Below are 122,261 nucleotides of genomic sequence, written 5' to 3'. Positions count from 1 at the left end.
CTCCTTTCTTGACCGGATTCGGTTATTTTGTGTGTTTTTTGTACGTGGTTCAGGTTCCCCAGGGTTATGTCGCTCCCGGGCCGTCTGTGGGGAGAGAATGTCAGGAACTGATGTAACTATGTAGAGACGGTCGGGGATACTTGGGCATTGACTCTTTCTTCTTTACCTTCTTAGAAGGGGGTTTCTTGTCGGCCGCCATGCTAAACGGCTTCTGGGCTCGGCGAATGATGGCTTGCTGTTGATTTTTCTTCCCGCTCTCGCCGGAGGTGCGATTGTGATTCTGTACGGGCGGATATACCGCGGGCTTTGCAGCTGGCTTGTTCTGCCAAGCAATGTTGCGTTAGTCGGAAGGGGCAAACAATTGATTAGGTACTGGTGGCGAGAGAGCAGAGGTTGCGACCAAACTAGTTTCTTGCTGTCTCCATGTTCTTTCGCCACCTATTCCTCCGTTGTCCAAGCAGTAGACAGCAGACAGTAGCCCAGAGAGTCTGCGAAAGATATACATAGATTCAGTTAGGCCCCACCTCCGATGGAGGGCTTGGGAGACGCCAGAGAGGAAGAGGGGTCCTCACGGACGAAAACGGAAGTGGGAGAGGGGGCTGCTGCTACTCGCAGGTGCGGAGATCTGGCCAAATGAGTGATCGTCTAGATCTTAGGCGTAAGAGGGGCAAAGTTGCGAGCTGAATGAGGCTAGGGCATGTTGGGGCACGTTGGGGCATGTTGGACTCGTCGAGAGACGAGGGGGTAGGAAACACGCAGGTGAAATTTCAACGCTCGGCGGCGGATAGGGAATAAATCCTGGGGAAGGTGCTCGTCGCCGAAATCAAAAGGGCAAGAGAGAGCTGGTAGTGAAAATAAGTTCGTGGTGCAGTTCTTACCTGTGCCGCGAGGCGGAGATCGCGCCGTGCTCGGCTCAGGTTTGTGGGTGAGGAAAGACGAAGGGAGAAGAAGAGGACCCGAGGGCTGGCTGGACTTGATAAATAAGAGGCTAGGTGTGTGTGGCCTGTGGTTTGTGTGTGCACGACTGTGTGTGCACGACTGGCCCTACCCCACAGCAAAGGAATGAAGCTAAAAGTGGCGGTCGAGAGTAGTAGCGCAGCCAATGAACGTGCGGACGGTTTGTGGTTGGGTACCTGAGGTAGGTATCCGTGTACATTCCAGGCACCAAAAGCTCTACAGGTGGGGTAAAATGGAAGAGGGACGTACCCCAAGCCGTTTAGATCGGAGATCCAAGTACTAGGCAGTATCGGAGGTAGGGCTTGAAGCCCTGGGTACCTTCCTGAGCTCGTCTTCTGCTTCTAGCATGTTCCAGCCAATGTATGAATAATAAATGCTCTTTGTCCCCTCCCGGTTTGAATGTGCTTCTACAATCTTATTCTTAGCTCTGACTTGAAAGATGCTTGCCTTCTTGCCCAAGCCGCCACTCGTGCCCGTGCTCACCACAGCATTTAGCAGACTTTGAGGAGCTCGAGGTCGTATGGGATTAGAAGATGCAGCCAAGTGCCTCGGTCTACCGCTGGCCGCAGGATTTGTAACAGTGTGCCGTTACGGCAGCAGACAAGACAACGGATACCTGTTGCCTGGCACACTGAGCAGCAGCGGCTAGGTATATGGTCGCAGCCCCCAGCACAAGATTACACTGTGACTTTCCGCCTAAATAATTAATGGCGGACTTTCTATCTACTAACCAGTACGGCTTTGTAGCGCAGCTGTGTCGAGCTTCTACGACGTAGCTTTCTCGGCCGAGTTTCTATCATCTTCATGTGCCTGGCATACCGGGCGTCACAGGAATTCGCCCAGCGTAGCAAATTTGCCGCAGTTACTCGGCCAGCTATGAAGGCGATAGGACGAGGGAGCTATTATGCCCGAGAGGCTGTACCATGGAATTCACTGCAGCTCAGCGCCTGTGGGTCTTGAAGGGAGACAGCCACTTTCATCTATTCATGTGAAATGCAATCCTCCTCGGGAACAATAGGAATACATGCTGGCGATAAGACTCCACCCGTCCTATTATGAAGTCCCTAGCCGACTCGCAGTTTGGAAAGCGTTACGGTAGTGGGTCCAGGAGTAGAAGGCAGTTTTCAGAGAATAATAGGAATACTTTTTCCCCTGGGCCCCGTGGTTTATGGCCTAGGATAAATTACCCTTCCGTGTCTGTCTTCCTTCTTTCTTTCCCTCTTTCTTCTTCAGCCAGCCAGTCAATCAGTCTAAGGCTCCACCCAAAAACCACAGTCTCATCTCGAACACTATTCTCTACGATATATTCACGCGTCACGCGTCAACATAGTAAGTAATCCCATCCCGCGGGTATATATCATCCACCAAGAAACACCATCTCACAATATAACACCAAACAGCGCCTACACAAATAGCAAGAATGGACGTCACGTCCTACATGTATCCACACATCCACCCGGTTCTACAGCTGAATCGCGACCTAGCGCAGTTCGGCGTCTTCGTCGCCGTGACTGACGTGCAGGGCGTCGAGCACATGCAGCGCACTTTCCAGGCGCAGCCGGCGGCGGGCGGCCACCGCATGGCGGTGCTGCCGCTGGCCGACCTCGACGGCCCGGCGCGCGTCGCCCTATTCTGCCGTAACCTCCCGGCTCTACTCCTGCCCCTGCGCGTCTTCATTATCCGCGCCCACGGCGTCGAAATCACCTTTGCCGACGTCGAGTCGGCTCTCTTCGCCTTGCGCTACCGCCGCCCTATCTTTATGGTCGGCTACTGGGCCGCCGCCCCCGTCAGCGCCATGTTTTTTTCCTGAGCGGCGCGTGTTTGGTGGAGAGTGACGAGCGCCTGAGAGACTTGTGATGGCTGACTTGGTAGCTAATTGTGGCTTGTGGTAACGTGTTTTGCGGCTAGCAGCTGGGGTAAGCGCGTAGGAGAGGGAGAGCGGTTTTTTGGACGAGGCTTTTTTTTCAGAAGGGACGCGTCTTTCGAGGGTGGGCTTTTTTTTCAGAAGAGACGGCGTCTTTTACGGGGGCGTCTTTTACGGGGCGTCTTTTACGGGGCGTCTTTTACGGGAGCGTCATTTACTGAGGGGGGGAGCTGGGCCGCGGGCGTAATGAACTTGTTTTCGCCGTATCTTTCCCTTGTGATAACCATTTATCACAAAATATGGATTAATAACAAAGGAAGAACCTGGAATCTACCACAACCTGATTGGTCAGCTCCCGCCACCTACTTTGCCACTCAATCTTGCCACCATTCACAACTATAAAAGAGAGGCCTTTGACCCTACTAAAAGAGGTAGAGGACAAGACAATTTTAGACCCTTTGAACCTCCCAGTACCAGATACCCTGCCCTGTGAATGCGCGTGACACCATTCTATGTTGTTTGCTCTGAAGCATTATATGCTCTTTGCCATTTATAATGCCCGTTTCATATGTCCAAAGATTATTCGAGATCGTCCTCGATGCCTACACCCCCATACAAAAAGTCTGTGTACACAGGCCTTGGATTTCGCAGGGTTTGGTCGAATTTATGCTTAGCAGGAGTGTTTATGGTCCGGATAATACGTGTCACTCGTTTCCCGCTTCGCCGCGGTTCGAGTCTTCTCTGTTTCTAGAATACACTGAGAATGGCACGGAAGATTACAATTTCCCTTCGAGGCTTGCCTAGAAATCTGGTCAGCTACTCAAAGCCGGTCGTGAAAACGGAAAGCTCCAAGCAGGCAAACAAGGACCCGCACGAAGTGAATACGTACACCTCAACCGTCAAGTTCGAACCATCAGCTAGCGAGAAGGAGGCATTCGAAATCCAAGAGGGCTGTCCGTCGAAGCCGCCTCTAGCACTTTGGGACCTGTGCGGGTTTATGCTAGCTCTCCAATCACGACGAGGATAGATGGGACAACGCCGGCGAAAGCATTGCCGTACCTACCTTCTGTTTCCAAGCCCGCTGCTTACGGCCTCATGTAATGAAGGACTCCCACGGGCCAGTAACTAAAACCTCTGTGTTTCTGAGCCGTCCACTGCTTCGTTGGCAAATTCGAACCAGGGCGCCATATTAAGAACGCGGCGTCGAAAGTAATTACTCGGCGGTTATTCCTGGTTTTGCGCCTGCTTCGGATAAAGGACGGGAATGCAAGGCACGCTGCAGGGCGGACAACATCGGGTGCGGCACAAACAGGTTATAAGGTGTGGCCGGCCCGGAAATAAATATCAGCGAGTGTCCAGCGGGTGTGTTGGCCGGCAAGAGCGCTATTTTAGACGTTTCGAAAATCGAAACGGTTGGCAGCCCGAGACGCGGAAATACAGTGGGCATGCCGCTGATCAGCCTCGCCCCGGGAATTTCTGAACTCAAGAGGCGCAGATCCGTGCCAGCCAGTCGCCAAATGGAACTTGCGTCCCAGAGCCCCACCCACCCCCTCCCTCTTTGGGTTAGCACGGTGGGGTTAGCACGGCGAGACGTAAGACGCTAAGACAAGCCCGTAGTGTAGTGCTTCGACGGCGCCAACTTTAAGTCATTACCTTCAGTTCAGATGCACAAACAAGATTTAAATTGCAGGTGCGTATTCGACGCGAGCTGCCCCCACCAAGTTCCAGCGGGCCGCCGTTCTTTGTTGGCCTGGCCCCGGCCTATTCCCGTCTCCCTAACTGAGTCCGTTTAATGTATTAGTCTAGTAGTTACTTACGCAGTAGTCTAGTAGTTACTTACGTAGTAGTCTAGTAGTTACTTACATAGTAGTCTAGTAGTTACTTACGTAGTAAGTAGTTACTTACGTAGTAGCGCAGCGTGCAGGACAGCGAGTGGACCTGGACCGCTGTGGCCCGCAGCCCAACAGCACCTACAGAGGTCATCGCTTACCAGGATATGCTGGCGGCTGACGGCGGGGAGTACGCAGCTGTCCCGCCGCGTCATCATCGCAGTTTGTCGCCCGTAAATCCCTGCCAGGCCGCAGCAGATCGATCTGCTCCCGCCTCTTCCGGTCCCCGACTTCTCTCGCGGCGCTGTTCCTTGGCAAAAGCCTGATTGCACGCACCTCATCAACCACCGATAGTTTGGCTCGCATTCGCGCATGGAACCGATACCGATGCGATATAGATGAAAATCGCGATCCACTGCCAAGACACTTGCACGACCACGTACGGAACAGACATCGTCCGAATTGCTGCGGCAGGGCCAGCGCTGCAGTTGCACTCGCCCAGCCATGGCCAGAGGGAGGATAGTGAGCGTTTTCCTGGCCGTCGCCGTCGCCGCCAGCCATGCAGCCCTCAACGTCGACCTAGACTCTTCAGGTGAGCGAGCCCGACCACGCAACGGCAACGGCAACGGCAGCGGCAACGGCACTCGTCGTTTGCTGCAGTGGCCTAGGCCTGTGCTGCCATGGCTCGTGGACGTGCGCTGACCCCCGCAGACTCAATCAAGACGGCCGCCGGGGCCATCGCCGCCAACCTGTGGACCTACTACGTGGGGAATCAGCCAGGCGGGACGCCGGGGATCCTGCCGGGACCGCCGCCCGGCGGGCCGTACTACTGGTGGGAGGGTGGTGCCATGTGGGGGACGCTGGTCGACTACTGGCACTTCACGGCCGACGCGACGTACAACAACGACACCGAGGCCGCGCTCATCTTCCAGGCCAACCAGCCCGACAACAACTACATGCCGCCCAACTGGACGGCGTCGCTGGGCAACGACGATCAGGGGTTCTGGGGCATGTCGGCCATGCTGGCCGCCGAGACAAACTTCCAGAACCCGCCCGCCGGCCAGCCCCAGTGGCTCGCCCTGGCGCAGGCCGTGTTCAACACCCAGGCCGAGCGCTGGGACACGGCGAGCTGCGGCGGCGGCCTGCGCTGGCAGATCCCCCTGTCCAACAACGGCTACGACTACAAGAACACCATCACGGCCGGCATCTTCTTCAACATTGCCGCCCGCCTCGCCCGCTACACGGCCAACGCCACCTACGCCGACTGGGCCGTGCGCACCTGGGACTGGGTCGAGGCGGTGGGGTACATCGACGCCGACTACAACATCTTTGATGGCGGCCACGTCGAGAACAACTGCACCGACATCAACCCGGCCCAGTTCTCGTACATTGCCGCCATCTTTGTGCAGGGCCTGGGCTTCATGTACAACTACGTGGGTGCCTCGCTGTCTCTCTCTGTCTCTCTCTCTGTCTGTCTCTGTCTCTCTGTCTCTCTGTCTCTCTGTTCTCTGTCTCTCTCTCTCTCTCTGTCTCTCTGTTCTCTGTTCTCTGTTCTCTGCTCTCTCTCTCTCTCTCTTTCTCTCTCTCTCTCTCTCTCTCTCTCTCTCTCTCTCTCTCTCCCTCTCTCTCTCTCTCTCACACACACACACACACAGACCCCACCGCCTGACAGAAAACACTCGCTAACCTAACCGCACGCATAGACACACGGCGACGACCTGTGGGGCAACCGGCTGCGCGGCCTTACGAACCACACGCTCAACTACTTCTTCCCATCTGGGATCGCCGTGGAAGCAGCGTGCGAACTGCCCAACCTCGTGCAGTGCACGACCGACATGCTATCCTTCAAAGGCTACCTGCACCGCTTCCTCGCGCAAACGACCCAAATGGCCCCGTTCACGCGCGCCACGATCCTCCCCGTGCTCCGCTCGTCGGCGCAGGGCATGGCGAGCGCGTGCGACGCGGCGTCCGGCGTGTGCGGCTTCCGCTGGAACACGGACAAGCCGGACGGCCTCGTCGGCGCCGGCCAGCAGATGAACGCGCTCGGCGCGCTGGTCGGCCAGCTGCTGGTGCTCGAGGAGACGAGCGCCACTGGCGCAGACAAGGCCCCGCTGACCAACGCCACCGGCGGGACGAGCGTCGGCAACCCCGCGGCGGGCGGCAACCCGTCTGTGGACCCTGTCGTGCTGCCTATCACGGAGAAGGACCGCGCGGGCGCCGGGATCCTGACGGCGCTCGTCTTGGTGTCGATGGTGGCAGCGCTGCTGTGGATGAGCTCTGCCGCGAACGAGGGCCCGAACCGCTGGGAGCAGGACCAGCGTGCTGCGGAGGCGGCCGCGAGTGCCAGGAGCTCCGTCATGACGAGGGCGTCGATGCTCGCGCCGCCGCCGGGCGCGGCCACGGGCATCGCCATGGCGGATGTCGGCGCCGCGCGCAAGCTCGAGCATGAGCGCCGGTCGCTGCCGCAGGGCGTCGCGTGACGTGTGTCATGTGGCGTGGCGAGGTTGTGGGTGGGTGGCGGCCGGTTGGTTGGCATATCATCCATCCATCCATCATCCATCCATCCATCCATCCATCCATCTATCCATCTATCTATCCGTCTATCTATCTATCTATCCATCCATCCATCCATCTATCCATCTTTCTACTGGGCTGGGTTTTGTGTGTTTTCTTGGGACTCCGGGTTTCGTCCACGGGAGCGGCGGATTTACGTCGACGGGCGTTCTCATATTTTGTGCCATTTACTCGCGGATTTGGTTGGGTTTGGTTTGGGTCTATTCTTTTTCTAGGTGCCCCAGGGTAGCGCAGCGGCAGACAGCATGGAGCAGGGTGCTTAGGGGCACCTACATACATACGGGCGTCATATGTGCATAGGCGGTCACGGGCAGGAAATGGCACCGCTGCCTGCTTTTTTCTGGAGACGGTGAGTCCTTCAGGTGGCTACATGTTGGTATGGAGATTGGGATTTTCATTTGCATATAGTTCTACAGGCTGTTAACATGAAGACATTTACACCAGACCGCCAATGCGGTACAACTTCATTGATTGCGCGTTTCAGTAGCCGACAAGGGCGTAGGTTTGTTGATCAGGGGTTGCATATATTGCGTGGAACTGATCATGACACTCGGTGTCGAAGCTCATGCTGTCATCCGGATCAATGTCTCTATTCCAACATTTTCCGTCACTCGGACTCCCTTTGCTCTGCAACTCTCTGGTGTCGTCGTGTCTCTTTCGTCATCAACCCCGGCCAAGACGCTGCAGGATCCGCCAAGTCTCCAAGCGTGCTCCTTAGAGAGAGCCATTGACTCTGGATACAGGCTAGACTCGAATCGGCACCATGCAGGAACTCCAGACTCAGATATAGTTCGTTTCTCGGATCCTGACCGGGCTCGTCAGCGGTTCGCCAGACCCGGTGCCAGGGTCACGCCAGGAAAGTCAACAATCAGGCAACTCGATCCGCCGGGCGGGAACGGCGCAGCGCAGCATGGCCTCAATTACGCATATCATGCATGCCATGCCATACCATGCCATGCCATGCCAAGCTCCAATGCGCCCGTCGAAGCCTGCATGCACATCTTTTTCATCCTACCGATCGCGATCCTGCCGGTCGCGAATCCAGCGGGTTTGAAAGCCGCGCCCGTCGGATTTTCCTTGCTGCAGACAGGGCGATGGCAGGCTGCCCGATGGTCGGCTCGGTCTCTGGGCCCGTGCCGTCTTGGCGATGCCGCGACGCCGCTCGTCATTCCGAGCCGCACCTCCCAGGGTCTCAGGCGCCTGGCTGCCTGCCGATCTCTCGGCGGTCCAGCGTCCGGGCGGCACAGCCGAATGAGTCGCGTGCGCATCTTTCCCGAAGTGGGTGCTGGTCTTCCGCCCACTCGTGTCGTCCGCCAGGGGGCTGAAACGAGGGCGCCGCTGCGCCGTTGGCTTGCCGTGCCCATCCCAATTCCCCCTTGGGTGGCGCTGCGTCGAAGGATCTGCCGCAGGGTCTGGGCGGCAAGCACTCGGGAGCGGTGGCCCAGCGTGTGTTTCACCCTCCTGTGGCCCTTTGTGCTGCCTATTAAACTGCCCTTGTGCGCCCTCGCGTCGAGCACGTTTCGAAACGAGACTTTGTCTCTCAGTTGTTTCTTTGTTTCTTTGTTTCTTTGCTTCTTTTGTTCAAAAAGTCGGTGCCCTCCTGTCTCCCTCCCTCGGCTCTCGAGGTGTCAGACCTGAGCCCTGACATACTCGACAGAGCGAAGAGCAACCACAAGAATGCCGGCACTCTCGGGGGCGCCAGCCACAGGGCCGTGGGCAGTGGCGCGATCAATCGCCGCACAGTTCCTGAGGCCACGGCAGACGTTCGACACCCCTTATTCATCTCCCTCCGAAGACAGCGGCAGCGGCCCGCGGGGCGAAGCGGTCCCGACGGCCGTCATCATTAGCGTCGTCGTGTCGATTGTCGGCTTCTTCGCCATTGCCACGGGGTTGTTCGTCTTCGCCCGCAAGTGGAAGAGAGACCAGGACAGACGGCACCGCCCATTCATCGAGATGGAGGGCCCGCGGAGACCGGCCACCGCCCGTGGGCCCCGTGATGCGCCGCCGCCCTACTCGCCGCCGCGCTTCTCCGGGTCCAGAACTGCCACACAACTCCGTGACAGCCTGAGAGTCGGCAGCAGGCCCGACGATTTTGACGCACTGCGTCCGACGATGCTGAGTGACGGCGGCCCGGGTGAGGGGACGAAGGGGCCGAGAGTTGCGTCGACCGACTTGTGAGCGAGGATGTTGGCTGGTTTGTTCTTTCGGTTAGCAACAGCATAAGGCGGCGGCGCATCATCATGCGAGGGCCGGTGTCGGGAGTTTGAGTTTCTTGTCTGCACATCTTTTCATTTCGCATTTCGCATTTTGCATTTCGCATTTCGCACATATCAACGTCCTATATCAGCTTGTCCCCGTCCCTGTAAGGCGAGGAAGGAAGGAAGGAAGGAAGGAAGGAAGGAAGAAAGAAGAATGTGACAAGTCGTCCCCATGCCTTGACATGGTACTGCGGTCGCCGCCAGCATAGAGCTTGGACTAGCACCCGCACCCTCTCCGTCTCAGCCACGCAACCCATAACCAATCAACCCTATAATCAACGGCCAGACACTGACCGAGCAATCAAGGCGTCTCAAAGTTGGAATACAGCCCGTGCGTCTCCCAACCCCAATCCCGCAGCCCCTGGGTCAGCGCCTCGGTAAACACGCCGTCAAACGCGCGCACGCGTTGTCCCCCCCCCCCAGCAAGCCCGGTCTCGACATTCGCCGTGCGGAACATCAGCCAGTCAAGCGCCAGAACCCCGTCGGGCGCGCGGAGGATGCCGACGGCAACACGCACGGTGTCCACATCGCCACCACCACCACCACCACCACCACCATCACCACCACCACCATCACCGCCGCCAGAATAGTAAAACACTATTGCGCCACACACGCCACAGAACGCCCGGCGGCTGCCCTCGTACGGCGACTCGTAGGGAACGAGCGACCCAAATCTTAGATCCGCGGGCACGGCCGGGTCCAGCGCCGCGCGCGGCACAGACGCCCAGGCCACGGCGTGCGCGCCGCTCACGAGCCGGCTGGCGTCGCTCACGTCGACGACCGCGTTCCAAGCGCTGAGCTGCGGCGGGCGCGGGCGCAGGCCGATGGCGCGGTCCAGCTTGCTGCGCGCGGCAAGCGGGCCGGCGCAGCGGAGCGTGGCCGATTCCAATGCTGCGGCCGCGACTCCCTTTTCTCTGTTGTCGGTGGACATGGCGGCGATGTCGGCATGCACGTCGTCGGGCCGCGGCAGCGAGAAGCTAACGCCGCCGCAGTGGCACTCGGCGCGTAGGCGCTCGCGGCCTTGGGCATCGACCTCGCGCGCGGGCGGTGCCGGGGCCGGGATGGGGAACGTCGGGTCACCCGGCTCGGGGTTCCAGGTGCGCACCGCGCGGCCGTTGATGGATGGCAGCCACCAGTGTAGGCCGCTGCCGCTGCCGCTGCCGTCGCCGTCGCGGGGCGTGAACACGTGGGTGCGGATGTCGAAGACGGAGGCGGCGTGCGTGTCGAAGATGGACGTCGCCACGCGCCACGCGGGCGCGGTGCCGTCGGCGGGGGCCTCGCGGTCGCGGTCGCCGATGTGGCAGCCGCACGTCTTGCAGAAGAAGCGCGTCGACGCCGCTTGGTCCGAGTGGGTGTAGCCTGTGAGAGAAGTCTCGAGGAACGACGGCGCGATGAAGACGGGCGAGATGCCCGCGGGCAGAGGCGCGTGGAAGGTGCAGAGCGTGCCGTGCGTGTGGCGGCAGATGTGGCAGTGGCAGAGGTGCACCGGCAGCGGCAGCGCAGACGTGGGGACCGTGACGGTGAAGTGCACCGACTTGCAGTAGCACTGGGCTGTCAGCGTCTCGGCTGGACGCAGTACGAGCGGCGCGTCTGATGCCATGTTGGATGCTATGTTGGACGCCATGTTGGATGCTATGTTGGATGCTATGTCGGTGGGTGAGTGTTTTCTTTGTATCTTATTGATCTTATTGTGGGGGCCGATGTTGCAGTGCGAAGCTTCAAGATATTGTGGGCGGGGTGGGACAAGCGGCAAGAGGCAAGAGAATTAAAAGGCACGTGAACAGGCGGGGTGTGACGGCAGCTGGCCGGTACCTAGCCCAGCAGCCCAGGTTCACAGGCGGAACAACAACTGAATTGACAAAAGTTCCTCCTTGGTTTCAAAGAGGTTTTCAAAGAGCTAATTAGTCGACACAGGCGGTTTTGGGCAGGCCTAATTAGACGAGTATCAGATTTGGGACCCGGGAAAGAGTGGTACCGCAAGAGTGGTACCGAGCGGGGTTTCCCCAAAACCAGCGCTGGCACCAATCCAAATAAATGCCAAATCAATTTGACCTCCAAAAAACCGTGTTTGCAGGCAAATAAGCCATTTTGGGGGTCAAATTCAGGCCAAATTGAGGGCTAGGTTAATTGGCATTTGTAAATATTTCCCATTGGTTGAGCCATTTTTGGGCCCAATTTTCCGAGTTTTCCTGGAACCACGGCAGTCCCTGACCAAGGCCAACCATGCATTTTCTGGTCCCGGGAAAATCCTCGAATGCCTCGAATTCGAATGCCCTGAATTCGAGTGCCGCTGTGCCGCTGCAATGCAACTATCGCTAGCCGCTGTAAACAAACTGCCGAATCCTACCTTCCTATAGCGATTTCTCTGCTTCTTTGGCTCCCGGGTCTTCGATAATATGCCTGCCTCCACCGTTGATGGAGGAGAGCCCAGCATACTGGTCGGCTATGATACTACACCTAGGGCATAAGGAGAAGTGGGTAACCCAGTTCCTGGGCGGTGGGCGGGCCGAAGAGGCGATGAGGGCATTCTGGGATCTCTACCAGGCCGAGTACGCCGTCATCCCTCGCCCGGTGCCGGTTCGTACGCCTCACGAAGGTCGAGGGAGTCATCTTATTACTCACGACTACCATAATGACCCTGGCATAGTATGGTCGACGAAACCCTGAATTACCTCATATGCACGAAGAATTGGGCGAGTAAATGGGGATCCTGAAGGTCGAGGGCTTTTTTCCGGTTTCAGGGTGCCATTCGGGACTCGATTTCCTTGTTTTTTGGTCAAATAAACCCACCCAATCAGAGAGAGCCTCTTACACAGATAAATACACCATTTTAGGCCTCAAATACAGTCAAATAAGGCTTCATACTTGGCCTGATTGAATTGATGCCAGCGCTGCCCAAAACGACGACTGACTCCGTAGAGGCCCTAACTTTGCATATATCTAATCGTTGTATCGGAGAGAAATCTTTCACCTAGAATTAGTAACCTGCCGCCGGTTGCCGAGCCCTGGGGTTTCGCCACATCCAAGGCACCTCTCGCTCGCATATACCTAGCAAACCCCAGCCTCCAAAGCCTAGCCTAGCCTGCCCTTCGGCCAGTTGAGCCCAAACAGTCGACCAACATCACACCCAGTGATCTACCCAACTCAGCCAGTTGACGACAGCAAGTCGACTAAGCCAACCTCGAGTGGCGTCGCCTGCAGGCTCCACCCCGCAGCCCCTCTCTTCCCAATTAGGACTGGCCCAATTGCCCCACCACTGAACCACAAACCCACAGCCTGCAGGAACCGCAGGCTTCTTCTTTTCCTTTTCCTTTCCTTAGCTTAGTTATTTACGAATACAGCCATTCTTTACTTGCAGCATTGACTCTCGTATATGCCTGCCTTCACAACACCCAGCACCACCCCGTGCTCGAGCGTGCTGGCCGTGACGAATATCTTGGCTCCGGCGAGCCGCAGCCATGTTCGCCTCTCTGCTCAGTCAAGCTGATGCTCTCTGTTCAGTCAAGCTGATGATTCCAGTCCATGCGCAAGACAAACCCCCTATCAACACACAGAGGAAGCGCCGGCGGCTGTGTGCTATGCCCATTTAGTCTTACCCCGAACCTGCATTGCCTCCGTTGGGCTCGAGTACTTCGCTAGCCACCACGTTCATCACGTCTTTCTCCCCCTGTTCTGGCCCCGGTAAGCTTCCCGGCCCCTCTGGAGTTCTTCCAGCGTTGAAATAAAAGAGACTAACCGATAAAACAACAGGATATATCACCTCCCTCGAATATTACAGCTGTGTCTAGTGGCGGTTACAAAATATCGTGAAGAATAACATGTCGACTGAGAGTATCTCGGCAGCCAATTGTCTATTGCCCCGGCTTACAAATCGGTTTCAGTGTTCTGAAAGCGAGGAAGAAAATGGGGACAACAAATAAAACGGGAGAACACGCGCAGACGGGACACGCAGTTGGCCTTGGGTTTCACAAACTAATTATCATCAAAGAGCGCCACATGGTAGTATCACACAAGATCCAAGCAATACTCCATCTGTAGGGCAGCCACTCGACATAAAAATGCCCGACAAAGAAACCCCCGTCAAAGCAGAAATGTCAAACTTGCTACCGAACAGGACACCCATTCGAGACCAAGCTGCTCAGCGAAAAACTGCGGCATGTTCTGGTCCGCTTTGGGACACGGTGAGTCGAACTGTGCTACGCGTCAAACCCAAACCGAGAACCGAGACGGTCTTGGAGCCAAAACGGAAGAGTTTCGACCTTCGAGGCGGCAGTTGTGTTGGCAGGCAGAGCAGAGGTAGACTTGACAGGGCGTAGCTTGGGGATTTCAAAGCTTTGCAAGAAGGTCAGAGAAATGAATAAATAAATAAGTGCATATTTACTCTTCCTTTCTATCCCCGAGCCAAGCAGCAGCAGCCTCGCCGTGCCTAAAAGTATTGCATCGTTTAATTCGGCCCTGCTGGCGGAAGCTACCTTACTTTCCCCAAATCAAAGAATGTAGTGCTGGGCATCTGCGAGCGTTGCGCAGCTCGTCGGTGGTTGCACAAGGTGGTGGTTAAATACGACACCGCCTTTTATCGATGCGGAGGTCTGTCTGAACTTGCTAATCCCTCGGCCCTCTACCTCTCCCGGCTCTCTACCTCTCTCGGCCCTCTACCCTCTCTCCTCTCGATAAAAAGCGACTTGCTCCCCCGTTTGGATGGCCGCCACCTCCGGCCTGTATCTGAATCTAATTTATCCCTCGATACCTTCGTCTACCTTTTCTGAAGGTGATGGTCCGACCCTGGTTCCGCCGTCTGGTGCCGAGCTGCTGCTCGTTTTGGTGTTCGATAGCCTTGATAACATTCTGCGGTAAGTGTTCGAAATACTCCTCGACGACTTCAATTGATGTAATATCGAGGGTGTTTGGGTATGCCACAATATAGCTCAAGATCTGAGCTGCAACAAAGTGTTCGCGTAGCTGTCAATCTATTAACAGAAAGGTGGACTGACAGGCCAAGAAAACGACCTTAATTGGTAGTACTAGGACAGGGTTTTAGACAGTGGTCTGTGGTGCAGGAACTGGTGGTTCGTGCGTTTGCGGGGTCTCGCGCGGGGTCCCAGGAATGTTCCAGGAGCGTGGGCGAAATTGGGGTTCCAGGGTGGTATTCGCACGCGACTAGTGCAAAAAGGCGCAAAGGGCAGAAAAGACGATTCCAATTGACGCGTATAACACGCAGGTAATGATAATAAAGATCAGTTCGATTAGTATCAATCGGCCGTCCAGTTAACGGATTAGTCCAGTTAACGGATTGACAGTACGGGTGATATAATAAATTACGGAGAAGAAAATACGGTATTAAATCCGCCACGATAGCGTGTACCGGAGCAGTAGGCCGCGTCGGTACCGGGAATAGATTGCGTGCGCTACGGAAGTCTTTCGAAAAAAGAGTCAATCTGGCCTACGGGGATTGACGCCCGGCGCCAAATTGATCTCGATTATATTATATCAGTGGCAGCTGCGATCGGAAAAGATCGTAGCTACTATTTTAATACACTATATATGCCTGGAAACAAGATGTGAAGAAGGATGGATTCCTACGAATGCTGGGTTGTAGACTTAGTGTGTAAACTATGAGGCCTACGTACGGGCCACCTGTGCGTCTAGTGGGAGTCGGGCCACCTTCTATACTTATCTAAGCATAACAATGGCCCAGCGCCTCCAACAGGTTGCCGCCGCAGCTAATCCTCAGGGCCCCACCGTCATTCTCGGAGCCGGCATAATCAGACTCTCAACTGCCTACCACCTCGCGCTCGCCCTCCGAGGCCACAACTTGCCGGTTTTGGTTGCTGATCCGTCCTCCGGGGTCTGCTTAGGAGCGTCTAGACAATGCGAAGGGATGGGCAAGGGTAAGAACAGCGATGGGGAGGGCCCTGGGCGAGTTTGGGTTCGATCCGCAGGTCCAGCCGTTGGGAAGCTTTCATACAAGCTGTATTCCCGAACTAGCCGCCCGGGCTGCCGTATCTGGTCATGCACTTCGGAGCATTGGATACTCGCCCCTCGTCGTCCATGCCGTGTTTTTCCACGAGTATGATCCCTCCAACCCTCGGCTTCCGTTTCCCGTTACACGTAAGCCCTTTCCTCCACGTTGCAACTTCACATCCGTTGTGATGTACAACTGTTAGACGCGTGCTTATGCTCTCCTTCCAGGCGCCGAGGAGCTGTCAAAACTTCCCTCGTGGTTACGAGTGCGAGACACGTGGAAAGCAGGATTGATCAACGATGGCTCGACGGCCGCGAGAGCGTATGTTGCCCGTCTCCTTATTCACCTTCTGGTATCTTCGGGCGCCCCGACGGTGAAACTGAATCTCTCAAAGCGACCCCCCGGCATTTTGCAGCTTTCTACAAAGCGACTGCGAGCATCTCGGCGTCGAATTCCCTACACGCGCAGAGGCGGTGCGGATCGGCCAGCATGCTGGAGAAGAAGACAGCACAGTAGAATTTCAAGTGGCAGGAGGCGAACTTCGCCAGATCGCCTGCCGGAACCTGATCATATCGGCCGGAAGCTGGTCGCCAGCCCTCTTCTCACGTCTGCTTCCTTCGGCCGGCATCAGACTCAGACTTGCCCCGGAGCAGCACGTGCAGGCGTGGCTACGCTTCAGCGCTGAGGATGCGACAGACTCTGAACAGCGCAGAATGGATACGGGGGCTTGTCACCAGGTCTGGTCGAGCCCGCTTGATGAAGGCGACGATGTCCATGTCTCTTGGTTCACGAATGGAGAGCTACATGCAGCCGGCGCGCTCGAGTGGGTCGTTGGCGAGACACCGCCACTTCCCAAAGATGTTCAACCAAGCCCCGAGGACGTTGCGCAGCTCAAGGAATGCGTTTCTCGACATTTGCACATCGACAAGCGCCGGATCTTGAGCTCCGGCAGGGCCTTTATGCCTGCGGTGCCGCAGGGACGGCCTATTATGGACAGGGTACCACGGGATGCTTTAGCGAAGGGAGGGTATAGTGTCGGCGTTTTTTGGGCTTTAGTCACGACCTTGACGGGTTCACCCTGGGGCTAGGGTCGGGGAAAGTTGTGTCTGAACTTGTTCTCGAACACGATCCTTCCGTCGATATGTCTCCGTTTAAGTTGGCGTGAGAGGAATTGCGGCAGACCGGCCTGAGGTGCGCCATACTTTGAAGCAACTTGAATAATTAACTCAGAGGGTGGTTGAGCTGTGAGATTGGACTGGTTGTTTATCAATGGGCTTGGAAAGTTTCACGACAGAAGTAGTCCTAGAACTCCGCTGAGTTGTAGAGCACTACCTACTACTCTAATTAAACTACGCTTTGCGACTTCCGTAACCATGCCCCGAGTAGTGCCCGAGCAGTGGATGAGCAAGGCGGCGACGCGTCTTGTAGATGACTGGGAGTAGGTAACGGCAACTTTGGGGTAAAAAACCGGCTCGTCTTTCCCTCAAGACCTAACGACCACAACGGTAATGAAAACTCTTCCACATTAATTAATAATTATACATACATACAAAACACCTGGCCCTTAATCCTGCTGAACACATCCCAATCAAAACCCCTTCTGCCGCTCCCGCTCCCGCTCCCGCTCCCGTTCCCGCTCCTCGCGCTCGTCAGCCTCGTACTCCTTCAGCTGCTCAATCTTCTTTCGGATATAAGCATCCTTCCCCCGACCATCTTAGGACCCATATCGACCAAGACACTCGCGTGATCATGGAGCACCTCCCAGTATATCTCATCAACACCAAAGCTATCCCGCGAGGCCAGGTTGAAAAAGAAACGGCGCGAGCCCCAAGCCTCGCGCATCCGTGCAGAGAGGCACGGCTGGTCTCCCGTCGGCGGGTCCGCCTGCTCAGCACGCTCGACAGCGCGGACGAACTGGTTCAGCCGCGGGACGTACAGCCGCCTGAATTCGTCAACATCCCCATCCACGGCCCAGGCCGCGGGCTCGCGCAGCAGCAGCCAGCTCGGCGGGTCGTAGGCGTACTGCGCGGGCATGGCATTCGTAAACTCCCAGTCGAGCACCGCCGTGATGCGCAGCGTCTTGGGGTCGACGAGCATGTTGCGCGGGTGCAGGTCGTCGCAGAACAGGCGGAACGGCCCGCACGCCTCGATGCCGTACGCCTCGATGGCGCGCCCGAACCGCCAGCGCGCCTCGAGGTGGCTCCATGCCGCCGTGCCGGGGTCGCTGCCGAGACTGTCCTGCGCCGTGTTGCGCTGCGCTTTGACGTGGATCTGGTAGCATCTGGCGCGGTCGGCGAGGTACTCGGCTGCGTCTCTGAATGGTTTGCGCGCGAACTGCTGCGGTGGGTGGCTGCCGATGGTGTTCGCGGCGTTCATGTCTAGTGTGAACGGGCGCCCCGTAACATCCCACTTGGCATTTGGGTCCGTTTGGTCGCGGGAGACGGCGCCGATTTTCCGAAACTCCAGGCGCGAGAGCTGGACCATGTATCCCGCAACTTGCTCGTAGATCGTGTTGAGCTTTGCATTGCCGGCTGCGGAGTCGACGATATCCGAGAACTCGTCCTTCTTGAGGATCGTCTCCAGGTCTTCTCCATACATGTACTCCGTGATGAGGAACGGGCCCAGGTCGTGAAGACTCTGGTCGCTGAGGCCCCACGAGAGCAGATGCGGGACAGGAATCGTGGTGTGCTCGGCCAGGTACAGCAAAGTCATTGCCTCATTCCTGACCTTCTCGTCGCGCCAGGGGCCGTAGACGCGGCCAGGGATAGGGAAGCGGATGATGACGCGGGCTTCGCCATCGAGCCGGCTGATGTCAAGGCTGATGTTGTATCTGCCTGTGTAGCAGGCATTGTATTGGCCTGCTTCGGCCCACGACAGCTGCTCGACTACGAAGTCGACGACGTCCTCTATAACGTTGCAGAGTTTCTCCTCGAACTCCTCTTGCCGCTTGGTGGCCTTCTTGTCGGCAAGGAAGTCGATCGGCGCCATGGCTGAGGTTGTGAGGGGTGTGAACTCGAAAGCAGATGCCCGAAAGCTGAGGAATGAACTGGAATTGGAGGGGATTGCTGGCTCCGACAGGCGGGATTGACGGTTATGGGTGCTGTGTCTGTTGATGATGCGCACTTGGACTTGGCGTCTCCGACCAAGTTTTTGCTAGGAGAAAGATTTGGGAAATCGCAGACGGTACAGTATTGGTGCTTCAAGGGTGGGGAGAAGAAGGTTGAAACGGTAGTGGGGGTCTTGGGCGAGATTTTATAGGCGTGGCTACCTGTACTCTGGCGCAAACACGATATATGTTTAGTGGATGGTGGTTATATATCGAAGGTGGTGTTTGTCTGGGAGTTGTGTCTGTCTAGCGAACGGTTTGTGTTGGAGAGATGGAGGGGGTAAATTAACCCGGTTTGGAAGTGTGGGAAGACAAAGTTCTCCTCCAGCGGCCCAAACTAGATTAGCCAAACGCGGCAAGACTGCAGGCCTAGAATCTTGCCCTCTCATTTTCTCATTACCCCTCCAGATGCACTGCCGTTGCTAGCGCTACCGAGCGGCCTTCTTGGCCCCGCCTGTAGAGCGGCTCCAACGTTTGATTCTTTTCGTTCTGGCACTCCCTTCCTACATTTCTCGGTGCCTGCGTGCTCCCGACCGTCGACATCTGCTATTCCGTTGCCCTCTATCGCCCCTCCCAGCCCTGTCTCGATCTCGGAGTGTGGGTGTCAGCAGCCACGCTCTTCTTTGACTTGACCCCTCTGACTTGGATCCGTTAACAAGTACAAGTACAAGTACTGCCTCTCGTCTACAGCAAGCCTGTGCCCTATATCCAACCCGACTAGCACTAGAGACCCTTCCCAAATCGGCAATCTCTGATCACCTGCCGATCAGCAGGCCAATCTCTGGCTTGTCATTGAGTACCGCCGCGCAAACCACGCTACAGTTTTGCTGTTGGTATAACGATGCGACTTCAGCTCGTGGTTGGAGAGGCGCCGCCTCCTCCGCCAGACACCTCAAGCTGCGAGAGGCCGAACTTGGCCTCTTCGGTGCCCGAGACGTCGAGCATCGAGACACCCACCCTCGTGCAAGCGGTTGCTGAGTGCGCCGGTTAACGCCCGTACACTAAGCGTCCTGTACTTTTTCCCACGGTGATCTCGTTCACCGCGACCGTGAGAAAGCTGAGAGCATAGAGGTACGTTATGCACATGCCAAAATATGATACTGAGTTGAGGTAGGCGGATTCACATTGAGGCAGGCGTATCCACGTTGAGGCAGGCGGATCCGCGTTGCGTCGCCTAGTCCAGACCATCACCTTCCCATATAGTTATTTTCCGCTGTGGCCTGGACGGGTTCTCTGCCTGGAAACACAATCACAACTTTGTTGCCCTACATGTTTGCGGCTTACAAGCAATAAATATTCAAATTATGTTGATGCTTCTGGACAGACCATGGCTAACAATCAAACCATCTCATACAGGGACTCTACTTGCGGCATGCCCATGCTGGAAGGCCTCGTTGCACGACGTGATAATCCGAAGCTCACGTCGAAACACGGATCCTACTTCGAGTTCATGGATAAAAAGACAACAGAAACAGGATCTGGTCTGCCAAGGCGTTTCCAATACTTTCCCGTCTGCGATTTCCCAAATCTTTCTTCTACCTATCAAGACGAAGATATTATTTCGAGTCCATCGAGAATACGAACAAGAAGAAGCCATGTGGCCGGTTTCTTCATCGCGGAAACAACACCACGTCTATTCCCGAGTCATCCCGGCACCCGAGTCCTTCAATGAGACGGTACACCGTTCTATCCTTTACCTTTTGGCTGCTAGAGGTCAAGTCCCTCCTCGGTCTCCTCGACATTGTACCATTCTCGGTTCCTAACAGAATCAACGTTGTGATCTCACAAAGAGTTCTTCGCTGACGCGGGCTGCGGCTTTGTTAGAGATTGGGTCGGAACAATCAATGCCCGTGAAACACCCGCCGTTTCTTCTCTATCTCTTTGGGTAATTGGTCCGAACAAAGAAGACCGACTCTAATCGTTTTGCCTTGGGCTAATTCAAACCGTAACAGCCGCCCGTCCAGTGGCCGCCAACCCACGTGTCCTTGCCTGGTTCTATTCTTGGCACAACCGACAAGAACCGACGTCTCCACGACGTCTTCATCGTCCGCCCCACAACCAACCTACCACGTAACGAAAACGAAGGCGGACTCCCATCCCCGAAACAAAACTCAGGGATGACCCCAGGCCAAGTGAGCACAACATCTACCCACGCCGCAAGGTCAACCCTGCGAACAACAGCACCACGCCCCCATATCGCCTGAACCGAGGACTGCCGGAGGCAAAAAGAAGGGGCCACCCGGGGATTGAACCCGGGACCTCTCGCAAGCTTGAGTTGTGATGCTCAGGATTACAACCCTAAGCGAGAATCATACCACTAGACCAGGGCCCTTGTTGTATTTGATGCAGAGAGGAGGCCGTGCGGCGGGTGGAGAACACGCAGGACAGGCACAGGAGCGGGCACAGGCAGCGAGGTAGGCAGGTTTCCTGCTGGGTTTCTCTTGTGTGTCTGTGTCTGCTTGCTGGGGAGGGATATTGTGGTGGACGTATATTGATCGTGGGATGTGATGTGCATCTGGTTCGGGCACACAACGTTTTCCATGAGGGAGAATGCGATCCCACCAGACTCCAAGGCGTGAGAAGAGAGGGAGAGAGAGAGACAGAAATAGAGAAAGAGGGCAAAAGTCTTCGTTGCGCAGGTCGAGCTGCTGCTGCGGGAAGTCGCCGTCAGACAGCGCTGCACGGCGCTGCGTTAGACTGAGCCAGGCTGAGACAGGGGCACTGTTCTAGGACCCCCCAGCCATATTATTTACCACTTGCTAGAGTCTAACGGTTGTGACGATAAGTTGCTGAAGTTTAATCGGTGTTTTGACTTTCGCCATACTATCACCCTGTAGCGCTTTCCTCCACTGAAGCTATAGGAGAGCCCGTCTTGGAAGTCTATAAACCATAATTATATATTTCCACTTGCATCGTGCTACCAGTAATTGTTGACCGCTAATGATGTTTGCCCATTTGATGACTTAGGTTAGCTTTCCATTCCACAACTGATGGCCGAGTCGCGGCTAAGGACCTCTATTAACTCCAGGACTACAGGGCTTTCCACTATACAACCATGAAGTTCGTTCCCCAGATTCTCGGCCTCCTGTCTTAGCTTAGCTCAGTAACACAATTAACGGAACTCATGACAAAACAATGAGGTGAAGCGGCATACCTCTTGACTTTCCGTTTCCTCAACCAACCGAATCACCACACCAGATATAAGTCAATATCTATTCCCGATTGTTTGAGCAGCTCAGAAGTCTTGATTCTTCCGTGTCGAAATATTACCAAGTCCTCAGGCCGGACCGTGTTCCGCGCCAGAGCCGTGAAGTCGTCCCCGAGGTCGAGAAAGAGGTACGGCCATGTTGACTCGTACTTCTTGAACGCGTCTATGACTTCGGAGTATGGATAGTTTGAGTAGGACAGGAAGATGTCCGAGGGGGATTTTTGTTTGTTCGCAGTAGTGCAAAAGCCACTATGCCCACGACACGTCGTACGTGACGAGGACGGTGACGCCGTCGCCTTGGTCGGTCGCGCCCGTCACCCGAGAGTCGGAAACGTTCCGCGCCAGGCCCATCAGCGCAAAGATGACATTAGGGGGGTTGAAGCAGGCCGACTTGTCGAACTCCCAAAGCAGCGTCAAAATGTCGAAATTGCGCTTGCGGATCGTGACGGTCGACAGGAATTGGCCTCGACGGCCGTGAGCGAGCTCGGGCTCTCGACAATGCCTCGATTGGCGAGCAGCACTTCTGAAAAGTCTGGATCATCCCACGTGTATGACACGGCCTCATAGAACCCCGTCGAGGCCCTCGGGTCGTCTCCGGGAATCTTCCAGTGAGAGGCCCGGTCTATATGCGCGATCCGGCAGCTGGGGAGTGTGCCGCGGTCCTTGTCGCCAGACGGGCCTAGGACAAGGACCCGGGTCGTGGTTGCGCTCCAGGCGGCTTCTACTCGAATGGATTCATCTCGATTTGACTGGGATGCTTGGGAGGGAAAAATACGCGGGCACCTGATCGGAGTTGGGAAGGAATTGTGAGATGGATGGAATTCTTGCATGTTCCAAGCTGCATGTCTGCCCAACCCGTTTCATGACGCGGAATGCTCTCTGCACTTCTTTCTTCCAAGTCAAACACATTTTACCAGCTTTCCGCTGCCTTTTCTTGGCGAAGTTGACAGAGGAAGGTCGGCTACTGTTGTGACGTTGCTTCTTCAAGACGCTGCTTGGCTAATTTGCCCTGGCTGTTCCTGCATACATACAATAGTACCTATAAAATTGCCACCATAGCAAATCACTGATTCCCCACGGCAGCCCCAGCCTCCACGTCTTGCTAGCAACATGGTCTCCTCATCGGTGGTATTTCCTCCGCATCGCCAAGATTCCGGTCAAAGTCTTCGGGATGCATGTCATTATTTGTTGTATACACACGCTTCATCCTCGCATCGGCCATATGACGCCCATCGATTATCGTCGCGCAAGAGGGGGTTGTAGCTGATTTCCTCCCGGCAGTAGCGGCTGATGTCGTGCGTGGGCACCTTGGCGCAGAACGGGCGCCTGACCCGCTCGATTTCCAAGCATACGTCAACGCCCCCGTTCACGCGCATGTCGCGGATCGAGACCTCATCGGCGACGCCTCGCAAAATCTCCAAGATGCCGGCCCACGCGTCGGTCGATTGGTCGCAGTATTCATTACTGCCGGGATCAAAGTCAAGAGACATCCGGGTCATCGAGAAAGAATTTAGCGGTGTTTGGAGGTTCGCAACCAGACGCTTCATGTCGCCGGCCGTGAAATTCATCGAGCGCAGATGCAGCTCCTTCACGTTTGCCCAGCATCGGGCCGAGCAGAGGGGATCCAGTTGCATATAGATTCTGAGCCGCTTGTCGTATGTAAAGCAGGCGGTGCCAAGGGTCTCAGACTCGAGACTGTCCGTGTCCAAAAGGGGGGCCAAGAGGGAAGCAACAAGGCCGTGGATGCCACGCCTTTCATGGTCAGCTCCTGCGCGCAGTTGGGAGGTGACGTGCAGCGATTTGAGCTGGTTGACAGCAGGCGTCATGAGCCGAGACCACCGAGGGTCCGAGTCGATGGTATAGCTATGAAAGCTATAGTCGATGGAGAGGCTAGTCAAAGACCCTCCAGCCTTCTTGATCTCGATCGGCAGAGCGGCCTACAATTCCCCCAGAGTCCGCTTCGCGGAGACATTCGACTAGAATTTATCAAACCAAATGTCGTAAAGTTTCCAATCTTCCGAGAAGAATTTAGAATAAGCGGCCGAGTGTTGCATGCACAGGGACCTTGCTCCGGGCATGTGAGCCAACGCCATGGCAACATCCTTCGCGAATAAAGGTCTCTCCAGAAGAAATTTCTGCTGGCCCTTGTACTTGCGCTGATAGTCGTGCCAGGCAGCGAGGTACGTCTCTTCGGTTGCAAAGCCCGGCGGAAGCCTTATGAGCCCACTGAGGCGCTTAGAAATCCCTTCCTCGCCATGTTCAAGCATGAAGGCTTGGCTGCAAAGGTCGTGAAACCAACCGAGCGAATGGGCTATGTTAACACTATGGTAGTCGACGCACAGCCGCACAGTGTGTACGCCGCGGCTGATGGCCGGGTGCCACGAGATCTTGTTGAGGCGCTCGAAGGAGTCGAGCTCGATGGCGACGTCGACGACCGGGAGGAGAAGGTGGGTGCTGAGATGGCAGAAGCGCCGGGAGACCAGGCGGAGGCTCTGGATCGTTTTGTTGGGCTGCTGGCCGGCCGAGGTATCATCCTGGGCGAATTTGAAGATCCCGACCAGGACTTCGTTGGGCAGGGAGGGGCAGCGATACGAGCCCCCCGTCTTGATCAGCGCCGCGGATGGGGCGGCTTCCGCATTGTTGCTAGAAAGGGCAGGATTGGTGCCCGTGGCGGCGGGCAACGCACGTCGAACTCGTTCGACGATGAGAATTGCATTGGCTCCAGTTGCGCGACGGTTTGCTAGAAAAACCGCGTGCTGACGATAAGCCATTTTTATGAGAGGTGTTGACTGGCTAGTCTGGGCTGTGTGACGATGTGGACTGGCTAGTCTGGCCTGTGTGACGATGTGGAAGAGAAAGAAGAAGGAAAAGGCAGTGCCCGACGTGACTGAACTAAAGGAGCCTGTTGGCCTGTGCTCGGGAGTTCCAGATACCCCGCTAAATTTTGGTGGTGTGGATGGTAGGAGGAAGTTGAGGTGGTTGGATGGCGTGGGTTTAGTGCCCTAGGTGAGTTGGGTGGCTCAGGTTTAGTGCACAAGCGAGCTGGGTGGCCTGGGTGAGTGCTGTGTGCGACGGAGGAGAAACTTATTGTGGTGAGGTTCGCGACTATACATAGCTGCTATTGCCCAGAGTGCCAGGCAACAGGTGATTACCTCCTTTTTCCATCTAGTGCTTTTCTATTGATAACTTTTTATATCTATTGATACTTCTTATACATATTGATACTTGTACCTATTGATTCTTATACCTATTGATACTTATACCTATTGATACTTCTTATACCTATCTAAGCGGTGAATATCCTTAAGCCACGTAACGTTATATGCTTACATAAGATACATATATGTGCATGTGAGCTTTCCAGAGGCCTGCTTGAGCTATTTAAATATCTACTCAAGTTATCTAAAGATGGGGTTAAATAGGCAAGCGACTAATTATTTGATATCACCGTAGCTATACCAAACATGCGCGTTATATGCTCATCGTATCTGCCGTAGGAGCCTGGGATGAGAGGCCCTTGACGCGCCAGCCTGGGGTTGTAATTACAGGTAATGACGATGTGTAACAACCCTCAGAACCCCGAACTGGCCAATCCACATTGGAGAATGTTTTCAAGTGGCCACGGTAGAGGTTGCCAGAGAAAGCTGGAGCATCTTGCGTTGCGCATCGTTCATGTAATTACGGTTATCATCACCTCCACGAGCATTTTTTTCCTTTTAGGGACGGCACTCGGGCGGAACTTTGCATCGGACGGAACTTTGCAGTTTAGGCGCTTCAGTCATTTGCAGCTTAAGCGCCTTAGTCATTGGTATGTACGACTTTTTGCACAAGCTAGCCACAGGAGCAAAATTCAAAACACAAATTCCAGATGCACACATTCATTGTACGAATTCCATGATATCATTGTGTTGACAGGGACGATGATTCTATTCAACCAAGGTTTACGGAACTCACCGAGTAACTGCAGTCCTATCAAAACACATGCATCAGAATGTCCACCTTGGCTATTCGCTTATCTGACTGTGACTAATCGCAAGGCGGCCCAAAGAGGGGATTGCAGTGGCAAAAAACACATCAGATATGGGATCCTAAATTCTCACATTTGCACGGGCCCCTTATGATGTGCTTTCTGGGAGACTTTGAAAACTGCAGACCCAAGCCCGCGGCCTCAGTTTACGGACAAGTAGTTACACAGTAATTTGATCCGGTAGGTCCGATACTCACCTCGACAGTTTTTCGGAATGTAGGGTCTTTGCTGGCTTGGCGCTCTGCCGAGTTGTCTGAGAGGCCATGCCGGACGGAGACGGACGGAGAATCGAACTGGATCCCGCCGGAATGATGCGAGACGGCCAAGGGCCGCTGGATGAGCAATTTGCCTATCAGTTGGAACATATGGCTGTTGAGAGTGAGGGGTGGGATCAGTGGAACGGCTTGTTGGGCCCCTGGGTAAGGCCAGGCCTGTTTTAGGTACCGGTAGCAGCAATGAAAGTGAAGGAGCAGGGGGTCTAGTCACTCCTCGCTGTCTTGGTCGTTAGCTCAATGCTCCGCCTCCCTCATTTTAACTGACGCAATGCACGCCGCGGCCCGTCACACTCGAATCAAGTCCGACCTGCCCTACTTCCGAGGCAGCTAGCGGCTGTCGCTGCGGATGCACGGCCAATGGGAGCGGAGCCCACCACCAACCGAGCCAACCGGACCTGTGATGACACGTTAAACCTCTCAGAAATGGTCAATGCAACGCTGCTGCGGTCGTGAACCAGACGCGGCAAAATTAGGTTTAATTTTTACGATGGTAGACGCAAACCGCAACCCGCAACCCGCAACCCGCGACCCGCGACCCGCGACCCGCGGACATCAGAGCACAGCCAGGAAGTGCCGCAGAGGAGAGCGGGGAGGGAGTGAGACGACTGGGGAGGGAGTGAGACGACTGGGGAGGGAGTGAGACGACTGGGTGGGAAGGGAGCGAGACGACTGGGTGGGAAGGGAGCGAAGCGAAGGGGTCGTCGACAGGGCTGAACAGGTGATGCAAGTGGTGCCGAGGGCCGCGCGCCCAGAGGCACAGGGCTCCTTAGGCGGGCGTTCACTGGGCCCGCCTAGCCCGATCCTTGGACGCGGGTGCTGAATCCGCTGCGGGTGGGATGAGACTCCAGCCGCCAATCACAGGTCCGGTGCTGTCTAAACGGGCATGCTGCAGACGGCAAATTCCGAAATGCCGTCGTCGGCCGTGCTCTGACTGGACGCTGCTATCTCTGTCGTGCTGCGCCGTCGTGAGTCCGTGACCAGTCTGGCAGGGCAGTCTCCCCTTAGGACGATGGAAGAAACTCTTAGCCTACTGGTCTTTCCAGTGCAGCGATTCAGCGGTCAGGGCAGCCAACGGACGTGGCTCCGGATGCTAGCCAGCCAGCCCAGGCTAGTGTTGAAAATACGACCACACCACACCTCACTGAGCTAATGCTAGCACTGGGGCGGGCGGACGGACCATCAGCCCAGCCAAGCAAGCACCAAGAAACGGGAAGCAGCCCCCTGGCCCTGGCCCTGGCCCTGGACGATTCCCACGGACGAGGAATGGACGATCGGAGTATTTGATGACAGAGCGTCCCGCCCCAATTGGCCTGCCTGGGTGTTCTGTCACACGCGACCGAAATCCATCCATCTTGGCCTCGAAGCACATCAAATGGAACCGACCCCTTGGTTTGCTGACAATTGTTTGCTCGCTCGCATCTTGACCTCCACCTCAAGTTCCCGCTCCAGCACTCGACTGTTCGCAGGGAACAGAATATGCAGAACAGGATTCGAGTCCCAGGCTCCGACTAGACTCGAAAATAGAAGTGGCTGAAAACGACCACTGTTCTCCCCCCCTACGTAGACCTACACACTGCAGCAGCCCACCCCCTTCGTAGACCTACACACTGCAACAGCCCACCACGTCTTCAGCACGCCCCGCAGCTCTGTCGCGATCATGGAGCTCGTCGAGTCGCAGTCCAAGTCGCAGTCGCAACCGATCCGCACCAAAGCGGCGGGAGGCGGCAAGCGCAGCATGCAGGAAATGTACGCCAGCCAGGCCGACTGGGACATGCACCGCGCTACTATCACGCGCCTCTACCTCCACGAAGACCGCACCCTGCGCGGGGTCATGGACTACATGGCCCAAAGACACCGCTTCTTCGCAACGTGCGTCTCTTCCCCCTCTTCCCCCCCGCCCCCTTTCTCGGGCCTTACCCAGAGCCAGACAGACAGACACGCCTGCTAACTTCAAGCGCCCCCTGCTCAGCATGAAGATGTACCGCACCCGCATCAAGAAGTGGGAACTCGATAAGAACAACAAGATGGCCGAGGTGGTGGAGATGGTGCGGATCAAGAAGAAGCGTGACGCCGTAAATAAGGACTCGCGGTTCACCATCCGTGGCCGCCGCGTCGACTGGGACGATGTCGAGCGCTACCTTGCCCGCAACCCGGGCCTGCACACCAAGTTCCAGGACGGCGAGCTCGAGGTCGGCAACGCTGACTACGGTATCGTCTGCCGCACGCCCTCGCCCGACCCCGTGCGCGCCCTCGCCGTGCCGGGCAACCTCGACGGCGCCCGCGACGTGCGCGTGCACGAGGAGATCCTGCAGCTCTTCGCCACCTACACGGCCGGGTCCTACGACCAGGGCACCTGGAAGCTCTGGCCCGCCCACAAGCGCTTCTTCGGCCCCGGCGGCGCCAGGGCCCACTCGCGGCTCAACAACTGGGCCTCGAGCTTCCGCACAGTGACGGACTGGACGGGTTCCGAGGCCGACTCCGTCCGCCTCATCAACTCCCACATGGAGGAGGTGCAGCAGATCATCAAGGACGAGGACAGCACCATGTTCCCTTGCCTGGTCCGCGCCTGCTTCTACCTGTCGTCGCGGCGGCCTCTCGTCGGCGCCCAGGTCAGCAGCTTCGTCGCCTCCATGTTTGCCGTGGTCCTGGGCCGCCACCACCCCATGACGCGCATCTGGTCGCGCATCAAGACGCTGCCCATCGCCGAGTACCTGCTGGTGCTCGAGACGGCCACGCGCGTGCGGCTCGACCACCTGCTGGCCTTCCACGCCGACGGCCTGCAAGACGACAACGTCATCCGCGCCATGCGCGAGTACCTCCTCGTGCTGCGGCTGCGGCCTTCGGTCAACGCCGGCGAGGTCAACCGCATCGTGCAGCTGGCGCTCGACACGCTCCAGGACGTGCCCGGCCACCAGCTCACGAGCCACCACGCGCGCCTGCTCGTCAACGTGTCGAGCGCGCAGATGGCCAACGCCGAGTACGACTCGGCCGAGCAGACGCTGGACCGCATCGACGCGTGGGTCGGCCGGGGCGGGGACGAGGACTGGACGTTCCGGCGCGTCGAGGGCGACAGCCTGTTCAACAGGGGCTTCCTGTGCATGTTGCTGGGGCGCAAGGACGAGGCCCACGAGTACCTGGTGCGCGTGTTCAACGGCATCGTGCGCGACTACGGCACGTCGACGACGCTCTACATCGACATCCTCACCGGCCTGGTCACCATGCCCGTCAGCCGCGACACGGCCGAGAACGAGGCGTGGCAGCGCATGCTGCGCGAAGCCCAGGAATCCCTCGTCGCCCGCTCAAAGACCAACGACAGCCAGCAAGCCATCTTTAGCTTCATGTACCGCCTCGAGGAGCAGGAGGGGGGACTCACCTCGGACGGGCCCTGGGACACTGACGTAGGGCATCTGCACGCCGCCAAGCTGCGCCTGCCTCGCCTGCACAAGACGTGCCACGACATACTGCCGGGCGTCATGTACGAATACTGGGACGACGACGACGACATCAAGCGCCTCAACCCGGAGAAGCCCAAGGCCGGCAAGGCCAAACCCGCCGACCGCGCCGAGGTCGCGTCGGCTTGGGAACCAATCACGCCCCCGAAGGAGGAAACAAAGACTTGACCTCGATGGCCTTTGAAGAAGGGGGGTCAACACGCGTAGTTGCTATCAACTTGGCTACATCTCGAATTGGCTTCTCGCTCTCTCTCGAATCGGTTTCTCTCTCGCTCTCAAATCGGTTCCTCGCTCTCAAATCGGTTCCTCGCTCTCAAATCGGTTTCTCGCTCTCGAATCGGTCTCTCGCTCTCCCTCCTCATCTCTCCTCGCCGATCCGCCCTCCTCCGGCCCCACCAATCCCATTCTTCTCGTCGTCTAGCGCCTTCTTCTTCTCGGCCTTGCGCTCTTCCTTCTCCTTGACCTCGGTACGCCAACGGATCCCGCGGGCCATGACCACCCACATGGCCGGCGCGAACACGACATACGTGGCGCCGAAAACAGTGAAGGCCCAGCCGGCGCCGATGGCGTCGATCATGGGTAGGATGGCGGCGCTCGCGGCTGCGCCCACCAGACAGCGCGTCAGGTTGTTGGCGGCGACCGCGGCGGCCGCGCGCCCTGGCGACACGTCCACGATCAGTGTGTTGACTGTGTTGTTGAAGCCGACCAGTCCCACGCCCAGCAGGAACAGCAGCACACAGAGCACTGCGAGATGCGCGCTCGCCCGCAGCGCCCAGCCCACGGCGGCCGTCACCGCCGCGCTGAGCAGCAGCAGCGGCAGGCCGACCTCGAGGCGGGCGCGCTCGATGGGGAACCGTGACAGGTCAGCCTGGTGCTTGCGGTCGACCTTGATCTTCTTGCCGCCACCGCCGTCGCTTGTCGTCGCCAGCGACGGGTCCAGCCGTGCCGCGTGCCGTGCGTAGTTACGCCCCAGCGCCGGCCCGCACACCGCCGCCGCCCCGATGCTGCCGCCGGCGACCGGTAGGTATATGAGCCCGACCTGCGAGCCGGACAGGTTGTAGGGCGGCGCCGACAGCTGGCTCGGCAGCGCGGTCGCAATGGCGTAGAAGCCCGCGAACACGATGGAGTTGTACGCCAGCAGGATGCCGAGCTCCTTCTGGAACAGCATCACGATGGACCCCATCAGGTTCGGCGGCGTGAACTTGAACTTTACGGGTGCCGGGCGGCTCGGCGCCGGGGACGCTGCGCGCTGCGGGCCATCTGCCGTTGCCGGAGGGTTGGTGTCGGTCGCGACCTTGTCTCTGGCGGCCTGCGCGCGCCGCCCACGCCGGTGCAGGGAGTTGTTCTTGATGATCTGCCAGAAGGTGTGGTACACGGGGTGAGCGCGGACGGAGCCGTCGCCGACGATGTGGCGGCACGTCTCGGGGAAGAAGAAGGCCATGGCGGTGAGGGTGACGCCGGCGGCGATGGCCAGCATGTAAAATATCCATCGCCAGCCGAGGTACTGGGCGATGACGCCCCCCAGGACGGGGCCCAGGCTCGGCCCGACGACGATGGGCAGCACCGTGATGCCAATGTACTGGCCGCGCTCGGCGCTCGTCGTGATGTCGGCCACGATGGCCTGGCACAGCGCTACGGTCGAGCTCGACCCGGCCGACTGGATGCTACGTACGACTAACAGCTGCGCATACGTCTGGCACCGCGCTAGTCCGATGTTGGCGGCGATGTAGATGACGAAGCACAGCGCATACGCCGGCCGCCGCCCCGCCGTGTCGGCGAAGCCCCCGATGAACATGGGCGCGATGGCCTGGAAGATCATGTACGTCGTGACGGTCAGGTTGATCTGCGTGTCGGTGACGGAAAAGTCCCGCGCCAGCACCGTCAGCGCCGGCAGGTAGATCTGCGCCGTCAGCGGCGAGAAAGTGGCCGCGAGCGACCCGCCAACCACGATCCACCGCTTCTCCCACGTCGTGTAGATGGAGTAGACGGGCGCGGGCGCGCCCCCGCTGTCGTCGCCACCCGGCGCCTCGGTCGGCGGCTCGCCCGTGACTAGCGCGCCCGTCCCGGGGGCTGGGGTCTCGTCCGGGTCCGAGCCGGAGCCCTCTGTGCTGGGGGGTTGTGGCTGTTGCGGGAGGTCTTGGCTTGTTTGTGTGACTTTGGTGGCGCCATCGTCGGGCGGCTTGGTCTCTGTCGTCATTGGTTCCGCTAGTCAGGTCAGGTCGGGAGGTCCACAGAATGTGCTCATCCAAGTAGGTAGTGCAATGTGAACTGATGGGACTGGTTTTTAAAAGTCAAAGACCTTGACGATGTACTGATCGCGTGGTTCTCCGCTCTCGGTCCACCCGCTCTTGGCATTTGTTTTGAGAGGAAAATGAAAAGCGAGTTTGCAAGAAGAAAGACAAGCAGAAAGGCAAGAAGAAAAGCAAGAAGAAAAGGAAGAAAAGGAAGAAAAGGAAGAAGAAAAACAAGAAGAAAAGCAAGAAGAAAAGCAAGAAGAAAAGCAAGAAGAAAAGCAAGAAGAAAAGCAAGAAGAAAATCAAGCATCCTTTATCTCTCCTGCAGAGAAACAAAAATGGCGCCAGCAAACTCTCCGCTGCCGTAACGCACTCGGCAGGACAAACTAACGCCGGGAATAAAACACGTTCTGTGTCGCCGCTAACGTACCTGCAAGTCTCGGTGCCGATGCGGCAGCGCAATCGCCCCAGCCATCGGCCATCATCCAGCCGTGGCGGTTGTGGCGGTTGTGGCGGTTGTGGCGGTTGTAGCCGTTGTCGCCGTTGTCACCGTTGTCGCTGTTGTCGCCGTTGTCGCTGTTTTCGCTACCTTGTTTCGTTTTGTTTGTAATCAACGGCTTCCGCCAAAACTGGAAATGGGATGCTGGTTAACCTAGGCACCCTCCATTGTTATGGCTTTCAATGTTAACAGGTTACTTACTCGCCCGATTTTGGAGGTAGGTAAGATAGGGCTCCTGGGCCGTTTGCTCTTCAGAGCGCCGAGTGGTCCTGTGGCCTTTATCGTGCTGCAATCAGTGTGCTATGGCGTGCTGCAATCAGTGTGCTGTGGCGTGCTGCAATCAGTGTGCTGTGGCGTGCTGTAGGTTGATGGTGGGATGATGGGATGATGTGGGCACATCCCCCTGCCTGTTTGGGCGGGTGGAACCAATTGCTGTTCCGCGGTGCCGGTGTTTGGTTCGCTGTTAATTAACTCCGGACGGCGGGCAACAGTTCTATCGACGCACGAGCTGGGTTGTTTGTTTGGATTTCGAGGGACGGGTTGGACGATGGATGTTTAAGCGGTCTCTTTTTTTCTTTCTTTTTTTTATAGTACATACCCAGGGAGAGCAGTTTTGTCTGGAAATTTCATGGCGCCTGCCACGGGATGTGTGCCGGATCAAGATCCAACGGTTCGGTTCCGATTTCTAGTTTTCGAGGCGAGGCTCTCAATCTCCGTTCGCAACCAACGTCCTCGCCGTGCCGATGTATTTTCCGCTCCAGTGACTAGTCTGGCTCATCTCTATAGGACCTACGCTCAAGGGATCTCGGGGATTTGTTTTTCTCGGCGAGTGCCTTGCTCGTCGGGGCTCGTAGTCGCTATGTTTGGCTCTGGAGTCTGACTCCGCCAGCGATTGTTCCGTACTGATAGGTCGGATAGGTATGTGCGGCTTTTTGCTTCCTTTTAAGTGAGTCGGAACAGGCACCCGCCGATCTGTCGTGGTATTTCTAGTAAAGTGCCTGGTTGGGAGAGTCTACTTGACTGGCGTTTAGGTGTCTGAACACGTACGTTTTGCATCTAAATCTTCCCTGTCCGCTCAAAAGGGTCTAGAACTGGTCGCTCCGGGGACAAAAAACAGCCCCCTTTGAACAACAACAAAGACAAGAAGATGTCGCTATTGTGGGGAGGCCGTGAACGCGAATCTGGAACTAGTTTTTCACTTTCATTTTCGGTCGAGATGCTGACTCAGCAAAGTTCAGGTCACGTGCAGTAACGTTTTCTGATGATTGAAACGGTAGGGAACGCGTTCGCGCTCAGTTTTCATCACTCCGTTTTTTAAGTCCGTTTTCCAACTTTTGCTGTGGTGTGAATCTAATGTCGCCTTGTTGTGACCTCAGTTTCACCAACGCGTTGCGGACCCGCTCTTAGCGAACCAAACGTGTTTGTGACCCTCCTCTACACGTCTTGGCTAATGGCCGCTTTCGTGTTCATGTGGGTCGAAGGATGCCGACCCCCGGGCCACCGTCCTCGCCCAGGCCAAATCCGACGGCTACACCGCGGGCTGGTCTCATCGGCCTAGGAGTCATCTTTCAGCGAGAATGTACCGATGTAGATCCAGCGACCTGGCGTGTTCGCGCTGCAAGTACCAGCCCCAGCCCCGACGCTCGTTAACCCGAGCGAGCTAGCCAACATCGAGCCGCGGCCTTACAGAGGGAGGAAGTCAAAGGTTGAAGGCAGTAACGAATGTGGATTCAAAACTAAAGAAGGAAAAGGAATCTATCTGTGGACGCCGCGCGCAGGGCGCGGGGTAATAGGTAGTGGTGCTACGCACGTGAGGGTGAAAGCTGAGCACGTGGCAGGCGCGCGCACAAACTAATGCAACCAATAGAACATTGTCAAGCTCCACAGCCGTGACAATTGCAGATGATTTGGAAGTGCAGTACTTCGCCCTATAACTCCGACTTACGCTTTCCACCCGCCTGGACCTAGTGCCGAATCATCAGCATTATGGCTGAACCAACCGAGCACCGAAACCGCCAAAGGAAGATGTTGGAAGTCGTTAAACACGGTGTTAGCATCGTTTTCCGTCCGGGTATTTGCATGCTGAGTTGCCTTGGGTTTGGCGGATAGGAGTAAGTAGAAGGCGTATCCTTAAACGATAAAGCTATATACTTATGAATCGGCCTATATAGAGCCTAGCCTATGCGGCGCTATTACGTCTCTATGTCTCGTTATGTCAGTCTGTGTGGCGGTGTGGGTGCTGCTAGATGATGCGGTTGGCGATGTGGTTGGCTAGCGATATGGCGTTAGAACTCCAACCCTGGCTTAAGTGGACCACGATGTGTCGCCCAAAGCTTTGCAGCCCGGGGGAGGTTAATTTGTTTTGGCGTCAACCTCCGTACTACTGTGTGGACACTTCCTCGTGCATTTGTTGTGAACCTTTCGGGTTCATCGAATCATCACCCCGACTCGTTATTAGTACGCTTAGGAGTCCCTCTTGGAAGCAGGGCTTTGGACGGTTCGTTACGCTATAGCAATATTTATTATGATGTGTATCTATAGTTGCTATAAATTGCCGGAAACTACTAACTAAGCAAATCCCACCTACGAGAATATTTTGTTTACGTAGTACGTTATTAGATTCTTCCCGTTTCGAGATAACGGAATCGCTAACTTAATACCGTCTTGTAAACCAATAGCCTCTGTTTTCTCCGATTTCTAGCTACCTTCTGCTCCCGTCCCGTCTTTCTCTCCTCGCTATGTATGGTATGTGTCGATATGCTTATCCCTGATAACTTCGCGGTTGAAAGGTCGATGGCAGTCCGGATAAGGAAACTTGCTGCTAGCTAGGTCTTCACCAATATGGTCGCCATCTGATACCATACGTGGCAACCCAAAACCCTGAGACACCGGAGGCAGCCGGCTACCGTGTGCACTCCCCAGGCCAGGACTCGTCTAGTGAGACACAAAACCGGAAGATGGATGGCTATGTCTCGGGGGTATTTGTGAAAACGGGCGACCACCGGGGGCGGGGGGTTCCCTTTCCAATGACTGCCTTTGTGCTGGAGCTAGTACGATGAATTGGTGTCGTGCGAGTGTTGGCCGTCCCGCAGGATGCGTTGCGACACCGAAAGTCTGAGTCGCCAGGAAACTCGACCCAAACGATACCGGAGGTAATTGCTGAGTTGCAGAGGCGCGGACCGGGCTGCCGTCCGAGATAGTGATAAGACTTTGAGCGGTACGTACTTCATTATCCTCCGCTTCCGGTACGGTTGGTTGTCGGAAGTGATTTTTCAGGATGTTATCCCGCGGTATATGTAGTGACTGTGATTGCGTTGATGATGACCGTACTGGATCGAAAACCATTGTCCGCGCTGTTGGCCCGACGGAGGACGGCTTTTCATTTGGTGTCGTAATTCTGTGAATAGGAGGACTGTCTGCTCTCGAGGCTTCCGTATTAGGGGCTGGTTGACGATGGCTTATAGCAGCCACTGCACGACATGCTAAAGTCAGGGATACCTCCCGTGCCTTTAACGAAATTGTATTGTGCTCCTCGAGAGAGGTGCTGGCCGGCTTTTCCGCCCGCTCAGAGATTTCCGCCGGCGTCGAACGCCAAGAAGCCGCCGTGCTTGTCGCTATTGGGAACTCTGAGGTGAAATCCAAGTTGGCTTCCATGCGCGCAATGTGCGGGTTATTCTCCTCGTCGGCAGGGTGGCGACTCTCTGGAGCAACCGTAGTTGTATCATCTCGATCTGTCTCGGTAGTTGAATCTCCCACACCGCCGTCGTGATTATGTTCGGACTCGGCGTCCTATAATGGGTCGTTGCTCTGGCCTCTGGAGATGTCGCCCGAATCCTCAGATACATCGGCTGCATTCCTGTTGACTGTATCCCATCCGATGCTGGATTGAACGGAAGCAGTCGACTGTGATTCGCACTCGGCCGGGGGAGTCCCGTTCGATAATGTGCCCTCTATGTGGTTGGTGTTATTGGCTAGTGTTGGAACCACGGTGTTGGTGACAACCGCACCCAAGAGACAGGGGTCCGGGATCAGGTGCCGAGTCACGTGCCCATTCGGGCACGCGAGCTCGGGTAACCGTAACTTCGGTTACCCTCATTTTCTTTGTAGCAGATAGATCCAATACAACACGTGCATTTTAACCCACAAGGTGTAGCCGTACTGGATCGAACCCGATGAAGCCTACGTGGTAAGGCTTAAAGTACCACGAACAGCTAGTGATTGCTGAGTCGTTAGTATCAGCACAAAATCGAGCATGTTACAGCCGTAGAATGACGCACCTGAGGACTTCTGCGTCTGAGAATCCCCGAGGAGGAACTAGGAGACCTTCCATCGGTATCACCTGGTCGTCACCAAAGTACATAACAGGGAATTTTCGCATAGTAACCTTAGCCACGCCATCTTCATAGCCCTCTGCCCACCCAGAGATAGTGCGAGTCTTTTGATCTGACTTGAAACAAACTGGGATGTGGCTTTTGGTGAAACTGGTATTGGAAATGGTCCCCGAAATCCCTAGAGCTTCGAAGCTGCCGAGAGTTAGTACAACGGCGGCGTACCAGCCGGGCGATGCGCCCCGCCAGTATGCAAGATGCAGCTCGCTAACCACAGGGTCAGAGATTCCGTCAATTTGTGTTACCCTCGGCTGAACACACCGCGCAGTGGGCTCGCTCTCCTCGCGGTTGTTATCATCCCGGTATTCCGTTGTCGTGGCGGAATGTAGGACGTCTCCCGGATCATCGGGAGACCTCCCTTCGAGGACCTTGTATCCACTCTTCAGCGCAGTCACAAAGGCATTATTGTTCCGCTCAGCCCTCGCTACATTGCAGTTGAGTACGCGGATGCCTAACTTTTCAATTGCGTCCGACGCGTCCAAGATAAGCCAACCGTGATCTTTGCTTCTGAGATGGTTTATGGCCCCGAGAATAGGCTTCTGACCAAAGTGGGCGCTATGGTCGTCGCACAATAGGATGAACTAGGTCCCGGGTTCCCCTGGATGCTCGACGATCAGATGCTTGTACTTAGCGCCTCCCCCCTGAAAGATCTCGCTAAACTGGATGGTGCCGGGCTGATGCCGTCTTTTCCTCTAGTCCCTATTCTGGCTGATAGGAGTACCTCTTCTACGTCTTAATCCGCCTCGCTCTGCTTCAGACAGGCCTTCGGCCTCCCGCTTTCTCTGATTTTATTTTAGCACAAGATAAGTTGATTTGGACAGGATGGCTTACTTTACCTCTTCTACGTGCTGGTTGGACTGCCGGCGGTTCGCGAACTTGACGCGTCCTGGCCGACTCGCGCAGAGGGCGACTCGATCGCGTGGTTGTCCGTCCGGCGGCCGGCGGCTGTGTGGTTGGTCGCTCCGTCGAGCTGCTTGAGTGAATATCTTCAGCAGTCTGCTCCTGGGGTTGCGCCGTAGCGGTCCCGACTTCCGCGTTGCTGGTGAGAATGTTTGTTGGTGCCGTGCTTGGAGGGCTCTGGCGTCGCACTCACAGGTAAGCATCTTTTCAGCTCGTAGGAAACGGAGGAATAAGAGTACTACTTCCTTAGACAAATGAATTTCTTGTGCAGACCTACCTTGCTCTTACTCCGACGACCAAAAATAGCCCCCACTTCGCGTCTATCCTCGGTGGCGGCCCGTAAGGTATCCCGCAACTGGATAATCCGGTTTCGGCCGACTTCAATTTCTCGTTATATTCGCTCGATAGTCTCCTCCTTTCCGCAGATTTGTTGCTCTAGTTGGGGTACTTCCCGTTCATAGTCAGACCGCGCGGTATTCTCATCATCAATCAGCTTGGAGATGAGGTCGTCAAAATCTCGTCTTAGCCGTGTGGCTTGTGCCTTTGGGGTATCCATCGCCGAACGCCGCATATTTGGCATTATGATTAGTTGTACAAGGAGTAGACTCAAAGCGTACTAGAAAACCGGCGTGGATCCAGCCGTACCACGAGACGAGTAGATGCAAACGATAGGACCAACACTCAGAAAGGATGAGAAGTGAAGTGAGCATGTGGTGAGGCCGTTTGGGCTGATCAACTAAGAGGTTGGCGACCGCGTAACTCTGTCCGCTTAAAATCGATAACCATAAGAGTCCCACTGATTGCGTTATATAAGATATTGCGTGTCACGGCCGGCTTGGAATGAGGGCGGAACTCCTCTATTCGGGCGCTATCGACGAAGATTCTAAACTAAAGAGAAAAGGGAAAAGAAGCAAAAGCCTCCCCTCGCGAGATTCTTCCAGGGCGTCTCAAGGTGGGGCTCTGGCCGAGCTTCCTTTGGTCAGTCGGGTGGATCCACCCGGCTGGCGTCTGATTAGTGGGAGGTCTGGAGGACCAGGCCCTCACAAATTCTAGCATTTCTAACGATGTTGGGATGACGTACGTACAGTACTTCGTTTTGAGAAGGTAAGATTATCAGCTTTAATTCTCTTCCCAATGCTAACGTGACGGAGGCGAATTTACTTGGTGGCGATGGCGTGACGTTGTGCTGGTAATCAGGTGGGTTAGCAGGTGATTATTGCCGGTTTTGGATTGCTATGGTCGTTCGAAGCGGGGAAGGTTCGATCGAATGCGACGCACCGCGCGGGCTACAGTAGCTTACTGTTAATTATGCTCTGAATAAGAACACGCTTGTACTGTAGAGAGCAAAATTATTAGTAGTTATAGTACAGTTAAAGGGCGGCCCATCTCCATGGTCGCCGAAATTCGTGCGCTTGCGCTGTCAGATACAGCAAAACAGTAAATCCGTCTTCGGATGAAAGTATCCTTCCATGACTCCTAAGTACAACGTGCGACAATACAGCGGCCATTAGGTGTCTACGGGGAAATGCCTCGAAGACCTCACAGAAGCACTTCTTGGCATTCCACCGGCCCACCCCGGAGGGGTTACGGTCAAATGGGTCCCGGGACATATGGACATCCCTGGAAACGAAATCGCCGATACTCAGGCCAAGCGGGGAACGACTGCCCTGGTCGACGAAGACACCCAACCTACGCTAGCGGGGGTCGCCGAAGAATGGGCAAAGGTCAAAGACCGGTGCTCACAGCGATACAGGTCGTTCAAACTCGGGTACCGACTCAGGTGCCCCCCCGAACTCGAGATACTCCCCCGAAGAACCCTGCACCGCTTCTTGGCGGTCCGTACGGGTCATGGCGACTTTACCTGGTATCACCGGAAATTCAAGCATGCCGAAGAAGACTGCGAAATGGCGTGTCGCTGGTGTAATGGCGAAAAGACCCCGGAACACATTGTGTTTTGCCCCAAATCGCTAAGCCAGTTTACGAAATGGCCCTGGCCTAACGAAGGGAGGCCCCGGAGGAGGCCGTATACGGCCCGGGAAAAGAAAAGGTATCTAGCGGAACTTATGGAAAACCCCAGCGCGTTTCAGGACTTCCTACACGTGACCGGCTTCTTCCATGACATTGCCCCGCCAGAAGAGAATGACGCGTAGTACAACCATACAGTAGCCTGGACCTGCTCAGTCCGTAGGGCAGGGCGATATGGGGCCTACCTCTGGATATCAACCAACCACAAAAGACCGGGGCAGCCGGTACGATATCAGGCATTATACCAGCCAGAAACGACCAGGGGCACTCGCCCAAGGACACTGCTGCAAGCCTCCACGGCCCGACAGGTGGGGGTAGCGGTTTGAAGCGCGGTCTCACTCCGCCAAATAGCTAAGGTATTGCAAGGTTCGCTATATAGGCAGTATTATGTATATAGGCCCTCTCATAGCGCGTCCCCACAAGTCAAGAGCTTACGGGTAGGGCGGGAGCTCAGGCTCCCCTCACCCCCAGGACGGTAAATGGAAACACACACACCCGTTTCATAACCGAAGTCGAGATCCATACGTATAAGAACGGGTCTCAATTAAACACTTGGAAATTAGAACACACGGATGTTTTTCTGAAGATTGCCAGCAAGCACGAAAGCCCAGAAAGGCTAACTAGATTGAGGAGTAAGATAGAGGTGATTAACGAGCTTCAGAAGGATAATAAAACAACTGAGGTATCTACCTCTCTTGACTAAATGTCGCCCTGTATACGGAGCTCCGTGGAGGATTACAGCGGTATTCAAGGCTATAAAAGGATGCCCTTTTACCTATATTTTAGAAGGATCTAGACAGACAATTCAATGCGCTCTAAATCAGGATCACGTGCAAGACTTTGTTATCTACTTGCAGAAATGGGGGCGGGTGTAATCGAGTGTGAGGTAATCACTAGATTATTGATTCTCTCTTGGAATAAACATCGATTTTCGACTCTATCCGTGCGACTCTTCTTCGGGATCGACGCCCATTCTCAGCACCGAAGAAGGGAACATGGCACAAAGACGTCTGCTCCAATTCTCCCAGTTTCGCGCAATGACGCATACGACAAGCACTTAGTGCCGCCAAAGAGGTGGAGATTCCTCTCGGGTTTTCTGGTAGTAGCAGATTCAGGTAAATATCGGTTACAAAAGCCTCCGTACGGCTATTTAATTGGGTGCATTCCGTTTACGCGTCTGTGCGAGACGGAGTAGCAAGCGTTTCTAAAAACGGCATTCTATAAGCTAAGCTTGATACGGAATTCGTTTAATTAAGATAAGAGATAAGATGCCGCATTTTTATTCGGTGCACTCTCAGAGCCCATTTTCGACTCCTATATACCCTCATTTTCGGCCGCTTTGAGCCCCAGAGATAAGGATTCTAACCGCCAGACTAGTAGTTGGGTGGGTGACCACCAGCGAATCCCTGGTGTTGTATGTTTTTTTGCTCTTTTTGTCCTATCTTTTGTTGCTGGTGATGTTTGCAATTCAAGATACGAAAGACTTTAACTTGGTAAGCTTTGTGAATGACTCAAGTTTGGGATCCTGTAAAGCCCTGGTAGAATAGACCCAACTGTGGTAGTTGGTTGACAATTGCTTCTCATTATGTTATTACTCGAACAAGAGTGCACCGAAGGAAGTCATTAGCTGCCCGGCTACCTACCGGTCCGGCCAGTTATCTATAAAACATCAACGGGCAATGACCTAGAAGCGTGGCTTTGCAATTGATCTCACTCGGGCAGCGGCCAGCTCGGTACAGCCCCAGAAAGGGGAGACGCCAGGATGTGAGTTTAGACCAATAGGCAGGCATGATTGGTAGCATTTCTCAAGAAGAATTCGGTTTCCAAAAGAGAGGTTATCCAGTGCTAAGATAATGCCCCACCTCGTGTTCTCGATGAGGCTATGCCTACTTTGCCTCTCTTAGTGCCGAATCTCAACACCACGTGGGCCCTTCTTGGCACGCTATAAGAGTGGCTTCTCTCTTTTTTTGGGACAAAAAAAAAGGAAAAGCGGCCTACCAACGAGCTACACCAGCTGGCGGTGTCTGGTGGAGTGGTGTCGCCGTTACGACTCCAAAGTCGACTTGAAACCAGCCGTGTCCACTCAGCAGAGACCCTCCTCATAAGATCAAGGTATTGGCTCAAGACGAAAAAGAACACCCCACTGCTCTGTGGCTGTGGAATGTGAAATGCCGTGAGCGGGTAATGTATAGCCAGCCTCCAACGCACACCCCGGTTTGAAACTACCTGTGCAGTCCCGGCTGCCATCTCCCAGGATGGTGGACCGACGAGTTGTTTGACACCCGGCCGAGATTGGACGAGATCACTTGTGACTTGTGCCACTCAGAGCCTCAGACTATCCTTTCTTCGGCATGGCCAACCGAACATAGCCCCCAACGAATTCCGAACCACGCCGCGCGCCGCAGGTGGTGACGCATTACCACCACTCTGAGCGAGCTTTCTGCTACTTATATAAAACCCTCCTTGTAGTCTTCTATATATCAATTCCAGTATCCATGCCATTACCCAGCACTCTCGACAGGCTCTTTGTTCCTCTCTGATTTCCCCGCTCAAGTCTATTCTAGGTCTTCAGTTCACACTTCCCGCACCGCTCAAAAGATTTCCTCATTCGTAATCGGTACTGATTTCCCACATGGCTTCCAACGCCAAGGTTAGCGTGCCTCCGGTGGTAGCGCCGACCTCGGGGAGAGCTGCCCCGCCGGCGCCGCATTCCATTAGACTCTATTGTAAAAGGTCTGAAACGGCACAAAAAGTCTTCGACGGCATGCGCAATAGATTCCACATATCCAGCCACGTAGCCCTCGATGGCAAGAGCACCAGGTAGATTCGTGTCGACCCCCAGAACAATGGGAAGCCGCTGTCCTTTGGATTCGGCGTCTCAAACGACATCCACCTTGCCGGTCCCGGCGAGGCCGCCGAGGAGGCCGCCGAGGCCCACGCGGGCCATCAACCGAATCCGAACTCTTCGGCCCAGTACAGAAGTGCTGCTCCGCCGGGCTGCAATCTGCCTCCCCCTCCTCGGTCGACAACGCTGTCAGCCGGAGCCCCGCCCACGGCCGGGGTGGGAATTCCCTCTGCAGCTGCCATGGAGAGTTTCCCCCCCGGCACGGTAACCACAGTCTATCCAGATACAGTCAGGGTGAAGTACGCCGAGCACTAGTGCACCATTGGCCTCAGGGGCGACGGCTTCGTCTTGCGCGATCTGTCCAAGGGCCATTCCTCGGTGCACGTAGTAAACAGTGTCGGGGAAAAAAGGGTGTTCTTTCGTTGCTTTGGATAATGGTTAACGGTGCATCAACAGAGTTGGGCTCTGGGCGGGGCTAATTAGACTAGAGATAGCTTGCACAGTTGAAGAGGATAGGTACCTACAATGGAAAGTTATTATTAGTGAATGGAATCTTTGATTAGTCAAATTGAAGCTGCACTTACTTACTTGGGCACTTACTTGGGAAGGTATATAAGGTTTTTTGTTCGTGGTATTCCAACCACGTAGGTGTTCCAACGGGTCAAAAAGTGGTAGTACTACCGGGGGGGGGGGGGGGTGTAAAGTTGTTCTGATTCATGTTCTGTTCTAGAAATCTATGGTGAGGGTTCTTGGCTTTGTACGTGGCCGTGCGAGGGCCGTGCGGCGCACGTGCATCGCACCGCCTCCCTTCCAGCGCAGAGTACGGTCACCAACATCGCTATTCCAACACTGGCAACTCTTCTTTTGTGACCGTACGATCCCTCTCCCTATCCTGCCTTCGCTGTGACTTCCCACGTGGTTGGATGAACAGATCGTACTATCTCGTCTGAATATGCTGTTTGCTAGTATCGTGCAATGAGTCCCGACCTCCTCGCACGTTTTGTCTGATAACTTGTTTGCCTGCTAGTGCCGATCCGGGGTCTCGTACGACGATATGCCCGGGATCGGGGATCGTGCGGAAGGAGCGGAGGGTCCAAGAGTGCGCTTTCGAGGCACCCAGTCTAGGTGTGAAGCTGGCCTTCTCGCCCTCCTTCTTCCCTTCTTCTCCTTCTTCGTACGCTCTTCACACACATGCACATACAGGCACAATGTCTCTCGTGCCTGGCGGCGGCGGCCTGCCGCCTACACCTCTTGGTACCATCAGCTCTCGTACGAATAGTACTGGCGATCTCTTCCTGCTTATTCCGACCGGTTCTGAGGATAACCGCCGTTTTCTTGCGAGCCTCTGTGTCAATGTGAATACCCTCGAGAGTCTTTCTTTTTGTCGTACGAGTGGCTGATTAACCTTAGGACGATGAGCGCCGCGTCGTCGCCATGCCCTCGGTTGACGTTGAGGTCCGCGTCCTGGCTGCCGATCGTGCGTCGGTCCATTTTCTCTTCGCCCGCATCATCCGCCGGGAGTCGTACTTTCGTGCGCTCCGTGCGCCCGTGCCCGGAGAAGTGCGGCAATCCAAACGCGTCTCCCAAGTTCCGGCATTGCGTACGCATCCCCTCATTCCAAGGCGGCGCCTATGCCGAGTGCGTCTGGCAGTCGCACGGATCTCGCTGCTCTCATTCCAACGAGGGCTCAATGTCCGCCTGGGATTCGGGCGGTAGTTCAGCCGGTGGTTCTCCTCGCGCTGGTCCTAGCCAGCGTGTTCTTCCTCCCTCTAGTTCGGGCTCGCGTCTGAACCCTTTTCTGCTTGAGGAGTAGATATGAGCCTTTCCGCTCCTCCTCAGTTCGTCTTGTCCAGTCTATCGACGAACGCCTCGATTCGTACGATGACCTTTCCGTCGTCTACCAGCTTTGTCAATGCTTGGTTGGGGTTCTTCTTAGTGAGTGCATCGGGTGGGTTGTCTTGTCCATCAATCCAACGGATTTCTGAGATCTCCCGGCGTTCATACGCTTCGCGGAGGGACATAATGTCTATCATTAGTCTCTTCTCACTCGTAGTTCCCAGCTTCACTAGGCAATCGTACAGTGACCTCGAGTCTGTACAGATTACCACTGGGATTCGTGCGATCCCGAGGACGTTTGTAATCTTGGTGAGTGTCGTACTAATAGCAATTCCGCTATCGAATCCGTTCACCATGCCGTAGAGCTCGCTTGCCAGCACGCTCATAGTAATCCTCTTGCACTTGGTTGAGGACCAGTGTACGATATTGCCGCAGAGCTGGAATGACTTATCCGTACGGTCGTCCTCCGTTCCTAGTACGATTAGGAATCCGAGCTGTGATGACATGTCCTTGTTATTCGCGAAAGATCCATCAGTAAAGATGAATAGCTTCGCACGATCAAGATCCAGTGGTTGATAGCGAAGTCCTCGCTCCGGGTTATCGATCTGCCACTGGATCCTCTTATTCAGGCTATCGTGGTCTCCCTTCTCTGGTTCCTTCACCTGAGCTGCGATAGATAGGTCGTACGCTGCCTCTGGCTGGCAAATGCTTGCGATATATGCACCTCTCGCACGTTGAGATACATATTGTTGGGGTGCATCTTCTTTTTCCTGGTCGATTAGGTTGAGTTGCTTGGCCTGCCCTTTCTGTGCGATTAAGATGTCTTTTCCCTGGAGTTGGAGGCGACATCCGTTGAACTCGATAGGAGAGTCGTGCGTCAGGAACTTCTTTGGCTTCGCCATCAGTCCTGCTTCTTTGAGCTTGACCTCCTCTTTTTCCGAAAATTGGGGGGTGGCTAGTATGAGCGTATCGTCTGTCTGCATGCCTGTGATTCCGAAGGTCTCTTGTCCGTTTTTGGTAACTAACAGACAAGGGTCGTACGTTGAAGTTTGCATCTCCAATGCCTCGATATGGTGCTTGTTGTACGTCTTGAACCAATGGACTCCGGCCTCTGCGAGTCCATATAGGGGCTTCTTGATCCATAGGACCGTACCTTTCGGATACTTGTCCTTGAGTTCCTTCGGGAGCTGTGCGATGATTGTGCGATGAAGAGGATCTGTCGATTGGGTATAGGCTTGCGTAATATCTCTCAGTTCAGTCTTTGCACCAATTCGCTCTTCTAGCGATGGGCCTAGTGCGAGGATCAGTCTCTGGCTCATTCTCTGGATCGTCGGAGCCTGGGTCAAGATCTCCTTTTTATCCTCGTCGCTATGGCCTTGCACGATCAACCTGGACTTCTCATAGGGGATAGAATCCTTTCCCTTTATCTCTCGCACGAGTCGGGTCTTCCAGAGTCTTAGCTTGCCATGCTTCTTCTCATTAAAGCGGATGACCTCAATAACGTGCGAGACCAGCAGTCCATCAATCTCCTGGGCGTCCGATTCCTCAAATGGTAGCCCGGGTATAGTGATCTTTCCTTCTTCGCGGAGTTGGATAGCCAGTGCAAGTGCGTCGACTTCCTTCTGAGTAACAAGAGTCGTGCCTTGAGCTGGGATTGGGTTCTTTCTTGGTCGTCCCCGTCCCCTCTTTTGCACGATGGGAACAGGTTCTTTCAATACCTGGTCTTTCTCGTGCGAGATGATTTCTCCTTGTCCCTGCTCTTCCCTATCTTTATCTTGATAGTACGGCTTGACCTGGGTTATTCTGAACGTCTTTGGGCCGCTCTGCATTTCGACGGTAACATTGGCGTAGTCCTTGGCGATAATGGGGTATGGTCCTTCCCACCTCTTGTCCTTCCCTTCTCGCCAGACAAGCACCTCGCTCCTCAAGGGTAGTGCGAGGACTCCATTTGTCGTTGGTCCGTTCCGAGTATTGAGCGCACGATTAACGCTAACTTGTGCGCGGATCTCGCGCAACATCTTCATTGCTTTCTGCACTGCTCGCGCTCTCTCTCTAATCTCGGGTGACGGTGGCGAGTCGTGATTGATCCTGGGGTACGCTCCAAATACCAAGAGTGTTGGTACGAGCCCGTCTGGGCCAGCCGTATCGTTAAGAGCCTTAACTGCCATCTGGAGGATCGTCTCGTCGTCTGTGCGATGACTCAACTCCTGGTGGAGGATATCGTACGCCCGTTCTAATGGGCGGTGTGCTCTCTCTACCTTACCGATAGCCCAGTGTGCCTCAATCGGCATCTCTTTGCACGAGACTCCCATAATCTTGGCGTTGTTCCTGAACTCCTCAGATGCGAAGTTCGTTCCTGGGTCGTGCGATATCACATCTGGGGGCCCTTGGTATACAAAGATCCAACAGCGACATAGTGCGTCCCATGCATCGTTCGCTGACATTGATCGTAGGAACGTTGCTGCCTGAAATGATGTCGCCACATCGATAACGTGTAGCGCCTTCCTTCCATTGAGCTGTACGATATCGATGACGACCTCATAGTTGAATTCGCACTCGTCCTTGATCGTGAACTTGAATCGCTGTGGAGCTGGGTCGTGCGTCTGGCAGTGATGGCAGACTTTCTGGATTTCTTGGAGGATCTCCTCTTTTACATCCTCGTGCCCGGCTTTCTTCAAGAGCTTGTGAAGTCTCTCGGTACAAGGATGTCCAAAACGCCGGTGGAGTCTCCTCAGTTCTGGCTCAGTCAGGTAGACTCCTGCTTCCGCACGACTCGTATTGAAGAAAGGATGTCCCCATTTTCGGATAACGGGGATAGTGGTTCCATCCTCTCGTACGATGACGTCCTCAACGTTGTTGAAGTATGCTTTAAGTCTATCCGCGTCGCGCAGACTAAGCAAAAATGGCGTCGCCGTATTCAAGATGTGGTACGTGACCTTCCCGATAGCGTTCTCCATAAGCATCGTGCCTATAGAGGTGTTGACTTTTCCGCCTCCGAATCGGATTTCGGCGGTTCCTGGTGTCCAAGAGATCTTCGCACAAGGGTTCTCTCTCAGATATGCCTCGACTTGGCACTTTCCGACGGTAGATACTTGTGCAGCTCCAGTATCCCAGAGCTCGCCCTGGTACATTGTCGTATACTGATTCTCTAGTACGAACTGTTCCGCCGGTTTCTCCTCGCATTCTTGGTAGATATTCTCGCCGAATGTGCGATGAATATATGCTTTCTCTTGGAGGAATTGTGCGGCTTGTCCTTGGTCTTCCTCCTCGCCCTCATATCCGGACTCCTCATCGTCACTCTCCTCCTCCTCTGGTGGCGTACCTTCAAAACCTGCCAGGAATTGTTCAAAGTCCTTTTGGCTCTCCAATGTTTCGCACGCCTGGAGGTATTGCCTTCGAGACTTCTCTCGTTCCTCCCTTGAGTGGTTGGTTGACCAACAGCCTTCTTTCTTGCAGATGAAGCACTTCTTGTCTCTTGTATTCCCGAATCTCGCACGAGGGCGATATGAAGGATCGCGTCGTTGAAATTGACGCTTGGGAAATTGTGGCTTGTCGTTTGTGCGATTGGAATGATATCGCCGGTCGACAAAGTTCTGGTCGTACGTCTCGGTATGGAATTGTCGCGAAACCTTGCGGTCCTCTGCAATCTTCAGGGCTGTTCTCAGCTTGTCAAATAGTGACTCGCACGATGTCCTCTGGCCCAGTAGTGCTGGTTCAAACTCTGCGACTCCTGTGCAGGCTCGTGTGACTGCGGTATGCAGTGCGATCTCGCCCTGGTATCCCTCGCCTAGGGCACGCTGCACGAGCTGGAGCTTATCGAGCATCTTCTCGAGCATCTCCTTCGCTGGTGCCTCTGGGCTCTCCTTACGCAATCGTGCGAAGCTGAGGGTAGTCCAGTCCGAGTAATACTCGGCGTGGTTCACCGTAGTATTGAAGTACGAGTCCAGCAGTTGATAGATCTCGTCCCACCTCTTATCAGGCCCAATATGGTTCATATAGTACGTCTCCGCACGGTCAGACAAGATCTCGGGGAATACTGCGTGATACATATCCTCCGGGATCTCGTGCCTCCGGCAAATACTAACGAAGTGCTTGACCTTATCGTACAAGATGTCGTACGGACGTCCTGTGTAGTTCCGTGCGGGCTTCCATGCCTTCACAAACGCCGATACTTTCCTGCTATCGACTGGGCCGTTATATATGATCCGCGTCGGTGGGATATTCTGGTACTGGATGTAGGGGGTTCCGTACAGCGGGTTCGGGTTCTGGTACGAATTTGGAGATGGAGAAGTCGTCGTACCCGGTGGGTTCGTTAGGAGTGGTATTCCTCCTGTCTTGAGCTGTAGGGTGGGTGTCGGAGATGGTTGATGGGTGTTGTGCGACATCTCTATTGGCTGTGCGGTCGTCACGAGATTGGCGAACTTCTCTGAGGCCGTTCCTTCCGGGACTTGTACGTTCTTCTGCTCCAAGATGGTAAGCATTCGCTTCTTGAACGTACGATTGACTTCGTTGAATTGTGCGACTGTCCAGCCTTTGAAATCTTCGCGGAAAGCCGCGCGGATTCCATCTGGGCTCGTATTGAACCAGATAAACTCCATCATACTCTGTGCGAAGTACGTTGTTGCCTCCTTCTCCCGAAATGGGTTCGTGAGGTTTGGTGGCGTTTCAGAATCCCACAGGTTGAAGTCAACATTGCTCTTCCAAACCGTCGCGGGGATGCCGCTATTCTCCCAGATCTCCTCGTAGGATTCCTCCTCACTATCTAACGCCATCGTCTTCAAGTTATCGATGACTGTCGATAAGTGTGGTGATTGGTCGCTGCCGTACGACCGGGGTTTTTGGTATTGAGTGGGGTTATAGCGGTGTTAATGCACTGTGGCGCGCAATTCGGGTTCCTCTTGTACCAAGCCGTGATGCTTACGATCGCCTTCCCGATTTCCAGCGGTCGTCAACATTCGCGTTTAGTACGATTGGTTCCTTAATTCTTCTAGATGAAGCTTCCTTACTCCCTCGAAAGTTCGTAGGAAACAGTCGTCTAGGCGATAGCACGAGAGATTCTCGCACGCGGGTCGCACTTCCCTCGAAAGTTCAGTGCGATCGCGCCGATAGTACGATTTCGTCTCTTCACGTAGCTTATCTGTGAGTGTTACCACTCACTGATCAGTGTTCGTGGTATTCCAACCACGTAGGTGTTCCAACGGGTCAAAAAGTGGTAGTACTACCGGGGGGGGGGGGGGGGGTGTAAAGTTGTTCTGATTCATGTTCTGTTCTAGAAATCTATGGTGGGGGTTCTTGGCTTTGTACGTGGCCGTGCGAGGGCCGTGCGGCGCACGTGCTTGCAAGCACGTGCATCGCACCGCCTCCCTTCCAGCGCAGAGTACGGTCACCAACATCGCTATTCCAACAGTTTTGATGTTTCACGGCAAAACCCTCAGGTCTCTAATTGATTGGTGCGTTTGACCGAAATTACTTTCTACCTTCAAACAACTGACAAGATAACTCCTATTACGTGGCATGTGCCTCGTTCTTTTAATTGTGCATGTCTGAGGCTGTCAGGGTGGTATTATTATTTTGGCCAAAATTCAACCCATCTTTGCCGCTCTCAGTGCCGAATTTCCGCGGGTACGTTTTGGCACGCCAAGCGCGGATTCCCTCGTGTTTTGAGTCAAAAGAAACCGCGGAAAGGGTGGCCAACCAACGGGTTGCATCAAACGGGTGGCACGTACCTAACGGCACGGTACGCGGTGGCAGTGTCCCGCCGTTTCCCGTCAGCAGGGATTTCACGCCCCCAAGGTTCCATTCGAAGCGAAAGAGATGTCCCACAGTTCTGTAGCATTTTTCTTCCAATCAAAACCTGTCCGCTACACGTATTCGGCTGTTAACTGTGTGCGTGCATACACCGTCACATCCGCGCCTGGCCCGGTTTGAAACTGCCTGTGCCGCCCTGGGCTGCTGGTTTCTTTCACGGCTGCTGGCCCATGGGCTATCTGGGCCTGGCGAGATGTCCGACATGATCCAAACGCTGATACGAAGTTCCAAAATAGATAGATAGATTAGGTGGAGGTGACTAGGTACCGTATTGTCCTTGTGTCAACCTCCTGCTGCAGGTAGGTACCTATATAAACCTTGACCCGCCCGGCAAGCTGCACCACATCAATCCCAGGATCCATACCTTGCCCAGCTCTCTTGGCAATCACTTTATTCTTCGTTTAACTGCCCTGCTCATTTACGCCTGGTAATTATTTAACTACCTAGTCAACATTTCCCGTACCGCCCGAGAGTCAAAGACACGTTTTCCTTCAGCGCATTCGCTTTGCTACTCACATGGCTTCCCACGACAACATTCAAATTCATCAGACAGGGTCGACCTCGGCCTCCCAAAAGCTGTCAGGTTCCTTCAGGCTCCTTCCACTAAGTACTGCGGCGAGAGAAATATGCAACGATAAACGTAATGATAAACACGTAAGGGTTTCTCCCGTGGCTGGAAGGAATATCCCTGTCACCCCGTCCTTGAAATCCAAGAAGCCGGGAAAGCTGCTGTCCTTTGGGTCCGATCCCTCAAACGATATCATCCTTCTCAGTGTCGCAGAGGTCGCCAACGCTACCCAGGAATATGAAAAATATGAATCGGAGAAGAAGAAGCAAGCCGAGGCCCGAGCCCGGAATGCAAATGCCAGTGCATCGCGCCCCGCTGGCCCTCCTCCTCCGACAACTAACAAGCCTGCTGAGGTCACGGCCGATTTCTTCAATCTCCCGAAAAAACCCTTGCAGGTGAAATTCGCACCGAACCAGTGCTCCATTCACATCGACGGACCTAGCTTCGTCCTCTGTGATGATTCGACTGCCAAATCTTCCGAGTTGTCAGTTGACGGAATCGGGAGACTCGACCTCCAAAGCGATTATATAACACACACAGAAAACACATATACTACCAAAGGGCAAATTCCACAACTTTATATCAAGTTCGGAGTCCCGGCAGCCATTTTCCTCGTGGAGTGGGACTGATCTATTAGGAAGAAGAGATGTGGCTGCACCAATTACCTAGACAAGCCGGAGAAGAACTCAAGCCAATTAAACACGGTCTTCGGATGAAGATGTGCGCTTTTCGTATCCACATAGAGAGCGGGCACTCGGGTTGACGAGAGAAAGAAAAGAAAAAAAGAAGGGGGCATCGACATGTAATAGCTAGAAAACGCCATATTTTGTTAGTTGGGGCGGCTGTAGTTTGCACTCGTTGCTTCTTGGGGCGTGTGGCGTTTTCTTGGGTAGATTAACCGCGCTCTGTGACTGGGAAGCACTGAGGTTACGACGGACTTGGTTGGGGTTAGCACAAACATAGCTGGTCTATTTTGCACCCATGTCATATCATTTTTGATTACAGCGGTTCCTGAGATTCTAGATTAATGTTCCATTATCACGCTCCAGACGAGATCAGATCCGTAAAAGGTGGCGATGGTGACCGACCGGTAATCTACTTAGAATAGATGCGAGTGCTGGTACAATTTTCGGCCTCAGTTAAACAGATAGAGTTTCCTTTATAAGGAGGAATATAATTCTTGTTCTATATTTTGCCCCTTTTTTGTGATGTCTGCCGGTTTGAGATGTATGCCGGTTCTCCTTTTGTGGGGAAAAGGGTCACGGCCAAGAACAGCAACAAATCGATTGGTTGGCTCGACAACAAAAGCTTGTTTTAGGACCTTCGCGGAGCACCCCGAAGGTGAAGCCGCTTAGAAAAACCGTGCCAAAAAGAGAATAAAACGCGGTTGAAGCCCGTTGGTGGCGTGCGGCAATGCGGAGGCGCACTAGAACTCTTCATGGCTTAGCCCCATGTCAGCCGCGATCTCTCTTTGGCCCAGAGGAAGGGTTCCGCCAGGCGAGGGACGTGGCATGACTGAGCCATGCGTGGCTGACTGAGCCTGGCTGACCGCAACGGCGTGGTCTGACTACTACTGATTGAGACCCCTTGAGCCCTAATTAATTAGTGACCACCATCCATGGCGGGGCCTTTCGTTTGGGATGCCAGATCAAAAGCGCAACCAACACCACGGCCCTGAATCAGCTGCATTGTCAGATTGTCTGCGTCGTCACGGCGTCTCGAACCAACTTGGGTCTGTCCCTCTATACGTTTTCTATACGGCATCCGAGACCGTTGGAACAGGTCGAATGGCTACGCACTCGTGCGGGTCTGTTTTGCCATATAAAATCTGCCATGGATTGACGTGATTTGGCGACTTCGATTCCCATCTTATCTCAACTTGAACATGTGCTATCGACAATTGCCCAGCTCCTCAATATTTCCCCCCTTGCTACTGCTAGATAGTAAGCCCACCTACCAGTTACCCAGGACCGCTTTCCAGATTGAACACGCAAGCATACCTTCAATGACTGTTCATGAGGAGCCTATCCCTTCCCCTAACTTGCCCAAGGCTGCCTTGGTTAATAATCCAAACGTTATTAAACTCGTGCCCATCAATGTGGCGGCGAAGACGATATTTGAAGATCTCGCCAACAAAGACATTGTCGTCGTCGTCGTCGACAAGGAAACCAATCAGAAATCTCATCACGTCACCCTCCGCCGCGAAGGACCATTCTCACAAGAAAAGCGCTCCGGAAAAGTGCTGCCCTTTGGGTCTAGCCCGAGCTCAAACAACATCATCACCCACAGCAACGACGGCGGCGTGACGTACGCCGCATCGCAGTACTCCTTCTCTGTCAACCGAGGCAAGTTTGTTTTCCGCGATGATTCGTACGGGCACTGCCATCTCGAGACCACGGACCGTGGCTCGGGGGCGATAAACCCAGGTCTCAGTCTCGCGCCTCCCGGTTCAAGGGATCTGTTGGCGTCTCCGAGCCGTGTGGTGAACTTCACCACCCTCCAAGAGACGGTGAGGAAGTATACCGGTACTGGCAATTCAAGAGTTTCTCGGGACAATTTATTATTATACAATGCAAACCGGACTGTCGCTATTAAATATTATCGACTTGGTCGCCGAAAGTGTTATATAGTTACAATCTAACTGCTGGACTAATATACCAAGCGCCTGGTACGCATCCAGGCAGTCAGACCAGTATGAATAGGCTCTCCCGGCCATAGGGGCGTAATATCTTGTTCATGAAAGCAGTCTTACGTGACAGCCGGCCACTGGCCAGCACCAAAGTAACCTGTGGAAAGATCGCCAGCACTGATAGCCAAGCGACGCTCAACGAAGCCGCGGACAAAAGTCGGGTGATCGATTCTTAATAGAGACCTTGGCACAATAATACGGCTCATTCTCTAGAGCCGTCTGCCTTTCAATGTTATTGTCTGTTAAGAAATTTCGAATTCGGCCATTGGACTCAACATTTCCCCAACCTTGAATGCTACATATGGCCCGTCATGCAGAGGAGACAAGATAACCCAGACCCTTCATTGGGTAGACATGTAAATACGCAAGCCAGCCGCAAATGCATCCAGAGATAGTTCAGCCCCCGGGGCTCTGTTCCGTATACCGCGTGTGCTCATATTGTAGTGCAATTGCGGACTGCAGGGAGGAAGTGATAGGGGCGTGCTCCCGCTTATGATGTGTTGGAACCCTCTCGAATTCCAAGAAAGGCAGAACGAGACAGAAATAGCGTTGTCGAGCTCAGCCACAGAATGTGTCTTTCGCTTGGCAGAAACGCATGGGACTGTGTGTATCCTTCGGGCACCCCTTTATCGAACAATGGCTGTTTTGAATCGGGTTTAACCCTTTGCATGGCGCTCGTTCGAGACTGACAACGTTGAACTTGGAAATCTCAGACAGCGGTACCTTCTTCAGACTCTGGGATGCAAAGTGTCATAATGTCCCGACAAGAACTTTGGTCATGATCTCAATGGCTAAATGGATGATCATGCCCGACGCCCCGTGGGTAACTGTGTCGTAGGTTGGAGCGCCAGATGAAACAATATGGCCCCTTTTGTAGCAAAGCGCTTGTGCCACTGCTGTGAAGCCCGCGGCAGCCCATCTAATCTAGAGGAGAACCCTGTCGTGCTGCCGCCTGGCATTACAGGCATGAGCGACTCTCAACGACCCACCTGCTGCGATGGCTGACGAGGTGCCACCGTGTGCGGTTGGTTCCATGTCTAGCAAGGTTTGTGTACACGTAGTTCAGGTCTCTCCAAAAGCTAAGATTATTATTTAAAGGAGTGCTCTTATATACCTTTGTCTAACCGATCCCTTAGTAATCTAGGCAATCTTATCATTATTATTAGATTAGGCTATTCCGAATACTGCTTTCGCCGCCAATACTGCCCCCGGGCGAAAAGAAATCTCATCAAGACTAGACACCACGTTGAAGTCCATAACATACGCGCCCTTCCGTCTCGACCGGCCCCCGCGCACCCCTGCTGTTGCGTCGCCCCACTTTCCCCGGTCATCTCAAAACCCACAATCACAGCAAAACTCTCAGGTGGCTTTGGGCGACGGGCAAACCGACGTGACAGTCAGAATGTTGATGGAAGCATGCACAATCAGCGCGGCCTGGGACCCACCCGTGCACGTCGGGTAGACGAGCGGGGTCGGGTTGGACCACGTGGGCAGGTTGGGGATGGCCCCGGCATTGTATGTGTACTGGCCCGGTGCGCACTTGGTGAGCGGCAGGCAGACGAGATTGACGTGCACCTCGGCCAGGGCGTAGGGCGGGTTGAGCAGGTAGGTGACGGTGACGCGGCCCTGAGAATTGGCCGTCGCCACCTAGATGCCCACGTCTATGGCCTTGGTGATGTCGTTGCCGCCGGCGCCCACGTACAGCGGCCCGCTGATGCCGCCCTGCAGGCTCGCCACCGTGGGCGTCTCGTACCAGCCCCAGCGGTTGCAGCCCTGGCCGGATTGGGTGTTGAGGGTGAACGATCGCGGATTACCGGCAACGGGGTTCTGGTAGCCAAATGCTGTGCCAAAGGAGCAGGTTTTCAAGCTGGGAGGTGGCGCAGTGCTGGAGGAGGAGCTTGTGGTGGTGCTGGATGTCGAAGAGGATGAGGACGACGGCGGAGAGGTGGTCGATGAAGAGGAAGAGCTGGTGGTTGATGACGAGCTGGTGGAAGAAGAGTCTGTCGTCGAAGAGGAGCTCGTGGTCGAGGACGAGCTCGATGTCGAGGACGATGTCGACGTTGTAGATGATGCCACGGACGATGAGGGTGGTGAGGACGGGCAAGGCTGGACATTGCAGTTGGTGCAACGGTATGCGACCTCAACGTAGGGGTAGACCGTGTTCCACGCAGTGCAGCTGCGGTCCGCGGCGCGAGCCGAGCAGGGGTACTGCTGGACAAAGGGAATCGCCGGGCCGCCGCCGACGGGCTCGACCAGGCCAAAGAACTGGAAGTAGAAGTCCAGACCCTCGCGGTCGCCCCTGGGGCACATGCCTGCCATCAGAGTTGTGACACTGCTGGTCGAGGGCACGCCGAGGATAGCGTTGAAGGGGAGGGTGCAGAGGTAGCTGCCATCACCCTGGGGATTACAGAGAATGTTGGTCGTAGGAGGCGGGTTGTTGACAGGTGGCTCGCCGTCAATGCCCGCCACTTTCCATGTCACGACGGCAGATTTGATGGTGTAACCTGGGAACGTCTCAAAGTTGAAGACCAGGTTGGTGCCGACAAAGTCGAGGCAGACCCTCGACTGGGACAGAGGGGCGTTGTATTGGCCAACAATGGTCGGAGGACACTGCTCAGACCAGTGGTTCTCGAGCGGCAGTCCAAAAGTGTTATGGTCCGGCATCGGGATGCCGGCGAGCGTGCAGTCGTTGAGACACACATCGTACTCCCATCGTTTGCCGAGCAGTGTTGTGCCCATGTCTGGGTGCGAGGCGGTTGCGATGCCGCATCCGGCCAAAAATGCCGTCGTCTTGGCGAGTCTCATGGCGCTGAACTTGGCCTGACCAGACTTGTGTGGCTTCAGTGGTCTCAAGTTGAGTTGCGATGGTCGATCTCGAAGGAAATGGTGAGCGAGGCATGAGAGAGAACGAGGTTCAAGCAGGTAAAATATGGGAACAGAGACAAGGTAACAGGGTGAATTCAGGTCAGGCATGCAGGGTCCAAGCTGTGATTGACTGCCCGCTCCCTCGGAGCCTGAACTGAAGCGTTGTAGCCCGTTACCATTCTCAGCTGGTCGGCTCGCGAGGCTTGCAGGCGGCGGCTTCTAGCCCGAGCACTCGTCAGGCCCAGGCCAATTGGGACAAAGCCCTCAGCACCACTAAGCCGCAAACGGACCTATTTGCAGCATGCGTATTTGAAGCGGCGCTTCGTATTCTTCTTGTGCAAATCAATTGATGGCTGGGAATTTCGGTGCACCCGTGACAGGGACCCATGGAGGTCGACTGCCGCTCAGCAGATGCACGCGAGGAACCCGTCTGGAATTTGTTTGCCCGTCCTGCATTAACAACACAGAGGAGGGAGGAGGCATTTGATGTGTTCTCGTCCGTTTGGTTCCTGATCACAACTTGGCTGAAGCTGGGTGTGACACACCAGAACGCCAGCCCCAATAATAAACAGTATTGACTGTCGGTCAAGGCGAGCAACAAGCAAGGGGCAAGACAGGCTAATTTGGGTCGGCTAAGCAGGTACACTAGTGTGACGCTTGTACGCTCCATGAAGTTGGAAACTTCCGTCTGTGTCTGGTCGTGGTGCCTCTGCGAGATAGCAGCGGCAGACTCCCTAGATCCTCCGCACATTACACGTCAGATTAAGATGCCTTTCACTTTGCCGGGTTGCTGGGTTGCCGGGATCGCCATACATAGTAGACTAAAGTCTGGGCGTACCGGGCCCTCGGTGCCAGGGTTACCATGCAAGAGAGGGACACTAACCATTGCATAACAGGGCGACACATAACGCCCCGCGAATTGAACTAATGGACGATGTCCACGTGGTGCAGAAAGCTGCCCGGCTCGTTGACTACACAGTACACTGAACCCGGTAACGATGAATGAGCCCTGATTGCGGCCGTATCGGCACTCAGCCTCAGTGGACTTGAGGAGATTTCAACGGATAAGGAGAAGGACGGAAAATCACGCACTCATCTGCAGACCCCGCTTTGTCAACCGGGAGGAGCGGCAGTTCAATAAGAGCAGCATTGGATCAGCAAAGACTTTGCACCTGTTTTGCGATGTGATTTCTCATATTTTTATCTATCCCTCGAGATCTATTCCTCGAGAAATTATCACAATCAGTTCAAGCACTCGCCTAGTTTTACCTACAGTTATTATTTATCAGGCAAGTCCTTCGGGGTTAATTATCGAGTCACAGTGGACCCGACGAGAACATGGCTGCACTGGAAAAGACGCGAACGGTATTCCAGCTCGACAACATCGGGTCGTGGTTCGAGAACATTGCCGTCCGCGCAAACGGTAGGCTCCTCGCCACCCGTATCGACTTGCCCCAGCTCTGGGAAATCGACCCAGCCAGCGGCGACGGCGCGGCCGTCGTGACGTGGCCCGCCCCCATCACTAGCGTCACGGGCATCACCGAGCTGACCCCGGACATCTTCGCCGTCGCCGTCGGGCAGTACGATGGCCTCGCCAAGGCAACGATCCCGGGCACGTACGAGATCCACACCGTCGACTTCGGTTCTCCGAGCGGGCCGTACACGCCGCGATTGGTGACCGCCATACCCGAGGGTGGGCTCATCAACGGCATCACGAAGGCCGACGGCGCAGGCACGGTCGTGTTGGCAGCCGACTCCGAGTACGGCGTCTTGTACAGGGTCGACGTGGCCGCCAAGTCGTACGACCGCCTCATGGCCGACGAGCTGATGCGCGCCCCGGAGGGCGCGATGCTGTCGCTGGGCATTAACGGCGTCAAGGTGCGCGGCGGCTACATCTACTTTTCCAACTCGATGCGCAACACGCTCTATCGTGTGCCTGTCGAGTCCGAGTCCGCGTCGTTCCGACCGACGGGGCCTATCGAGCCCGTGGCAAGCGGGTTCATGCAGGATGATTTTTGTCTTGACGAGGACGGGACCGCATACGTGACGACGCATCCGATGAATACCGTGGTGAAAGTGGCTGCTGGGTCGAGCGAGGGAGAGGTTATTGCGGGGAACCTGGAGTCCCTGGAACTCGCGGGCAGTACGGCGTGTGCTTTTGGGCGGGGTTCCAACGACAAGAGGACGCTTTATGTTTCGTGCGCTGGCGCGCTCGCCGCGCCTGTGAAGGGTGAGCAGGTGGAGCCGGCCAAGATCGTGGCTATTGATCTTTCGTAACCGGCTGCGTCTTGTACCCACCGACCCACCACATGTTGGAGCATGGTTTCTTCGGCCAGACGGCGAGAATGTGGGCGTACCCTGCCTGTCAACCTACTGCTTGTTACAGCCTGGTACCCTGAGGCGAATCCGGGCACGCCAATTCCTCTTTCGTTCGTGGTCTTGAGCTGAGGTGAGCTGAGATGAGTTGTGGCTGATTTGTCTTGAGCGAAGGTGATCCTATACGCGGCCGCTGCACAGCTTCAGAGGCCCAGTAGAAGTGGCGAGAGTAATGGCGGCGGGGCCTCCTCCGCTGCCGCTTCCAGACACACATTGCGAGTAGTATGAGGTCTGGGAGTACAAGAGTAGCCAGAGACGCATGCCGTATCTCCCACCCACCCAATGCCTCCACCTAAATTGATTGTCAGTGACACCTCTCTTCTTGAGTACCAACTACCCATGCGGACTTGCACTGAGCATATGCCCCGGCCGTAGCCCGAGTCGTAGACACAAGACCGGCAAGGGCCATGAGAAGAATCGGAGTAGGACTCATGATGTCGTAGAGCTCCCTAGGCTATAAAACGGCGAGAATTTAGCACACAGAGGTAAACCATGAGAGCTACGGAAAAAATAGGTTTAAGTAGATCGGTTACCATTTTGATCGGTATCACCTGACGGATTAAGCCCCGTATGAATAATCGGGGAGTCAAGACAATGTACTGAGATGCGTGGCAGACGTATGTTGGGAATGGGTCAATGCGTGAGACGGAGACCACAAAGAGCTATCTAACACTTGATCAGGCTCTGGGTTGGTCAGAGTCAACAGGCCAGGCTGCCACGGTTGGAGGTTATAGGGCTTGCTACTGTCGTTGACAATGCGGATCACATCGCCCGAACTGACGTCCTGGCTCCAAGGGGAGCCACTGTTGACTGCACCGGCGAACGGCATTTCCGGTACCTTAAATCAATCGTACCCCATTTTGAAGAACATCGGTACAGCCACCCACCATTTTGTTACATCTACCCACCTGTGGGTCATGGCAGCTGTCATTGTAGGGGTCGCTTTTTGGGCGGTAAAATGACCGAATGTTAATGCAGCCTACCAGCATGCGAGCGGAAGCTGTTAGTCCTGCACTTTATCTGCGCCAACCTTCCTGTGCAACCGGATGGGGCCAGTAAAAGTCTGGCTTGAAACGGGTGCCTCGACGTAGCCTGCAGTCAGAAAATAGTGTAGAATCAAAATAACACCCCTGGGTTGGAAAGCCTTCACATTTTCAGCCGGGAAACTATGGCCTGGAACGATAGCAGTGCGGCCATACAAGAAATGCATAGCAGTAGTATATAACCCTGCTCACGCTTGGCGATCATGCCTCATATTTAACAGGCCCGCCCGCCCCGTCCGGGTCATCCCGGTTTTTAGTCTCGGGAACACAAGTCTACTACTTCAACATCCTCCAACGTCAAGTTGACCTTGTTCGCCCAAGATGGGTGGGGGCTAGCTTCGTCATAGAGATGGCGAACAGGGTCGGGCGCAAGCTGAGTGCCGAGAAACCCGGGAGCAAGATTGGCGAGGCCATGCGCCTCCTTGACTTTGCCATACCAATCACGTCCATGGCAGCCTCGTTCGCTTTCTTTGCCGCTCTCGTGGGACTACTCTCAGCATTCGACGGCAAGGCCATCTTCGGCTACCGAGTCGTTACTCTCAACACGCTGGTCGCCATCCTCTCGGCGGCGAACAAGGCGACCGTCATCTACGCTGTCAGCCACTCGAACGGCCGGCGGAAATGGATCAACTTCTCCAGCAGCCGTCCGCGACGTCTGCTTGGTTTTGATCGGATCGAGTCGGCAAGTCGAGGACCGCTGGGAAGCGTGAGTCTGTTGGGCAGTATGAAAGTCAAGCGCGTGCGTGCATGGGCAAAACTATCCCTTCCTACGTGCCAATATTTGCAAAACTGACTGAGGACCAACAGTCTTGGCGTCCGCTTTGGCAAGCTCTCTTGACAGTTCTGGCTATTGCCAACGACCCCTTTGCACAGCAACTTGTCTAATGCCGCAGCTCTCTAGCATTCCACGAGGACAAGCTGGGCCAGTCCAGAATTGCGCGAGCACAGCGCTACTCCAAGGGCACCTTCATAGGTCGACCGCTGTGGGGATCAAGTGCGCTGGCGGTCTTGTCGAGAGGGGGTCGGGACAGCGGTGTCGCGGGCCTGTTTGCTGGCGCTGAGACGGCGGTTGAGGTGGAGGCGCGCGAGGAGGGTGGATGTTGTGCTGCTGGATGGGAGGGGGGCGCGTGGGCGGGTCATGGAGGAGGTGGGGATGGATGATTTCATATGGAGAGTGATGCGGATGCGGGCTTTGCGCGCACGACGTCGGAGGAGACGGGGTGCCAGTATGATTGCGGCGGCGAGGCTGTTGCGTCGCATGTGATTTGAGATTTTGGCGCAGAGTCTGAACTAGAAGAGCCGACCCAACAACGAAATCGCCCATCAACGAAATTGACCCACACCATGCCCACACCCACCCTACGAGCGCAAATTATCCACTTCCACACAAAATAACTAGCAAAAACATATTCAATCCTCTTCTTCAGCCTCTATATATTGCTCAAGGCCACGGGCGATTATTTCCCGGGCCTCTTCGGCTGCATGTGGCTGCGCAGGTGCCCGGGCCGGTCTTCTTCGCTTGGGGGGCATTTGACTAGCTTTTTGGGCCTTGTCAATTTCCTCAATGCGTGCAAATTTGTCATTTCCATTTTCGTATACTCTCTTACGCGTGAGAGGCTTTGAAGCCTCTAATTCGGCCGTTAGATGCGTAATTTGTGCCTTCAAAGAAGCGATCTCGGTATTCTTCAGATCCAGGGACCTCCCGACCTTAGTAAACAATACCCTCACACGCCTGTGAGCCGGACTGAGGGCATTCCGAATACTGTCCTGATATTTCCGAATATCCTGGCTTCCTTTTGGTGTTTTGAATGTCCTGTCTTCGTCATGCAGGTCCTCCTGTGGTGGTGTGGAAGGCCGGGCAGGGAGGGCATCTTCCTGGATGACTGCCTCCGGGTCATCTAGTACGCGGGCCGGGTTGTACGGCCAAATGCCCGTATTCCGGAAGCCGGAGAGTATATTGCGGGCACTCATACCCTGGGCCGAGGCATCTCTGTAACAAAAAAGGAAACGTTTCTTGTTGATGGGTGCCGACGATGTGAAGCTCGCTAGAGCCTTGGTGTTTTGCCTGAAGTAGGTCTTCAAAGGTGAAAAGACAGAGCGATCGAGAGGCTGCGTCTTGTGCGATGTATGTGAGGGTAAAAAGACAAGCTGAACCTTGTTTTTCCATGCCGTCAACATGAATTCTTCGTTCATGTGGCTCGAATGTTCGTCAAGGATCAATATACGCCATTCTCTCGGCGTTTTGGGCTCGGTTTGGATCAGGTAGACCTCTCTGAGCCACCGCAAGGCGATTTGGGCGGTGCTCCAGCCTGTAGTCGAGTAATCATACTTCCATTCCGGGAATTCGTCCTCTAGCTTGAAGTTATCTGGAAAGTGTTGTCCTTGAAGACTGGCCCCGGTAAATATGATCACGGGCTTCAAACGAACGCCCTCTGCAGTGCCGCATTCAATAATTGAGACCCAGGTAGTGGCATCAGAGCTTGTTACGTAGGTCCGATTCGTCAGGGAGCTTCCGATGACCTTTCCGGCCCGTGTTTCAAGCTCCTGCATGCCGTGCTCATCCATGTTGGCGATGTTGGCAGGAATGGCCTTTTTATCCTTGATCTGGAAGGCCAGGCGCTTGTAGAAATCTTTGTAAGCCTCACGAGTAGAACCCTTTACGCGAGACGATTCCAACAAGGCCGAATTCTTCATCTTTACCGCAGGGTTGCGGCGTAGGAAGCGATCCACATATCACTCGCCAACGGTCTTTTTCATGCCGGCCTCATTGAGTATAGCTTGAGCGAATCTCTGCACCTGACGACGGCTAGGAGCGCGCCCTGAAGCTTCCTCATTGAGGCACCAGTCGGCTAGGAAGCTTTCCTGCGCATCGGAGAGGTTTCTTTCGGCTTGTTTACTTTTGGCACGATTTTCTGCCCCATGGATGCGTTTGCAGAGGGCGGAGGCAGGGATGCCATGCAACTTGGCGGCGTCTTTCTGCGAGGCGCCCTGCTCAACAGCAAGTATTGCAGCTTGAGTGAGCTGCTCACGGCGGTTCGACATGGCTTATTTTAAAGCAATTCGGGCTTGAATTGATGAAGTTGTGGTGTTTTGAAGTTGAAGGGCGGGAAATTAGATGACAGGGGCAGAGATTTCGTTGTGGGGCGATTTCCTTGTTGGGTCGCTACGTCTAGGGCGCCGGCTGTTGACCAGGCCGTGTTCTTGGTTAGAGGAAATGATAGGTCTGAAAGGCCGACTACCCGCTGCTCATCTACGGCGCCAACCCCACCACGGGCACCCTCGCCGTGCAATACATTCTGTAACGGGACTTGGGCCATTCTTAACGAGACGTTCGATATCACACTTGATGCTATAATTAGGTGGCAGAATGCCAGTTATCGCCTGGAGATATAGTAATACGGCCAGAGGCGTACATTATGTCACTGAAGACGTCTCCTAAGTTCGTTCTGCAACACCTATAAATACCTCGACGAGCCTTTAAATCTTAATGTCCATGAGCACTGTGAAGCGGCGTTGCTAGAAACGGTTAGACCGTTCCATACCCTTATGAAATGAGGGTACACTGTCACTTTGGTTGGCTCGACAGTCGAGTTTATGTAGTTTTGGAAGTCTGATTATTCTCTCAACACTACCTTGGTGTATTGCCCACTTCATGCATCAAGTTCACCCCTCCATCTCTACCGCAAATTCCTTTTTCACTTCCTCAGCGGGCTGGTCTTGCCGCTTTCTGCGGTCCTCGGCGTCACCAGCAACAACATCACCCTCGCCCCGATTCTCATCAACCGCAACACCCTCCTGATCGCCCTTACTCACCTCCTCAGCCGTCGAACCTGCCCCCAGCGTCGCCAGCGCCTCCTGAATCCTCTTCTCATGCTCCGCATTCCCATAATCCACTACAAAATCCACAGCATCGCGACAGTCATGCAGCGTGCAGTCGCGATACGCGCCTGGATCCACCATGAACCCCGTCGGTCTGGTCATGGCAAGCACCAGCACGGGTCCCGACCAGGGGTAAAACGGTCCTGCCTCTCCTGAGGCCATATTCTTCGCCAGCGATATGATGCACCCGTTCAGAACACCACCACCGCCGCCGCCGCCGCCGCCGCCGCCCGCGCCGCTCTCGCCGTCGCCCGTCGCAGCTGGAACATGCCACACCTCGAGCATGCTGCGCGTGTCGCGGTTGCGCACGCGGTTGCGGTCCGTCGTCAGCGCCTCAGGCGATCTTTTTGTTGCTAGCGACTCGAAAAACGGGTGCACCTCGGCCTCGGGAAACGCGATGCCCGACTCTGGGTCGCGGAACCCGGCGATGCGCACGCCCACCAGCGATGGAGGCGCAGCGTCCGCGTCCGCTGGGAAGAGGATTGCACGGACGTTGTGGGACTGCTGGCTGCCCCCAGAGCCGGGGGCGACGCTGGCGGAGAAGGCGTCGCACAACAGCTTGTGCACGGGCGCGTCGCTGGTCTGGCAGGCGCTGGAGCAGTACAGCTGTTCGTGGCAGTCGGGGCAGGACAAGGAGGATGGGTTATTGCACAGTGCGCAGACTGCACGGCGGGAATAACGAGCAGAATAGGTGCCTAGCCTATGGTGGTGGGGACAAAATATGGGTTTGTGGCCGAGAACCAGGTCTCATATTCTGCTAGCAGAAACAAAGTTGTAGACTACGGAGGAATGAGAATTAGTTCCTGGAGAATTTTCTGCCGGTAGAAAAGGTACGTATTGCACGGCAATAGAACCTAAATTTGGGCTTAGGCAGAAAAAGTGCGCAACCCTAGGGAACCTCTAAGTGTAATTTTTCTGCCGGCAGAATAAATACGTAGCTAGCTGGCATAAAGGGTATGCTGTTTATTACGTTAAAGCGATTAAACAGTAATATAGCTAAAATAAGTAAGATGTCACGGCAAGTGCAGACAACTCTGGAATAGTGGGCCCGACCCGGACCCCACTAGACTAGGTGGCCCGTGCACCCCACGTCCTATTTCCCTGCGCCCTGCCCGAGCTTCAGAAACTTCCTTTCTTCTTTCTTTCCTTAGCTTTAGATTCTACGAATACAGCGACCATAGTGCAGCTTTGTCTCATGCAGTTGACTGTGCGGTGATAATCACCACCCGACCGTACGGCCTAAATCATAGTAGCCCATTCCCGATTACTAGGTTGGATCTTCTTCACCTTCGTACGGCCGTCGGACGAGGTAATAATAAGTATTGACGAGATCTAGCCTATCGTAAACCCAGTCTCGTCAAAGTTCTAGATATCCGACTCGAGAATCCCATATTTCGCAATTGTATGACGAATACGGTCAAACCACGCGCCAATTATCTTTGGATCTTCGTATTTAGCTCTTTGGTAGTCGTACGGGCGTGTCACGGCACGGCGGTAGGCGCTGAGGCCCTACGGATGCGTGACCATACTATAACCCACTATAGAATTGCAGCCTGACGGCTTGTAATTCTGGCATCCTTTTGGAAGGTGTGGTGCAGCGGTAGTGGGTGTTGCTAAACGCCGTCACAGGGCGCGTCCAACGTATCTTAAGCTTTGGTTATCGTCGTACGAAATTTGCAGCCCAGCGTGGTCCGACGCGTGACGCGTTGCGCGTCGCGCGTAGTAAATTGGCCATATCTTCTATTATACCGTAACCTGGCGAAAACCCTTGCTCGTATAGGTCGAGAGCCCTTCGTATAATAACCTGCTCTTCAAGGGGGTCAAGATTCCGCGAATTGGCAATAATTTCTGCTCGAGGGAGGATTCCGTTCGAACGCCGCTCAAGTGTTCTTCGGGGTACGGAATATCGGGCTGCAGCAGTTGCAAGGCGAAGATTCTTGTCGCGTTGCATAGCTTGAAGGGCAAGCTGTATTTGTGTTTTATTTCGTACGGCGGGCATGTTTTATCGTGGAGAAATTTACGATGTTTTGCGATAGTTCAATTGGGGTGGGAAAGGTGCGCGCTCGCTATGCAATCACGTTAGCTATGCAATCACGTTAGCTATTAGACTATTGTAATTAGGTTTCTAACGTTATTATTACTTAATATAATAAATCCAGATGCTATATTAATTTGTATAAGGAGGTAAGTAATATAGAGATCTTCTCTTGATATTAGTATAGCTACTAATTGATTCGTTTAGTGACGCGCATGTAAAGCCACGAGTGCCTAGATGAATCATCCGAAAACGAGGGCTTGGGCTTTAAAGCCTGACCGCATCTAGTAAGATGCCGTTCTCCCCAGTGACCAAGCAAATGATGAATAATACGAAGTAGGCTACATGAGTATTCACTCCATAGTAAAAGGCCAGAAAGAACTCCAAGAATCGTCTACATTCAGGGCGCGTCGAGCGGCAATACGGGCGGCGACACGGTCTGGAGTGAGGGTGCCGTGATGCCTGACAAGAACCGCCTGGCTGCGCTGGTCAACGTCGGGCAGCACGTGGAGCGGGAGGCGGTACAGGGCGGGGAGGAAGCCGCAGTACGAGGACATGGACGTCAACTCGTTTATCAACGTCAAAGACTACGGTGTCAAGGGTGATGACGTGACGGACGACACGCAGGGGTTCAAGACCGTGTTCGACTTTGTATTTCGCAGGGGCGGCGTCATCTTCATCCCGCACGGCGTGTACCCGATCTCGGAGACGCTCGAGGTCGCGGTCGGCGTGCGGGTCGTGGGCGAGTGCTGGAGCCAGCTCATGGCCAAAGGGTCGACCTTTTCGAACCAGAAGCAGGGCAAGCCGCTGCTGAGCGTGGGCGTGCCGGGCACGGGGCCGTAGGGCTTGGTCGAGCCGCCGGACCTGCTGATCACCAGCAAGGGCAAGTCGACGCACTTTGTCGGCGTCGAATGGAACATGCGCGGCGTCGCCGAGACGCAGCCCGGCATGTACGACGTGCACTTCCGCGTCGGCGGCGCCGTCGGCACGGACCTCCAGCTCGCCGACTGTCCCCAGGGGGTGGGGACCGAGTGCCAGGCGGGCTTGCTCTTGATGCACATCACGCCCAGGGGGTCCGGGTTCTTTGTCAACGTCTGGGTCTGGGTGGCCGACCACGACATTGACGACCAGGACTTCACCGAGCGCATCAACATCCACTTTTCGCGCGGCTGGCTGATCGAGTCGACCGAGCCCCGTGTGCATGTACGGCACGGCCTCGGAGCACTCGGTGCTGTACCAGTACTCGTTCAACAACGCGCGCAACGTGCAGGCGGGCATGATCCAGACCGAGAGGGCCTACTTCTAGGGCAAGGACGGCATGCGCAGCCCTAGCCCTTACCGGGGTGCCCTCGGCTAGTATCCGGGCGATCTAATCTATCCGCCGGACGGCTGCGCCAGGGGCACTATTGGGTGCAACGCGAGCTGGGCAGCGGGTCATGCTCAACTCGTCGAGCATAGTCATTAACGGTGCCGGGCTTTATTCGTGGTTCAACGCCTACGCGCAGGAATGTGTGGGTCAGCATCGTCAACCCACCAGATCCCAGCAAGACCAGCCAGGTCCAGCAGATGAAGGACTTTGGCGACTTCAGGGGGTTTGGTTTCTCGACGCTCTCGATTGGCGGCAACAACGTGGGCTTCAGCCGCATCGTCAAGAACTGCATCCTCTGGGCGACCAAGGACTGCGACAGCGAGCTCAAGAGCACCCAGGACCGCATCTCATCGGACGACCTCGTGGCCAACCTGACCAAGGCGTATATGCAAATCATGGACACGGCGACGGTGGAGAACTTCCAGCTCTTCGTCACGGGCTACGGGCGCTTCTTCAACGACAGCACCGACTGGAGAAACGACCAGAGCATCCTCCCCTACCGGATAATCGGCTGGTAAGGGCCGACCTAACGCGCGAGCTGCGGCGCAAGGCAAACGACATGACGCAAAACCTTAACACGGTCATCGCCAAGGTGGTCGGCTAGGTCAACATGCGATACGCGATACGTGCGCGAGGGGTCGCAGAAGCGGATCCACTACATCGACATGGACCGGACGTACCAGCACAACCGGTGGTGCGACGGCATCAAGCGCGACAAGTGGCGCGACGACACCTCCTTCTTCAGCATCAACTCGCCCGACTACAAGCCCGACGGCACCGTCGTGCAGACGGCTGACGCCATCGATATTGGCGGCATCGACCCGGCCACGTGCAACGACGAAGCCGACAAGGCCGAGGACGAGGCGCTCATGATCCGGTGCACCATGGCCAAGCTGTGTGTGGCACGCCAACAGCGACAACGCCGTCAACCTGCTCAACGTCGTGCATCCTGTTGGATTGGCTACATCGTACCAGCTGAATGGAGCCTAAAAGGATGTGTAGGCATCAAGGCCTACATACGGGCCGATCATCGTTGGTGGCCTAATGAGTGGCAAGTTTGATCGAAAAGGGCATTATTATTTGCCACCTACTTCGCCACTATGTCCATCTATAATAATGGCTCTCTGGCGAAGCCAGAGAGCAGGGGGACAATCAATTCAATCAATTCTCATCAATATAATCCATCTGTGTGTCAAATCCAACACATCCCGCCGAGGACGGGGCGGGCAGCATTACCATCGTCAACAGCGACCGGCTCACGGCCTCGGGCGCCATCACGGACAAGTGGGCCAAGGCCTTCCACCCAAAGACGTATGCCCTGGCCAACATCGCCGGGCACGTCTACCAGAACTGGATGGCCATCAACCAGCCGGGCTTGATTCACCAGCCGGGTGGGTCTGGGTGAACGTTCTGATTTATCTGTGCCGGGGTTTAAGGGCGGTTGAGAGTGTTGGGTGTTTGTGAGGACGGCAATCTTTTGGGGGTTTTCGTCCGTCGTCTCTTAGGGGAGGGCGGTAGTGAGAGAGGAAAGGAGAAGGAGGAGGAGGAGGAGGAGGAGGAGGAGAAGGCTAGTGGGATTTTGGCAATGATGGTACTAGGGTGGGACGAGGGGGAGAGGGCGACGAGGGGGAGAGGGCGACGGGAGAGGTGGTCAAGTGTCGGGTGGAGATGGTGCAGCTTTACGAAATCGTCGAGGTCGGGTGCAAAAGATATAGGGGGAGTGTGGAGAAGCAGAGCAAGATCACGCGTTTTACGGTGGACTCGAGGTCGACGGTATTGAGGATAGTGCAGGCACAGAGTTTTGGAGGACGGAAAAGGAGACGGGGGATCTGATTAGGTAGGTAGGTACCTTAGCCAAACCACATACAGGTAGACAGCCACCTTCTGCCGCTTCAAACTTGCAAACTAATTAGATACCTTAAACACTACTTGGCCGTGATCTCCACTGTCACCTCGGCCGCTCCCACTGCCAGGTTGTCGGCCCTGGCCACAATCAACTGCACCTTGCCCTTGCCAATGCGTTGGCCCAGGAAGCGGTACTCGCCCGTGGCTGAGCCGTTGCGGGTGGGCGACACAATCCGGCCGGCAGCGGCATCCCCGGCCGCGGGCTGTGCCGGCTTGATGGCGTGTGTGCCCGTCGCTTCCGCCAGCTGGAAGCTGAACTCGGTGCCGCGCGGACCCTTGTACGACGACGTCTTGACGGCTGTGTTGGGCTTGAACTGCTGGTTGGGCGGCACGGCGAACTTGAGCAGATGTGCGTCGAGAGACTCGGCAAAGGGGAGGAGTATGGCAGCCAGAACGGGGTTGGCGGTGGACGCTGCGGGACCGGTAGAGGAAGGAGCCGCCGCTGCTGGGGCAGACGTGGTAGGGCCACCCCTAGCCGCCGGCAAGGTGCCAGCCGTCTGGGGGGAGAGCTTCATGCTGGGGGGAGTCGGAGAGGCTGCGTTGCAAAGAAGAGAGATACCAAAGTCAAACACAAAAGACTCGAACATGTTGAGGACGGTGTAGAACTTACCCTTGGGGACCTCGGACGACAGGCTTTGGACTCGAACCCAGATGGCATCCCGGACCCAAAAGACACTGGTTCCAGTCTGCAGAGAGACTTGGCCGAGGGGTTTGGTTGTCTTCTGAGTGACAGCGCTCACATCGCCGTCAAAGGTGCCAAGGTATTGCTTCAAGAGGTCCTGGGCTGCTGCTGCCTCGGTGCAATGGACAAAATCGAGGAGAACCGGGCCTGACGAGGCACCCTCAATCGAGTACAGAACACGAAAGTCAATCGCCCGAGCCGAGGCGCTCAGAGTCTTGACCGTAGGGCTAGGGCCAATGATGCCCGTGGCCAGCCTGGCCATGGTTGGGGGGTCGAGCGGAGCATTGCTCTTGGTCGAGCTCGCGAGGTTGCCAGTCACGGCACTGGCAAACACATCGCTGGGTGATTTGCGGTTCACGAGAGACGCCGATGCCATGTTGCTCAAACACGGTTGGATGAAATTGGAAGCAGAAAGACAAGTTCGACAGAGGGGGGTAAAAGACAAAGGCAATTGTTTTTCAGCTGTGCAAATTGGGTTGGGGATTGAAGGGTTTGGCTTGGCTGTCGCTTTGCTGTCGATGGTGAAGCCGAGGGCCGGACGATATTATACCTATGATCAAATGGTGTGGTACGGCGAGAGTTGGCTGCCCAACATGGTATTACGTAGCCGATAATGAATACGGGCGCGGAGGTGCCGTGCAGCAAAGGGGGCAGCAGCTCAAACACGAAGCGCCGTTGCAGCTGACCGCATGCATGCAGCAGAAGCACCAACAGCAGAAGCTTACCATAAACGGAGAGTTTCCGGCTACGGCTGACAACTGCTCATGCCATTTTCTCTTGAGCCAGCCAGCCACAATGACCTTCATCGCTGGATGCGTGCCCATCTCCGCCAGTTACTGTATTGATTGTCAAGACGAAGCCAGCTGTGGTCTATTCTCAATACACAATGGAGTCGCCGAACTTGGTTTGTGGCTTTTTGAGACGGTCACCGTCAGCAGCTGAGTTGCCACAATCGGGCCATCCGTCAAGTTCGAACATTTCATTACCCCCACCGAGTGAACAACCTTCTATTGATTGACAAGTTAGGACGGCCTTCAACTGGGTATATGTAAGTAGGTATGGCATCCAACTAGTCGTCATGGAATTGTCTTGCTCCAACCCTCCTCGTGACATCCATCGACTTGGACAGCTGCCTAAAGCCCTCCCCCCCCCCAAAACAAAGAAAATCAATCCTCTTTCTCCTAGTCCAACGATTAATATTCATTCCACTGTGCTCCCCCTTCTCTCCTCGCCTCAAAGTCATGGCGGCAGTCCAAATCACCGGAATAACCCGGGTCAACGGTGACGCCAACAATTATGACATTCGGCAAGGATTCGGAGCGGCAGAGACTTTCACAGTCCGCAATGATGATGCCATCTTCAACACCGCTGACGCGGTCCCTGCTCCTCCAACCGAGGCAGCGCGTCCAGCAGCCTTTCTGTTTGCCGCCGCCAACATCCCCCTCACCGTCAACGGCACGTACGGCTTCCCCGTGGGCCTGGCCGCGTACCGTCTGAGGGGTGACGGGCCGGGCGGCTTCCAGATCACGTCGCAAAACTTCAACGCCACCGGTGTTGCCGGCGGTGCTGCTGTTCCCTTCACTGCTACCGTCTTCTCTCATGCCGGTCCTCAGCCTGCGTCTCCGTTCAAGGTCGCCGGCGATTGGACCTGGACGATCCTGCCTGCAGCTGGCGGCGGCGGCATTGCCACCAGCGCCGGCACTCGGCTCGAGGTCTACTTCATGCTGGGCGACCACGATGTGCCTTTTCCGTTTGCCGCCACGCAGATTCTCGAGCTCATACGGCTCTCGTTTCCCACCTACGGCACCATTGCTGGCCAGCCGTGGGCCAATATTGAGGGCCCGCTGATCTGGGAAATCACCCAACGGCTCTGGTAACTACGAATCTTTCTTCTACTTCTCACCTTCCCTTCCGTTTCTTTTACCCTCTGGGATAAGAACATGTTCCAACCGACACAACCCACAGGCTTCTTGGGAGACCCGGGCTTTTCTATGACTCGACATTCGCAACGGGCGGGGCGGCGCAGCACCTACTCGGCACAAACTTCAACCTCGAAACCATGGTATCGACAGTCGGGGTGCGTACGTGCAACTGCTACGACCTGGCCAGCCTCGTCAAGCTAGCTCTCGGCTCGCTTGGCAAGAAACCGGACCCCGCGAACAATGGTGCCGAGATTCCGGTATGTCTCTCTCCTCTTCGCGCCCCTCCTCTCCTCTCCTCTTCGCGCCTCTCCTCTCCTCTCCTCTTCGCGCCTCTCCTCTCCTCTCCTCTTCGCGCCTCTCCTCTCCTCTCCTCTCCTCTCCTCTCCTCTCCTCTCCTCTCCTCTCCTCTCCTCTCCTCTCCTCTCCTCTTCTCTGCCCTTCTCTCCCCTTCTCTTCTATCCTCTTTTCTCTTCTCTTCTTATCTTTCTCTGCCTCTATCCCTCCACCGTGGTATTTGGTGTTAACTTTGTTGACTTTTAAAAATCAACAGGTCATCTCCAACGTGCGCATCGTAGCCGACGAGCCATGGGGCTACATCCCCTCGGGCCCGCTCTTTGGGTGGTCCGGCTCGCTGGCGCACCAGTGCAACAACCCCTTTTGGATCAACCGGGGCGGTCCCGGCGTCCACGCGGCACCCCAGGTCCCGCAAATGGATCCGCAGCGCACGGCGTTTCGCGCCCACTGCTACACGACGTTTACCGACCACGCCGGTGTCGTGAGGCCCATTGATGTCTGCCATGCCGTGATCAATCCGGCGGGCGGGCTCAATCTCACGGGCGGAGCTGTTGACGTGCCGACCTACCAGGGCGGCTCGATCCAGGCGGGACCTGTCGCGTATGGGCCGCCAGTGCCGCAGAGTACGTTCCCCTTTTCTTTTTCCTCCTCCTTCTTCTTCTCTCTCTCTCTCTCTCTCGTCTCGTTCTGCCCTTCTTCCTATTCCATATCTTGTTGGTACGGGGAGGGGGGACACGTCCCCGAGGCAATGGGTGTCACATTGCTGACCGGTCTCTACAGATGTGGTTGTAAACTGGGTCCAGCTTTGAGTTATTGTAGACCGAGCGCCAGCCGACCGTGAAGGTGTCGGCGGCGGCTCTGTGGGTGGCGGTGGCGGGGAACATAACGCGTCCTGGACCTAAAAGGCCTTTTAGGAAGGTGTAAGCGGAACGCGAATGTGCTGTGTTTTTTTTTTCTTTTTAGAACAAAGCCTTAGTTAAATTGCTTTTGACCAGTCCCCAGACGAGAGACCTTTAGGGATACTGTTATGTAGCTCATGGCTGATCACAGGATTTCCCTCCGAATTTGCCGATTCAGCTCAAGCACGAGTTCTTCTAGTGTAGACAACGCACTGCGCCAAGTCCGTCGCATTCTCGCCGTAGTAGAGGCCAATATCACGTGGACTGGAACCTTTGGAGTTCCCTCTTTGGCTGGAAGAATATTTTGCTGTCGACTCAGCAGCGCGATGAGTCACAGTTTCCTGACGATAATCGAATGCCTCCCCCCAACCTCTGCTTCTCACACCTAGTTTTCAGACTAAATGTATTATCCGCTACCACCAATCTCTAACGCCTCCCTTAGAGTGTTACTCCGTCCTTTAGCTGCCGTCGTCACTTATTCGCGCTAGTTTAGGTTGACCGCCAAGCGGTTACGAATCGCTATAGAACAGGCCCCTTCCTAGATAGGTACGTTTTTTGTTCTAACCTAAGCCAACTCCTTAAGTCAACAGATATATTCATATATCTAAATAAAACAGAGAAGGAGAAGGCTATAGGTAAAAAGTCATCTGATAAGGCAGCTCAAAAGGTAGCTAAGTTCGCTACTAAGTAAGTTATATTAAAATAGAACCCCGCTCTAAACGCGAAGTACCAGGAGCCGACTGTATGTTTACGTCGTGATGGTTGCATTGCAGCTTCAACGGCATGCAGAGATTTTCCCGGGCCAGGAAAATGCAGGGTTGGCCTTAGTCAAGGAGCGCCCGGAGCCCAGGAAAATACGAAAAATCCGCCTGTTGGAATAACATACTGGAATGACGCGCTGATCCAAGGAATGCGGCTCTGCATTCCTGGCCACAGCAACGTCTGTGGAGGAGCGGGCCTGACAGATGCATATATATTGGCCTACGCCCACCTGTTCAGATAGATAAAAAGACAGAAAGACAGACACAAACGAATCTATCACTTGAACCACCACCTTACGGCGCAGCGCGCCATGCTGTTTCCAGTACCGGTACCCTGGTGATTCCTACACCGCCCTAAAAATGGCCTGGCCAATGGGAAATAATTGACAGCCCGCCAATTATTTACACTTACGAATTGATCAAAATTGGGGCTCAAAAATTGAATATTTGGTCGGTCTAAGTGGCTATATTTGATCGATTGAATTGAGTAAAATTGAGTTGGTGCCTGCGCTGGGTCGTACGGCCGAGAAGCGGCGCCGTCAACGGATTACGCGGCTAGCATCGCCCAGTACTACACGTCGGCGACCTGGTAGAACGGCAGCGCGTTAGCGGCTACATTACCCAACCCCTCGGACTATACGTACGACAGAGCCACGTAGCGGTGGGCCGGGTCGCCGTCGAGCGGGATCGATAACAGGGCTACGCCCAGCCCGCCGTCTTCGAGCCGCCCGATACTGAAGCACAGGATATGGCCGTCCTCGTAGATACTCACGAGCGACTCCTTGGGGAAGGATATCATGCCCGGGCACGCACAGTCGGGTGCCACGTAGGGCAAGCATTTCTGATGATACCTCCTTGATCATGACACGATTATGACCTTTTTTTTTTTTTTTTTTTTGATAGGAGTGCAAGTTAGCACTTGAATGATTATAGTGACAACAAGAGATGCTAGTTTGTGATTCATGTCTAGAATCCGCCAACTGCTACCGTGACTGCGCGACTCTTGGCTTCTTCGGTAACTTGGTTGCCCTTTTTTCTTTTCCTCTTTCTTCTCTCGCTTTGAGCCATACCCGGGGCGAATTCCATTGTAGCCTAAAACTCTCATCAAATATGACGCTACTAAGATGCGCGCAATCGATGAGTACAAGTACAGCATGTCCTAACGCCAACCGATCCAGGACACGAGCGCCGTGGCTGTGATTCTTCGAAAATGGTGTGATGGGGGAAGCTCACTTGCCCTGCTTGGACGCTGCTTTGCTTTCTTAGGCTGTGTTTGTTTCTGCTGGTATCTAGGGTGATTGGGTCGCCCTTTTGCTCACCTCACGCCCTCTCGCACCCGTAGCGCGTCTGTATGGCAATACTGGCTAGAAGACTCGGGAGACCAGTCAGTTTTACACCACGAGGAGATGGTTAATCTGGCAAAGTCATGCACATACATCACGGGACACACTTCCGCTTGCCGATCTCAGGCTGATACTATATTCGACACTAACGACACTTGAAGCCTCTCGCGATTGAAGTATGGCAAGTGGATACGTCGAGCTTTAAGCCGCGCTACTGATCTCCAGAGCTGGAGAGAGAAGGATGCGGATGATGTCCAATGAAGTGATAGGCGAATCGTGGAGATCCGGGACCGAACAGCAAGACCTTTGTTTGAGCATAAAGTCAACAGTGACAAAGATTGTCAGGCCATTGCTTTTGGTTTAGCTTGGGCGGCTCGGCGTCGCTCAGTCTCATGTCAGACGACATTTGTGATGATTAAAGTCGTCAAAGACCCAAGGGCTGGCAATACGCCAAGCATTGCGTCCAAGAAGGCAGCGACTTCATGAATGGGAGGCTTTTTATTGGACAGGATGGCCTGAGGAATCACCTGCTTCGATGTGGCAACTTGTCGAGGAATGCGGAGCTGTAAATTTGACTCGGCTTGCGATAAGTGTCAGACAGGTTGGAGAGGGGAAAATTTGGTTATCTAGGGATTGATCTGAACTTCATTATGGTCAGGAGTTTGTCCTCCACAGGGTTTGCCAGTATTCTGATTTCTCCTGTCGAATATTGAAGCTCGGACTGGATCTGCCGAGTCGCTACTTGTACCTCTCGTAACTCTGCCTCAGACCACTTTGCGCCAGCTAGTCGACGTGCCTTGCCTGTCGCTATTTTGTCCAACTCATACTCATACTCCAGTTTCAAGGACTTGTGGTAGATATCAGAAAGCGTCTTGGGCACCTTTTTGTTGGTACCAGCGCACCGAGTAGATTAGAAACTTCATAATGGCAGCATACAGACGAGTAACGGCTTCCTGTATCAATGAGAGGCTGTCACGACCAGGGCAAGGCATTGAGGTGAACTCAGTCCATTGGGTGCTATCGACGAAGATTCTAAACTGAGGAAGGAAAGAAGGAAAAGTCCAACAACGCGTCGCGTGCTCGCGAATAAGTTTTCATCTATTAGTGGGGTAGGTGTGGCCTCGAGGCGGCTTCTGATAGGCCCGGGGTTCTGGGCGGCTCTGGCTGCTTGAGGGCCAGTTTGGTGGACGGGTCCTCACAGGGTCCTCACATTGTACACCCCACCCCCCTTCGCAATCCTAGACTGGGTCTAGCTCCGTGGGACGTTGTCTCAGATTGTAACACGATACCCTTAATAAAGCCGGGATAGATATAGAGCTATACCGGGTTATTAGATAGTATAAGCTAAATATACGTAAACGCGCCCCCCTTATTAGGTAGGGAGACCGCCTAATACTGCTTACATAGGGTATCCTCAAGGACCCCCGGACGGAAAGCGCCGGTACCCATCTGAATGACGGCGTTATGGAACGACGCCCTCGTGACTGGCGAGGCGGGGATATCCCCGGCACGCGTGTACAGCGCTGTAAGAACGAGAATGATGTCTGCTGCTGTCGCCTCAACCTTCGCGTACGCCGGCTTCATCTCAAGCCCGAGTGTCGGCGTAAGCGATCGGAGGATCCACTAGACAGGCACTAGTCAGTAAAGCATGCGAGATAGTAGACGCGTAGAATGGGAAGAGAAAGAAGAGGCGAGGTATGGAGGAAGCAACCTCAATAACATACAAGGAAATCCGAGCATTTAGAAAGGGAGAGTAGTATTGTAACCATTCGATTCAGTTTCACATACCTTGACAATTGAATAGGCGGGCCCCTCACGTTTCTCGCCTTCTTGCGGCCACTTCAGGAAAAGCCGCTCGGCCTCCAGGTATTTGCCCTTTCCTCGCAGCGCCCTCCGCTCAAGAGGGAGGACTTTGTCTTCGGCCGCCGCGACGAGCCTCCGCCAAATCTCAATGACACTATAAGCGGAGTTGACCGTGCGGATCATGGCGCGCTCCTCAGGCCCCAGCACGACGCGTTCCTTGCAGGAGCTCTGCACATATTGGTGCAGAAACGCCCGGACTGGTGCCTGAACCTTTGCGGCCGTTGGATCTTGAGCGAAGGTCACCCAGAAGCGGCAGGGGCCGACACCACAGCTTCACTCAGTTAGCACCAGTTTCGGGGCTCGGCGGCGGGCCGCATACATCCGGGGAGCACTATACCTGTCAACTGCACCCTCTTTCTGTCCAGTAAGTCCACAAAACCTGTAAGAAGTGAGAGACAAATAAGTGACACATCAGCGCATTGTCCCAGGCGACGTGTCGACATCTTGGTTTGGCTTGGGGCAGCGCGGGAAGGAGGGGGAGAAGACATACTCGGTCCAGGCTGTCCATACTCTATTGCGCTCCTCCTCCGTGTCCGGAGCAACGAAGGGCCTCTCATTACCCTCCTCCTCAACGGCGTCGGCCGTGTAGCCATGGAGGAGCACATAAACGCTTTCCTGGTCCGCGTCGGAGAAGCGCGACTGTTGTTGTTGTACCGTCATGGTGGGCCAAGGAGTGCGTTAGGAGTATGGAAAATGACGAGAAGGTAGAGAGAAAGGGAACTTCTGGTGGCCGAGAGAAAAGGAGAGAGGACACGACGGTATGAGCGAGCCAGGCCAGCAAAGCCAAGCCAGCAAGGCCAGCCAGGCCAGCACACCGAGCCTTCGAGGGGGGGTCGGGCGCAGTTGGTTCGCGTCCCTGAACCTGGGACGGGATCCTAGAGCTGGAAAATGTACCGCCATCGCGAATGCGCGGGGGCGCGTACTGAGGGGACTCAATGGGGGTGAACCAAGTAGAGAGGGCGACGCCTTCCGGCCTCCGTCGCCGACGCCGTTTGCATCCGTTACGGAGGCCGGCCCCACTCCAGGAACGCGAACGCGTTCTCGGCCGGCAAAACTTCGGCTGGGCGTTGGCCCAGTTCTTGCTGAGTCATCAATTGCAGTCGTGCGAAAGGCCGGGTTTTGCATTTCCAATGCTCATCACTGGGTTACTGATATCATGTCATGTAGGTCGACGCTATCCTCGGCAGCCCAAGTCACCTATTCATTTCTATGCTAGATGTCACGGCCGGCTTGGAATGAGGGCGGAACTCCTCTATTGGGCGCTATAGACGAAGATTCTAAACTAAAGGGAAAAGGGAAAAGAAGCTCAAAAGTCTCCCCTCGCGAGATTCTTCCAGGGCGTCTCAAGGTGGGGCTCTGGCTGGTCGGGTGGATCCACCCAACTGGCGTCTGATTAGTCAGAGCGTCTGGGAGGCCTGGAGGACCAGGCCCTCACACTAGAGATACTAATTCCAAATCATAGCCGTGTTTTAGAATTTCACATTAAGGACAGGAACAATATTTAAATACGTAGAAGAGTGTCAGCTCGCAGCTGTTCACGGTTCAAGTGGCGGCCGTTTGCTATCTTCTGATGCGGCCAGTCTCCTGCCTGTGATGGACAATCTAGAGACTTGCCCCGATACAAGCCGTGCTTAGTTGGTAAATAAAATCCAAAAATCCAACCAACCTGATCTTACTGTCATTTATCCCAGTTCTGGAGGTGTGGCTCGATTCTACTTGGGTCGAGAGTTCCTGCGTAAACATGCCATCTGCCCACCGGTGTCGGGCCAGGCATAATACTCGGAGCAAACCACGGGCCATCGTCAAGTTCCCAAGGGCTGATGAACTACCGTTGTTACTCGATGTAAGGCGGCAGCAGGTCTTCAAGAATCTTAAATTATTCCTTGTCGTCCGGGTCGTAGTCTTGTTGGTCCTCGCGCGTGCCGGCGTCAGAGTCGACCGAGCTATTTTGCCTGCCCGCCAATGTCAGTAACGAACCCCGAATGAGATTCGGCATACCAGATAGGAGCGGGGCCGCTGTACCCTAACAAGCCACAGAGGAACGCATTGAGTAGAGCCGTGTTGAGTAAAATAAGCTACCTGACTGGTTAGGAAGGGGTCAGCTGAACGGATGCCTCCGGCGGCGCCTGCCGCGGGCTGTCCTCGCTTCGCTCGAGGGAATGGGTGGCGGGCCATTTAACTAAGAAATTAGTAAGGACAACCCCGCTTTGTGCCAAACTCGTAGCCAGAGGTTGACTCCACTGTGTCAACTGTGTCAACTGTGTCAACTGTGTCAACTGTGTTAAAGTAAAAAACACAGGAGAGTCATCACAACGTAAACAGCTGGTGTTGAGGCAGAAAAAGTCGGTTCTGCTATCTAGGCTACACCCGGACCAACACCTCGCCGGCGTCAAAACGGCGCTGGTAATCCGCCGCACGCAAGGCACTTGTATCGTCATTCTTGACCTGGATTTGGTCCAGGGCAAAAGGAACGTCAAACATCAAGCCCTGTAGAGTAGTAACGCGTGAGACAGCCATGTAAGTAAGCCCTAAAGAGAAATCCCGCTCAGATATCAAGCACAGCCCTGTCAAGCGTAGCTCCCTATGACTTGTGAACCATGATGGCGTACGCAATAGTAACGGGGAACTGACGGCGAGAGCAGGCCGCATTACCGCTCTGGAAGTCCCGCAAGGACTCTGCCCGGCTGAACTTCGGGACAACAGATTTACAGCTATTCTAGCCCTCAATACCAGAACAAATTCTCATGATAATAATTCCATGTTTCGATGTTCATGGTCTAATTGTTGGATTTCTAGGGGGTAAGCCCCCTAGGACCCCTATTGCCTGCGGCGCTTGGAGCCTGCGGCGCTTGGAGCCTGCGGCACTTTCCTTCATACAGCTTACGCGTTAAATCTACTAATTGGGAAATTGCTCCTTCCTGACACAACCACGACACAGCAAAGCGGCATTTCACGGTAATGTAGAATACAGCCTCTCTACGCCACCTCCGGCTCGCAAGCTCTCCTACGGTGGCTCCGTTCAGCTGAATCATCTGGCTGCGCAGCTCTCGAAAGTCGCTCGGGTGGTACGTGATGCGCAGCCGCCCCGGCCTGGTCTTCTACTCGTCGTGGCCGCTCGCCTCCACGAGGCGGTACTTGTTGGCGGCCTTCCGCATCTCTCTAAACACGTCCCGACTGCTCTCTCTTAGGTCTTGCACAAATTCCGCCTGCTGCTCGCTGAGCGTGTGCGTGGCCGTGGTCTCACTCACGCGCTTGAACGCGCTCGAGAGACATTTGATCCTGCTGTGTGAGTAGTCTAGCAAACGTAATGTGTTGGTGGTACTGCGACGTATTCATGTGACATTTCCTGAAACTGATTGGCCGTGTCCCCGGCGATGGCTTTGCGGATCTTGTTGGCGAGGCCGTGGCCGAGTGACGAGATGGAAAAGCTCGTTCGGCCGGTTTTTGGAGTGTTTGTTTGCCCCATGTGGTGAATCTGAAGCTGGGTGTCAAATAGCAAAAACTTACAAAAACAATTGCTGGCGTCTTTGTGGTTTCCGTATTGGGGGCAACCTGTCTAGCGAGATTCACCTCGATGGCTGCCTGTACTGCCAAGAAGCCGTTCGTTGCAACGTCATCGCTGATCTCTGCCTCCCTGGGTGTCTCCCACAGCGTATAAGCGTATACGAACTACCGTCAGGCAATCATCAACTCGAATACCTTCTAAACATTTCACGACCTCAAAATGCCCGTTTCAGCGCGGCCCTGCCCAGGGGCTAGTTGACCAAGACGCTCTGCTGGGGAGTTGGGGTAGCCCAAAAGGGAGTTGAACTTAGCGTTAACCCCTCTATAAACACCTCGGACTTTTGCGCCTCCTCAGCGCGTCGCGCGCAGCCGAAGATGCTGACCAACAAACACTCAAAGATGGAACCAACGACAACGACAGCGACAACGACAGACCGCCAACTCGCTAGTTGTTCCATTTTCGACACTCAATTCTTTCTCTCACACTGATCACAAGCCAGGGCAAGGCAAGAATCGACACCCTGACCATCAATCAGAAGCAGGCAAATCGACACCCTGACCATCAATCAGAAGCAGGCACCGAGACAACACACAGCGGAACCACCACCATGGCCAAGCCCCGAGCTCAGACCGTCACCGCCGCCGTCGTGCTAGCCGCCGTCTGGCTGTTCGGCGTCAACAGCATGTTCGGCGAGATCTGGCGCACCGGGTACGTGGCCGCGGCGCGCGCCATTTATTCAGCGCACGACGCCGTGCTGCCCGTGTCGCGGGCGCCGCTGCTGCGGCGCTACACGGGCGTGCCGGGGCTCGACCACCTGCTAGCGCTCAGCACGGTGCCGTGGGCCAACATCGCCGACGGGTCCGCGCCGGCGCTGTCGCTGTACGCGGTCCAGTTCGGCGGGCAGCTGGTGCCTGTCTTTGCGGCTGTCATGGTCGAGGCGTCGCGCGCGGGCAATGCGGGCGGTGTCTTGTCTTGGTCAGTTGGTTTCTTCGCCTCGAGGGGGCTTGTTTGTTTGCGGGCGCCCGCTGACCGGAGTTGAGTCGAACAGGCCGGTCTTCTGGGGCTACCTGATGCAGATCTTTGGCTACGCTGCCGTGATGCCCGTCTACGCCGCGCTGCATCTCTTCGGCTCGCCCGTGGCCCTCGCCAGCCTGGGCAGACCTCGCGCCAGAGCCACAGCCCTTCGCCACCCGTCGCGCTTCCGTCTCCGGGTCCTCGTCCCCGCGTTTGCGCTGGGCTATTTCTTGCCGTCGCTGCTCATGGGCTGGCCCGTGTCGTCGCCGGCCCTGCACCAGTGGCTCAACGGCCTGTGGCAGGGCTTCCCGCTGTACGTCGTCGCATCTCAACAGCTGTTCGCCCGCTTGGTTGCTCCGGCGCAGCAGGGACACGGAGCGATCCTCTCTCGCGCTTACAGCTGGGCGTTCTACACGGCCGCTGCCGTCCAGCTGTGCACATACGCCGTCATCCTCGCGGCGAAGGCGACGCCCGGCTTGTTTCCCAGCTGGGCTGCCGAGGCTTTCGCCTTTGGCGCCGTGTTTGCGCCCGGGCCCTTTCACTCGAGCAAGCCCCTGTCGTCGATGGTGGCGGCGATGCACGATTTCTACAAGTGGGATCAGTATGTCGGCTCGGCAGCGGCCATCACCTGGGCTGTCTGTCTGGATGTGAGCTCGCAGGAGGCGGGTGTGAGCTTGGCCGACTGGGCCATCCTCGGATGGGATGTTGTTCGATGGAGTGCTATCGCTGGGCCGGCGGGAGCTCTCGTGCGACTGCTGCAGCGGAGGGACGGGAGGGTCCTGTTGGAAGACACTGTAGTCGAAGACAAGCGGTCATAGTGGTTAATGATCATTCCACGGCGGCAATGGACTTGTCTGAATCAAGATTGACGATATTTAACATGGTGCAAGGGGTAAAGGTGAAGAGTTGGAAACTAGCAATTCAGGTGCCTCAACTGCATACTCCTCTCCCACGGATTGGATCATACCCAAGAGATGATTACAGACGCCCTGGAATCTAATTGAAAAAGGAAAGAAAAAGGAAAGAAAAATGTCACGCGCATTCACAGGGCAACGGAAATGAAGCATTTGATACAGGGAGGTAAGGCTTGAATTGTCTGAAAAGGTCTAATCTCTTGTTTCCTTTGGCAGGGCCAAAAGTCTCTTTTTTATAGTTATTAATAGTGGCAAAAGCTGGTGGCGAAGAATCACATAGCAGCTTCTAGATCTTTCTTGCTCACTCATCCTAATATTGTGACAAAAAAGTACCGCTCGGGCGATAGAAACACACTTCAGTAGGCACTGAAAGTGCCCTCCGGGAGTGACCTTCCAAGGACAAAGGATCTACTTCGAGTGTCAGAATGTGCACAAAGTAGTGCTGATTAGAACAGAAGGAAAGAGGAGAGCCAAGGAAAAGACATCAGCGTGAAATGTCAGACAATACCTGGTGGGTGCTGGTGTCTTTGGAGCTGTCGACAAGAACGGCTAGGCCTGCCAAGGATTGGGCGTGTCCCAATGACGGGTAGCAGCGGTGATCTGGGGAAGCTGGTGTTGGTGTCGCAGCTTGTCACGAGGGGCACGCTTCTCGCTCGCTGACTGGCCAGACGATGTGTCTCGGTTGGGGAAGTGGGGCTGCCCCGCACACTCGAGGGGCCTGCTGACAGCCCGACGGTGCTCACTCAGCTCGGAGAGCACTATTTCCAGTGTGCGCGGGAAGCATGCGGGGGGCGTATGTGGCGCGTTGTGACGGCAGCTGATTCCTCTGGACCCCGCACCGGGGGATGAAACGTGCTGGCGTGCTGCGGAGAAGCCCAGTCGCTTTCGGTCCCAGGCAGCACGAATCCCAATCCGAACCGTCCAACTCCAACTCTCCCACAACCAACAAGCTCAGCTCAACAGACGGCCGCGCCGCGCCTCTCAAGACACAGGCACCCGTCCAACCCGCATTTCATATTCCTATATCTGCCTGCCGGCATTGCATCGCTCCTCTCGCTCTGCCATCATGTCGCGTGCGCGAGACAAGTGGGTGAAGGGAACCGTCTTCGAGGCCCCGCTTTGCTCGTCTCCGAGTCTCCAGCCCTCGGCCTCGTCATTTTCATCCGCGCCCTCGTCGGCCCCGTCTCCGTCCGCCTTCCCCGACCCTCGCCTGGCTCCCAAGATGGCCGACCGCTATTCCTTTCCGTCCAATCCGGCCACCAACCCCGACTCGATCGTGACGGGCCGCAAGGGGAGCCACTACCGCTTCAGCGTCCTCACCGAGCGCCTGCTGCGCTACGAGTGGTCCGACGAAGGCAAGTTCGAGGACCGCGTCTCCACCGTCGCCGTGTTTCGCTGGTTCGAGAAACCCGAGTACTACGTCCGGGATCTCAAGGACAGCCTCGAGATCAAGACATCTCACTTTCATCTCATCTACGACAAGAAGCCCTTTTCCCCCGAGGGCCTCCGTGTTAAGGTCGGCAAGGACGTCTGGTCCTACGACGGAAAGAGCTACGGCGACCTAGGCGGCACCGCCAGGACCCTCGATGGCGTCAATGGCCGCATCGGCCTTGCCGCCGGCGTGCTGTCTCGCAGCAAGGCTTACGCCGTGCTCGACGACAGCGAGTCGATGCTCTTCGACGACGGCTGGATCGCCATCCGCCGCAAGGGCCACAAGGACGGCTACCTGTTTGCCTACCACGGCGACCACAAGGCCGCCGTCAAGGACTTTTACCGCCTCTCGGGGAACCAGCCCGTCCTGCCGCGCTGGGTCCTGGGCAACTGGTGGTCTCGCTACCACGAATACACGGCCGACGAGTACATCGAGCTGGTCGACCATTTCAAGCGGGAGGACATCCCACTGAATGTCGGCGTCATTGACATGGACTGGCATCTGGTCGACATCCCGTCCAAGTACGGCAACGGCTGGACCGGCTACACCTGGAACCGCGACCTGTTCCCGGATCCCGAGGCCATGCTCAAGGACCTGCACAGGCGAGGCCTCAAGATAGCGCTTAACGACCACCCCGCCGACGGCATTAGAGAGTTCGAGGACGAGTACAGGGCCGTCGCCAAGTACCTGAAGCACGACACCTCCAAGGGCGCGCCCGTCAGGTTCGACTGCTGCGACAAGAAGTTCCTCGACGCCTACTTTGACGTCCTCAAGGTCGCACTCGAGAAGCAAGGCGTCGACTTCTGGTGGATCGACTGGCAGCAGGGCACGGAATCGAAGCTGCCCGGAGTGGACCCGCTGTGGGTGCTCAACCACTACCACTACCTAACCAGCAAGCGCGGCCTCGGCAACCTCGAGAAGCCCATCACCTTCTCGCGATACGCCGGGCCCGGATCCCACCGCTACCCCATCGGCTTCTCGGGCGACACCGTCATCAGCTGGGCGTCGCTCGAGTTCCAGCCCGAGTTCACGGCCACGGCGTCCAACATTGGCTACGGCTGGTGGAGCCACGACATCGGCGGCCACTTCTCCGGTATCCGGTCCAACGACCTCACGGCCCGCTGGGTGCAGTTCGGCTGCTTCTCGCCCATCATGCGTCTGCACTCGACCAAGAACCAGTGGAACTCCAAGGAGCCCTGGAAGTACGAGTGGGAGACGTTCCAGGTGATGAAGAAGTACCTCATCCTCCGCCACCGCCTGATTCCCTTCCTGTACACCATGAGCATCAGGGCGGCCTACGAGGGTGAGCCCTTGATCCAGCCCATGTACTGGAACCACAAAGACGACGAGGCATACACGGTGCCCAACCAGTATTACTTCGGCCCGGATTTGATCGTCGCGCCCATCACCTCGCCCCTCAGCACCACGACCCTGTTGGGCGGCGTGCGCGCCTGGCTTCCCGCCGGCCGCTATGTCGACCTGTTCCACCCGAGCCTGGTCTACCGCGGCAACCGTGACGTGTACGTGCATCGCAACATGTCCGAGATCCCCGTCCTGGCCAGAGAGGGCACCGTCATCCCGATCGACTCGACGCCCAAGCTCGCCAACGGCTCGTTGCCGCCGACCGAAATCACCATCCTGCTCGTCGTCGGCGCCGACGGCTACTTTGAGCTGGTGGAGGAGCCGCTGGACGAGGAGGCGAGCATGCAGGTGACGCCCGCGCAGAGCTCGTACAGGCGCACGCCCATCACGTGGAAGCAGAAGGAGGGCATCATCATCATCGGGCCCGAGTGGAACGGTGTGGCCAACGATAGGAACTGGCGCACGTGGAACCTCAAGCTGGTGGGCCACACGAGCACGGCGGCGCGCATCGACGCCCAGGTCGGCAGCCACCGCGTGACGGTGGTGGACGGCGGCAAGTCGACGCTGATCGAGCTGGGGCCCGTGCACCGCTTCGCGGCTAAGGGCACGGCGTTCGAGATCTCGCTCGGCGACGACCTGCAGCTCGACGTCGTCGACATCCCTGCCCGCGTCCATGACGTGCTCTACCGCGCCGAGACGTACTACGACACCAAGGAGGCGGTCTGGCGCCTCATCACCGAGGACGGGGACGCCGTCGAGCACCGCGTCCAGCGCCTGTTCGATTGGGGCGTCGAGCGCACCCTCATCAACGCCCTCGTCGAGATCTGGGCGGCCGACGAGCGCGCCTCGGGCACCGCGGCCGGACACGAGCTGTGGGCGACGGACATCCCGAAGGCAGCCGAGGTGGAGGAGGTGGAGAGCTCGGGCGACGAGTTTGTCGTGGTTTGAATCTCTGCCAAAGTGTCTGGTACTATTGTTGCGGGCGTTTTCCTCTGGCTGTCCGTCTGGCTGTCCGTCTGGCTGTCCGTCTGGGCTATCACGAACATGGACTTGTAAACGCATGGAGGATTTATGGACACATGACGTGCTGCATTTTGCTTTTCTGTACGAATACGAGCCTCTGGCGAGGAGTCAAGTGGATTCAATTTACTTTACCTGCTCGTGGCTGTGCTACCTTGAACCACGACTTACTATAAATCGTGGAGTGACATTTGTTCCGGTTGGGGAAAGTGAAATCAACACCAGTTCGCCGGCTGAGTAGGTAGCAAGTAGCGCGACCAGGTCTTGTGCTAGCTCAATAGCGTGAGACGCATGTTTAGACTTTGTCTTGGTCTTGAAATTCGGGGCTTCCCGTCACCATGTATATAAATGTGCTTCGAATGTCTGGACCTAGTATGAAACCCGGGGGGTGCCCAGTAGAAGCTGGGCCGTGAACCGTCTATCCGCTCTTGAAACGAGCTCTAGCGTGCCCGAAAGAGAGATCCCATTTATAGAGTCGGTATCAGCGCACAGTCGATCGAATGAGACAAGGCCGCATTTACCGGGCTGTATTCGTAGAATCTAAAGCTAAGGAAAGAAAGAAGGAAGGAATCGAGAGCGGCTGGGCGGCCGTGGGGAAATAGTTGTGGGCGCTAGGGAGTGGAGCTCCTGCAAGAGTGCACGAGCCACAAAGCCTAAAACCGATGCGCCCAACCAGCGGGTTTTGGCCCTGCCGTGACAGTCGGACGTCTATAGAGTCGGACTTTTATAGAGTCGGACTTCTATCCATGTTCTGTAATGTAGCGTCTGGACCCTAGGCACTGTAATGTAGCGTCTGGACCCTAGGCACTGTAATGTAGTGTCTGGACCTAGGCATTCCCGCCAAGCGGCCCGTCCAGCAGCCACCTGCCGATCATGGTTCTGACCTTGGCCGTCTTGATGCGCGCGTCGTCCATGGCGACCTCGTCCCTGACCAAGAATTTCGTGTCCTCGTGGTCGAACCCGTGCACGACGTCCGGCACCAGGAGCCAGCGGTACCTGCCGACACCACCCTCTTGCTCAACCACGTCCTCAAACGCAAACCGCTCGTCATCCAGAATCAGCTCCCCATGCCCCGCCGTCACCGCCTCCTGCCCAACCTCGGCCCTGACCGCCGGCACCGCGCGCCCCGCCAGCCCGCACGCCAGCCGCCACGCCTCGCCGGCGAGCATGTCCAGCTCGCACGCGACGACAAACACGCTCCCCGGCAGCGCGCCGCGCGGCCCGCGCGCCGGGCTCAGCACCCCGTCCGCCAGCGGCTGGCCCGCCCGCAGATACGCCCACTGGAACACGCCGACCGCCGGCAGCAGGTAGTCGTCGGCCCGCCCGCGGAACCCGCCCAACGCGGCCTTGTACCGCCGCGTCGTCGCCTTCACCGCGGCCCGCGGCACCCAGTCCGCGCACGGATACACGGGCACCACGGCCTTCACGCGCGCGCGCACGCCCGGCAGTGCGGCCGCCGACAGCGCCAGGTTGCCGCCGGCGGAGAACCCGGCCAGCGCGGCGCGCGCGCTGTCGATCGGCAGGCTGCTGTCCGACAGCACGCAGCCGACGAGCGCGGCGATGTCGTGCACGGGCGCGGGGAACGCGGACCACGGCGCTTTGGAGTAGTTGAGCGCCACGACGACGACGCCGTGCTCGTCCGCGAACGCGCGGTTCCACGCGTCGTCATCGGCCGGCGCGCCCATCACGAACCCGCCGCCGTGGATCGTGAGGAGGACGGGGAGATTGCTGGTGCTGGACTGGGTGAGGGATTCGGGGATGAAGATGCTTTGCCGCGTTAGTCAGGTAGTTGGATCTAGAAAAGGTAGAGGGGGGGAAGAGGAGGAGGAGGAGGAGGAGGAGGAGGAACTCTCACCGCACGGGCAGCGCATTGCGCACGGCGTAGCGCTTGACCAGCGTCGGCCGCGTCGCGCGCGCTGCTGGCGAGACGAAGTCTAGCACGGCGCGCATGAGGCGTTGTAGCACTCGCACGCCGAGCTGCATCACTACGGCCAGAACCGCGAACTTGACGCGGTCGAGGAGTGGCAGACGAGGCATGGTTGCGTTGATGTCGATTTCGGTGTCGGTGTCGATTTCAGTGCCGGTGTCGATCTCATCGTGGTCTGCACTCGTGGGCCCGTCGTCGGATGCCATGGTTGCTGGGTTCTCACGTTCCGGGCTGGGACTTCGTGTGGCCGTGGTATGGTTGTTGTCGGAGAGGGGGCGTTTGAGAGACAGTTCTAATTTCTGTGTGAAAAATGCCGCTCGCTGCAATGGCGGGACGGGACGGAGGTTTATGTTTTCTGACGATTTTGTTTTTGTCTCGGGTTTTGCGACTGGCCCGATCCCTGCGGCGGGGCCGTGCATGCGCCCGAGCGCTACAACCACTGCAACTGCAACGGTGGGAGCCGAGGGCTCTGGGTCTGGGTCTCGTCTTGTCTGCTGTGCCGCTTGGATGGACGACCACTGGTCATGAACAATAATCGGATGAATCCAAATTTAGCAGTAATTCCAAGCCTGGGCTAGGCGCCTGGGCTAGGCGCCTGGGCTAGGAGGCCTAAGGAAAGTAACAGGCTGCCATCCGAAAGCAGTCACTTGCGCCTGCCCCGTCAAGTTGGCTCTCCTTGTTCACATGGAAGTGGCAACCGAGCATGGGATTGTATGACATAATATGAACGTTTTGTATTCTGTGTGCTAATACCGCTTCTACTCATTCGTTTAGGGTTTGAAAGAGCAGGGAGTCTCTCGCCGTTTATTTGCTTATTAAGAATCACATTTGCCTACTTTTCAATCTCATGACCCTGTCGTCAAATTTGGTGGCTTTTGATCCCTACGCCGACAAGTTCAATACGGCAACGAACGAGAATATGCGATGCCCCAACTGTTCCCGAAGGATTGATTGGTGTGCCGATGGAACGGATAGGGCATGGGTATGGCTTGGTTCAAGGGGCTTCACCTGAGGATTTATCAACAGCAGTAACGCGGAGGAGTCAACTGCCAACTATTATCCGATGAATCTGCTTGAATGCAGACATCTCCTCCTCGTGCCGCAGCCAACTATTATCCGATAAATCTGCTTGAATGCGGACATTTCCCCGTGCCGCAGCCAACTCTAGTGATACATGCGCTTCACACAGCGCGCTCTACTCGTTCCCCTTGGCGCGGGAGCCTTCGCCGCTCCAAAACTTCTCGTCGACCTTGTCGTCGCCGGCCGCGTGGGCCTTGCCGTGCTTGCTCTCAAAGTCGCGGTTGTGCTCGTCGACCTCGGCCTGCTGCTCCTTGGTGAGCTTGGCCTTGTGCCCTGGGACGCTGGCGTTGGAGATCTTGGGCTGCGCGGGCGGCGACTTGGAGCTCTCGAGCGGCTCGCCGCCCCCGGTGCGGCCCAGGGCATCGCCGCCGGCCAGCTCGTCGGGCACCACGCCGGCCGTCGGGGTCGGCTCCTGCTCGGCGGCGTCCCTGCCGCGCGGCTCGCCGCTCTGGGCGCTGGCTTCCTCGGCTTTCTTGGGGGATGAGTGTGTACCGTAGCTGCGGGGGAAGACGATGGCAGCGCCGAGCTGGGTCTGGATGATGCTTCGAGGTGTGGCCCATGTCTGGGAAGACGAGGTCAGGGCGGGCATGGCCGACGCTACGGGGCGCGAGAAGCGATGCATGGTGCTTGTTGTGGATCTGGAGACTTCAATGCTTGTTGGTTTGACGGAGTGGTCGTGGTGTGCTTTTTTATCTCGCAAAATGGCTGAACCTGCAATTCTGGATGTCGCAGTTGTGTGTCTTTTGATGGTTTATCGACGCAAATGGCGGCACGACAAATCTTCCAGGTTGGTCGCTTGTTGCCGTTGTCCCATCGATGACATCATGAGGTGCCAAGAATGTTGATCCGGGGCCCAGGCAAGAGCCGGCGGCCGGGCTGTGGCATGTGGCCAGTGCTAAACCTCCCTACGTTACACTGTCACTGTACATACCTAACGTTACACTGTCACTGCAATCCACTGCTGCGGGCCACCCCGGACCCCGCAACGCCCTAGACACGGTAACCTGGGGCTAACCTGGGTGCCTACATATTGACATACCACCCGCACGTCTTGTCGTCGTGAGACGGTAAGCTCCGCGGCTCTCCCAGAAGAGCTCAGAAAAGAACGACAAGTTGTCTCGTTTTCGTTGCGTGTTGGCTACTTCGGTTGCTGTGGCTGGCTGGATGAGAAAAATGAAGCCCGAAGCTCTCTAGACGCATGCACCCGGACCACCCGACGCTCTAGCTTCCCAGCGCGAGACCGACATGAGTGGACGAGACACGAGTGGCGGCTTTTGGCTAGAGCTTCAGCCCTAGAACTTACTGCAGCGGGTCTTGGTCTTCTCTGAACAGCACTAGGTCCCGCGAGAGCCAGCCAGCCAACACCCCCACGCCTTGCCTCTTTCGGCCCTCAAGCTTCAGCCCTTCAGCGCTTCGCACTCACACCTTGGCGAGAAAGTGTTGGTATTGTCCCAGAACCCAACGCGGGGTGTGGTTCTAGACTTGGCTCTTGATCCGTCTGACGTTTATATAAACAGCACGATGGAGCCCCCTCAACATCCCTCAGTCGCCCTCACACAAGCAGACATCCCTCGCTCGCCCTCACACAAGCAGACATCCCTCGCTCGCCCTCACACAAGCAGACATCCCTCGCTCGCCCTCACACAAGCAGACATCCCTCACTCGCCCTCACACAAGCAGACATCCCTCACTCGCCCTCACACAAGCAAACATCCCTCTCGGAACCAGCGTTCCACCCGAAACATCAACACCGACCGCTTTCCCCCACCAAAACACACCATGGCGGTCGTCCGCGACGCCGCGTGGACCATCACGCAGTTCCGGGCCTGGACGGCGCAGCAGCCGCTGATCCACCGCGCGTCGCTCCAGACGGGCGGGTGGGAGCGGTGGGCGCAGGTCGACTTCAGCTCGTGGCTGAACCAGAACAACACGCAGACCATCTGCGAGGACGGACCGTACGTCGACGGGCTGCGCAACGACCTCACCGTGCTGGGCGCGCCAGGGGCGTGCGTCGAGTTCAAGGTGCACAACCACTTCAGCGAGCAGCTGACGGCGTACCGCTTCCGGCTGTGGCTCGACATGCTGAAGCTCGAGAACGCCACGCTCACCCCCCAGCGCGCCACCCTCGAGAAGCTGTCCATCGGCATCGCCCGCCGCCCCCAGGTCCTCGCCTACCTCCAGGCCCACTACGTCGGCGTCACCGCCGGCAACTACCTCAACCCCGGCGGCCGCCTGCAGACCCTGTTCGGCCCGTACACCCACGTCGAGGCCACGAGTCCCTCGGGCGATGTCTTTGTCATCTCGTACCTGCATGTCAACTACATGGGCGACGGCGGGGATGTTGCCATGGGAGGCGGAGGCGGTGGTGACGGTGGAAGCGGTGGTGGTGGAGGAGGCGGAGGCGGAGGCGGAGGCAGTGGCGGCGGCGGCGGCAGCGGTGGAAGCACCAGCAGCAGTGGAACTGGGGCCAAGCCCATCCCCAGCTCGAGCTCGTCCAGCTCGACCACCACCACGTCAACGTTGCCGGTCGGCGGCACCGTCTCGTCTAGCATCGGGTCTAAGCCGGGCCCTACCTCCACCTCGACTAGCGTTGGCACGGGGCTCAAGAGCCCTACCACAACCACCACCACCACCACCAGCTCTGGCACGGGCTCCAAGATGCAGATTGGCTAGTCTTTTGACCATAGATGTGTCTGAGTTGGAGGTCTGAGTTGGAGGTCTGAGTTGGAGGTCTGAGTCGGAGAGTCTGAGTTGGAGAGTCCGAGTTGGAGAGTCTGAGTTGAAGAGTCCGAGTTTGGTATTGTTTGTTTTCGGGCCTCATGTTGTTGCGGGCAGTCTTTTAAGAGGGGTCCCACCCATTTCGTAACTTCAACAGTCACTGCATCTTTCAGTCACATAGTTCTGTGCTGCCAGATATCACTTTGCAAATCTGTTACAGAGAATCAAATCGTGTCAGGTATGCAGAATTCGCAAGCCTAGGGCCAGATGTGTCCCTATGTTGCAATTTTGGAGCCAGTGTGCAAAAATGTTCAAGACTGTCACCCCGTGTCCCGAATTGCAGCGCGTAAAATTTTAGTCCCCTACTTTCTGCCGCAGCTGGCTGCTTTAGCACCTACAACGCTGTGCCATTTTCAAAACCACCGGTCATAGCGTTCCATTTTTTCAATTTGACGAATGCCCAATCTCGAATGAAGCCGCAACCCAGTCTGTGCCACTCAACCGACCAACCAGCCCTCACGGCCGGTCTTATCGCTGGACATATTTACCTTCCAGCGCGTGTACCCCCTGTTATCGACGGCATTCGCCACCTCGGGGTCTGCAAGGGCCTCACACGGTAGCAGCACGCGACGCAACGCTCTTGTGAGATCGAGACCGATGCTCCTCCATACAGACGCAGTTGACAACATGTTTTCAGTACCTCATGGACTGCGGTCGAGCACCCACGTCCAGGTCCGAGAGCTACGAGACCGAGCAAGCCACCTCCCTAGCCCAGCCGAGAAAGCTGATCATCTTACGAGCCAGTACTAAATCGAACAAGTCACTTTCCCGACGAGGGTACAGTTTGCTCCAGCACAGAAAGCCCGCAAAGTTCGTGCTCGGACCACGCCCACGGGTACTACATGAAGCCGTCATGTCACTCTTTTCGATTTCTTCAGACGTAACATGGAATAAAGACCGAGCCGAAATCCACTGCCGATCTCCTTCCCACTCCCTTTTTTTTATTCCTGAAAACAACCAACACCTAGTACGAGAAGAAAACTACGGTCGTTCTCGGCTTGCGATCCTGCAACCTCTAGATCCTACAGTCGACAGCAAACTCTAGTACATGAGCACTTGTTTTGCAAATCCCTCTCTCTTTCTGTTAGGTTTCACGAGGACAGTGGTATGAAAGACGTCGAGGCTGATGGCGGCGGCCAAGCTTCTCAACAACGAACATGAAAGGCCAGAACAGGCAGCCGGATCACTGAAGAAGTGCCAACGTGTAGCGCTCGTGGCACACGCAAGTAAAAGGAAATGTGAGCCGCTCCAGCCAAATATAGTGACCCTCAACTTCCACAGGAACAGCTATTGTTACGTGACTAGGCCGAATTAGGCCGCATGTTTTCTAAACAAGGATCTACGCCTACACAGGCCTAGTGCTTGCATGTTGGAAAGGGGCATTTTCCTACAGGAAGCAGGGCCTTTCGCACTGCTTCCTTCCTTCCACAATTCATCAATTGAGTGCACCTATTTTGACTGCTTGTGTGCAACAGATATATCTAATACTTGGGCGACTAGAAATACTCTTCTACCACTATGAAAGTGGCGCGCCTCCTCTCAAATGTCGGGCTACCAATATTCATTTCTCATCTCACAGGGAGAAAGTCCTAGCCTGAGAACATTCGCGACATCTACCAGGTGCTTGGGAAAGTAGAACGCCCTGTATGGCTTCTGAGCTGGATCAGTTCGTGAGAAAGGAAGAAATCGGCCGAAGAAGGAGTGGAAACGCCGCCTTCCACTAAACCACTAATACCGAGGGCGAGAATTAGGCGCATTTTGAGAAGCGAAGAATAATGGCCATTAGAACTAACAGAACAAGTAAAATGCTCGCGCTGGCCGTGGTTGCCTCAAATCATAGCACGAACGCATAAGATTTGTTTCCACGAAGCTAGGAAAAAGGGAACGAAGACAAACAAGCTCCCGTAAATTCAAGGGACAGGCCACCATCTTCATACAGAATAGGTTGCCCTAGAAGTTAAGCTAGTATTATACAGCAGTGGCCGGCGGCCAGGTTGACAATTCGCAGCCGCACCGCTTCCTGGTAGGCCTTGAGCGACCCATAGTCCTTTTATAATACTCCTTCCCCTAGCCTCCTATCGCCATGTCGCTGTTAGGCTACCAGGCGGCAATCATCATTATCCGCCAGCTTGGCCTCGTTGCCGTTGAGCGAGCTCGTCTTGATGTGTGCCGCCAGGACCCCTTCATTTGCAAGTAATTCTTCAATATGTGCGGTGCGGCAGGGTATCCTCACCATTGGCCTTGAATGGCCTCGTCCTGGTATGTGCGCGCCCGGGCAAGCCCACACGATCCTCGCGGGCAGCCGCTGGCAAAATTCCCAAGGAGCTGCTTTTAGCACTCTAGGGTTCGGGACGGGTGGTCATCGGGACTCGATGGTGGATTCCAATCGCGCTCGGTTGAGTGCAAAGACGTGGCTAAAAGTCGACGCTGAAAACCGCTAAAGTTTTGGGCCATTGTCTCGATGGATTTTACGGAGTTCTCAAAAAGTGGCTCGTCGGCATGTTGGTCATCGGCAGGCTTCTTGAACGCATTCGTGCTCTGGCGACGGTCTTTGTGTTCTAGTTGAACAACCCTCTTGCAGTGAAGGCATCCAAAACATCCAGACTGACATTGACAATCTAGCCAACAGCCCTTAGACGAAGAGCCTCCAGAAAACTGCGAGGAGCCCGAGTTTGAGAAATGCGACTCAGAGAACACCTTCGAACCCCTTTTGACCATGTCGCTGGATCCAGTCGTCCTGATCGGCAACAAGAACCCAGTCCCGGCTTGAAAGATGGGCCTTCCCAAGGAACCGGTGCTATTGACGCCCGTCGCGCCGTAGGGTAGTTTTGTAAAGCTCGTCGTTGCGCAGATGTTGTGTCCGTTTTGTAGCCGTTGTCGAGTTGTCTCTGAAAGCTCGCCACTGGTTTTCCACCAAGATTCGGCTCTGCCTTGGGACTGCAGGTGACGGTGGCTGCGAGAACGTCTTGTCGCATCGCTGTGTCCTCGTGAACGGCCCTGTTTCCGCGCTAGTGGCCGTTTCCGCCCTGGAGGCTCCGAGGGTCGCTCGTAGCCTGTGGACTAATTTTTTAGTTAGTTAACGAATAGAAGAAACTTGAAAGAAAGTCAATGTGCCGCATAAGCAGGCATTGAAGCGGACTGACTTGAGCCTCATCTGGCTCGTGTTCGAGGTCTCTGAAGATCTGCTGGGCAAGGGGGTCGGATTAACAAGGCGAGTCTTCGTTCGGAGACGTAGTGTTGAACCAATCCAAGATCTCGAGAAGTCTAGACGTGGCGACCCAACAAAGAAATCGCCCCACAACGAAATCTCTGCCCCTGTCATCTAATTTCCCGCCCTTCAACTTCAACACAACACAACTTCATCAATTCAGGCTCGAATAGCTTCAAAATACATCATGTCGAACCGTCGAGAGCAGTTAATTCAATCTGCAATACTTGCAGTTGAACAGGGCGCATCGCAGAAGCAGGCCGCGCATGACTTCGGGATCCCTCCTTCTACCCTCTGCAAACGCATCCACGGGGCAGAAAATCGAGCACAAAGTAAACAAGCCGAAAGAAACCTCTCCAATGCGCAGGAAAGCTTCCTAGCCGACTGGTGCCTCAATGAGGAGGCTGCAGGCAGGGCTCCTAGCCGTCGTCAGGTGCAGAGATTCGCTCAAGCTATACTCAATGAGGCCGGCACGAAAAAGACCATTGGGGAGCGATATGTGGACCGCTTCCTACGCCGCAACCCGGCGGTAAAGATGAAGAATTCAACCTTGTTGGAATCCTCTCGAGTCTGCGGATCTACTCGTGAAGCTTATGAAGCTTTCTCCAAGCGCCTGGCCTTCCAAATCAAGGATAAAAAGGTCATCCCGGCCAACATCGCTAATATGGATGAGCACGGCATGCAGGAGCTCGAGAACCGGGCCGGAAAGGTCATAGGAAGCTCCCTGACGAACCGAACCTACGTGAAAAGCTCTGATGCAACAACCTGGGTTTCAGTTATCGAATGCGGCACTGCTGAGGGCGTTCGTTTGAAGCCCGTGATCATATTTACCGGGGCCAGTCTTCAAGGACAACACTTTCCTGATAACTTCAACCTGACGAAGGAATTCCGGGAATGGAAGTACGATTACTCAATTACAGGCTGGAGCAACGCCAGTATTGCGCTGAAATGGCTCAAAGAGGTCTACCTGATCCAAACAAAGCCTCAAAGGCCGGGCGAATGGCGTATACTGATCCTTGACGAACATTCGAGCCATATGAACGAAAAATTCATGTTAGCGGCCTTCCAAAATAAGGTCCAGTTCGTCTATTTACCTTCTCATACATCGCACAAGTCTCAGCCTCTCGATCGCTCGGTCTTTTCACCTTTAAAGACCTATTTTAGGGAAAATACCAAGGCCCTCGCGAGCTTCACATCGTCAGCTCCTGTCAACAAGGTTCGGTTCCTTTACTGCTACAGAGATGCCTCGGGTAAAGGCATGAGTGCCCGTAACATCATGTCGGGCTTCAGTAAAACCGGGATTTGGCCCTTCAACCCGGCTTATTTACTTGATGACCCTGAGGCGGTCAAGGACAATGAGGCACTCCCGGCCCGGCCTTCAACACCGCCGACGACGGCCCCGAACGACGATGACAGGCTCTTCAAAACACCGCACGGCAGTCAGGACATCAAGAAGTACCAGGACAGTATTCGGAATGCCCTCAGTCCGGCTCAGCGGCGTGTGCGGGCATTGTTTACTAAGGTCGGGAGGTCCCTGGATCTGAAGAATACAGAGATCGCGTCTTTGAAGGCACAAATTACGCATCTCACAACCGAATTAGAGGCTTCAAAGCCTCGCACGCGTAAGAGGGTATATGAAGATGGAAATGAGCGATTTGCACGTATAGAGGACATCGCCAAGGCACAAAAAGCTAGTCAAATACTCCCAAAGCGGAAAAAAACGGCCCGGGCAGAAAGCCAGCCACATGCAGTCGAAGATGCCCGGGAAATAATCGCCCGTGGGCTCGAACAATATAGACAGGCCGAAGAAGAGGATTGAGTATTTTTTTGCTAGTTATTTTGTGTAGAAATGGATAATTTGCGCCCGTGGAGTGGGTGTGGGCATGGCGTGGGCCAATTTCGTTGTGGGGCGATTTCTTTGTTGGGTCGCCACGTCTAGAGTGAAAGCGACTCAAAACAAATGCATTCTAGCTTTGAAGCAGAACTTCCCATTGGAAAAGAGGGAAATATCAGAGCTGGCGGAGTATTTGGACATGTGAGAAAACAAGGCTGCGGGAGCAAGGTAGAATTTCCTTCGTACCTAGGCGCCGCTTTTGCACGTGGATTTTAGGGCGGGTAGGCTACTAGCAGACATTCCACACACTGGCACGCCAACTTGGTGGTCCAATGATCGGGTACTTCATCTTATCAGCACCTTGTGTTACGGAGGGAAACCAGGCTTCTGGTACTTGCGCTTTGGCAGTTTAATTTGCCACCTTAGGCTGGGTTCCTGGGGCCTTCCTAGGGCCATGGCCACCTTGACTGGAGAAAGTTCCAGGGCCCTTGTTTCTGTGGTTTCAGTGGCTTGTAGGGCTGTCTTTGTACATGTAGCCTGCAGCCAGCGCTGTTCGAGAACATACACACTCGAACCCTTTGTCCTCGTCGAGCTATCGTAGGGCTGGTTCACTGGATCCCCGCTTTACCTCATACTCGCACTCGCACTCGCACACCAAGGCCAGGGCTGCCCTTCCCCGCAGCCCCTCCTGCCTTCCACTGTCCACTATGAGGTCATCGACATGCTTCGTGACAGCCTTCACGAGATAATCTCGTTAGGCCTCATGATGCCACGCAGTATCAAGCCACCTGAGCCTCTGCCAACCTCCAGACCGCCACTTCCTCGTGGCCGCAGCAGCGGCATATATAAACCCCCTTCCCTCTTCAGCAAGCTCCCAGCTCCCCAAGCTCCCCAATTAATCAAGGCTCGTCCGTTAGCACCCGGCTCGTTCAAACCAATGAGTTCTCAAGCGGGTATTGATAGCTAACTCTCGCTTGGGCAGGCCAGTCAACCTCGCCCTTCTCTCGCGCGCGTTTCTGCGGCTGCCTCCGTGGCACATCTCTCCGGCTCGGGAAAAGAGGTACGCGTAACTAGTCTACTACCGCCCAAAGTTCCTCTCCAATGAGCATGCTAACAAACAAAACCGCAGCGGCACACACAGCCGCCCCTGTCGCGCAAGACATAGCCGGATCCGAGAACCTTTCCTGCTGGACTTGTGCTTCGTGCTTCCGCCGGGTATTGGCATTTTTTCGCGACCCACTTCAGTCTATATATCGCATACATACAAATAGAAGAAAATGGACAAGGCCGCCAATAGCAACGGCAACGGTCGTGGCGCGGGCGATGCGCGCGTGGGTGATGGTCGTGGTGCCGGCATTGGTGCCGGCAATGCTCGTGGCGGCGGCCACGGTGGCGGTGGTTGCGGTGGACGAAACGATGCCAGCGCCTACCGGCCGATGAAACAGGCCACGGACGGCCGGCGCCCGCTCACGGCCAAGGAGGTAGCGCTGCGCGAGGAGCGCGGCGTCCCGAAAAACTACCGCGGCTCGGTCAAGGAGCGGAAGGCGCCCGTCCCTGCCGACGTCAACTGCGCCGTCTGGATCTCCAACCTCCCGTTCGGCACCACGACCAAGGATATCTTCAACGCACTGCGGAAGGATTACCCCGTGGGCCGCGTCGCCAACGTCAGCGTCATGCCCGGCACCACCGAACGCCTCAACCCTGGCGTGCGCATCGTCTTCTTCAAGCACGCGCCCGCTCTCGCGCTGCACACGCTCGGCAACGGCCCAGCAGGATTCCACGTCAACGGCAGGCGCGTGAAGAAGGTGCTGTGGGATCGCATCGGCGCGCTGGAGCAACCCGAGGGCTGCCGCGGCAACTTCCACACGCGGGTGCTGTACATGGACGGGCCGAGGGACGTCGCCAACATGTCCAACATTCGGGCGCTCATCGAGGGCAACATCGTCTACCAGACTGATCAGGTCGGCGAGTACTATGCGGGCGATCGCGGAACGGTCGTGTGGGCTTTCGCCAAGTTCAGCGGCCAGGCGCAGGCCGCGGTCATGATTCTGCGCCAGAAGTACAAGGACATGCCAGAGGTTACCGTTCTGTATGGCGAGGACGACTGCGGCATGATCTAGGCTTATTGCGTGCTGGGTTGTAGTTGGCGGGTGCTCTGGCCGAGGTCTTTTGCTCTGGCCGAGGTCTTTTGCTCTGGCCGAGGGTTGTTGCATTGTTTCGGATGGTGCTGGGTTGGCCGTTGGAGGGTGCTGTGTGCGTGAGCACAGGCAAGTGTGAACAATGGCCCCATTGCTTCTTTACGAGGTAGGCATGGGGTTTTTTTCAGGCTGTCTTAAGCGTTGTGTGCAGGCTCCTTTAAAGCTTACAAGGACTAGGACGCATAGCGATAATGGCGTTGGGGTGTTCACATGGGATTGGGGAAGGAGTTTTGGTTTCCACGTCCTACATGACATACCCAATTATTTACATGCTAATGCATCTGTCTATCTGCGAATAAATCTCATATCTTCCTTGCTTGTGTTTTACTTTGCTCTCCTGATGTGATCGGAACGAGATGGTTGATATTGAGTCGCCTAGTATCGAGGGATTCACGGGTCGCTCCGTGGTGAACCGTGATGGGAGTTGTCACATACAACGCTGCATCAATTGAGGGCAAAAAAGTGCTTCTATTCGGAGGTTCAGAAAGGTGGGCATAACTGAATACCATAGTTATGCGGCATTCGGCTGACACAGTCTAGGCTGTAAACGGTCTAGCATGTGCGCCACCTGCGCCCATATGTGGCTTAGATGCGGCTCCTTCCGACAGGAGTCGTGTATGGTCTTTTTGTTCACCCCCACAAAGGCGAGCCGCGACACCAAGGAAAAGACTACGTTATTAAATGTTATGCTGGTCAATCTGTTCCTGGAGTCATGCCAGGAAGGGCCACAGCGAGAGAGGAATAATACAATGAATGTTAAAGAAAGCCATGAAACCCCGAATTATCCCACGATTACATGGACTTACATTCAAGAAACGCCCAGCGAGTCAATTCGTCGTCAATCCCCAGTAATCGACCGATCTTGTCAGTTCTTTTCCGGACAGAGACAGCTTCAGCCTCACTCCAATCCACCTTTCCAACACTTCTTGAGACCAAGTCAATAACCGTCTTGCCTTTGTTGTTTTTGATACTGGTATGCGCGCCTGATTTAGGCAATTGCTTAGCGGCATCGTGAAAAATATCCAGTCCTTCCAATCTTTTCTTTAGATTCTTCATCGTGTCCTGCGGGGCTTCGGAGAATCTAGTTTGAAGAGATGGGGCAGCTAGCGCGAGGCACTCGGTCTAGGAGTGGAGGGGGGTATCTCCGTGCTTATCTTGAATGTTGACCGGACTGTCGTGGGCGACATTGGCCGCCATGGCCTCGAGATCTGGGAATCCGCTACGGAAGGTCCAGAAGAGCGCCGTTCTACCGATATCATCTAGTGCGCGGACGTCTGCGCCGTGCTGGAGAAGGATCTTTGCATCGAATCCCCTCGCGATGTGCAAGGGGGGACCAGGGCCAACGTACGGTCTCTCGAGCGGTCCTCGGAGATTCTCGATGCGAGGCTTATCACTGCCACGTTGGCATTTCAGGACAAGAGACACTCCAGAATCTCGCCAGAACGCGCCATGTTCCAGCAGGCGAGGTGTAGTAGCGAATTCCCGTTGGGTGTGTTGATTTGGGCGTCACTGTGGACGAGAAGTTGAACCAGATCGAGGGTTTTAGGGAGATGCCGGGTTGTGCCGCGCTTCAGCGCTATCTCGAGGGGTGGAGGCCTAGAAGGATAGCTTGATTGCTTGATAGTATCATATCCGTTCACCCAGGCGCCTTTCTCGAGTAGACTTTGGGCCGGAACGGTCGGCGTTGCGGCGGTAGTTCTTGATGAAGCCATCCAAGCTGGACGCCGCCGAGACTGCTCGCCCAGCCAAGCCAGCGCAGGTGCTGAGCAATCCGATAGTGGTAACAGGATCCATGAACACTGGTGCCAAACGATCAGCTCGATGAGCGCGATGAGTAGGGTTGATGTCGGTCCTTCGGTTGTATGTGTCGATATTTCCTGTGGTTGCATGTGTCGATAGTTCCTGTGGTGATGAGGCTCCCGGCTCAGAAGCCGACCCGCTCTAACTGAACCTGAACACATGTCACCTGGCTGCACTTCCTCTGGCTGCGAATGAGGGCCAATGTGGCGTCGATGCTGCAGTGGCGAACATGAGATACCGTAGCCGATTGGCGGTCGGTTGGCAGGAAGAGTCCAGACCTTCCGGGACCGCCATGCAACCAAGGGAAAGTACCTAGCTACCTACCAGACAATCACTTATCAAATATTAACCCTTACGAGTAACGGGAAGCACTCCCGCGTAGCAGCGTGCAGAATTGTCCGCCAATCTGACGCTTTAATTACTGCCACAAGATTGCGGACTTATTCTGTGCTAAAACAATATATATGACGATCTCTTGGACAATTTACGGAAGGCATACGGTCCCTCAGCTTGGGGAAACACCATTGCGAGCGCTGATTTGCACCATAGGAGAGGTTGTTTGAGAATTGGGACACCAAGTGGTTGCCGGTCCCCGATTCGCAGCCCCATCCCAGACCGAAATCAGAGGCGAATCACAAACCCACATTAGTCACTAGAGTCAGGATCTGCCGTCCTCGACCAAGTAATTACCAACTACGAACCGCGCGAGGTAGAAAAATTCACCCCCTAAAATTAAACTGCTTCTTCTGGGCTCGGAAGCAGCTCGCCAAGCACCTTCGAGACTTCGCACCCAGGTAGGCCCGGATGACGAGAGGGGAAAATTGTGCGCACCCTCACCCACTGATCGGTGCCGTTTGGCATTCCCTCTCCCGCGACCAGACAAGGCACGCAGCGCAGCCGTCCCAAGGGCAAGTAGTGCGAGCGAGGGCAAGAAGTGCGAGTGAGGGCAAGCAGTGCGAATGAGGGCAAGCAGTGCGAATGAGGGTAAACCCCAAACAATCCCAGCCACACTTCGGAATAGGTGTCTGGGGCGTGGCGGAGTAAGCTACTCTCCGGGCATGGCAATTCGTCTTCGAAACTCACGGAACGGCGATGAGCCTGCCCTAGAGCAGAGAAACAAAGAATCGCATGCCATCATATGTTCAAGGTAAGTACCCAAGGTAATTACACAAAATCCCTACTTACTGTATTAAAAAATCCCACATCCGGACAGTGCCAGTGACACTGACCCCTCAACAGCTATATATTGGGTCAACGGTGAGAGCATGGTGATCGGATATGAAATGAGGGATAAGTAAATTCCTACCTGGTAGTCACAATACCCTGGTCTTCTTCCAGTTTATTCATTCGCTGATTGAGGGCCACCTCGTTGTCAATCTCGTCCAGCTTCGCTACGACGTCCTCAGACAGTGCCTTGCAGCTGTCCGCCTAGATTACGTGGTTTCGGGCACGATGACGTAGGGAGGTCAGAAAGGGATGTATAGCAAGGAGGGGAGCCAACTCGTGGAGGGAGTGGCTGCGCTCTCGATTGGCGCCTATGGTGTGACAGGTGAAAGTATGTCCGTGAGCTCCGAGTGTGTTATTGTGTTATTGCCTTGGTAAGGAGAAGAACGTCTGGTTTAGGACCGTGTCAGACGCTGAGACGTTTACCCGGCTGGCGATCGAGCCGACCGACTACCTATCAAAGTGCGGGCCTGAGCACCGAGACTCACCTGGGTGGTCTTTGTTTGTGGTTTTTCCTGTAGGACTTGGTCTGTCGTATCGTTGAACAGAAGCGGGTATCTGGGCCGCGCCAGCATCCTCACCCACAGAGCCTCTCTCGTACTAGCATAGAAAAACTGGGCTCGAGTTTTGAAGCCAATGGCCATAGCCAACTCTTCATGTCCCTACCTTCCCTTTTGCAAAAAGAAAGTTTTTTCCAATCGTCGTTGTCGTCCGAACTTGGTGCTGCCAGCCGGACCCACCCGTTAAGCCGATAGATAAAACCACACACAGGAAAAGAATTCGACTCTTTCTCTCTTCTTCTCTTCTTCCCTCGGCGACCTCGTACAAACAGAACGGTAGGTAACATCTTGATGCCCTCACTCTCGAATCCCCAACCGCAAGGATATTTCCTGCGACGGCTGATCTTCATCATCTTCATCATCGCCGTCTTCCACTCAACGTATTTCCTGCTCCCTGCTACAAATCCTCGCAGACATGGCTTGGAATTTCCCTTTTCCATCAATCATCGCGATCGTTTTCCCTCCGAAAGCCATCTATGAACAGAGTTGAAGGCGGTGACAGCACCACTTCGTTCCTTTCCGACGCACACACAGCTTACCTTGCCCCTCCCAGCTTCTTTCCTTTTCATTCCCACCTTCCCGAGGGAACCTGCCCTGCCAGACCCAGTCGCTGGAGAGCACCAATACCAGCATCCCGGCAGTAGAGCCGTGCTGCCGTTTGAGCTTCTTCCATTTGACTTGACTGCCTTCCTGCCGCCGGTCGCGCCAGATACCGGACTGGCGAGTAGAGCGCGTCCCGCTCCCACACTAGCCTCTGTGATCAAAGGCAGCCGTGGAGCAGAACTTCCGGCGACATATGTGGTTCACAGCGGAGGAGGGTTGAGACACGCATGTAATCTACACTAATCTCTCCTATTCTAAGATTATACAGCAGAAGAGCTCTCTCGGCACATGCATAAGACAAATAATATTCCGCTTGCTAACTTATATCATCACGTACAGACCAGACGACCACACCTCCTTTTTTCGACCTTCAATTGATTTTTTTTCTTTTTCGATTTTCTTGTATAAAAAAAGAAGATTTACCATGGACGGCGCCGGCGGCCGGCAGCAGTCGCCCCTCGTCGCGAGCGACGGGGGCCAGGCGTTGCGTGCTGTGCTGGTCGCCCTCGCGGCCGACCTCGAGCACATGCGGCGCGAGCTCGGATACGGCGTGCTGGAGCAGGCGCTGCTCCTCGATCTGGAGGAGGGGGGGCTGGCTGCCCCGGAGGGAGCCGCGGGTGAGGAGGGGCGTGTTGGGGTCGCCGCAGAACTGTTCGAGTTCATGGAGCACTTGCTCTGGGTGCAGGCGGCCGTGGACCAGCTAACGGATTTGCCGCCTGATGAGCTCCTATGCGTTGTCTTGGCCTTGGGCCAGTTTTTTGCACGCCGTGCTGGCCGCGCCACGTGCCGCGCCGAGGGTATGTTAATTCCCTCTTCTCTGTTATTCTCCCTCACGACACCGTGTTATCGCTGTCACATACCTGGGGTACATTTAATATGCTTTTCGATACGTTGTTAATGCCTCATCTCATGTTTAGCCCGGCCGTTCGACTATGACCGCCGCCGGGACGGCGGCGGCGGCGGCGGCATGATGCTGGTCTGTTAAGCGGCCGATAATTTCTTTTGAAAAGGGGAAGATGGCTGTAAAAGGGGAAGACGGCTGTGGAAGGGGAAGATTTCTGTGGAAGGAGAAGATGGCTGTGGAAGGGGAAGATGGCTGTGGAAGGCTGGGAAGGGGAAGATGGCTGTGGAAGGCTTGGGATGATTGTCTACGGACATGACTCCCTTGCCGGTCCCTCCGCAAGAGGGGGGAGGGCGGCGAAGTCGGACCCTGCACCTCCACGCGGTGCCGCCTGGGAACCTGGTCATGTCAGCATGGCCAGAGCCAGCGCAGAGACGCAAAACACGGATTTGGTTGACAGTCATGATACCGGAACGTTATGACCTGAAGAAGGATCCTTCCGTCCTTTTCGGTACATATCTATAGTTCGAGTATCTACAATCCAAAGACATCAAATCCCGGGTAGGCCTGGGCTTCTCATCAAGTTCTAACTATCCCGATCACTCGATGGCCACTCCACTGTCCCACGACTCAGAGACGTCGTCCTTCTGGGCAACCAACCGCACCGAAACTCCATTAAATCAAAACCCATCTATTATTACACAACCCCATCGAGTCTGAGAACTGCAGGAGGGAGTCAGCTTCCACCCCCCCTGCAAAGGGTAACCGGCACCCATGCTCACACCCAATCCTCGCGGTAGTCACCCTCCACTGCTAGGAGATGATTCTTTAGCTCCTGTTCCAACTCCTCGGCTTCGACTGAGTTGCTATACTGGCATAACAGGTACGGCAAGCGCCCGCGCTGGCCGCCGCGACGCACACCTTCCAGTGTGTGTTGGGCTGATTTTCGTGCCAGCTTCTCGGCGGTGGCAGGGTCGACGGAGCTAGAGTAATAGTGAACGCCGGATAAATTCTCTGCCGAGTCTGTCTCGCTGTTTTCATCCTTGTCGTCGCCGTCGTTGCAACGGTAGAAGACGACTTTTGGCATCTTAAAGTATGTGCTGCGGTCCAGCCTCGAGAAGGCGAAGCGGCACGGGTCGGTTGGGCAGTCGCCCTTGCTAACCGACAGATAGCTGGCCACGTCCAGGCTCGACGCGGCGATATGAGGAACCGGCTTTGCCCCGTTGGGCAGGTGCTGTGTGAGGCGTGCAGTGGACGACGCCTTTGGGGTGGACTCGTCATCGTCGTCGTCATTGACGAACTCGCTCGAGTCTTCGATGTTCGCTTCCCCCATGGGGGAGGCGAGCTCGCTGTCGTCCATCGACTGCGGGTCTCTAGGCGTCAAACCCCCAAATATCGAGTACTTGCCCGTCTCCTCCCCGTTTTCTTCCTCTTCGCCTTGCTCTGTGCTTGGCGAATTCGGAGGGCTTGCTGTCGCCTCGTCTGCATCGGCGCAATGGTCGGGGTGGGGCGTGTCGAGACTCCGGTTCCGCGCCTGCTCGGTGCTTGGCGATTTCTTCGGGCAGAGATATAGACCAAGGTCTTCTCTATCGCTTTCGTCATCCTCGTCGTCGAGGGGGAAATTATCCTTCACCCAGTCCGCCCAGGAGGTGGTTTGTGGGGCGGAGACGGTGTTGTCCTTCGAGTTGAAGCAGGTGCTACCGGAGGCCATCTCGAATAGTTGAGAGAAGAACGATGAAAGGATTGATTGGTTACAAAGGTCCGATGTGATGACGAACGACTTTGGTGGTCGAGGATGACAAGTGTGGTTGATTGTCGACAAACGGTGGCGTGGAGAGTGAATGTGCAATCGCGTCGCGTAACAAGAGAGCTACGATAAGCCACTATGTGCTTGCTTGTGGTGATAATGGATAGCGATGTTGAAAGGAGTGTGCAAAATCGACGGCCCCGGTCGCAATTGAAGCTTGCTGTGAGGAAGAAAAAGAGGTTGCTGAGAGCGTCGCTGCGGAAATCGACGGAGGAAGAACGAGGAAGAGTGCCGTAAATAAATAGGTACGTGTAAAGGTAAGATTTCATTGCAGGTGTTCAGCTACGGTAGAATTGCAAAGTACTAAACCACCTGCGTGGCTGGGACATTTGATTTGTTCTGTGAACAGCACCGTCGTTGTTGATGTGTTTCGCTGTTCATGGATAGCACCAGTGTATCCGCGGTTGCCAAGCGAGGCTGTTGTTTCGGACGAAGGAGCAGGGTGAACACCCAGGAAACCCGTGCAGCTGCACTGTTTACGTTTTGGAGGCTCCTGGGAAAATCAATTTCCGTCTTGGTATCCTGCACCTGTACCGAAGCAGGCCACAGGAGGGAGCCTGTCGCCGGTAAAATCATGTATCGATACCGCGGAGCTAGGGCAGCCAAGGTACTTCCTAGACTTTCCTAGACTCCAGCACGACGGCTTGGACTCTCCTTTTCCCCGTGCTTGCGCGATAAGAGATACGGCCCCACAACAGGGACCAACATCACTCGGTGCACACCTGCGAGTACTTACCTAAATTATTTCGCGAGACCCTTTCTGCCAAAACTTTATCCTTTTAGCACCACCACAATTCCTCACTCTCCGCCCTCTGATTTCAAACGTCGTCCTATTCTTCCCTTCCAGCTTTGGCACCCTTAGGACCTGCACGTTCACACTCTCACCTGTCTATTCTACTGTGAGCTGCACGCGGTAGTTGCCTCGCGCTCCGCTGGGTCGACAAAGAGAACAGTAGGCTCTAGCTCTCCTCACCTCCACTGTCGCATCGTCTCACACATTCGTCAGTTCTTTAACGACGATCGATTTCACAATTTGCTCCGTGGCCAATTTGCTTCTCGAACCCTGCCTCTTTCTTCACGAGACGTTCCACCGCCTGCCAAGTGTACACTCGCGGTCCATCGCGGCTGCGGCCCAAACGGGGAGATTCCGAGAAAGAAGCGGAGGCGTAGAAGACAGAGAGAGGATTTAATTCTTGAGGACAACACTCAGCTCGATGAAATCACCACTGGACTGTGGGTTCGCCAAGCAACGGATTGAGGTAAGATTCTAGGCCATTATGGAAGTTCTACCAGACACAAGAATGATTGACTAATTACATATCTGCAGATACATCATGGGCAGCATGACATCCTTGGCATTTGCAACTCCTCAGATTTCACATGGTGTGGCCATTATTTTCAAGCAAAGGGGACTTTTCTATCTCAAATCCCTGTTTGGTACAAGGAGGGAATTCTTAAGAACGCACTCGCCATCGTTCAAGCCCAGCGAGGCAGGGCGAAGCGTACGTGCTGACGGCTGGCTTGTCATCATCTCTCATCCAGGTACGTCGATGAGAACACCAATGACTATTCAAGCTAGATATACTAACAGAAAAATAAGTGGCTTCGACAAATGTTCCCTCATCGATAGCGACCACCTATAGAATTTCTCCCTTTGGAATTGGTTGGAACATACGGCACAAAGATCTTCTCGCTACGACCAAAAGACAGCACCGAGTGAGTCTTTTCCGCCACTCGCTATTTTACAAGCTTTGAGATCAGCAAGCATACCACAGATCTAGACTTGGGTCATCGGCCAGCTCGCCGGTTGTACTTTCACCAACTCTCCCTCCTCTCGCTCAGGGTGGCAATCTTTTGGGAGCACCAGCAACCCGGCGGCAGACGGCTTCTTTCCTCTCCTCTCGGCTGCCTTCCGTCACCGGTCGGGCCAGATACTGGACTGGAGACCACAGCGCGTGGGTTGAAACATACCCACCGTCAAGGTATGTTTTGTTAGTTGTCCAGGTTTACAGGAGGAGCCTAGCTAACCAACGGCACACAGGTAGAAGTTGCTGCTGCGTCAGCTGAGCTGATTCCTCAGCCAAAACCTCTCAATAGCCCGTCGCCTGTCCCAGCTGCGACCGGTGTTCACGAGTAGGTGCCGTGGGATGGGTGTGTTTGGGCATAGTGTCACGGCACGGCCGAACCATGGTCCGTGGTACCGCGACCATGCCCTAGCTGCAAGCCCCATTCGGTTTAGCAAGTCTCTGGTAGAGGCGGAGGGGATATAACACGGGGATAATTGGACGAGTGGCAGCCCGCCGGGCCCTTCTGGTTTCGCAGGAGTGGAGGGTGCGAGTTGTTGTAGGACATGGGGGAGAAGGTGGGATTTTTGTATTGTTATCTTAATAACGAATTAATTGTCAAATCAATTCATATCTGATGGAGGACGGATATCTTTCAACGACCATCCTGTCTTAACAGTCACTCGATTCGTACTCGATTCGACATCATCCTGAGCTTTAGCTCGTTGATATGTGGATTGATCAGAACGGCTTCACAAATTAAAAATCCAGTGGTCTTCCACTACGAAGGAAACTCATGCGGCCTCCAAGATCGCAATCATGTTTTTTGTAGATCCGCAAACGAACAAATAGTTCCTCAATGTCATGCATTATGTCGAACCCTGCCACGAACTCGGGCTTGTCGGGCTCTATTTCTCGTCTACCAATATATCCTCGACGCACACGCCAAAATCTGAAATTCAAGTTCATCAACCGCTCTCGGTTCCAAAACCCCATTCTGCTCAAGCCTCATAACTACGAGACTCCTTTTCCGCACAAGGTCAACCTCCACCCCCAAACCTGATAATTACGAGACCCTTTCCGCACAAGGTCAACCTCCACCCCCATCAAATCTTCAAAGCCCCTGCGTTGGCGGCCTGCACAGCCACGCGCCCATCCCATCCAGCGCACACAGCGCCGCCATATCATCCGCCCGCAGCGCGAACAAGACCTCCCAATCCGCACCGCCCTGCGACCCGCCGGCGCGCGGCATGAGGTTCATGGCGCCGTTATTCGCAGAATACGGCTTGCGCACGAACGCCGGCGTCCCCTCGGGTCCCGTCCCAGGAATGCCGTACGCCAAGCCAGCGCCGAAGCCCAGCCACATGGACGCGTCGAGCCCCGTGTGCGCGCGGTCGATGGCGCGGCGCCGTAGCACGACGTGGCGCTCTCGGAGTTGGCGGCTGCCGCGTCCGTCGACAGCGCCGCCACGGCGAGGTAGCGCGCCAGGGCCGTGTTGTTGTCGCCGTCGAGCGCGGAGATGGCCTGCCGGATGCGCCACGCCGCGTTAGCGTAGTGCGCGTGCGTCGCGGCCTTGGCGAACGCGGTTCGTGGTCGAGGTTCGCTGGTAGTTGGTGCTGCTGCTGCTGGTGCTGCTGCTGCTGGTGCTAGTGCTGCCGCTGCCGCTGCCGCTGCCGCTGCTGGCGGTGCTGCTGCTGCTGGCGGTGGCAGGGCGATGTCGACGAGGTCTCTGACAGAAGCGCTCGCGAGCACCCGCACCCACATGTTGCCCATGTAGTCGTCGGGAATGTCGCCGGGCACCTTGCGGCGGATGTTGACGGCGGTGGCGAAGCGGGTCGTTGTTGTCGTGTCGAGCCGGTGCAGCCGCGCGCGTGACGTGCACCCACGCCCATGCCGCAGAGCAGGTCCGGGATGGTGACGAAGAGGCCGGGGTTGTAGAGATAGCTGCGCAGGTGCGCGACGGCCTGGGCGTGCAGGGCGCGGACGGTGGGTGCCGCGAGCGTGAGGATGCGGCCCTCGGCGGGCGGCGCGGTCGGGGAGGGCTTGTTGACGGGCCGGCGGAGGTCGAAGTCGTATTCGGGCATGGCGCGGCACTGATGTCGGTGATCTGGGCCAGGCTGTTGACGGTCTGCGTGAAGGCGGCTCTGTGGGAGCGCATGCTGCTCAGGGAGGAGCCGTCGACGCGGGCTTGGGGTTTGGTGCTGGCGAAGTACTCGAGGAACTGGGCGGCTGCGGTGCCGTCCACGAATCCGTGGTGGAACGCGAAGCCGAGGAGCAGGCCGCCGTTGATAAACGAGATCTTCAGAGTGACGGGTCTCAAGTTCTCCTTCGGTATCAAACACAGCAGCTCTTGTTCGAATGCCGATGGAGGGCAGCCGTGCTCCAGGAGGTCCTGGAAGCTCCACTGAAACTGGTCAGGCGACGAACGGAGATTTTGCCTCTCGAGTGCCAGTCCCCATGCGACATAAACATCCCCACCGTCTACCGAGTAAGCGAGCCCGGTTGTGCTGAACTTGTTGTTGCCGACTAGGTAGCCGGCAAGAAAGGGCCAGCGGCGGAAAGTCTGTCTCAGTCGCTCGTACACATGGTTCATAGCATTCGTCTCGTGTCCTGTGCCAGAAAAGGGGAAGCCGAGGATCAAGGTAATGTAGCCCTGGGGAGCTGTGTGGTCGAGTGCGGTCAGGGGCATCGCTTTCAAGACGGGCTCCGTCATGCTGGGCAGACTACAGCTGGTGAGTTTGTCTATCGTTGATGCGTTCTTGCGCTTGGTTGTGTAGGATATGGCTGGGGTATAGTCGATCCGTAGTCGACAGCTTGCTTCTCCTGGCAAGCTAGTTACTCGGGGAAGAAAAAGATTGATAAATAGCAGGGCGAAGGACACTGGTTCATTCAGAAGGTTTTGAAGGACACCTGTCCATTCAGAAGGTTTGGCTTGTTGCGGAATAGAATGGCTGTGTGCTATTTATTAGCGTCTTTGGAGTGGCGAGCCAGGCCGAGACAACAAACTGTTTCGACCACTCCGCTGAACAGCACCGCAAACGAGCCACGCAGCACCACCTGGGGCTACCTAAAAACTCAGAGATGAATGGGCTGTACGAACTACAACATATCAAATAAATAATAGCAGAAGTAGCAGCAGCCGTTATCTCGAAAAACCATGTAACCAGTTATAGCAGCCTGAGTCGTTCGCCTATAAAATTCTTTCACCTCTGACATTTCGTCGTCTTGAATGGAGTACTCGGCCTTGGTTAGTGCTTGGGTGTTTGTTTTACCGCGTTTGTAAGTTGAGGGCAAGAAAGTCATCATGAGAAATATTGCGTGGCTCAAGGACACGGTGCCGTCGGACAGGCTCGTGTTTGTCGATGGCGAGGACGGCTGGGGCCCGCTGTGTCGCGCGCTCGGCAAGGACGTGCCGCGCGGCGTGCCGTTTCCGAGGATTAATGATGGCGAGGCCATTGAGCGGTTGTCTAAGGAGATGGCGCTGCAGGGACTAGTGCGCTGGGCGTGGATTCTGGCTGCGCTCGCGGCGGTCGTGGCGGTGTTTTGGGTTCTGTGACGGAAGGTGCTGTGGTTAGGCGGTTAGGAGGCCAGTTGAGAATGAAAGGGGTTGTCTCATGTAATTACCTAGTGTGTGAGCCAAAGGTGCTCGGGCCTACTTTGTCCCTGTTTGGAACTTCAGACTGCTGCAGGCTATGGTCCCAATGCTGTGTCCAGGCGGGCGTGGTGCTAGTTATCAGACGGCAGACTCGTTCAAAGGCAAGCTGCCAAGCAGTGCGTGACTGCAGGCTGCCAAGCAGTGCGTGACTGACTGCAAGCAGCGCCGCTTTGTCGTCATTTCCGCCTGGTTGTAATAGATGTGGGCTACGGCGCACGCCCATGTTTGGCTCGTCTTTGGCAATGCCATCTGTTCCGCCAGCCGCAACGTCTTGCCCAAGGGGTCAGCCGATCGAAATTGGACGTGAAACATAGGGAAGCTGAAGAAGGAGAGCGATCGGCGAGCGATCGGCGAGGGATCGGCGAGCCCTCGGCATCGAACACGCGAGACCAGTTGGTCGAGCCCTTCAAAACAATGGCACTAAACCCTCTCATCAGAGACCCAAGCCACAAAAGCGTCGCGATTCCTGGCAAAAGAATGCTTGAGCTTGGCTTGGTGGCACGGACTGTAGCACAACCTGCTAGCAGGCCTCTTCCTATTCTGAACGTAGAAACAGAGATTTATTCACCAAAGCCCCTCCCCCGAGTCGCCGCCTCCAAGGCCCAATCTTTCGTCCTTTTCTTATTACAGAGTCAGAGTTTCCCGCCTGCTCTTTAGGGCTGTTATTTGTTGTGCTCAATGCAGACATCAAGTCTGACTTCCCGGGTGTGCTATTCTCCTCGGCCGAGACCTCTCGCATCTCGAGCTTGGCAGTTATGATCGTTATTGCGCCACGGCTTTTTACCAGACCTTTGTGAAAAGATGTATGTAAATCATCAGCTCAATGTACTCTGGAGCAAATTTTGTGTAGTAATTAGCAAAGGCGGAGGTGTCTCGGGTGAGGTGTCCATCACCTGCTTATATATGTTTCTCGAGTTCGAAGTATGGAGAGAAACGAGTCCCAAAGTAACGGCGATCTCTGGTGATGTGGTATATCGTGAAATAGCAAGGGCTTGCGGTTGTGAGGCTTGTAATGCCAGAAAATATTCTCTTCGATTTTGGGCCTGGCTAGGGAGTCTGTCCAAGCTCTCGCCGGGAGCGTCCAAGCTCTCGCCGGGAGCAGCAACAATTCCCTCGGGCTCCTCGTGCTCGCTCGTCTCGCTTTCATTTCTAGGCCTTCCCCCGCTGCATCGGCACCGTTTGTACTCTTGATCCATGCCCAGCGGACCACGCTCGCTGCTCGACAGTATTACCCTCGCTTCATGACCATGGGGAAGTGTTTTTGATTGGTATCTGCTGGTATGGGGGTGAACTTGGAGTTCCGATTCTGCCCCACCATATCGTGTGTTCTTTGGTCGGAGGTTATGATTGGGGAGCGAAAGACTGAGGAGCGAAAGACTGAGGAGATGGCGTCGGCCGTCCAAGTCTTGTCCTGGCGATCGGTGCTTTCTGTAGTAAGCTCAAGTTAGCTTCTGTGCCATGGCCGAGACTGGAAGTGGTGTGACGGGCAGTGACAGGATGGCTTGCCTCGTGGAAATTGTGGAATGGGGCCGCTTTGGGCTGTTGGGGTAAAATCGTCTCGACTTCTCGTTCGGTGATTCGCGGGTTGCGTTTCCTCGTTCGGTGATCGCGGGCTGCGTTTCTTAGTCGCTATGACAATCTGGATGAGGTTCTGCCGTGGTCACTATTACAATGGAAATGTTGGTTCAAGGTTCAAAATGGCCTCCACAATGGCACCCGATCCGCGTTTGGGCGCGTCTGAAAGGTGCGCAGGAGATTGAAATTAATTTAGCGTCCAACCCAAGCTCGAGCCACAGCGCCTCGCCTCTATGGCGCTTTCTCGCCTGGTCCGTTTGGTGGAGTTCTGGCCTGGAAATAACAATCTGGATGAGGTTATATATTCGAGATATCGTCCTAAACTAGCACTACTTCCAAAGATAGGGCGGGTTGATCTATGGTGCTCGTAAATTTTCATTAAAATTGAAGGTTTCACTAGAGGCAGAATGTAGCGCCCCATATACCGTACGAATGATGGAAACCACCCAATGTTCCAATGTAGAAGACGACGTAGCCAAGCTGGGGGAAAATAAATGTACGGAGATGGTAGAAGGACGAGGTAGTCATGGAAAGAAGACGAGTTTGAGCTCGTATCGCGGCCGACCCAGGCACTGCCGCGTGGCCGCCGACTCAGGCACTGCCGCTGTCTACAAATGCGCATCCAGCAGGGTGTCAAGTCACCAAGGCCAGCGACAAAAGAGCTGCCAGCGATAAGAGCTGCCAGGTGATCCGACGCGAGACTCGCCAGGCCTGGAGCTGCTACGTCCTGTATGTCTAGCTAGATCCTTTCGAAAGTAGTACGAATAGAGAATGCCGCTTTGCAGTGCTGGAGCGTGCCTGAACTCTAGACACGCCTCCTGCCTCGCCCTTGGGCAGGCGCGCGCGTCAACCGGACAACTCGCAGTGCCCAAAACCGAGACAGAAGGCGCTGGTACTCACAGCTTCCAGCATACACATGAACACGAACGCGAGCGCAGCCAAGGCAAATCCAACAGCAAACCAGTTTTCTTCTCTACACCACGACTCGGAAGCCATGATTACAGTGAAAAAAAATTTCAAATGCTCTCTTTGATAGCGTGTCATCCTTAGTGCAGGGGCCATGCTAATCTTCTCTGTATTGTTTCATTGTGACCAAATGCCCGAAGGCTGAAGAAAAAAAGAAAAGGAAGGAGAGTTGAGCGGAGGGGTGGCAGCTCCTTTTATAAAGAACCAGGCTGGTCCGTGTACGGCTGCAAAAATTGAGGGTTCCACACCAGGAGCAAGGGGTGGGTCACCCGCGAGAGGAGGAGGGCGGCCAGGCGGCCAGGGCGAAGACGTCATCCTTCCTTTTTCCCTTCTACGCCCTGCCGTGCCTTCCATGTCGGGCGTGCCTTGACTACGGTGCCGCACCCTGCCGCCCCTGCCTGTCCCAGGCGTTGTGTCCTGCGAGCAGCTATGGCAGCAGTTCCGAGATGTTGTTTATAGATACTGTTGACACGCCTCAGACTCGGTGATTGTCATCCCCACAGCCGTGTTTCGCTCTGGCATTGAAGCCGTCGTAGTAAGACCGAAGAAGTCTTATTTGTGAATGTCTATTTAGAAAGCCCTGATCACTTCGCCCTCCACTTCGCCCTCCTAGCGCTCCCTCCACCGTGACCAGGTGCTGGCTGGCCTCGAAAGACCCAAGCATTCCGTGCCTCAGCCACGATTATATTCTGATTTCACGCGTAGCCACGATTGTATTCTGTTTTCACGCGCCGAGCCACGATTTTAGCCCTTGTATTCGTTTGGCCGTCCTGTATGTGTTTCCTGTCTGCTGCACGTGCCTGGACATGGCAATCTTGATTTGCAACGATTCGACGTTCCGGAGAAGAGGGTCACTCGAGCGACGGGAGGAAGCTCACTCGAGCGACGGGAACAGGCTCGTTTTCAGAGGCACGAAAGGTTTGGTAACTACACATGGAGAACTGACGTGTTAGCTAGCTTCAGGCAAGCAAGAGAAGGTTTGCGTTCGCACACCTCGCGTTGGCAGCCTACCTGGAGCGCCTTAGAGAATGGGGCGGGTTAAAATAGGTTTAGCTCGCAAAGGTGTCCGTTAAGAAATGACGTTCGGCGCCTGGCAAAGGGTACGAGGTCCTTGACGTGATCTGGTAGCGGTAAAGAGGCAGCAGTTTGCGGATGTCTTCAGGAGACGGCTCTCCTACAAGCGGCCGCTAGTGTTCATTTTTGAGTTCGAGATGGCAGCATCGCGACGCGTTGTAAACAAGGCTAGACGCCCGCTACTTCGGCTGGTGGGATGTTTGCCTTGGACGGAACTGAAGCACTGAAGCACTGGATAAAAATGCCACCATAGTGCCAGCAGGTGCAGTCGCTCGTCACGGCAACGCGGTAATTATTGGTTCCAGTCCCTTGCCGATGTCAATGCATTTTCTATTGCCAGGGATCTGGCCTGCCATAAGAGAAAAAGCGCGACGAAGACAACAAGCTTCGCGATGCTACAGAACTGCACTGCCAACACCGCCGCGATTCTACCAACATCGGGAGAAAGACACCAGAGAAAACAGCAGCGCAGCACCGTACATACATCAGATCCATCCATCGCTCCTAGCAACACCACGTGGGACGGCAGCAGACAAGTCACGTCGAGGAGAGCAGCAGCAACAACAACAACAACAACAACAACAACAACAACAACAACAGCAACAACAGAGCGAACAGGTAGATGACTACAACACCAAGCCCAAAAGAAAGTTTCTTCTTCGTAGCCTCGCTGAAGCGAAGCACACAATGAAAAAAAGATTGAGATGGGGGGTTATCAAAAATTAAAGCCTCTGGCCCCCGTAGAGAACCAGCCACGGGATCGCAACCGCGGAGTGCAATGCAGGCGATTCCCGCGTCCCACACAGGTCATCTTGAGCACCCGGTGGACGACTTGGAGTTATGAGGAAAGAAAAGAGGAAAGAAAAGAGGAAAGAAAGAGGAAAGAAAGAGGAAAGAAAGAGGAAAGAAGAGCGAGTGTCAGACCAAAGCGGCGTTTAAATGCACAACCAGATGGGTCCGTGCACCGCTGCAATTCTTGGGGGCCTCTTGAAGGGCCCGGTGGAAGCTACGGGCAGGCTGGGGGGCGTGTAGGGGGCGTGTAGGAGGGCTGCGAGGGGAGGGGGGTGTAGGGAAGGTTGCGAGGGGAGAGGGGGGTGTTCGGGAGACAATGGGCGTGTGGGTGGGCTCCCACACCACCCCGGTACAGCCCACCGCCGGGCACAGCTTTGATTCTTCCATTCTTCCTCCTTCATCAGACCCTCTCGTCAGCCGGTAGCGGTGAGCCGCCCGAGGGCTATATGTGATGTCGGTCTAGACGATAGAGGTGAGCATATTCGGCACCCTACTCTGCATTTTCTTTTTATGGTATTTGATCGCCGCGCTCCCAACATCATGGTTTCCACGACGACCCAACCTCCTCTCGCAAGTCGTTGCCCTCCTCGTTCTTCACTCAACCGCCTGTGCTGGTTACTCTTTCCAGCCCTGCCTATCTTGTCCCCCTCTGACCACTCTACATCGCAGTTCGTTTCCGACCATTCCTCGCCCCTCATGTTCGCCGTTCCACCTTCCTCTTGACATTCATTTTTGAAAACGGTGGGGTGTGCAGGAGCGATCGGAGAACCGTGATCTTTCTAGACCGCTTCATCCTCGTCGCGTCTACTGCCACTGTCATCAACCTAGCCAAGTGGTACCATGCCATTGTTTGCCGCTTTGAGGAAACAGCCCCGCGGTCTAACATGTTCCAGCCGAGATTTGCGTGGGCGGCGACAGGCCGTCTCTTTGTCCTCGCGGCTTAGCTTGCCTCGCCGAGACCTTGCCTCCTCGTCTGCTCTCCGCACGAGATCGAGACTGAGCAGGCTTGAACGCTCCAAGCCGAGAAAGCCAAGATGGAGAGGCCCGTCGTTTAGATTGACCCTTTTAAACCAACTAGCATGACTAAAAGAGAGGTAGTAGCTAATGGTTTGGGCTTAGGCTGATTCCGCAACCATGCGGCTCTGAAGACTGGCACAGGCCTAGTGGACGGCGCGACCAGCAACGCCAGGAAAAGAAGAACAACGAACATGACGAGATGATAGTCATGTATAGTAAGATATACCCCAACCCCCAAATAAACGTACTAATAGTCGGCCTCTGTGCTAATGAAAACCTCAATCCAAAGCTAGTGGCCTGGGTCTCGGGCAGCTTGTCGTAGACTACCGCGACCTCAATCGCAACCTGGACCCATGCCTCCTCTGTGACGGAGTCGCCCGCCAGGAAGCAGAGAGACGTGCCTTAAAGGACAGCTGTGATATCACGTAGAGACCTGAACTCTCGAACCGATATGGATAGCCGCGATGGCGGTGGTACACCGCCGCCGGAGGGACACGGAGGTTTGTACATCATCTCTATTGGGATAACGAGACTTCCTCGGTCCTTACTTCCGATGCTACCAGAAAGAGGGCGGTGATCGTGATGGACAATGTGGCGGTGGTTATATCCCGAGATAGGATGTCGGACTCTCACGGCATGGCGCGGGGGTTAGGTTGTGAAGTCGTACTGGGCCCAATAGTCCTGGGCTTTCACGTCCGCCCCTCGAGGTTGGCGAATTTCTTGCAGAATACAAGATGAAACACGTCGAGCTGGTTGCGCAACTTCGAGTACCACTTCTCATGCTCGTCGCAGAAGCCGGACATGTCAAGGTGCATGTAGCGGATCCTCGCCTTCTCGGCCGCCGTGAAGAAGGACATCCGCGGCTTCGGATATAAGGGGGGCTCAGTTGCGAAGCCGAGCAGGGTGGAGAGGGTGATGCGGCGGCTGAAGCTCTCGCGCTTGTTGAGAGCAGGGAACATGTGGCGCGCCACGGTGTGGGCCTCGCAGCAGCTGAGGGCGATGTCGGTAACTGCCGGCTTCTCGCGGGCTCGAATGAGGCCGCCCCGGTCTCGGTCGATGTAGAGCTCGTCGTCGATGGTGTCGAGGAGCCCATTCCAGACCATGAGACGCATTTCGGCAGGCAGGCGCCCGAAGTAGATGAAGTCGCCCGAATACAGGCGAACCATAGTTGGGAGGGGTTAGTTAGGAGGGGTTAGTTAGGAGGGGTTAGTTAGGAGGTGTTAGGAGGGGTCGAGGGGCCCTTGTCGCAGGGGGTCTCCTCGCGGGTCTCGGCTCTGGCCCACCGCGTCTTGTGCTGGGCTGCCAGGTCGGCCTGGCAGTGGAGAACTCGTGGAATGGAAGAGCCCTCATGCTGCCGGTATTTCGATTGGAGATATACCTCAGATAAGGGGAAGAAGATAAAGTGGAGTTATGGAGGTAAGCGGCGGATGTGTTTGTGTTGATGGTTGGTAACTAAACTTTTGGTCGCTGCCTCTTCCTTGGCGTTGCGGTTCTGATTTTGTCGGCGCACTAGTCTCTGGGGTGATTTGATTTTCGACGCGGTATGCCCCACCAGAACAGCAGCCATGTTCGAGACGAAAGGAGTATCCAGCATGAAAGTGAATACAGACACTAGTCCCGTGCTGCGGGGTGCGTGGAGGGACAGCTCAGTTGGCCACCCAACAAGTCTAGTCGGTCACGCTACAGCCATACTAGAAATATTGAAATTTGGCGCTTAAGGCACTAGTAGACATTGCCAGTTGGCTACGGCTCTCACAACGAAGCAGTCGACCAAGCGCCTGTTTTTCCTCTATCACTACACGAGAAATGGAACGCATAATCTTCTCAAATTCAATGATATATATTGATATATTGAGAGGAAATGACAAAATCAGAATTATGAGAGCCTCTTGATATTTATCCGTAGTTTTCTATTTCCCAGCTTTGCTGTTAGACCTCGACGAGTTTGGTCGTCTCTGGGTATTGAATCAGTCAATCACGCTAGCCGTATGTGGACTAGCCGACGGACTCTCAGAGTGAGCCAAACCACTGGACCAAGCGGGGGAACGCGCATCAGTGGGGCCAGTGCGGAGATTTCTGGCGTCGACGGATGCTTGACCGCGCGTCGCCTGGCCGCGGACCTCCACACTCGGCGTCGCCGAGCGTCGCGCGGCGAAGCGAACATGCAGCAGAACAAGGAGCGCCAGCGCAAGGTCCGCCACGAACTGCACAAGTCGTTTCCCAAGCCGGGCTCGCTCGAGCTGGAGCTGTGAGTCGTTTTTCGTCCCGTCCCACCCGCAATCAGATGCCCAAATAAATGCCCAAATAAATGCCCCAATATTTGCTTACCTGCCTCTCCCCGTCGCAGATGGGAGCGCAACCAGCAGGTCTCGCCCTTCTTCCGCCTCCCGCCCGAGCTGCGCAACCGCATATACGAACTCGTCCTCTCAGTCGGCCAGATCAACGTGTGCTACAAGCGATGGGAGCATAAGCCGCGGCGGCCCGTCGAGGGCGGCTTCTGGTGCCGCCTTCTCGATACCACCCAGAACCCCTGGACCACCCCCGGCACCGGCACCGGCACCGAGCTCCACGGCATGACCCTGCTCTCGCCCGTGTGCCGCCAGCTGTACCACGAGACGGCCCTGCTGCCCTATAGCATGAACGCCTGGTCCTTCGAGAGCCCCCACGTCATGGACCGCTACGTCGTCAAGGAGAAGCGCCTGCCCCGTCCCCAGCGCCGCGCCATCCGCATGCTCTACTCGCAGCACGTCCTGACCACGGCCACCGAGAAGTTCTTTGGCGGCCTTGAGGTCATCCTGCTGCAGGGCGGCATCAAGATGACGAAGCACGTCGTCGACGTCGATCCCGACAATGCCGGCCGCCGCACCATCGTCTGGGACGTGTCACACCACTGGTGAAATGAGGCCTGAGGTGCTGTCTACTATAGCAAGAGAAAATACTGCGCTGGCCTGGTCCTGATGCCATGTAGGCATTTGGCTTATATTTTTTTGGTTGCTCCGGTTGTTTACAGGAATAGACGCTAACCTCAGTTTCTCTGCTCAGGCTATTCTCCCTGCTTATCATCTGCGCCATTCTGCTCGGACCTGCCTTGATGGGATTATAAATACGGACCGGCCGTTTGGGAGGGCATATATCCGTCTCTGCCGAAGCCCAGAAGTGCTGGCACGGATCCAATGTGTTTCTGGCATCGATTGTTGCTGCATGGTAAACTGTTCCGATACCCTCCAATTGTTCTAGTCTAGCTTCGTTGTGGGGGTGGGGTGGGCAAATCAGGCGTCAAATCCCCCTACTTTCCCGCCCCGCATGGTAGCTCAAGGCACAGAAGGCTTTGACGGCTACGCATCTCGACCACTGCCCATGCTTCATGTATAGTCGGTACGGACTAGTGTCGGGGTTGCACATTAAACACTACGCAGTCTCCGAGGTGCCTTGAAGAGGAAATCCCGCATTCTGAGAAAGATGTTACCTCGGGAGAAGATGGAGGAATGTTTGCGAAACGCGATCCAATATTTTGGGAACTTGTAGGGGAAGTTGGCTAATGAGTTTGGAATAAGATACGAATACTTTACGCACTATACAGGATTACAAGTCACCGACATTAGACACTGTACGTGTGCTAGACCAATCCACAGAGCAGGAAACCTATTGCACTTCAGCTGTTCTCAAGGGGTTTTCAGCCTCTCTACGCCACCTCCGGCTCGCAAGCTCGCCTACGGTGGCTCCGTTCACCTGTATTCTATGTTGCCGTGAGGGTGCCGAATGTTTCTCGAATGGGGGTTGGTCAGTTTACGTCCGTGTCAAAATGGGAGGTGGGAATTGGTCGATCGGATGAACCTCGGACAGGTTAAGCCGTGAAATGCCGCTTTGCTGTGCCGTGGTCGTGTCAGGAAGGAGCGCCGCAGGCACTAGTCCTAGAGGGCTACAGCGCTCGCAACAATGCAAATAAATATGCCCGGCACCCGTATTTGTATTTAATTTGCAAAGTGAGGCTATATTTGAGCTTTTCTAACGTGTATTTGAGTTAGTTAATTTTTTTATTTACAAATATTTGACCGGCGCTGAAAAACAATATTCCGGCCCGGGTAATCCCCGGCATAGAAAAAACCTGCCAGCCGAGACGCCGAAAGCCAGCCAAAGCTATGCCGAAGCTTCAAAACAGGCCATTTCGCCGCCAATTTAACAGGCACAATAGCTTGTTGATGGTATCGCTACTGAGCCCGTGTCTCTGCACTCCAACGACCAATTTGGCCATACTGAATAGCCTCTCGCAGTCTGAAGACATGGCCGGGATCGAAAGAAGGTCAAAGGCCATTCGTGATAACCGTGGAAAGCCGTCTTTATTGTCGGTCCACCAAGCTAGAATGTCATCAACAGGCTTGGTACTTCACAATCCACTTGTCCTCATGCCCAGGGTGCAGAATCATCGAGACCCAGTAAACCGGTGTGATTTCCAACCTTTTGATGTATTTCTTGAGCTTCGCAATTGAGCGATCAAGGCTTTGAGCCAGGAAGGCCTTACTTTCGCCGGCCAAGGGAAGCTCGGGCGCGGCGGCAGGCTCGGGGTGTAGTAGGCGAATATTAACGGCGAGCCGGGGGAGTTCGGAGGACTGTCGGAAATGGAAAAGGGACTTCCGGGAGGGCTCTTCGTCGTGTTGGCAGGTCGGAATGGCTTCAGTTGCGGTATAAATGCGGGTTTTCGTAAGTATAGTGGTGTTCAGAAAGTTGTGCAGAGGCTGCCAAGCAAATGCAGGATTTCGCCTGGAAAATCCACTTTTTCCTGGGCCGGTAACCCACTGTTGGCACCCCGAACCCAGGAAAATGGGCCATATAAAATGGGCCCACATGTGTCAAGTATACTTACGGATCTACGCCTTCATATTTGTATTTAATTTGGTCTTTTTCGGCCTATTTGTATTTGCCTATATTTGTATTTGCTTTGCTTGCATTACCGTATTTGCATTGTTGCGAGCGCTGAGAGGGCTTGCCCCCTATAGATCCAACAATTAGACCATGAACATCGAAATATAGAATTATCACGAGAATTTGTTTTGGTGGTAGAATGGCTGTCAATCCGTTGTAGGTGGTCCGTACGGCACCTTCAACTTTCTAGCCAGCTCCCCCCTAAAATAAACCACTTTCCTCTTCAACCTCGTAATACAACCAACTTCAGTCAATCGCACGTACGATTTACCGCTTTCTAGCTATGAACAGGCACGCCGAATACTTTACGATTATTACCCTATTAATCTCTACAATGTATTACCAGGAACGCGTGTTTTTCGAGCCGCCGCGATGGCTACGGTGGGGTCTCTCAACCGCAGCCCCCACGGCCCGATGCGCTAAATCCAGGCGGCCGTGGCGGCGTGGCCAGCTTCCCGACGGCCCGATCCTACCTAAAGAGACCCCGAACGACCGGATTCCTCCTGATAACCAGACTTTATGAGGGCTCTTAAAATGCCTCAGCCACCCATTCCTTCGAGCGAAGCGAGGGCAGCCCGCCGCAGGCGCCGCCGGAGGCAAAAAACAAGAAAAAAAGAGGCTCCGTTCAGCTGACCCCTTCCTGACTAGTCAGGTAACCTATTTTATTAGTGTTTTACGTCTCTCTATTGAGAGAAGATCCCATACACTTTCACAATTCTACGCCTGACGAACCAATAGTTCGCTAACACAAGGCCCCGCTCCCTCTCCGGTGCATGCTAAAGTCTTACTAAGTTGTTTGTCTCGTTTAGTTAAGCTCTCTGTTACCCACCA

General features: G+C 55.3%; 34 protein-coding genes and 1 non-coding gene across 35 annotated transcripts; 16 read left to right on the top strand and 19 right to left on the bottom strand.

Annotated features, from left to right (window-relative positions):
* Positions 1-1,832: 1,832 nt before the first annotated feature.
* B0T26DRAFT_713655 (uncharacterized protein) lies at positions 1,833-3,027 on the top strand. The gene is made up of 2 exons (XM_060442134.1): positions 1,833-2,286; positions 2,358-3,027. The coding sequence occupies exons 1-2, from the start codon at positions 2,013-2,015 to the stop codon at positions 2,765-2,767; spliced, it is 684 nt and encodes a 227-aa protein (XP_060297379.1). The 5' UTR covers positions 1,833-2,012; the 3' UTR covers positions 2,768-3,027.
* A 2,404-nt stretch (positions 3,028-5,431) lies between these two features.
* B0T26DRAFT_333445 (glycosyl hydrolase family 76-domain-containing protein) lies at positions 5,432-7,449 on the top strand. The gene is made up of 3 exons (XM_060434430.1): positions 5,432-5,437; positions 5,512-6,083; positions 6,354-7,449. Exons 2-3 carry the CDS (start codon positions 5,607-5,609, stop codon positions 7,128-7,130), a joined length of 1,254 nt encoding a protein of 417 aa, XP_060297378.1. The 5' UTR covers positions 5,432-5,437; positions 5,512-5,606; the 3' UTR covers positions 7,131-7,449.
* Positions 7,269-7,673, bottom strand: B0T26DRAFT_713646 (uncharacterized protein; the record flags this gene model as incomplete). The annotated part of the gene is made up of 1 exon (XM_060442133.1): positions 7,269-7,673. A coding segment is annotated over exon 1 (234 nt), but the record flags the coding sequence as incomplete, so codon positions are not given.
* Positions 7,674-8,901: 1,228 nt separating this feature from the next.
* On the top strand, positions 8,902-9,402 carry B0T26DRAFT_676734 (uncharacterized protein; the record flags this gene model as incomplete). The annotated part of the gene is made up of 1 exon (XM_060440009.1): positions 8,902-9,402. One exon carries the CDS (start codon positions 8,902-8,904, stop codon positions 9,400-9,402), a length of 501 nt encoding a protein of 166 aa, XP_060297376.1.
* Positions 9,403-9,783: 381 nt separating this feature from the next.
* On the bottom strand, positions 9,784-11,082 carry B0T26DRAFT_741484 (Mss4-like protein; the record flags this gene model as incomplete). Its single annotated transcript, XM_060443972.1, has 2 exons — positions 9,784-10,281; positions 10,387-11,082. The coding sequence occupies 2 exons, from the start codon at positions 11,080-11,082 to the stop codon at positions 9,784-9,786; spliced, it is 1,194 nt and encodes a 397-aa protein (XP_060297375.1).
* A 4,146-nt stretch (positions 11,083-15,228) lies between these two features.
* B0T26DRAFT_333333 (FAD dependent oxidoreductase-domain-containing protein) lies at positions 15,229-16,811 on the top strand. Its single transcript, XM_060434429.1, has 3 exons — positions 15,229-15,590; positions 15,672-15,765; positions 15,839-16,811. Exons 1-3 carry the CDS (start codon positions 15,383-15,385, stop codon positions 16,530-16,532), a joined length of 996 nt encoding a protein of 331 aa, XP_060297374.1. The 5' UTR covers positions 15,229-15,382; the 3' UTR covers positions 16,533-16,811.
* A 221-nt stretch (positions 16,812-17,032) lies between these two features.
* B0T26DRAFT_778884 (phosphotransferase enzyme family protein-like protein) lies at positions 17,033-18,432 on the bottom strand (the record flags this gene model as incomplete). Its single annotated transcript, XM_060446661.1, has 2 exons — positions 17,033-17,143; positions 17,182-18,432. The coding sequence occupies 2 exons, from the start codon at positions 18,430-18,432 to the stop codon at positions 17,033-17,035; spliced, it is 1,362 nt and encodes a 453-aa protein (XP_060297373.1).
* Positions 18,433-20,781: 2,349 nt separating this feature from the next.
* B0T26DRAFT_t132 lies at positions 20,782-20,881 on the bottom strand. Its single transcript has one exon. It is a non-coding gene; the product is annotated as a tRNA-Pro (tRNA).
* A 1,846-nt stretch (positions 20,882-22,727) lies between these two features.
* B0T26DRAFT_713637 (uncharacterized protein) lies at positions 22,728-24,014 on the bottom strand. Its single transcript, XM_060442132.1, has one exon. The coding sequence runs from the start codon at positions 23,582-23,584 to the stop codon at positions 22,940-22,942; it is 645 nt and encodes a 214-aa protein (XP_060297372.1). The 5' UTR covers positions 23,585-24,014; the 3' UTR covers positions 22,728-22,939.
* A 3,781-nt stretch (positions 24,015-27,795) lies between these two features.
* On the top strand, positions 27,796-29,680 carry B0T26DRAFT_741490 (uncharacterized protein; the record flags this gene model as incomplete). Its single annotated transcript, XM_060443974.1, has 3 exons — positions 27,796-27,929; positions 28,030-29,350; positions 29,381-29,680. 3 exons carry the CDS (start codon positions 27,796-27,798, stop codon positions 29,678-29,680), a joined length of 1,755 nt encoding a protein of 584 aa, XP_060297371.1.
* Positions 29,681-29,764: 84 nt separating this feature from the next.
* B0T26DRAFT_713632 (major facilitator superfamily domain-containing protein) lies at positions 29,765-32,199 on the bottom strand. Its single transcript, XM_060442131.1, is given in 3 exon segments — positions 29,765-29,792; positions 29,812-31,934; positions 32,037-32,199. The coding sequence occupies 1 exon segment, from the start codon at positions 31,707-31,709 to the stop codon at positions 29,871-29,873; it is 1,839 nt and encodes a 612-aa protein (XP_060297370.1). The 5' UTR covers positions 31,710-31,934; positions 32,037-32,199; the 3' UTR covers positions 29,765-29,792; positions 29,812-29,870.
* A 2,841-nt stretch (positions 32,200-35,040) lies between these two features.
* On the bottom strand, positions 35,041-36,048 carry B0T26DRAFT_333156 (uncharacterized protein). The gene has a single exon (XM_060434428.1). It carries the CDS (start codon positions 35,897-35,899, stop codon positions 35,180-35,182), a length of 720 nt encoding a protein of 239 aa, XP_060297369.1. The 5' UTR covers positions 35,900-36,048; the 3' UTR covers positions 35,041-35,179.
* On the bottom strand, positions 36,035-37,736 carry B0T26DRAFT_676728 (uncharacterized protein; the record flags this gene model as incomplete). Its single annotated transcript, XM_060440008.1, has 6 exons — positions 36,035-36,310; positions 36,390-36,456; positions 36,523-36,840; positions 36,895-37,188; positions 37,465-37,672; positions 37,727-37,736. 6 exons carry the CDS (start codon positions 37,734-37,736, stop codon positions 36,035-36,037), a joined length of 1,173 nt encoding a protein of 390 aa, XP_060297368.1.
* Positions 37,737-42,190: 4,454 nt separating this feature from the next.
* On the top strand, positions 42,191-42,886 carry B0T26DRAFT_676726 (uncharacterized protein; the record flags this gene model as incomplete). The annotated part of the gene is made up of 4 exons (XM_060440007.1): positions 42,191-42,208; positions 42,383-42,667; positions 42,719-42,790; positions 42,860-42,886. The coding sequence occupies 4 exons, from the start codon at positions 42,191-42,193 to the stop codon at positions 42,884-42,886; spliced, it is 402 nt and encodes a 133-aa protein (XP_060297367.1).
* Positions 42,887-52,730: 9,844 nt separating this feature from the next.
* Positions 52,731-54,339, bottom strand: B0T26DRAFT_803386 (uncharacterized protein; the record flags this gene model as incomplete). Its single annotated transcript, XM_060447083.1, has 5 exons — positions 52,731-53,143; positions 53,368-53,401; positions 53,995-54,039; positions 54,076-54,197; positions 54,294-54,339. 5 exons carry the CDS (start codon positions 54,337-54,339, stop codon positions 52,800-52,802), a joined length of 591 nt encoding a protein of 196 aa, XP_060297366.1. The 3' UTR covers positions 52,731-52,799.
* Positions 54,340-54,663: 324 nt separating this feature from the next.
* Positions 54,664-56,043, bottom strand: B0T26DRAFT_741480 (uncharacterized protein; the record flags this gene model as incomplete). The annotated part of the gene is made up of 3 exons (XM_060443971.1): positions 54,664-54,930; positions 54,964-55,189; positions 55,286-56,043. The coding sequence occupies 3 exons, from the start codon at positions 56,041-56,043 to the stop codon at positions 54,664-54,666; spliced, it is 1,251 nt and encodes a 416-aa protein (XP_060297365.1).
* A 1,464-nt stretch (positions 56,044-57,507) lies between these two features.
* B0T26DRAFT_752483 (uncharacterized protein) lies at positions 57,508-58,446 on the top strand (the record flags this gene model as incomplete). The annotated part of the gene is made up of 1 exon (XM_060445531.1): positions 57,508-58,446. The coding sequence occupies one exon, from the start codon at positions 57,508-57,510 to the stop codon at positions 58,444-58,446; it is 939 nt and encodes a 312-aa protein (XP_060297364.1).
* A 1,491-nt stretch (positions 58,447-59,937) lies between these two features.
* B0T26DRAFT_803384 (uncharacterized protein) lies at positions 59,938-60,473 on the top strand (the record flags this gene model as incomplete). Its single annotated transcript, XM_060447082.1, has 2 exons — positions 59,938-60,294; positions 60,396-60,473. The coding sequence occupies 2 exons, from the start codon at positions 59,938-59,940 to the stop codon at positions 60,471-60,473; spliced, it is 435 nt and encodes a 144-aa protein (XP_060297363.1).
* Positions 60,474-63,119: 2,646 nt separating this feature from the next.
* B0T26DRAFT_872731 (uncharacterized protein) lies at positions 63,120-65,202 on the bottom strand (the record flags this gene model as incomplete). The annotated part of the gene is made up of 2 exons (XM_060447972.1): positions 63,120-64,073; positions 65,137-65,202. 2 exons carry the CDS (start codon positions 65,200-65,202, stop codon positions 63,252-63,254), a joined length of 888 nt encoding a protein of 295 aa, XP_060297362.1. The 3' UTR covers positions 63,120-63,251.
* Positions 65,203-66,057: 855 nt separating this feature from the next.
* On the top strand, positions 66,058-66,875 carry B0T26DRAFT_741478 (pectin lyase fold/virulence factor; the record flags this gene model as incomplete). Its single annotated transcript, XM_060443970.1, has 3 exons — positions 66,058-66,341; positions 66,381-66,697; positions 66,829-66,875. The coding sequence occupies 3 exons, from the start codon at positions 66,058-66,060 to the stop codon at positions 66,873-66,875; spliced, it is 648 nt and encodes a 215-aa protein (XP_060297361.1).
* Positions 66,876-68,796: 1,921 nt separating this feature from the next.
* Positions 68,797-70,010, bottom strand: B0T26DRAFT_803382 (uncharacterized protein; the record flags this gene model as incomplete). The annotated part of the gene is made up of 2 exons (XM_060447081.1): positions 69,387-70,010; positions 68,797-69,311 (listed from the first exon to the last, which is right to left on the bottom strand). The coding sequence occupies exons 1-2, from the start codon at positions 69,832-69,834 to the stop codon at positions 68,797-68,799; spliced, it is 963 nt and encodes a 320-aa protein (XP_060297360.1). The 5' UTR covers positions 69,835-70,010.
* Positions 70,011-70,699: 689 nt separating this feature from the next.
* On the top strand, positions 70,700-72,483 carry B0T26DRAFT_752477 (uncharacterized protein; the record flags this gene model as incomplete). Its single annotated transcript, XM_060445530.1, has 4 exons — positions 70,700-71,331; positions 71,424-71,637; positions 71,931-72,297; positions 72,455-72,483. 4 exons carry the CDS (start codon positions 70,700-70,702, stop codon positions 72,481-72,483), a joined length of 1,242 nt encoding a protein of 413 aa, XP_060297359.1.
* Positions 72,484-75,895: 3,412 nt separating this feature from the next.
* On the bottom strand, positions 75,896-77,601 carry B0T26DRAFT_713610 (uncharacterized protein). The gene is made up of 4 exons (XM_060442130.1): positions 77,031-77,601; positions 76,878-76,919; positions 76,466-76,811; positions 75,896-76,300 (listed from the first exon to the last, which is right to left on the bottom strand). Exons 1-4 carry the CDS (start codon positions 77,198-77,200, stop codon positions 76,067-76,069), a joined length of 792 nt encoding a protein of 263 aa, XP_060297358.1. The 5' UTR covers positions 77,201-77,601; the 3' UTR covers positions 75,896-76,066.
* Positions 77,602-77,907: 306 nt separating this feature from the next.
* Positions 77,908-78,466, bottom strand: B0T26DRAFT_713607 (uncharacterized protein). The gene has a single exon (XM_060442129.1). The coding sequence runs from the start codon at positions 78,338-78,340 to the stop codon at positions 78,143-78,145; it is 198 nt and encodes a 65-aa protein (XP_060297357.1). The 5' UTR covers positions 78,341-78,466; the 3' UTR covers positions 77,908-78,142.
* A 2,383-nt stretch (positions 78,467-80,849) lies between these two features.
* Positions 80,850-82,162, top strand: B0T26DRAFT_713602 (uncharacterized protein). Its single transcript, XM_060442128.1, has one exon. The coding sequence runs from the start codon at positions 80,999-81,001 to the stop codon at positions 81,875-81,877; it is 879 nt and encodes a 292-aa protein (XP_060297356.1). The 5' UTR covers positions 80,850-80,998; the 3' UTR covers positions 81,878-82,162.
* A 1,033-nt stretch (positions 82,163-83,195) lies between these two features.
* On the top strand, positions 83,196-85,715 carry B0T26DRAFT_646056 (glycoside hydrolase family 31 protein; the record flags this gene model as incomplete). Its single annotated transcript, XM_060437779.1, has 1 exon — positions 83,196-85,715. The coding sequence occupies one exon, from the start codon at positions 83,196-83,198 to the stop codon at positions 85,713-85,715; it is 2,520 nt and encodes an 839-aa protein (XP_060297355.1).
* An 899-nt stretch (positions 85,716-86,614) lies between these two features.
* B0T26DRAFT_752471 (Alpha/Beta hydrolase protein) lies at positions 86,615-87,920 on the bottom strand (the record flags this gene model as incomplete). Its single annotated transcript, XM_060445529.1, has 2 exons — positions 86,615-87,554; positions 87,643-87,920. The coding sequence occupies 2 exons, from the start codon at positions 87,918-87,920 to the stop codon at positions 86,615-86,617; spliced, it is 1,218 nt and encodes a 405-aa protein (XP_060297354.1).
* Positions 87,921-88,832: 912 nt separating this feature from the next.
* On the bottom strand, positions 88,833-89,623 carry B0T26DRAFT_713598 (uncharacterized protein). The gene has a single exon (XM_060442127.1). It carries the CDS (start codon positions 89,414-89,416, stop codon positions 88,910-88,912), a length of 507 nt encoding a protein of 168 aa, XP_060297353.1. The 5' UTR covers positions 89,417-89,623; the 3' UTR covers positions 88,833-88,909.
* A 950-nt stretch (positions 89,624-90,573) lies between these two features.
* B0T26DRAFT_803374 (uncharacterized protein) lies at positions 90,574-91,467 on the top strand (the record flags this gene model as incomplete). The annotated part of the gene is made up of 1 exon (XM_060447080.1): positions 90,574-91,467. One exon carries the CDS (start codon positions 90,574-90,576, stop codon positions 91,465-91,467), a length of 894 nt encoding a protein of 297 aa, XP_060297352.1.
* Positions 91,468-97,891: 6,424 nt separating this feature from the next.
* On the top strand, positions 97,892-98,734 carry B0T26DRAFT_676710 (uncharacterized protein; the record flags this gene model as incomplete). Its single annotated transcript, XM_060440006.1, has 1 exon — positions 97,892-98,734. The coding sequence occupies one exon, from the start codon at positions 97,892-97,894 to the stop codon at positions 98,732-98,734; it is 843 nt and encodes a 280-aa protein (XP_060297351.1).
* Positions 98,735-104,618: 5,884 nt separating this feature from the next.
* B0T26DRAFT_752465 (uncharacterized protein) lies at positions 104,619-105,551 on the bottom strand (the record flags this gene model as incomplete). Its single annotated transcript, XM_060445528.1, has 1 exon — positions 104,619-105,551. One exon carries the CDS (start codon positions 105,549-105,551, stop codon positions 104,619-104,621), a length of 933 nt encoding a protein of 310 aa, XP_060297350.1.
* A 2,994-nt stretch (positions 105,552-108,545) lies between these two features.
* Positions 108,546-110,605, bottom strand: B0T26DRAFT_872721 (uncharacterized protein; the record flags this gene model as incomplete). Its single annotated transcript, XM_060447971.1, has 4 exons — positions 109,557-110,605; positions 109,318-109,524; positions 108,902-109,231; positions 108,546-108,857 (listed from the first exon to the last, which is right to left on the bottom strand). The coding sequence occupies exons 1-4, from the start codon at positions 110,142-110,144 to the stop codon at positions 108,546-108,548; spliced, it is 1,437 nt and encodes a 478-aa protein (XP_060297349.1). The 5' UTR covers positions 110,145-110,605.
* Positions 110,606-110,735: 130 nt separating this feature from the next.
* On the top strand, positions 110,736-111,282 carry B0T26DRAFT_752463 (uncharacterized protein; the record flags this gene model as incomplete). Its single annotated transcript, XM_060445527.1, has 2 exons — positions 110,736-110,969; positions 111,250-111,282. The coding sequence occupies 2 exons, from the start codon at positions 110,736-110,738 to the stop codon at positions 111,280-111,282; spliced, it is 267 nt and encodes an 88-aa protein (XP_060297348.1).
* A 5,770-nt stretch (positions 111,283-117,052) lies between these two features.
* On the bottom strand, positions 117,053-117,978 carry B0T26DRAFT_872720 (uncharacterized protein). Its single transcript, XM_060447970.1, has one exon. It carries the CDS (start codon positions 117,601-117,603, stop codon positions 117,112-117,114), a length of 492 nt encoding a protein of 163 aa, XP_060297347.1. The 5' UTR covers positions 117,604-117,978; the 3' UTR covers positions 117,053-117,111.
* Positions 117,979-118,672: 694 nt separating this feature from the next.
* Positions 118,673-119,407, top strand: B0T26DRAFT_646352 (uncharacterized protein; the record flags this gene model as incomplete). Its single annotated transcript, XM_060437800.1, has 2 exons — positions 118,673-118,758; positions 118,858-119,407. The coding sequence occupies 2 exons, from the start codon at positions 118,673-118,675 to the stop codon at positions 119,405-119,407; spliced, it is 636 nt and encodes a 211-aa protein (XP_060297346.1).
* Between the last annotated feature and the right edge of the window lie 2,854 nt (positions 119,408-122,261).

Source organism: Lasiosphaeria miniovina (genome assembly GCF_030549165.1).
Source record: "Lasiosphaeria miniovina strain SMH2392-1A chromosome Unknown B0T26scaffold_4, whole genome shotgun sequence".
In the NCBI taxonomy this organism is placed as follows: Eukaryota; Fungi; Ascomycota; class Sordariomycetes; order Sordariales; family Lasiosphaeriaceae; genus Lasiosphaeria; species Lasiosphaeria miniovina.
The sequence above is the reverse complement of the archived record's forward strand: the minus strand, read 5'-3'. Positions and strand labels throughout refer to the sequence as shown.

Bases quoted from the DNA above. Each gene is read 5' to 3' on its own strand.
- B0T26DRAFT_713655 (XM_060442134.1), top strand. From the start codon at position 2,013: ATGAAGTCCCTAGCCGACTCGCAGTTTGGAAAGCGTTACGGTAGTGGG. The intron at 2,287-2,357 runs GTAAGTAATCCC...AACACCAAACAG, and splicing joins ACGCGTCACGCGTCAACATA to CGCCTACACAAATAGCAAGA.
- B0T26DRAFT_333445 (XM_060434430.1), top strand. From the start codon at position 5,607: ATGCCGCCCAACTGGACGGCGTCGCTGGGCAACGACGATCAGGGGTTC. The intron at 6,084-6,353 runs GTGGGTGCCTCG...CCGCACGCATAG, and splicing joins TGGGCTTCATGTACAACTAC to ACACACGGCGACGACCTGTG.
- B0T26DRAFT_333333 (XM_060434429.1), top strand. From the start codon at position 15,383: ATGGGGAGGGCCCTGGGCGAGTTTGGGTTCGATCCGCAGGTCCAGCCG. The intron at 15,591-15,671 runs GTAAGCCCTTTC...CTCTCCTTCCAG, and splicing joins GCTTCCGTTTCCCGTTACAC to GCGCCGAGGAGCTGTCAAAA. The intron at 15,766-15,838 runs GTATGTTGCCCG...AATCTCTCAAAG, and splicing joins GGCTCGACGGCCGCGAGAGC to CGACCCCCCGGCATTTTGCA.
- B0T26DRAFT_713637 (XM_060442132.1), bottom strand. From the start codon at position 23,584: ATGACGCCTGCTGTCAACCAGCTCAAATCGCTGCACGTCACCTCCCAA.
- B0T26DRAFT_713632 (XM_060442131.1), bottom strand. From the start codon at position 31,709: ATGACGACAGAGACCAAGCCGCCCGACGATGGCGCCACCAAAGTCACA.
- B0T26DRAFT_333156 (XM_060434428.1), bottom strand. From the start codon at position 35,899: ATGGAAGCCAACTTGGATTTCACCTCAGAGTTCCCAATAGCGACAAGC.
- B0T26DRAFT_713610 (XM_060442130.1), bottom strand. From the start codon at position 77,200: ATGACGGTACAACAACAACAGTCGCGCTTCTCCGACGCGGACCAGGAA. The intron at 76,920-77,030 runs GTATGTCTTCTC...CACTTCTTACAG, and splicing joins GTATGGACAGCCTGGACCGA to GTTTTGTGGACTTACTGGAC. The intron at 76,301-76,465 runs GTATGTGAAACT...GTGCCTGTCTAG, and splicing joins CCGCCTATTCAATTGTCAAG to TGGATCCTCCGATCGCTTAC.
- B0T26DRAFT_713607 (XM_060442129.1), bottom strand. From the start codon at position 78,340: ATGGCCCGTGGTTTGCTCCGAGTATTATGCCTGGCCCGACACCGGTGG.
- B0T26DRAFT_713602 (XM_060442128.1), top strand. From the start codon at position 80,999: ATGCGGGCGGTGTCTTGTCTTGGTCAGTTGGTTTCTTCGCCTCGAGGG.
- B0T26DRAFT_713598 (XM_060442127.1), bottom strand. From the start codon at position 89,416: ATGCATCGCTTCTCGCGCCCCGTAGCGTCGGCCATGCCCGCCCTGACC.
- B0T26DRAFT_872720 (XM_060447970.1), bottom strand. From the start codon at position 117,603: ATGGGCTCCTCGACACCATCGACGACGAGCTCTACATCGACCGAGACC.